The sequence below is a fragment of the Perognathus longimembris genome, chromosome 14 (assembly GCF_023159225.1).
Source record: "Perognathus longimembris pacificus isolate PPM17 chromosome 14, ASM2315922v1, whole genome shotgun sequence".
Lineage (NCBI taxonomy): Eukaryota > Metazoa > Chordata > Mammalia > Rodentia > Heteromyidae > Perognathus > Perognathus longimembris.
Genome location: NC_063174.1, coordinates 22,443,332 through 22,574,281, shown reverse-complemented (window position 1 = coordinate 22,574,281; position 130,950 = coordinate 22,443,332). Strand labels below are relative to the sequence as shown.

Sequence of the window (130,950 nt, the reverse complement as noted above, 5' to 3'; positions counted from 1 at the left end):
CTACTCTGGCATCCAGACAAGTAACTGTTTTATGCGAAATTATATTTTGGTGGAAGTCACAAGGTCTGCTTCATGGTCTATTCAATGTCTCACATAATTGTTCTGTGCTCAAGACACGCAAAACCTCAGGTAGCTCACAATGGGTCATCTAAGGAGGAGACAAATATTGGTTAAGGAATGAGAGTAGGGAGCTTCCATCCACCTGCTCATTCCGTGGATATTTCTTGAGCATCTGTTATGTAGCAAAGTAGATCCGAGGTGTAATCATGAGGACAGACGAGCCTCATCTCTCTCTCTCTCTCTTTCTTTCTTTTTCTCTCTCTCTCCCTCACTCTTTCTCTTTCTTTCTTCCTCTCTTTCTTTTTCTCTTTCCTTATTTCTTTCTTACTCTCTTTCTTCCCTCCTTCCTTCCTTCCCTTCTCCTTCCTTCCTTCCTTCCCTTCCTTCCTTCCTTCTTTCCTTCTTTCCTTCCTTCCTTCCTTCCTTCCTTCCTTCCTTCCTTCCTTCCTTCCTTCCTTCCTTCCTTCCTTCCTTCCTTCCTTCCTTCCTTCCTTCCCTTTCTCCTTGCTTGCTTGCTTTTCTTTCTTTCACCAGCCCTAGGGCTTGAACGTTGGGCCTGGACACTATCCTTGAGCTCTTTTGCTCAAGGCTAGCCCTCCACCACTTGAGCTACAGCTCCACATCTAGCTTTTTGTGATTAATTGGAGATAAGAGTCTTATAGACTTTTCCTGCCCAAGCTGGTTTCCAACTCTGATCATCAGATCTCATCTTCCTGAGTAGCTCAGATTACAGGCTTCAGCTACTGGAGCCTGGCTTGAGCTTCATTTTTAAATCTCCCTGTTGGACTCATCTCAGCCCAACAGGGAGACAGGAAGCAAGACAAAGGAGACAGAGCTTGAAAGGAAAGGACCATTTTAAATAGTAGCCAGATGAGGACTGCTGAAAAGGTGCCACTTAAGGTGAGTTATAAAATATAAACAGCTATTGAGTTCCCAAATGAGGAAAGGGCAGAGAAAACAAGAAAAGCAAAAGGCCCTTCACACTGGGTGCCAGTGGCTCATGCTTATAATCCTTGCTACTCAGGAAGGCTGAGAGACCTGAAGATTTCAGTTTGAAACCAATCCAGGCAGAAAAGTCCTTGAGACTTTTATCTCCAATTAACCATCAAAAAAGAAAGAAAGAAAGAAAAAGGGAGGATGGAGCTATAACTCAAATGGTAGAGTGCTAGCCTAGAGTACAGAAAGTCAGGGATGGTGCTCAGGCCCTGAGTTCAAGTCCTGTCTACACACACACACACACACACACACACACACACACACACACACTTTCATCATGAAGTATGCAATGTTGATGAATCCAAGAAAGACCAGAGTGGTAGGACAGTAGGAAGGAGGTGGAGATTTGCTGGTTAATGGAGGAGGAATACAGGCTGAATATTTCTTGTCTGCAATAGTTGGGCCAGAAGTGTTTCAGATTTTGGATATTGTTGAATATTTGCATAAACATAAGAGGTATGTGCTCCAAATTTAAACATGAAATATTTGTGTTTCATACATACCTTATTACACATAGCCTGAAGATGATCTTATATAATACATTTAAGACTTGTGTTTCAATCACACCTTGTCACTTGAAGTTAGGTGTGGAATTTTCCACCTGCAGATTTATTTATTTAGATTAGGGATACATATCTTATAACAGGGGGGCATAGGTACGGGGCTTCACGGGCTTTATTCTATAAATTATAGCAAGTCAAAGGAGGTTGCAAACAGGAGTGACACACTGTGATTTGGGTTGTAAGATCCTCCTGGCTGCTGTATGGAGTAGAGGATGTAGCTGGTAGAGAGTGAGGAGCTGGAAGGCCAGCTTTGGGGTTATAGTGGCGGCTATGTGAGTCGCAGTGGGGATGTCAGAAGCTTGTGCATTGTCAAAAGTGGAAGAGTGTATGCCCGCTCTGTCTCAGATTGCTCTTGACTCTCTTTTCAGTTGATTATTGGGGATCATGGAGAATTATCAATTGTACAAAGTGTCCACTATCACAGTTCTTTTTCTACTCCTCAGCAATCCCAGAAGACTTGGGATCCATGGCTATGTAGGTCATTTTTCAATTACAGAAAAATAAATTCTTAGACAGAAAGAGAAGAGGGGAATATAGCAGCTATCAAGACATGCCTGTAATCCTAGTGACTTACAGGAGGCTAAGATATGAGGATTGAGGTTCAAAGCCAGCCTAGGCAGGAAAGTCATGAGACCCTAATCTGCAATTAACTAGCAAAAAGACTGGAGTGAAACTGTGGCTCAAGTGGTAGAGTAGCAGTCTTGAGTGAAAAACCTAAAGAAAAGCACATAAGCCCTGAGTTTGAATCCCAGTACACACACACACGTGCATGTGCGTGCACAATTTTTTAAAAGATACAGATTTTCTGGATCATCAATGTGATTAAATTCCAACAGGTTTTCCAGTGAGATGCTGGCTTCAGTTCCTCTCTTTAGTTCAGAAAAATCATGGTGGTTTCTCTTGTTCTAAAAGCCTTCCTGAAAAAATACGTGTGCAATTATGTTGGGGTTTAATAATAAAGAAGAAAAATGGTTGCCCTTTAGACTCATTAGCACATGAACACTTTGCTGCTCTCTGGTTTTTATGTTTGCTGGACTGTTCCTACTTAAGCTTCAGCAAATCTGAGCAGCCACCTCCTGGGAATTCATGCTCAGAAACCAAGACTCCATGCTGGGCCCAGGTATTAGCAAATGTCTAGAAAACACAATTGCTCTCATCCTTTCCTTCCAATTCTAATCACTTAGCTTCCCTCATGGCCTTAGTGGAACCTGAGACTTGAACTCATTGGTCCCACTAATGATTATGTAGGAATAAATAATTTAAATCACTAATGAGGGTTTGAGCTATTTTCCCCAATGAGCCCAAATTTCTGGCAGCATTAGACTTTAGCAATCTATGCAAGTGTGTGTTTCTAAAGCTCCTGCCATTTTTTTCCTCACTATGGAGAAGTAGGTGGATTTGGTTTTCAGAACAGCATAAGTCTCCCACTAACAGGTTGTCTTTGATAAGCAACCTTGGAAAATAAAGTAGGCCTTCACTGTCATTCAAACCATTGCTGAAGAGCATGCAAGGATACAAAACAGTCCACCAGTATAGACTGAATTTCTGCTTCGAATCTCCTATGGCCAAAGACAAAAGGCAAGTCACTAGCAATTTGTGGTGCATCCATTAGGATCCCCCTCTCCTCCCGTGATTGCTCCTCAATTTTAGGGAACTTCCAAAATGCCACAGAGTGGGAGGCAGAGAGGAAAGTAGTGGAGTGTCTTCATTGTCCCTCACTGGCATGCCCTGGGATGCACTCAGTCCTGTGAATCCTCAGTTGCTGGGACCCAGGTCACTGCTTAGCCCCTCACACTGCCATCCACCACACCGAAACACCGGACTGCATCTTCCACACGACAAGAAGTCCATTTCTGTGGCTTTCAAGGCCCAGGGGACATTGAGACTCTGCCACTGTGTGGCCTGTCAAATGAAGCAGCACACCTTATCTCCTGTCCTCAAAGGGTTTGCACACCGATGGCCAAAAAGGACCCTCAGGTGTGTTTTGTTTGCTCTGTGCTAATAAGAAAAAATGTAAAAGGAGATAGAATGAATATTTATAACTCAGATGGTTTTATATATTCCAGATTCTTCCATCTTTTTCTATCTCCTCTAACATTTCTCAGCGCCTATAATAGACTTATATCACCTTTAAAAAAAAATCCAGGCCCCAGCTTATGTCTGAATATACCATTTCTAGCTTATTCTTCCTGTTCCGCTCTGCATCTAACATAGTATGGAGCAAGAGACCTGACAAGGCCTAAACCTGGATGCTTCAATTGTAAAATGTTAGCTCAATCTGTCACAGTCGGTCACAGAAGTCCCCTGGTTCCCCAGGGGATATGTTCCACACCCCAGCAGAGTCCTGAAGCTTTGGGTAATCCTGAACCCTGCATGCACCGGGCTTTCCTCTCTGTTCTTCAGCACTGCAGAGTGCCAGAGTAAATCTCTCCAGGTTTTATGCCCTGGTGCCCCTTTGCCTCACTCCTCCTTGGGACAAGGGTCACTTGAACCCAGCTCTATGATACCCACCAATCTGACAACCAAGGAAGCTACTGATGGGCTGTAGCAAGGATGTCCGCCATGGATATGCTGCCAAAGGCATGAGTTATGTCCTTCCTTCCTTCCTTCCTTCCTTCCTTCCTTCCTTCCTTCCTTCCTTCCTTCCTTCCTTCCTTCCTTCCTTCCTTCCTTCCCTTTCCCTCTCTTCTTTTTACTATTTTATTGGGGGAAGGGGCAGTCCTAGGACTTGAACTCAGGGCCTGGGGGCCATCCTAAATATTTTTGCTCATTGCTAGCATTCTGCCACTTGAGCCATACCTCTACTTCCAGCTTTTGGGTAGTTAATTGGAGATGAGTCTCATGGACTTTCCTGCCTGGGCTAGCTTCAAACCTTGATCCTTAGATCTCAGCCACCTGAGTAGTTAGGATTACAGATGTGCAGGTGCTAGGTCTCTCCCCTCCTCTCTTCTCTTTTCTTTCTTGCTTGCTTTTTTCTCATGGACTTTCTGCCCAGGTTGGCTTCAAACAGAATCCTAAGATCTCAGCCTCCTGAATAGCTAGGATTTTAGAAGTGGGCCACTAGTGCCTGGCCTTCCTTCTTTCTTTTATGGCAATACTAGAACTTGAACTCAGGGCTTTGTGCTCTTGCTTAGCTTTTTCACTCAAGGTGCTCTGTCACTAGAGCTACAACTGCATATCTAGATTTTCACTGGTTAGGTAGAAATAAGAGTCTCTCAGATTTGTTTGCTGGGACTGTCTTTGAAATGGAATTTTCATGTCTTAGGCTCCTGAGTAGCTAGAATTACAGGCATGAGCTACCAATTCCAGACTTATTTTCTAGAATTTTCTATTTAATACTTTTAGACTACAAATGTTTGTGTGTAACTAAAACTGTACAAAATAAAGCTGCAGATAAGAGGGGACTGCTGCACAGTTTTTTGCACAATAAAAATTTACACTAGAAAATAAAACACACACATGATAGTGCAATTTTTAAAGATAATTAGGTTCAAAAGAAATAAAATGACTCTATTAAAGTGCTATATAATTCTTTGTAGAGCATTTGGTTAATTCATGTTCACTCTAGCTTACAGTAGTTATGGGGAGGAGTGTTAATTCATTGTCTCCTTGCCACACATTGCTAAATAATGTTTAGTGCTTTTAATTTCTATACTGTACTGTAACAATTTCTGTACTGTACTGTTCTGTAACAATTCTGCTTCCCTGCTCTTGCTTATGCTGTTCCCTGGAATGTCTGCACCATTACTGGGCTCTCTCTTCCTCCCGTCCCCCCACCCATTCTGCACTGCCATGCCTGTCTTTCAAAGGCTGCCTGGCCCTTCCAGTCCCTTTCAAATGATGCCTCTGTTCTTGATCTTTCTTGTCCTCCCTGCTGAGCCTCCCTGGGACACAGATCACCTTTCTTTCCCAGGTGTTACCCATATGTGTCCTTATAGGCTCCAAGTTTTCAACATATGATTGCTGAGACTTTTTTTTCCTTCAATCAAAAAAGTCAAGGACAGCTGGATGCTGGTGGCTTATGTCTGTAATCCTGGCTTCTCAGGAAGCTGAAATCTGAGGATTGTTATTCAAAGCCAGCCAGGGCAAGGAAAGTCTGTGAGACTTTTATCTTCAGTGAATCACCAAAAAGCCAGAAGTGGAGTTGTGGCTCAAGTGGTAGAGCACGAGCCTTGAGCAAAAAAAGCTCAGGGACGACACTCTGGCTCTGAGTTCAAGTGTCAGGTTTGGCACACACAAAAAGGTAAAGGATGCCATTGGACTGCCTATAGATTGTTAGTGATACAAATAAGGACTTTCAGCAAAACTTAAGTTTTGGAACTCTTAGTTTTATTCTTACACATTTAACTTTAAAAGTTGAGCTGTAGTCATCTCTCTTTTTTCTCTCTTCCCCCCCCTTGCCTTTCTATCTCTCTCCTCTCTGTCTCTGTCTCTGTCTCTCTGTCTCTCTCTGTCATGCTAGGATTTGAACTCAAGGATTTATGTTTAACATTTAACTAGGTAGGTACTGTACTGCTTGAGCTACAGTCATTTCTGCTCCGAGATTCTCTTTCTTTCTTCCGCCCTTTCTCTTCCCCCACCCCCCCTCTGCCCTTGCCTTGGCCAAACAAGACTTCCACACCCTATTTATGCCTCCAGTGTGCTGGGAGGACCAGCATGCACCACTATGCCCAGCAATTGATTGCAATGGAGTCACTCAAAATTTTTGCCTGAACCTCAGTCCTCCATGCTTCCCATCTCTACCTCCCAGTAGCTAGGATGACAGGCATGAAGCACCAGTACCCAAATGGCTCTTATTGAGAGATGGGGTCTGGTTATGTTGTCCAGACTGGCTCCAAACTCCTGCCTCAGTTTCCACTGTAGCAGGGATGACATGTGTGAGACAGTCCACCCAGATTATCTATTTTTTGTTGGTCTGTTTTATAACTGATATTTAAACACTGCTTTCACTAATTTATACCAACTTCTTATCTGGGCCCTCAGATTAATGAAAGGCAGGCATGCCTGCTGTGTTTTGTTTCTGTCTCCATTATTTTGAGAGTGTCTCTCTGTCTGTCTCTCTCTCTATCTGACTCCTTTGTTGTATGAAAGACTTCTGGGTAAACATTTTGGGAAAAATCAAAGCTGTCTCCCCAGGAGATATGGATGACCTATCCTGAATTGACCCCACCTAAGTAATCTGGACACATCTTTGACCTCCATACCTTTGACCAGGACTGTTTAATTATGTCCACCCCTCACTCTCTGCCCCAATTTTTCCTGTTTAGAACTAAGCTTAAGACTGTTATTCCAAAGATGGGTTGAAATGCTTTTTGTTCTTTTCCTGATTGCAGATGGCCTCTAAGTAACTCTTCTTCCTCTGACCCTTAACCTATTCCATTACATCACTTCAGTTGGAGTCTTGGGTGAATGACCAGATCTGATATGAACCTGTAGCTTTGGATTATCATCATCACTGTCATCGTCATCGTCATTGTGTGTGTGTGTGTGTGTGTGTGTGTGTGTGAGTGTGTGTGTGTGTGTGTGTGTGTGTGTGTGTGTGTGTGTGCTGGTCCTAAGGCTTGAACTCAGGGCCTAGGCATTTTCCATTCAAGGCTAGCTCTCTACCACTTGAGCCACGATTCCATTTCTGGCTTTCTACTTGTTAGCTGTAGATGGAGTCACATGGACTTTTCTGCCTGAGCTGGCTTTAAACCATGATCCATAGATTTCAGACTTCTGAGTAGCTAGGATTACAGGCATGAGCCACTGGTACCTGGCTGTGATATTTAAACTAAATATAAATGAGGAACGGATACTCTAAATATTCGTGACACCCTACATATACAAGAAACATTTCATTCATGAAGATTCTTGGTTGGTCCTGGAGAATGAACCCAGGACCTAATGCACACTAAGTAAAAAAAAAAAAAAGTTGAACTTCATATTATAAACAAGCACCACATAAAATTCTGACTACAGTAGAAGACCACAGCTCTCTTTAATGTGACCTAACTTAGTCTGACTAGCTTACCTGAATTGGAATGAATAGTTCACACTTACATCAATAGCTCTCTATTTAGAATCCACATGTTCTTTGAAGTTGGTATGCCTTCATCCCAAAGTTGGCAATTCCTGATTCTTTTCCTAGCTTAAAAAAAACAAATGAGAGAACTAAGAGATAAAAAAGGAGTACTATTTGGAGGTTGAAGGAAGTTCATCCAGACCCACAGAGGTAGTTCTTGGAAAAGAATGTGTTTCAGGGCTGGAAGAATGTTCAAACCAGACAGCTGGGAGAAGAAATTAAGAGCACATGTAAAATCTTGCCTACATATTCACCTCCCTGAAGTTGAAAGAATTCAGATCATTTCCATTTTTCAAAGTTTTAAGTTTTTTTTGTGAAATGAAAGAATATTAAACCTAATAAATAGTAGTACCTATTAAATGTTTAAAATATACCACATTGGTTGAGTGCCCATGGCTCACACCTGTAATCCTAGCTATTCAGGAGGCTGAGATCTGAGGATTGTGGTTTGAAGCCAGCTTGGGCACAAAAGTCCACAGACTCTTATCTGTAATTGGCCACTTAGAAACTGAAAGTGGGGCTGTGGCTCAAAGTAGTGGAGCACTAGCCTTGAGCAAAAAGAGCTCAGGGCCAATCCCTAGCTCCTGAGTTCAAGCCTCAGGACCACCACCACCACCAACAACAACAAAAACCAACTCAAATTAATACTTCAAATATACACCTGTGTGTGGCAGTGGACACCCCCCCCCCCCATGTATATGGCCTTACCTGGAAATTAAGTCTGTGTAAGGCTCTTTGGGAGTTCTCAAAGACCTGGTATTCAGCCAGGATATGGTAAGAGAAGGAGAGGTGTGGACTTGAGTTCAAACCCCAGTACTGCCAAACAAACCAAAACAAACCAACAAAAACACTGGAATGAATGAGACTGATGGGCAGGATTTGAATACAGAGGAGAAAGAGTTATACGTAGTTTGGGACCATTATGACTAGGAGACAAATATTTGAAATCTTTAGGGCAGAAAGGAAGGAACACCAACAATACACAGCCAGTTGTGTGACTGGGGTTTGAACTCAGGACCACACACTTACTAAGGTCTCACTTGGCTTGATCACTCGGCTGGTGCTCTGCCACTTGAGCCACACCTCTAGTTCTGTCTGGTTTTTCTTTTCTTTTCTTTCACTGGCTATTTTGTAGATGGAGCCTACCAGACTTCAATTCCTATAGTTTCCATATATCAGCCTCTTGCGCAGCTAGGATCACAGGCCTGAGCCACTGGTATCTGGCTCTAGTGGTTTTCATTTTCCCTGTGTTTGCTAGTGATTCCTCAGTCTATACCTGTAGGCTGATATTTTTTTCTGAAGCCTAGATCGTTGTACTAAGCCCTTCTGCTATAGATTATTTCCAGGTGGATGTCCTTTTCGTACCTAAAACTCACCATTTCCAAAAGTCAAGTCTGTTCCTTTTACTTTCTTATCCCCAAATTTCCTTCAATTTATGTTTCCGACTCATCTTCCTTGAATATGAGAAGTCATCTCAGTTCTTTCTGCCTAGAATTTTCTCTAGCCTCCTCCATCACATTTTGCCCCGTGCTGCCCACTCAGCCCCATGGAAGCACCCCAAACTTCCCAGAACAGTCCAGCTTCTTGTTATGTCCTGATCTCCTCTTCCCATTTTACTTTCCACTGAGGTAGTCAATTGTGTGCTTTGCCATGTAAAGGTGATTCCCATCACTAGATATAAACTCAACAAGTACAGAGACCATTTCTACCTAGCTCACCCTATCTGAGGAACGAACAAAAAAGAGCAGGGGGAGGGGCTCCAGTGATAGAGTGCTTCCCTGGCCTTGGCTTTGATCCTCAGTACTGTCAAAAAGGGTCCCTTCAGGACCACTTAGCCTTCTTGTTCAGCAACTACGCCCTGAGCCACACTCCAGGCTCACATCTGCGATTCCTGCAGCTTGCACAGCCGGGGCCCTGGAGAGGCCGCCTTCATGTATAATAATTTCTTATTTCCCACTTCTATTGTTTCCCAACCTTTCAGGCATTGAGTTAATTAAATTCAGAGTAGGAAATAGGCCAAATCTCTTGTTCCACAAAAACAAATTACCCTCACTGTCCTTCTCTTTTCCTTCTACCTGGGGAGCGGGGAGCATTCTCTTGTCTTCTCCTTCTGAGTACATTCCTACTGTTGTGCCCATCACCTTGAAATGGCTTGTTCAATCATCTGTCCTCAGAGGAGCTCCAATTTTGTCTTTCTTAGGTTAGCTTGTCTTTTGGCTTCCTAGCCCAAACATCCAAACTGAACATACTATCTTATCTTGCTACATTTTTTTTTTTTTTTTTTTTTTTTTTTGCCAGTCCTGGGCCTTGGACTCAGGGCCTGAGCACTGTCCCTGGCTTCTTCCCGCTCAAGGCTAGCACTCTGCCACTTGAGCCACAGCGCCGCTTCTGGCCGTTTTGTGTATATGTGGTGCTGGGGAATCGAACCTAGGGCCTCGTGTATCCGAGGCAGGCACTCTTGCCACTAGGCTATATCCCCAGCCCCTTGCTACATTTTTCATCCTATCTAATTGAACCAAAATCTAATGTATCCTCCAACTAGAAACCCTTTTCTCTTTCTCCTCTCTACACCCAGTCGTCAGAAAGCCTGGGGATTTTCTTCTTTATCACAAACCCACTTTTTTCTTTGTTTCTAGTAAACATCCTTGGACTCTTGTTCTTGAAGCCATAGCTTCCCAATGACTAATTCTTTTTGCACCCACTTACTTTTGGGGAGTATGTCTGTGCTGGTATTGAACTCAGGACCTCATATTCTTGTTTGGCTCTTTTACTCTACCACTTCAGCCACTCTTCCTCTTCTGCTTTTTTGGTTCGTTCATTGTAGGCAGGAGTCTTATGGACTTTTCTTCTATGGCTAGCTTTGACCCTGTATCCTCAGATCTCAGCCACCTGAGTAGCTAGACTTGCAGGCATGAGCCAGGCTCCACTTACCACTCTTGATACTTGTATATTTCATGGTCTCTGTGCCACCTCTGGGATAAAGTACAAACTTTTTGCAAAGAAGGCCTTTGACTACCAGGTCTTAAATGTTCTTTTCTGTCCTTGTTTCCAAATCCCACTGGTGGAATCAAGTAACATGGACTCATTTGCTATTCCCAGAATACACTGGGAGCTTAGCTTTCCTGTCTGGGGGTCTCCCTGCCTCTGTCTTTTCCTAGCCTGATGGATTTCCATTCTCTTTTGATTTGCAGCTTTGACATCAGTCATTGCTGTGTTTGTTCCCTGACTCCTTCACACAGCCAGTCGAGCCCAGACCCTATTGCTGATCACCCTGCTGCTCTCTGATGAGGACTGCTTGGATGCTCAAGTTAAATCAGTATTCCAGTGGCCTGACACAGAGCAGTCCTTTTTCTGGCAGGTCCCTGATTCTGCAGAGTTCCTACATCCATACCCATAAACAGATTTCCATTCATCCTAACAAAGTTAGAAGTCCAAAGTGGGCCCAGTGTCTTGTCTCAAGTTACCATGGAACTATCTAGGTCCAAACCATACCCACACTTGTACTTCCTAGACTTTATGTATTTTTTTTAAGGCTAGGGACTTTGGAACTATTTATATTTATATCACCTTTATTAGTGTAACTATTCATCTAGAGATTCTTGCCTTGGGAAAAGCAAAGTAGCAAAGCTTTGTTTCACTGTAGAAATTTTGGGAACTTTCATCAAATCAATAGTTTTATTTCTCAACTTCCCAAATCTTGCTGTTTACCAATCCTAAATTATTATATCACAATTTTTACCTGATTTTAATCAGGCTTGTCTCTTCCACATTAAAAAAGCTGCCCTGAACCTGACCTGACTTGTAATAAATCAGTCTTGCTATGCTCCACCCAAGCAAGATACTTCTGGATTATATAAGCAACAAACTCAGCTAACTGTTCTGGGAGCCAAGGTTCAATCGTCTCCTGCTTACCTTGGGGATTGTTCATTTGTATTTTGAGGGTTATTTTCTTCTCATACCAAGTTTGTAGTGAAGAAATTGTGCATTCTCAGATATTAATGCCCGTGGTGCTATGATCAAAGTCAGCCTTTGGCTTCCTCCTGTGTCAAAGCCCTTTTATTGTTAGAAACTCCATGATGTGGAGTCTTCTGAGAACTCAACAGCAGAGGGTGCTCGTGAGAAAGAAAAGCTATCTGGAAGCTTCTCCCTGTCAGGGAACTGGAAAATTCCCACACAGGAGGCAGCACTTAATTTTAATTATTGTAATTAATGGTAAATTCAAGCAGACTTCCACAGGACAGAAACCCAGAACAGCCACAGAGTGATTGAGGTGCCAACTGCAGGAAACCCAGTGGAGAAACTTCCCCAAGTGAGATTCAGACCAGCACTTCAAGCTGCTAATGGGGTTTGGCCTTTTTGCTAGACTCCTGAAATAACAGAATTCTCTCACCCCCACCCCCACCCCCACCCCTACCCCTACACACACACACACACACACACACACACACACACACACACACACACACACACTTCTGAAATCTGTAGCCTGAAGGGCCTGCCATGCTGATGTTCTTCAGAGCTGCTCACTCTGGGGTTTCTGAGAAACGACTTCCAAGCAGAAAGCTACTATAAGCCAGAAGTTGGCAACATTTTTTTCTGTGAAGAGCCAGATAGTTGGGATTTTCACCTCTGAGGGCCATACAGCATCTGTCACAATTTCTCAACTCTTCCCTCACAGCTTGAAGCAGGCCCAGAAAATAAGAAATGCATGAGGATATTTGCCTTCTAATGAAGTCTAATAGGCACTGAAGTTTGAATTCCATCTAATTTCACATCACAAAATATTCATTTCTCAGTCATCAAAAAGTGTGTGTGTGTGTGTGTGTGTGTGTGTGTGTGTGTGTGTGTGTGTATTCTTTTACTTGTAGGTCATATAAAATCCAGCTTGATTTGAATGTGGCCTGTGGTTTGCCAACCTCTGGTTGAAGGCAACTCTTAGCCCAACCTCTGTAACACCTCCATCTTTCTGATAGAATACCTGTGTAAAGTCTTTGCCAGAGGACCATCTAGAAGTAATCATCCTCCAAGAAAGAGAAAGGAGCCGGAGCGCCTCTCCCAGGTTTGATTATGTATACTGCTTAGTAGAGAGAATTACTAACAATTGCTTGAATGCCAGAGAGTGGCACAAGTACGTAATTATAGCCATTTGGAAGCCCAAGAGCAGAAGGATAACTTCTTGAGGCCAGCCCAAGCACAACCGTTTGAGAGACTTTATCTAAAAAGTATCAGCCAAACTAGGATTGGAAGCATGGTTCAATTGGTAGAGCCTAGTAAGTACAAGACCCTGAGTTCAAACTCTAGTACCAAAAAAGTTATTTCTTGCCATTCTTCTGTTGCACTGGCACAGATTTAGAGAAGTGGGCTGTGTATTGTGGTGCAAGTGGTGATGCACCTCCAAGGCCCTGAGTTCGATACTCAGTACCACCCACCTCACCCCCAACTTAAAATGAGTGAGGAAAGCAAAGGTGCAGCCTGCAGCACTAGACTTTGAACCTAAACAGAATGGACAAAGTGGCAAAATGGACATTTTGTATCCATGGCTTAAGTTTTCTAAGGCATTGTACATGAGGCATTAGGGAGGATGTCAAGATCCGGAAACATAAAAAGTGTATTAATTTCTTTTCTTATTGCAGTGATAAAAATACCTGACCAAAACCACTTAAAGGAGGAAGGATTCATTTTGGCTCATGGTTTCAGAGGTTTTAGTCTATAGCCTTTGCCCCTGCTGATTCTTGCCCCTCTGTGAGGGGGAACATCATGGCGGTGGGAACATGTGGAAAAGGCTGTTGCTTATGGCTGACAGGGAGCAGAGAAGGAGACAGAGGCTAAGGAACCCATATAACCTTCAAGGCTTCACCTTCCTAGTTTCTACAACCCCAGAGTATCACCACAAATGCATCTGTGGGAGCACATTTCTTATACTAACGTGGTAGTGTGTAGTACTCACTATATGGAGGTAGGCTTTAAGAAATGACTTGTTTATATCTTTGAGAAACAAAGTCGTGGGTTATGTAAGAGAGACAAACTATGTAAGAGAGACAGACTGCCAGATTGCTCAGAGCAGAACGACTCATTTCCTCTTTTCCTCACAGAATCTCAATGGCAGGAAAAGGCTATGCTTCAATAGAAAACTGTACTCTGTTAAGAGCATACTCCTCCGGGTTATGCAATTCTGAATTCAGTGAGAGTTCTCTGCTTTTCCTTCCCTTTGAGCTCTTTTGTAATTCTGAGTGCCATCAGTAACTGATAGTAACGTAAAATATCTCTTGCATTTGGATGTGTGACTGAAGACTGAATTCTGTCTGGCAGATGCCCAACTATCTTTTTCTTTGTGAAGAAGCTAGTTTTGCATAGATTTGCAAACTCATCAGTATTCCTTATGTATCAATGCCTCTGCTCTCTGACGTTTGTTTTGAACCATTTGAAAAATCTGCCTAAATTTCCTTACTAATAATGAGCTGAATAAAATTTTTGACAAGTGTTTAATACCTGGATCAGTCACGATCTTACCTTTTATGCATGAAAAATTATCTTTTCACTTTCTGTTTAATTGTGAAATTGAATTCAGGAGTATTGCGCGCACGTGCAGAGTAAATGTACGTGTAGCACTGTCTGTTGTTCTGTGCCTGGGATTCTGTTACAAGCCTGAGTGGGATTGTGCATGTTCTTGCAGTGGGAACAGGAAACAGGGTGAGGGTGGGAGAATGAGATAAGTAGCATCTTATCTTTTCCCAAAGAAGCTCTGCTGAGACCTCAAAATCACATGCGCAAGGATTTCTGTCCAGCTAGTCTTTCCTGATATTTTTCTCTAGGGATGGCTCGAAGCATTCATTGCTTCTTGGATGACCGCGCTTCTGACCCTGGGAGTGTTGCTGGGGTCTAAAACAACAGAGAAGCAGTTGTCAGAATAGTAGCTGGAAAAGGAAGAGATCCACCATCCCTCCCATCCCCTGAAAGTCCCAAATTAAAAAAAGAAAATACCCTGAACCTTCCTGCTTTGTTTCCCTTGCACAAACTTCTTGAGATCAGGAAATGTTCTCCCTGGAGGTGAGCCTGACAGCTACTGCTGGTATTTTCTACAGAACTCTCCTTATAGCTCCCTTCCTATGTATGTGCGTTCCAGTTCACACTTCAACATAGTTACAATGAGTTAAATCTTTGGAATTAATGCAGATTGAGATTTATATTTCTCAGATGCAATTTTATAGCATTGTGGATTTGCTGGAAATTGCAGCCTTTCTAAACCTCAAAATTCCTTGAGTGAATTAGTCTAGTTCCTCCCAAAGCGGAGCCTGAGTCAGGGCCTCAGATGCAGAAAGTTTATTGCAGAGGGTGGTGAGAATGATCTCAGGAAGCAGAAATGTCACAAGAGGAAAAATGAGACAGGTGTCAGGAATAAAATACAGCATGACATATTACTGCCCTGGTTACTGTTGGGGATGTTGAGGCTTCATCTTGCTAGGAACCCTCAGCAAGACCATATAAAATGCATCTTTTTGAGGGTAATGGTTGAGCCAGGTCTTCAGACCTTCCTCCCCTCTTCCTCAGTGGCTGAAGTTCTTCCCAGGAGAACTGACTTCCACTGGTAAGAATGAGCTTGGCAAGACCTCTACACTGTAGCTGCAGCCAAAATCAGAAGTGGGTCACACACATGCCATGAGCCACCGAGGTATATGCTTCAAGAGCTAAATAATGTCAAGTCAGACAGTTCATACCAGAACCAAATGGGACATTGTCTACAAAATGAGTCACATCCAGAAACAAGGGAAGACATATGGCTTTTACAGGTCTCCAGGAATGACATATAATCCAGGTAGGCTTGAAGTAGGACCCAACTCCCTTCTCTTCCATTACTTATCAGGCAGTTACTTTGAGGTTGCTGCTACTTGCAACTAAGGGAGCCCTGATTAGTGACTGCTCAGCAGAGAAGGGGTGGCTAAGAGTGGAGGATAATGAGGATGACAGTAACACACCAGCCAGTGTGGTAGGAATTCAGACATGAAACACTGAGAGCCTGAGCCCTGGAAAGGGCTATGTGTATTGGGAGATAGAGGAAAGGTGAGATGAGAGTTGAGAAGGAATGGTCCAGTATTGACTGTCCTAGAAGGGTGCTAGCTATCAAGAAGTGCCAGTGTTTTTTTTTTTTTTTTTTGCCAGTCCTGGGCCTTGGACTCAGGGCCTGAGCGCTGTCCCTGGCTTCTTTTTGCTCAAGGCTAGCACTCTTCCACTTGAGTCACAGTGCCACTTCTGGCCATTTTCTGTATATGTGGTGCTGGGGAATCGAACGCAGGGCTTCAAGTATATGAGGCAAGTGCTCTTGCCACTAGGCCATATCCCCAGCCCAGTCAGTGGTTCTTTATAATCTCTTCCTTCATGTATTCTTTCTTTCTTGTTTATTTACCATCCATTCATTATCTATCAATCAGTCTATTATTTACCTACTTTGTAACATCTACCAATCATTTACATATCATATTTATGTATGTATGTATGTATGTATGTATGTATGTATGTATGTATGTATGTATGTATCTGGCATCTCTATATGAAAGGATGTTCCTATGTAGCCCAGGGCGGCCTCAAACTTGAGATGATTCTCCATCCTCAACCTCCTGGGATTATTGGTGTGAACTACATCTACCCAGCTTGGATCAGTCATCTTGTCCAAAATTTGAAAGCTTGGAAGAACTTGTCCAAGGTCACACAGGAATTCTGGAGCCTATTTCCGACTCTTCGGCTCCTGTCAAATGGACTTTCACTTGCATATTGTATGCATGAGGTCACAGGGCGCCATCTTTCTGCCTCTTAGGGCACAGATGCACTTTCCACCTCCAGCTCCTCTTACTAACCTGAAGAAATAGTAGGAGTTCTTGCAGAGGAAAGACTTGAGAGCCCACAGCCCCCTTCATTAAAATACACTGTCTGTGTCTTTGCTCCTAAATAGACGAAAATGTAGATTTGGGGCAGAACCGAAGGGAAAGGGATTTCCCTTGGCAAATTATTTGCAATTTGTGGATTGGAGCTGACCCAGCTCCAATTCCCTCTGTCATTGTGAAAGCTGTCTAAAATGTGACCGGCTTATTAAAGAACAGGAGCTGGAGAGAGTCCTCCCATAGGATCACAAGGAAACAGGAACAGTGCTAAAGCCCATCCTCATCCTCCTCAGAAGGTCTCAGGCCCGGATGGGCTGGATTGTCACCCACTGCTTATATGTTTGCTCTCAGGCAGCTAAGCCACTTCCTGTGACTATGCATTTTGTACCTTTTCTTACGCATTCCACGTTAACGAGTGGTCCTCAGCCTATAGCATGTGTAAGAAGGTATGGTCCTAAGTCACTGCCAGGGAATCTGAGCCCATAGGGGCCAGGATATTGCTTTTTCAAGAGACATTCCCAGTGATTCTCAAGCAGAATCACTAGAAACAGTGATGTTCATACACTTCACCAAGTGGCTCCTTCATCCCTGGTTTAGGGATGCTGTTTTTCCTGGCACAAATCCTGGAAAAGAGCCAATTTCTTTCTTTACTAGCAAGATCTACTCTATATTGTCCTAATTTGAGAGACATTTAGAAAGCATTCTTGACTAGGAAGGTCTTCAAGGAGCTGCCGAGTCTCCAATTCTAAGGATCTGCCTTCTTCAGTAGTCCTTTTAAATCACAGGCAGTTTATGGAAGATAGTTCTTTCTGTATTCAAAGAAAAAAATTTTTAGTAAAAGAAATAAATCTAGTGGCATATTCACAGCCACTTGAAATATCTATAGAGCTTATTTATCTGTATGGTCCAGCTGCCGTATTTCTTCCTTCCCACATGCTATTCTTGAGATGCAGAGACCAAGGGAGAAAGGCTTATAATCGGAGATGAGTTATCCCTTTCCTTAGGACTTCTGGCATCAACGTCCTAAAGACAGTCAGTGTGCTCCTATTTCCTCATGCACCTGTGCCGGCACAAGGCAAATGAGCCACCATGGAATGAGTAGGTCCGCCGGCCTTCACAATGAACTCGACTCCATATGAAATGAATCTGAAAATTCCATTTATTCAAACAAATACATTATTCATGTGGGATGAAAGTGTGCACATCACATTCAGATTTTCCTGCTTTAACATTTCTATATTTTCTTCTATTTAAAGGACACATTTCATAGATCTTATGAAGGAAAATGTGAACAATCCTTGGGCTGCACAATAGTGATATACATGTAATAAGTTGTCATTTCCAGGAGCAGCTAGAAACAAATATTAAGGAAGAAAAGTATTTAAAAAAAACAAACGCTCAGACAAAATTTCTTACATGAATATGAGTATATAGAGAAATGGTTTTCATTTGACTTTTCCTTTAAATCCTCTGATAAAAAATAACACTAGCCTTCAAATAAAAATAATAACAAATTTTGAACTGAATACTGATGATTTTTTTCTTTTGGAGTTCCAGTTCTAAATATGAAATGTATTTTTATTTCCTAATTTCATAGCAGATTTTCATTATTATCCAATATATTATACAAGAATATAGAAATTAGGGCCTTCAATAATTAAGCTGAATTCTCCAACTAGTTACTCTTAAGATAAAATTATGCTGGTGAAAATGACTGTTGAATTTCTAAAGGAGAGGTCTAAAGTAACCAAAAGACCCCCTTTCCCCTTTAATAAACACAAATATCAATAAGCCAAAACTCATATAAAGATTCTGGTATTATAACTCCATACTCTAAGACATGAAATTATGCAAAAGCCAAACCATTTTTCTTAATTTCAGATGGGTTATGTGTTTTCTGCCTTCTATCCACTTTTATAAGCATGATCATATGCAATTTGGAACTTAAGTTTCAGTTGCTAGACCTGTGTTAAGGTGATTCCTAAAAAAAAAATTTGTGTATGTGTGTATGTGTGCCAGTACTGAGTCTTAAACTCAGAGCCTGGGCACCGTTTCTCAGCTTTTTTGCTCAAGGCTGGCACACTATCACTTGAGCCACAGGTCCACTTCCAGCTTATTTGTGGTTAAGGAGGTAAGAATCTCCCAAACTTCCCTGTTTGGGCTGGCTTTGAGCATGGCTCCTCAGATCTCAGCATCCTGCATAGCTAGGGTTACAGGTATGAGCTACTGGCACCCAGCTTCTTCCTAAAAGTTTCATTCCATATTTATTACTCCAAAGATCTAAATTTACACAGAAATACAGAGTCTGTCTGAAAGAAAGAAATGAGGCAGACTATGGAAACTATGTGGGCCTTCTAACCTTGTCATCACCAGCCAGGGGTAACCTGTCTGTTGTTTTTCTGGGAGCATATAGTCATGTTTCAGCTCATTTTCAGCACATGAACAGTGCTCCTAATCCAATGGTACAATATTGTATCTCCGTCAAAATAAAAAACTTCTCTAGCACTCCCAGGACTGTAACAAAATCCCAAGCTTTGTTTGACCAGAATAGAAGTTTCTGGTTACAAAAGCACACTCATACATCTCACAAATGTTTCCGGATCGTCCCTTTTCTTACCCTAGATATGAGCTTGAATCAGACATATTTATTCCTTCACCAGCATGCCCACAGAGGAGCTAAGGAAAATATTTACCAAGTCTGTTTCAAAATCAATTCTTGATAATTTTCTTCTTTTTTAACCTTCTCTTTCCTTTTAGTACATTAAATAGAAAAACAAAACAGGAAGAAGAGTAATGGTGAGGGGAAGAGGAAAAATAATGTGGAATTAATGGTCTTTGGGGATCTGAAAGCAAACAAGCTATTTGAGAGTTTCTCTTTGTCTGGAAATGACAGAAAAATGGAGTGAAAAAGGCTTTAGAGCCAGCCATTACTGGTGAAGCCTCCTGTAGGGAAGAATGGCTCTCATGTCTTATCTTGAGAGAGCACTAGCTACAAGAAAGTTGTAAATCATGAAGGAGAGACTCTGATAAGGTAGAGAACAAAAAACAAAGGTTTTGAAAAACATTCCAAGGGAGAAACAGACTTGTTTTTGGTGGAGCCAGCTTGTGGGGGGAGGGCAGGGGAGTGTAGCTGTCACTCAAAGGATGGGTGGAGCCTAGAGAGGGGTGGTCTATGGGTCTATTTCTGGTCATGCTTGAAAAAGGAGGATCATAGATTTCTAGCCAAAAGACAGGAAAGCCTTCTTTCCATCAAGAACATCCATGATTCAGGGAGAGAGAGACATGCTTTTACATGACAGAAACATTTCTCAAGTCAGGGCCCAGGAATCTGTCCTTTCCATGGGGGACCTGTGCTGTCCTGGATGTTGGACACACCAAACCTCCTTGGGTTCTGGGAAATTTACTAAAGCAGTACTTACACCACTGGGAACTGAGAGGTATTTTAGGCATGGCTAAGGCTCTGAAGTGATCTCAGTTCTCAAAATATGGAAGGATTTTCCCCCTCCTCAGTATCTTCTCTTTTTCTCATCGTAGCTTTCTAGTTAAAACAACAAAGCTTCTGAATGGATGTAACATAGGGACATTTTCATGCAGTATTACTCAAAAAACGGTCACAAAGATAGGAAAGCACCAGTCACAACACATGATTTACTTTTACTTGCAGAATCAAAGCTACCATGTACAAATATTAGGAATAGTGATAAGAGAACACAGACAACCGGCCATTTTGTTGTTGTCCTTACCAAGATAATACACCACAGGGAACATCTTCCTAAACATTTTGAGTGTTTATCTAAACTTGGAGTTCCATCTTACAGACTAGTCTAGCCTTCTCTTTGTATTACTTTAATGGGAAGGATAGAAGGGAGAAGGGTAGAGGAAAGGACAAAGGAACACACAAAGACTGAACATCGATGTCATTAAACTGAACCGTGGCTACATTGGACAATTCAGCTTATCAGAAGGTATTCTAAAGACAAGATTCATTTCAAGAAGGTCATACATATCTTAGCTCAGTACAGCTGTCTTTTTCAATATTTATTTTTATTTTTAAATATGAAGCAGAAAAGTAAGGTCTTGGGGCAGGGTGATAGCAGAAAAGAAGTGACACCAATTTATTTTTTATACATTCCCCTCCTCCAGGCAGGTCTGCAGAATCAGATCTTTTAAGTCAGGAAGTGGATGGGCTTTCATTCGCCTAAAGGGGACCAGTTCCTTAAACATGCACAGCCTGGAGGTTCCAGGATGTATCTTCTCCCTCGGTTTAAATGCCGTGGACGAGAAAGGTGCCCACTTTGATAGAAACATTACGCCAATGTCCCAGGAACCCCGAGGCTCTTCAGCCTCCTCTTGGAAACTTAAAGGATGGCACAGAAGAACTTCTTCTCCCGAAATGGGTTTTCTGAGGCCGGGACCGGGGTCAGCAGGGGGTCTTCCTTGGCATGCGCCTCACAATAGGCCATCAAGTCTGCAGCTGCCTTGGAAACCTGGAGAGGAAGACAGAGACAATGGAAATGGTAGGTGCAGTCTGGATGGGTAGTCAAAGCTCACTCTTGGGGGCCACCAGCCTGGGCCCAACTATGTTCCACTATTTGGATGAAAGCAAAGTGAGACACTGCGTTAGGACGTAACTAGTTCCTCATCCACACACAAAGGCGTTGGTGACACTGAACTGACCAGCAAGCCCAGCCTAGAGGAAGGTACATGAGGCACTGAGGGCCCACACTGAAGGAACTACTTACGGTCAAGGTTGTGCAAATGCCAACCCTGCTTTTTTTGTGTGTGTGTACTGGTCCTGGGGCTTGAACTCAGGGCTTGGGCACTGTCCTTGAGCTTTTGTGCTCAAGGTTAACATGGTACCACAGGAGTCATAGCTCTACTTGCAGCTTTTTGGTGGTTTATTGGAAATAAGAATCTCATGGACTTTCCTGTCTGGACTGGCTTTGAATAGTGATCCTTAGATTTCAGCCTCCTGAGTAGTTGGGATTATAGGCATGAGCCACTGATTCCTGGCCCCAACCCTCCTCTTGTATGGGTCTCCTTTAGTTCTGTGCCTAGTACCTCAATTATGCCACTCTAGCCACAGCTGGGTTGAAAGGATCAAATGAGATAATTCATGCAAATCATTTAAGGCTTGGCATCCAGCTAGCTTTCCACATGGACTAGCCATTGTTATCATGTACTCAGCCATCTGTTTCTCTGCTTCAGGACTCCTGTTCAGGAGGTTCAAAGTCAGGCTGGATTGCTTCTTTAATCACAGCAGATCTGAAGGTACAAATGTGTGTGTATGTGTACACTCACATACACACACAGAACTTTCTGTAGTACCAAAAATGTATTGTCTATATGATTCCAACCACACATTGCTCTTTCCAGGGATGTGTTACTAGGAGGTTGGCACTGAGTTTGGTAATGCTGACAGCGTCTCAGAACACTTCTGCCCCTCCTTGTTAAGACTTTCCAGCAGTTTGACTCATCAGTGATAACTTTTCACTACTTGAGAAGATTAATTTCACTGTGAAAATAAACTAATATCTGGAGTACAATAGATGATCTACCAGAAGGATGACATTTGGGATGAAAAAAAGCTACTGGGTGCCATGGCTCATGCCTAGAATCCTAGCTACTCAAGAAGCTGAGATCTGAGGATTGAGGTTCAAAGCCAGCTGGGGAAGCAAAGTCTGTGAAACTCATCTCCAATTAACAACCTGAAAACCGGAAGTGGCACTGTGGCTCAAGTGGTAGAGCACTAGCCTTGAGCTGAAGAGCTTGGGGACAGCACCTAGGCTCAGAGGTCAAGCCCCACAACTGACAAACGAAACAAAACACATAAAGCCAAGAGTCAATTTCTTTTTTCTTTTTTTTTTTTGGCCAATTGTGGGCCTTGGACTCAGGGCCTGAGCACTGTCCCTGGCTTCTTCCCGCTCAAGGCTAGCACTCTGCCACTTGAGCCACAGTGCCGCTTCTGGCCGTTTTCTGTATATGTGGTGCTGGGGAATCGAACCTAGGGCCTCGTGTATCCGAGGCAGGCACTCTTGCCACTAGGCTATATCCCCAGCCCAAGAGTCAGTTTCTTGCACAGTATATGGTCTGAAGATCACTCCAACACTTTTCACATGAGTGGTTAATACCACAGTATTACTATGGAAGGTTCTCAGAGCCACTGCTGCAAGCATCATCCTCTGTAAGAGTGGAGTAGATTTATACTATCCCTCCAAATACTTTCTTTACCTCCCTACCTGTGAGGTACACATACCCGCACCACGTCATCAGCAAAAGCCATGCTATCCATGACATGCTCTCGCCAATGAGACATGAGTAGAATCGAGTAGAGAGGAGGCAGTGCATTCACTTTTCCCTCTGCTGTGGGGTCCAACTGAAGTAACTAGTAGGAATGCCCTCCATGGACTCAGAGACTTTCACAAATATCTTGTTTGCTCCTCATTCCAAGGCTTAGCGATGACAATAATTCTGATACTTAAAAGGCTCTTTAATTTACTGGTAAGTGGTTGGACATGAAACTCAGTTTCATCTTCTTATCCCATAAATCCTTGAACTCTGTTTCCTTTGGCACAGGACAGATGCTGCTGATAGAAGCTGTTCTATGTGTCATGGGTCTGGTGACTATGACATGGGGACAGTGGCAGCTCATTATACCTCATTATGTAAGATCTCATCATAGGCCTATAATCATAAACCTACTTTGTTCCAGACATTAAGTTAAATTTTCTCTTTTGATATGTGGCAGGAGTGAAAAGTATGTTTTTGTTATCGTAAGCCCCAAAGAATCAGAGAAGGGCTTTACACAGAAACTAGTCTTCCTTGAAGGATTTGAAGAAGCATAAGTGCTAGTATGATTATTCATTTGCTCTGAAAGGTTGCTACAAACTGGATGGCTTTAAACAACAGGACTTTGTTCTTGCACAGTGGAAGACATTTGTTGTTGGAAATCAAGGTTGGTTCCCACAGAGACTTGGAGAAAGAATGGTTCCACACTTCTCCCTTATGGCCTAGTGGATGCTGGCAATCTTCCTGTTTCTTGGCTTAATAGATGTCTCACCTCTGTCTTCACATGGTCTTTTCTCTGTGGCCAATTTTTCCATTTCACCTATCATTGTGCTAGGGTCCACCCTAATCCCGTGTAACCTCCACTTAACTTGGTCACATCTAGAAACAACCTCCTTCCAAATAAGGTTGTATTATAAGAGCCAGGTGGGCATGAATTTTATAGGATATTGTTTCACATAGTTTAGTATATTCATGCAAAAAAAATCGGTCTTGTTCTTTAATAGATATTGCAGTGCTCATAAAATATTTATAACATGCTCCTATTTTGTCCCAGAAGTTGAGTTGAAATTTTCTCTCTTGATCTTCACCACAATCCTGGAGTAAGAATTATTATCAACCTTTTATAGATGAAAAAATTGAGGCTCAGCAAATTACATGAGTTGTTCAATGTCAAACAGCAAAATGTAAAGCAGAAATGGAACTTGGACCCTGATATTTCCCTGGTAAGGCACTGTCATCCATATACAAACTACTCTAGTGTGTGTTGTGGTGAGTTCTAAGGGTTGAAACTGAAATTCTTCATACATCTTTACATTACTTTACAATACTGTGATCCAATGAAAGGAAACAGTCCGTTCTTGTCTTAGCTCCCCAAATGAAAGCAGAGGTCGCACTTTTTGGGCTGAATTGCAACCAGTTTTCCCCTCATGCCTTTTACTTATTTGAACAATAGTCATTATTACAGAGACTATAAAACAATAATAGTGACAGTACCATAAAACAAAACAAAACAAAACCCAGTAATATGGAAAACTCACTGGTTGAGAGGAGATAGAGACCATCTATACCTAGTCATTTGCAGTGATCTTATATAATCATGTGGAATGGATTTTCTAAATCCCCTTTTATGACACTTAAATACTAAGATTGTTTAGAGTTGTTCATACCTTACATTTGGAAAAATCAATTACAAATGGTTACCTTCTCAAAGTACATGTCAAAGCTTGGTTCCTTGAATTTAGTCAAGGAGACATATGAGACAAAAGCAAATGGAATGGAAGTCTATTTTAAAATAAATGGCCTATAATTTTCAAAAGTGTCAAGGTCATGAAAATCAAGGATGCTGAGGGAACTGTCACACAGGGCAACTAAGTGTAACACAGTGGTTATGAACTGGGTCTTTTGGCTAAGCAGGATCTTAATGGGATTATTTGCAGCACCTAAACAGGGTCTTAGGATTTGAAGTTAGTAGTGTATTAATCTTAATTTCCTGACTGATGATTACATCATGATAATGTAGAATATTCTTAGTTGTAGGAAATATACATGAAAATATTTGGAAGTAATAGAATATTTTTGACAGCTTAATCTCAAAATTCAGAGAAAATAAGCTAGTAGGCACTGCTGGCTTATACCTGCAATTTTACCTACTTTGGAGGCTGCAATCTGAGAATTACATTTCAACGCCAGTCAGGATAGAAAAGTCCATGAGCTTGATCTCTAACTCTCAACTAGCTAGAAGTAGAGCTGTGACTCAAGTAGGAAAATGTGAGGGGAGTGAGTGGAAAAAGTCAAGCGAGAGTGGGAGGCCCTTAGCTTAAGTGTATGTGTGTGTGTGTGTGTGTCCTAACACACACATACAAGTCATAACAAAATTCTCTGCACAGTACTTTCAACTCTTCTGTAACTTAGGTTATTTCCAGAGTAAAAAATCTCTTTATAAGCCAGGTACTGGTGGCTCACACCTGTAAGCCTAGTTAGTCAGGCAGGAGGCTGAGATCTGAGGATTGTGGTTTAAAGACATCTAAGGCAGAATAGTCGGTGAGGCTTTTATTCCCAATAAACTACTCAGAAAAAGCTGGAAGCAGTGCTGTGGCCTTGAACCACAGACTCTGAGTTCAAGCCCCAGGGCAGGAAAAAAAACAGCAAAACAAAACTGAAAAAACCCTCTTTTTAAAGGAAAGAGAAAAGACAAAGTAGATGCAGTAAATGCACACAATATTTTCAAAGTTATACTGCAAAGGGGAAAAAATAAATGAGGTAGTTACTAGAAGAGGAAGTAATAGTCAAGAAAAATGTAGATTTTAGTCAAATGGAAAAGTAAGTTGTACGCAGACAGAAATGACCATGTAAAGAAGCAAAAACTAAATGAAACAGAATGGGCAGGAGTGAGTATACGAGAGCAGAAACTGCTTGAACAGTTTCTTTGGCTGGTTAGGCCAATAGAACTTGGTGCACAAAGGAAGGAATTCATGAGTATGTATGTATATGTGCGTACATTTGTACATGTGTTTGTGTGCATGTGGGTGTGTTTGTATCTAGGCTTGAACTCTCACTCAGCTTTCTTGCTTGTTCTACCACTTGATTTATGCCTCTAGTCTGGCAATTTTCTGGATAATTGGAGATGGAGTCTCACAGACTTTTCTGCCTGGGCTGTCTTTGAACTGTGGTCCTGCAAGTCTCAGGCTCCCGAGTAGCTAAGATTACAGGTGCAAGTCACCAGTGGCTAGCTAAAGAATTCACTTTTGACAGCAACATTGATTAGTCTTTGCAGATGGAAACAGTTGAAGCCTAGCAGTCTCATCCAACTAAGAGCAGAGGAAGGAGAGTGTTTTTGGCATCCTTAAGTAAAGGCTAGCAGAGTCAGTTGTCAGAAAGGATGGAAACCAGGCCTCTCTCACCTTACATGGAATGTAAGCACAGAGCTCCATCTTCACTACCCTTCCTGAAATGGAGGCACATCCTAAAATTGATGCCACAAAATGTTAATAAGCCATAATGCAAAGAGATAAGACCTGGTAGGTTGTTTCTGCACATGGGAAGTCTCCTATACATTAAGGGTATCAATCATAAACTCAGCCCTTTGGTAGGTCTGTCTGTATTAATAGAGTCATCCAGGGTTGACATGATTTTAATTTCTTGCTTAAAAGGATTATGATTACACTGGATAGTGATGGAAGTGGGGAGTATATACTACTCTGTACTCAAACTGCTTTCATTGAACCTCTTCTGATGTCAGTCAGATCTGTGGGTTTCCCAATGCCAGCTTATCCTCTGGCATTCCCTGGGCCCTCTATCATATATTCTCACATTGTCTACCTGGAGATAACATTAGATCCCACAGGTTAAAAGCTTAATCTTGCCGGGTGCTGGTGGCTCACATCTGTAATCCTACCTACTTAGGAGGTTGAGATCTGAGGATGGAGGTTTGAAGCCAGCCTGGGGAAAGAATGTCCATGAGACTTTTATCTCCAGTTAATCACAGGAAAAGCTGAAAGTTGCACTGTGGCTCAAGTGGTAGCACACTAGCCTGGAGCAAAAGGAGCCCAAGAACAGCATCCAGGCCTAGAGTTCAAGCCCTAGGACTGGCAAAACAAACAAATGAAAAAACTGAGTCTCCCTTTATCCACACCAGTTGCCAGTAGTAGATCCCATGTTACACACAAGTTCTATCCAACTTAGCCACAGATCTAACATGCCCAGTTCTCCCTCCTTAGATTTGATAATGAGTTTTTGCTTTGTTTTGTTTTTGTAGGTTGTAGGGCTTGAACTCAGGGCCTAAGCACTCTCCTTAACCTTTTTCCTTCAAGGCTAGCACTGCACCCTTTGAGCCATAGTTCCACTTCTGGTTTTCTAGTTGTTAATTGGAGATAAGAGTCTCATAGCCTTTCCTGCCTCGGCTGGCTTTGAACCATAATCCTTAGATCTCAGCCTCTTTAGTAAAATTATAGGCATGAGCCTCCAGTGCCCAGCTAGGTTAGAAAATTTGCTTCAGTGGTTCACAGAACTCAAAGACTGATGGCTTCCTACTGCCAACTTCTAAGAGAATATAAATGAACAGGTGAAGAGATGTAAGGTTGAAAGCAGAAAGTACCCCAAGTGCAGGGCTTCCATCCTCATGAAGTCAGGGCGTGCCATCCCAGAATATACTATCCCGGGATATGTTCAACTACATGGGTTTTGCAAAGATCATGCAGTATAGATGGACAGCTGAAACTTTGTTGATAAAGATGACATTAATTAGTACACTTGGTCAGAATACAAAAAGAGATTCATGAACAAGAGGATATTTGAGCTGACCTCTAATAAAAGAATAAGATGTGGGTAGGCAAAAAAGAAAGACTATGTATTAACAGACACAGAATAGCCAGAGGTGGAAATTTACATACACATTACTGTAACAATAAGAAGAAGCAATTTAAATGATCTCTTGGAAGTAAAAAAGAAATTTGAAAATATTTTATAGGGTTAATATATAAAACACTGTTTTTTCCTTAATTTTTACTCTGTGTGTGTGTGTGTGTGTGTATGTGTGTGTGTGCGCGCGCGCACTAGGGCTTGAATTCGGGACTCAGGGCCTTCTGATCAATCTCTCTTGGATTTTTTGCTTAAAATTGATGTTTTCAACTTAAGCTATACCTCTCCTTCTGCTTTTTGCTTGTCAATTAGAGATAAGTCTCTTGGAATTGTCTACCTGGGCTGGCTTTGAGTTGCTTTCTTTAGATCTCAACTTCCTGAGTAGCTGGAATTACAAGCATGAGGCACCAGTGCTCCAGAAAAACAAACCCTCCATTGTTAAGAAGCAATCACTTCACTGAGGCTCTTGGCCCTGACTATCTTTTGCTCTTACAGCTGCATTATTTTCTTTTTTTCTTTCTTTTGTGCTAGTCCTGGGGCCTACAAGCTGTCACATAGAGCACAAGGCTTGTGCTCTACCACTTGAGGCTCTACTTCTGGCTTTCTTGGTGGATAATTGCAGATATGAGTCTTGGGACTTTCCTGCCCAGCTGGCTTTGAATGATGATCCTCAGATTTCAGCCTCCTGCATAGCAAGGGGTACAGGTATGAGCCACCAGCTCTTGGCTAATGTGGCTCAATTCTGAGGTAAGGCGAGTGAAGCTGGAGATGTCTCTCTCTTGTTGGACAGGGGTGCCATTCTACAACCACAGAATTGAGACAGAAAGGAATGGACTGAATTTTCATAGGGCTGGAATCATCATAGGCTGTGAATGGTGCTCTGGGGATTGTCTTGTGTCTGCCATATGGACCCTCCAAATTCTATTCTTCTCAGGAAAAGTCAGTAGCAGACATACAGGGACCTAGAGACATGTGACAGAACCCCTTCACCCCTGGCTCCCAGTGGGCTTCTAATCCTCCTTCCATGGCTCAAATTTTGGCTCCTGAATTCTTGTCTGAGAATTCGATTCTATCTTTCCATTTTTCCTATTCTATTGGATCCTGTATCTTTTTTAATTTTATAATCAATGTGTTCTTTCTGCTTAAGCTAGCTTACTTTCAGTTTCTGTTGTTAGATACTTCAAGTGTTCACACACACACACACACACACACACACACACACACTCAAGTCTTACTTTTGATCAATCCACTCCTCTGGTATCCTAGTACCAGCTATCATTTATCTCACAGCACCACCAGTGGTTGTGTGCTTTGTTGTTTGCTGTTTCATAAATCTGAGTGTCACAGCTCACGATATCTCCCTGCCATTCTCTTTGCCCCCATTCACGCTTCCATTTTCCCTTCTCTTTACTGCATTTTCAAATCTAAAAAGTCTTGGCGTATCATTTAGATATGCCTGAGGCTTATGAGCAGATAATGATTTCATTAGCCCCAATTGCTCAGGATCTGTGATGCAAAGAGATATAAAACAAAGAAGTTTCAAAACAAAAATGCTCTTCAGATCTAGCATAGCAGCCTGCTTGATTCTGGAGGCCACCTGAGAAAAAAGACAGCCCCCTCCCTCAGAGACCCTCAGCAATTTCCAATGCCAGCAATACCCAAGCTCTTCTTGTTAGACAGCTTACTCTGTTGCGGTCTCCACTCTAACTGGGAAATCACACCTCCAGAGAGACACGCGCCCCCTCCCCCCTTGCTGACAGGGTCATGTCTAGGAAGTGTTGAAGAAGCTGGACTGCTCAGAGGCCTTGCAGGGACTCCTAAAGAAAGATAACCAAGCCATCTACCAGCTAGCTGGTGTGACCATCCCAGTTTTACCTAACAGCAAGACTAAAAAGAATCTGTCACTTCACCACTGCATGCTCGAGGTGCTCACAGACACACTGAGGTGCAGGACAAATAACTGAAGTGAAGGCTGCTGCTGTGGTGAGAGGTCTAATGACGTCAAGTAGGATGCGGAGATGGGAACTCAAAGAGTGCTCAAGAAGGCAACCGCACGCGCTCAGGTTATTAGACTAATGCTTAGTCTGTCGTTCAATAATGATTTATTTGTGTCTTTGAAGGGCAATTAGGATGAGGTGTGGCTTCTTCCTGGTGCCATTTGGTAATTATGCTTCCTGGATATGTTATTTGTGCTGCAATAAACCTTGTTCATCTTTTTGTAACCCTTTACTAGACTACCAACTTTTGTATGTGTGTATGCTGGTCCTGGGGCTTGAACTCGGTGCCTGGTTGCTGTCCCTTAGCTTTTCTGCTCAAGCACTCTATCACGCGAGCCACTTTTGCTTTTTGATGGCTAGTTGGAAATAAGAGTCTCATAGATATTCCTGTCTAGGCTGTCCTTGAACCTTGATCCTCAGATTTTAAGCCTCCTGAGTAGCCAGGATTATAGTCATTAGTGCATGGCCTAGATTACCAGTCTACATCTCTAGAATCTAACAAGTCCAGTAACATAGAAAAATCCTAATAAAATACTTATTAGATAAGTGAATCAATGAGCAAAGAAGACACAGTGAACCTAACAGGGCAATTTTGTAAAAGACCTAATGCTCGATCTAAACCTTGAAGAAGTCAAAGGAGTTTAGAGTTGGTAAAGTAGAAAGATAGAGGATCAAAAAAAAATGGAATGTTCTAGGCATTTGACATTTCCATCAAGGGAAATAAAAACAATTAAATGTGAAATGTGAGCAAGAGAAAGGGAATGAAGCTGGAGAGATGGTGAGAGCCAGCGGAACCTAGAGAGCGGATTTTCTTTGGAAAGTTTTCTTTGGTGGCAATGTGATTGAAAGCAGGGATGGAGTGGCTTGAGAAGGGACTACCAGTTAGGAAGGCCTTACAGTTAGTAATGTGAGTGAGGGATACTGAAGGCCGGAGCTATTTTTGAAAGGTCTATGTCAGCGGCCCTCCACCTGCTGTCAGTGTTCATCGCTCAACCACACATCGCATCTTCCTTCAGGAACAGTGCCTGGGGATGCTACGTCAGAGAAAAATGCCAAATATGAGCTTTCTGCACATTTATCTCAGTAGGGTCACTCTGAGAGGCGGAGTGGTATTTTCCAGAAGGTCCATAGATAGAACGCTTCTTTGCCCACAAATGAACTGAATGTCTTTTTCTGATCCTTGGACAGCCTCCATTCCCTCAGCCGTTCCTTGGTCTACCTGTCACCTTGTATTTTTTCAACAAGAAAGCAAAAGGAAGAGACAAGAGAAGAGGAGAAACAAAAGCTGACAAAGGTGCAAGGCACATGGTAAGGGCCCTTTCTTTATCTCATTCACAAATAATAAAGAATGAAAGCCGCTCAAAGAGGAGCAAGAGTGAATTATGGTCTATTACCAGCAGTCATATTTAAAAAAAGAAGCTGGGTGCCAGTGATCATGACTAGAATTAGTTCCTCAGCACGCTGAGATCCGAGGATTGTGGTTTGAAGCCAGCTCAGGCTGTCTTGTCCTATGAGCCAACCAGAAGCTGAAAGTAGAACTGTGGTAGAGCACTAGCCTTGAGCATAAAAGCTCAGGGACAATGCCTAGGCCTTGAGTTCAAGCACCCCTGCCCCAAATTTACACAAAAGATAGAAAAATGAATCTGTACATCTGCTTGAGTTACTTATAGAGGAAGACGAGCTCTCCCTTCATTCTCTAGGACACACCTGATGACAGCTAGGAGGACGAACCCTCTTGGCTTGGGACACCAGTTTTCAACCTAGTCTATACATAGAAACTCACTGAAGATTAAGAAGATACCATTGCCTAGATCATAGCCCAAGACATTTTGACTTGATTGGTTTGGTTATGGTTTGGGAACTGGTCTTTTTCTAGATCCCTCTGGGTGTGTGACCACACAGATGGTCTAAGGATTATTGCCATACACCCAGGATTCGCCAATTTTTTCTGTAAGGGCCAGGCAAGTAAATATTTTTCGGTTTTTGTTGGCTGTGCAATCTCCATTACAACAGTTTACTTTGTGAATGTAGCTATAGACAAGATGTAAATGGGTCAGTGAGGGTAACTATGTCCAAAATATACTTTATAAAAGTAGGCAGTGGTTGAATTTGGCTCATGAGCCATAGCTTATTGTCTCCTGACTGGATTGACTAGGGTGCTGAACAAAGTCTTGAGAAAGTAGGAAAAATACTCCAGTATAAAGACGGTATTAGGCAGAAAATGCTCTGAAGTACAGTGAAATATGTTTCTGAGTTCATAGAAGGCTTCTGGTGGGCTAAATTTGTGAAGATGGATGAAAATTCATCTTACTGCCCTATGATAGCCATCCTTTCATAAGTGACATTGTAGGGCCAATTTCACACTCAAAATCTGCCAACAAAGGTTGGGACTTAAAACCATTCTTCAAGATAAATTAGCCCGGGAGGGGGGAGGGGAGAATGAGGGACGAGGTAACAAACAGAAGAAGAAATGTATCCAATGCCTAACGTATGAAACTGTAACCTCTCTGTACATCAGTTTGATAATAAAAATTTTAAAAAAAGGAAAAAAAAAAGATAAATTAGCCCATACTGGGTGCCAGTGGCTCACACCTATAATCCTAGCTACTCAGGAGGCTGAGATCTGAGGATCATGGTTCAAAGCCAGCCAGGGCAGGAAAGTCTGTGACATTCTTATCGAAAACTGGAAGTAGCAATGTGGCTCAAGTGATAGAGAGTTAGCCTTGAGCTGAAGAGCTCAGGGACAGAGCCCTGGACCAGAGTTCACGCCCCATGATCGAAAAAATTAACCCCAATTTATGGCAAAGCTGATAGGTTAGGTCTGGAAAGTGACTGTTAATTTGGGTGAAACTATTTAGTTTGACATCTTAGGGAGACCTAGTATGACTTGAAGAAAAAACCTAATAAGGTATAACGAATAAAAAGTCACTAACTTGCAGTAGTGACCAAATATGAAAAGCAGGCACTTAAATGTAGAACTCAAATGAGGACAGGAAAAGCATCCAAATGGGCATAGAGTCATGGTGATGTCAGGGAGGTGAAGTGGAAGATGGATGTGTCAAATGTGTTTTGCTATGTCCTTGACTAGAATTCAGCCACACTATCATATATATATATATATATATATATACACACACATATGTATATATGTATATATATATGCATACATGTATATGTACATATATATACATATACATATATATATATTTTTTTTTGCCAGTCCTGGCCTTGAACTCAGGGCCTGGGCACTGTCCCTGAGTTCCTTTTGCTCAAGGTCAGTGCTCTACCACTTGAACCATTGCACCACTTTCAGCTTTTTCTGTTGATGTGGTACTGAGGACTTGAATCTGGGGTTTTATGCACAGTAGGCAAGCACTCTATGACTAAGCCACACCCCCAGCACCTGTGTTTTGGTTTTTAAAATGTTTTTTTTTTTTAAATTCAACATGGTGACCCAGCTTTAATTCATGCTATCATTTTATGCTGGAGACATTAGAAAATTGCACATTTGCCTAACCATGAAGCTTCTTGTTCATCTCTGTGGAAGAATAATCAGGTGACAAATGACCACAGACCATGCTCCTTACAATGCAATCAGATGAGCTGTAGTAGGTTCTCACCTTTATCCTATCAATGTTGGCTTCCATCTTAAGCTGTTCTACCAGCTTCCTGGCTTGCGCTATGCTGGCGGTGTTGTTGCTGGCCATTGGAGTGCTGGATGGGGTTTATCAGATACTCTAGAAAAAAAAACAAATAGAAGACTGTCAGGGAATTCGTGAGCTGCCAAGTGTACAAGTTCTTTGTGACTAGAGGATGTTAAAACAGTTTTTTATAGACCCCTACATCTCAGTCAATACTATATCTGATTGGCAGATAGACTAGAAGATTACATTTGCTTTTCCAATTCTTTTTCTCACCATCTCCTTTGTAAGGTGCCGGGGGTGGGGGAGGAAGGAAGGTAGAAATGAATAGAGGAAAGATAGACTGTGCACAAATGCTTCTCAAATTAGGTAGAATAAGACATACTGCTACATTAAAGAAACAAGACATCAAATTATCTTAATTTATAAGTTTAAAATGATAGTGTGCATTATCACAGATGTATTTGCTGTAGTTTATTGAGTACTATTTTTGTCAGATACTGTGTTAAGGGTCCTCACAGGATGGGAAGGGAAAGATAAACAAAGGGATCAGTACTAAAATTATACTTTAAAGTTTCAACTGTTTTCTTCTGATGGGCTCAGGCCCTATCTTGCTAGATAACTGTGGCTACCTATGGCTGTTATATCGCAGAGGCATTGGACAAGAGGGCTGGGTTTTCAGTATTACCAAGATTATTGTAACCCAGGATTATTGTAAGGACTAATTTCTCTTCATTTTATTTGAAATATGATTCAGTTCACAACTCTTCATTTACTTTGCTTTAGGAACCCATCTGTCATGTCAGGTGGAGGGACTGCTATGTCTAAATTGATTAATACATTGTTTACTAGTATTTTTCATAATCAAGTATAAAAGACTTTTTTTCCTCAACAAGGAAATACAGCATACACATTTGAAAATGGAATCTAAGTCGATCTCGATGTTTCTTTGTTCTAATTTGCCAGACTTCTTCCCTTTCTGTGCCCCACCCATTTCAGTACTATCTCAACTTTATTTCTCTTCTAACCCTTTTTTTTGACCCATTGTCTTATTTTGTTCTTCATATTCACTTGAAAGTATCCTATTTTATTTCCAGTGACATGTCCCCCCTCTCCCCCATTTGGCTTGGGTTTTGCTCTATGTTGAGATGTCATATATTATTTCATCTGTGTAACTATGGCCCTGTAGGTCACAGACACCCACACTGAGGCAATGTCTGAGAGCTTCAAATTAACTAGAGTGCATGAACCAAGAAATGAGAAGCATTAAATATTGCCTTGGTCAACACTAGTGACACTGTATTCTAAAGACATTCAAAGCAATGACTTCAGCTGGCTTCGGGAAATCATTGTATCTAGGGAGCAGGAATCTAAAAGGAAAAAAAAAGGGGGTGGGGGAGGAAGAAGAAAATCTGGAGAAGAAACAATAATCCAAAGTAAAGAAATATATAGTTTTAACTACCCACTAAAATGAAGAAATATTTTTTCGTTTTAATTACCAAAGAGCAAGTCTATAAGGCATCTCATTTCATGCTTATTTCTTGATATATAATTCTTCAAGACAAAAGAAGAAATTATGTAGAATTCTCTGTACAATCCATCCATAAAGGGTGTTACTTTATAATGAAAACTGCAAAATAAGCCACCCCAAAGCATTTGTAGCATAACTTGGAAGAAAATTAGCTGTTCTTTTAACTTCTTTTCAAAGGGTATGGAGACAACAGAATGAGAAGGAAGAAAAAAGGGATTTTTGAAGCTAGAAAGATCTTCAAACTGTAATTTCAAATACTTGAAGATCAAAGGAGGACAAAATACAGGTAAAAACAACAAAAACAAAACATGACTTCTTTGGCATGGTGAGGGACCTAATCACTTATTCCCCCAGGAAAATTATATACCCACAAAGCTAACAGCTTAGCAAAACCTCATAAGGCCAAGACAGAGTGTGGATGTATCCAGTGAGGGTAGCCTAATTCTTCCTTAGTTGGAAGCATCCATGATCTGTAAGCTCCTGAATACTGTTCGGCAAAGCATGCTACAAATATGGATCACAAAATTATAGAGACTTCATAGGGGATAAGAGAGGTATGGGTGACTGGCCAGCTACTCTTCTGCTCTTGATTCGAACTCAGATCACACAGTAACCTACAGCAGAGATTATAGTTTGCTTCCTAATAGCCTTTCGCCCTTTTTCATTAGTAGTGGTATTATTTTTTCTTTCTGACAGAGATCACAAACAAGCACCCTATACCTTACCTCAATAAACTCTGCTAAAAAAGAAAGAAAGAGAAAGGAAGGAAGGAAGGAAGGAAGGAAGGATGGAACAAAGGAAGGAAGGAACGAAGGAAGGAACGAAGGAAGGAAGGAAGGAAGGAAGGAACGAAGGAAGGAAGGAAGGAAGAAAGGAAGGAAGGACCAAATGTTGCCACTTCTCTTGCAGCTAGATATAGTTACCTGACTAAATTTTGGCCAGTTAGATAGAAACAGATGCGCCCTTGCTTCCATTCCTCCTGCTGCTAGCCATCATGAACATTCTAAGCTGATCATGAAGGATCCGTGTCCTGGATGACTGTTTGCAATCTCCATGCCAGCTGGAGACTGGCCACCTTTTATGTGAGAGAGAAATAGTGCCTGTCTTCCTCAAAGCCCCACTATTACTGTCGCTAGCCAACCAACCTGCTATTAACTGATTAAATGCCCCATTACTTTCATTAGAATATGTAGGAAAGCCTGTGTCCTGATATATTTTCATGTTCTTGGGAAAAACTGTAGGTGGCCTAAGAAGACCACAATAGTGTTAGTGTTTGTGTAATTTATACTACAAATTCAGTGGCCTACCCAATAAACAGACTTCTTTCCATTTTGAAGATCAGAGAACTGAGCCAAGTCTTACAAAGCTAAAATTCAGGTGCAAGCAAGGTTATATTCCTTCTAGAAGTTTCTCGTTGTAGGCTGTCCTTTCCTCTATCTTCTGGAAACTTCTTCAAAGCTGACATGTCTCTCTGACTTCCTGTGAAGTCACCTCTCTCTCTGACTCAGATTCATCTTTTGCCCTCTTTCCACTTTTGAGGACCCTCTAATTACACTGTGACTACTCAGCTCATCTGGGATAATCTTCCTCTCTTTAGGTCATCTGATTTCCCATCTTAATTCCATCCATAGTGACAGGTTCCCGGATCTGGGAAATGACCAACATTAGAGGAGAGAGTTATTCTGCTACCATGTGAAGGAGACCTCTGCACCAGCAGGCAAGAGAAGTGAGGGGGGAGGAAGAAAGAAAATGGAAGGCACAGAGGATTAGAACACTGAACAGAGAATACATTTGAAACCTAAATGGACTAAAGAGAAAAGACCAATGTAGGCTTTGGGTTTGTGGTGTGAGGCAGATGAATCCAGAATGCTCTTGTTTTAGAATGCTCTTGTTTTACCATTCTACCCTGGCAAAGTCCTGTGCACTTTTAGAATCATTTGGTACATTTCCTCATTTTCATATCTAACTAAATTCCTATTAAAAAAATGAAAACATCTCCTGAAGATGGAAAGAGTGACAGAGCTCCTGACTAGTGTTTATTTTTCTAAAACGTGCTTGCAGTGTTTGGATGCTGGGTGAAAAAATCAAGTAAAAATAATACCACATCTATTTTAGACTTAGAATCACCTAGTAGGGAATTTTCATCTTCTGGAAAGTAAAAGAAGAGCCACAAACTGGGACTTGAGGGTAGAATCAATTGACGAAGAAGCAAAGTTAGAGGGAAAGCAATCCTATTCAGGGTTAGGTCAGGAGGAGGAGCTGGAAACCCTAGGGTAGAGCTGAGACTATATTTTTGGGTACCTCATTCTACCTTCCCTCAAAAGTTTTTTTCCCTCTTCTTTTTATTTTTAAACTTCAGTCTCTTTCAATACCTTTCTTTTTAAACTTGCCATTATACACAGTGGACATCTCTACATTCACTGAATTAGCTCCTATGTTTTTGTCTTTCTTCTACTTTCCCTCTATATCAAATAACATGTGGCTATTATTATTAGTTGAGATTTACCCCTATCTTTCTAGCCATTAATGTGGCCCCCCAGTAGAACTCCTGCCCACTGTGAGTCTCAGAATTCCAATTCTGAATGCTTTGTTGTTAGATCTTTCAGGAACTGGGTCATGATTTTCTGAAGCTCATTTCCCTGGAAGCTCTTTGCTCATGTTGTGACTTATGCAGAACTTGAAGGTCAACAAAGGAAAACTTACACCTCTAAATGTTAAACCCATGCTGTCCTAAAAACAAGTGGCTTTGTAAATGTCATAGAAGACAACATATGTGGAGCCATGTTTTCTGTTTATAGGAAACACCACGTGAGATATATTTCTACCCCTGTTAGGTGGCTTCTCTCAAACTCTATGTAGTCAATTATTGCAAAACCAAACAAGGAAAACACACAATAAAATGTGGTAAGAGGAGGGGAAAAAGCCATCCTCGTGTTCATGTTCAATTGTGGAAAATAAAAAGTTATTCTATTTTCCAAGTTTGGACAATGCAACACACACACACACACACACACATACACACACACACACACACACACACACACTTACTGTGAGAGAAATCCCAATTCTTTTTTCCCAATTTTTATTGTAGTTAAATACATAGCATAAAGTTTATGACTTTAGCCATTCATTTGTGTGTGTGTGTGTGTGAGAGAGAGCAAGAGCGAGAGAGAGAGAGAGTTCTAGAACTTGAACTCTGTGTTTGAGTGCTGTCCCTGAGCTTTTTGTGCTCAAGGTTAGTGCTCCATCTCTTCCAGCTCCACTTCCACCTTTTTTTTTTTTTTTATCAGTCCTGGGGTTTGAACTCAGGGCCTAGGCACTGTCCCTGAGATTCTTTTGCTCAAGGTTAGCACTCTACCACTTGAGCCACAGTGCTACTTCTGGCCTTTTCTGTTTATGTGGTACTGAGGAATGGAAGCCAGGGCTTCATGAGTGCTAGGCAAACTCTCTACCGCTAAGCCACATTCCCATTCCCAGCTCAAGTTGGAATTTTTTTAAGTTTATTTTTTAATTTTAAAGTGAAGGACAGAGGGGGTTACAGTTTCATATGTAGGGCAGTGAGTACATTTCTTGTTCAACTTGTTACCTCCATCCTCATTTTTTCCCCTAAGTTGGAATTTTTATAAGCACCGAATATGTAAATTGTTTTAGGTAGTGTTAGTATTGTCTTCTAATGCATGAACATGGTCTGTCTTTTCATTTATTTATGTTCTTTAATTTCTTTTGGAAATTAAAAAATTCATTGTTTTATCTTCTTGGTTAAGAGAGTTGTTAAGTTTTATTCTGTGGATGTTCTTGTAAGTGCAAGTTTCATTTCCTTTTTAGATTGTTCATTGTTGGTGTATATAAATGTTTCATCATTAGTCCTTAACAGAGAAGAGGAAACTTCCCCTCCATTCCCACCTGACTTGAAAGCAACCATGTTTAAAGAGGAGTGTGGTTGAGGAAAGGACATAGAACCTTATGAACATAATGAGGTCAAGGAAAAGGGTTAACAGAGTCCCATTAGAAGCTTAAGCAGTTTCAACAGGGAAGCATACACATTCATTGCAAAGGTTCCTGTTTCATTTTACATGCAACTCAAATCGGGTAGAACTTACTCTGTTTAGGAAAATGGAAATGGTTTGAATCCACATGTCTCTAAAAGACATGTAAAATTCTGCTGAGAAAATTATACAGACAAAGCTTCAAAAAACACACACTTAAAAAAAAAAAGCTACAGAAAAACCTCACTTCTGCCCCAGACTGTCTCACTTCTACCCCAGAAGCCTGTTCACTATGACTTGTGATGCACTGGTGTTCTGCAGAGCCCAGCCTGGCCTGGAAACCCTTGGAGGACTGCTCTACAGATGTGGCCAAAGTGGATGCCACCTTTATGAGAAAATGGTGAGGCAGAGGGTGATGGAATCCGCTTGTGGTGTGGCATTATTATTATCAACTCCAGATGAACATCCCTAAGAGTGAGCTGGGGTGATAAACTAAGATAGCACAGTGCTAAGATTACTTTTTTTTTTTTTTTTTTTGCCCAGAAAGCTCTGCTGATCCCCCAAACGTGGCAGTTGCCAAGTAATGAAGAATCTGGCAATCAAGGTATTGGGGCGGGGGGAGGGGGGGCTTGTGTGTGGCTATGTTCTGTGAATTTGGATCCTAATTATAATGCTGAAGCCCTATTAGTAGAATTACAAAAAGAATAAAAAAGTAATAATTAGCTGGACCCTAATGAGTCACATCTGTAATCCTAGCTACTCAGGAGGCTGAGAACTGAGGACTGAAGTTCCAAGCCAGCCCAGGCCGGAAAGCCTGTGAGACTTATCTCCAATTAACCAATGAAAAGCCAGAAATGGAGCTGTAGCTCAAGAGGTAGAGTGCCAGCCTTGAGTGGAAAAGCTAAGAAACAGTGCCCAGGTTCCAGAGGTTAAGCCCCAGTTACTGGCACACACACACACACACACACACACACACACACACACACACTCACACACACACCAGTAATCTACCCCCTGGAAATTTCAAATAGTATCCAGTATTTGATCTCTTTCCCAGTTTGATTCACTAGCATGGACAGCCAGGCATTTGGAAGGAGGCATTTGGAAATGTGTGGGTTTTGTTTTTGTTATAACAGTCAACGGGGGGAGTATGCGAGGTGGATGCTCCAAAGCTCTGAAGAAGCCTAGAAACAATGAATTGTGCCATTGCAAATGCCCACAGTACCCTTCATGAAACATGTGGAAAGACATTCTCCAGACAGCCACACTGTTGTGCATGAAAAGCTGCTTAAAGTATTCCATGAGGCTGGACACTAGTGGCTCATGTCTGTAATCCTAATTACTTGGGAGACTGAGAATGGGAGGATCATGGCTTTGAAGCCAGCCCAGGTAGAAAAATTTTCATGGCCTCTTCTCAATCAGTAGCTGGACACAATGGCACATTCCTGTCCCAAGTTTCATGGAAGTCTGAGCTTGGGACTGAGGTGCCAGGTATGTCATGGAAGAAAAATCTATGAGCTTCCATCTCAACTGAGGGAAGCTAGATGCAAAAGTGCATGCCTGTTATTTTAATAACAGTAGCAATTTAAAAATAGGTGGATTATGGCTCAGATATGTGCTCAGGCAGATTGCAAGACTCAAGCTGTAATCTCAATAATAACTAGTGCAAAACAGGCCTGGAGGCACAGCTCAAGTTACAGAGTGCTTGCCTTGTACATGATACTCAATCAACTCCCAGTAGCATCAAAAAAGAAAGAAGCAAGGAAACAAAGAAGAGAAGAAAAAGGGAGGAGGAAGGAGACAAAGAAGACAGAGAGAAAGAAAGAATCGAGAGAAAGGAAGAAAAAAATTCTTGATGCAGAAAGGTCTAGCTCCATGCTTTTATATTCGTAATTATATAATTCCTACTACTTTTCCAGTGATAAAGAAGTGTTAAGTGTCCACAATTCTCCTTTTCATTCTTATGATTTATGGATTTTTGGCCTCTGTTCATTTAAAACAGAGCCGAGTGTCTTTTGTGCAATGTACTACTAGAAGGAGATTCTGCTGGGTTACATTTGCTAGCAAGCTAAAAAAGAAATACAAATAACAAAAATCACTAGAACAGTTATGGGGATTATGTACAAGAGACTGGTTGAGCTAAGCAAGCATGTCTTAATTATCCCACCTGAATTCCAAACCAAAGAATAATACAGAAGGCATTCCATTATTTTCAACTTATGGGAGTCTTCCACCCCCATCTGAGCAACGTGAGAAAGAGGCCCATTGTGGAGTAATAACCTTTAGATGAGATCTCTGTGTCTAAAAATACACCCAGAATTTTAGTTTGCTTTAGGAGGAACTTTTCTGTTAAGAAACCATATATTTTCTTGTCATTTAGGCTTTGTTGTAAACACACAACCCCTTAGTTTGTGGCACAAAGATAAATAAATGTTTTGATAATGAGATCTTGGCCTTAGGAAGTATAGGTTAATTGTGGAGGATTTCATCCTTTTCACCCTTTGTTTATTATCTTTTAAAGCACAAGGCAGACTTCTCTAGGACCTTTCATTTTAATTACAACTGTGTCTTTCTCAGCTCCATGTTTCTATATTTGCAGTAGGTGCTGAGGGGTTTTGATTTATTTGTTTTGTAAACTCATGTATATTACATTGGGAATAAAATAAACAATTTCTTATAGTCTCCTAGACTTGTTAATGTCTTTATTTTCATTTGGTGTTAACATCACTGGTGTTCATTGAGTTACTTTTGAATTGGAAGACTAATTTTAAAATATTACAACTAAGAATTTTTAGAGCTTCTACAGTCAGTTATTTGGAAAATATCTTTGCTAATTTCTCATACCATAAGGTTGGGCATTTTTTTTCCATTTACTTTTTTTTTAAATCCCTACTCTAATTTATTCAACAAGAAGCATTTACACTATTGTTACATTGATTATATTATATATGCTGATTAGTATGTATACTAATATTGGAATACATGTATAGTTATGCAGAGTGTAGTTACACACATACACACATATATATGTATACACATCACACACACACACACACACACACATATGCAGTCAATATCCATTCCTGTAAAGAGTTCTTCCATCAGAACATTTATGAATAGTGGTTGCAATGGATTTAAATAATCATAAAATATCAATCTGCTAGACTTCAGTCTCCTCTCCTTGCGTTTTCCTCCTCTTTTCTCTCCTCCCTTCTCTTCTCTCCTTCCCTCTCTCCCCTGCCCTCCTTTGCTCTTCTCTCCTCTTTCTTTTCCCTCCCCCCCAATCTTTTATCCAGTTAGCTTGCTTGGGCTGACTTTGTATCATGATCCTTAATATCTTAGCCTCCCGAGTAGCTAGGATTACAGGTGTGAGCCACCAGAGTTTGGCTTATATCTTTCTATTATTAGTTTTCCATTTTGCCCTAAAGGAGCTAAAGAAGCATTTGGGCATGGCAGCACACATCTGTAATCCCAATTACTTGAGAGGCAAACACTGAAGGAGGAGTTCGAAGCAAGCCATGGAAAAGTTAATGAGACCCAATCTCAAACAAAGTGAAAACAAAAGCCTGAGGGGTGTGACTTAAGTGGTAGAGTACTTGCCTAGCAAGGTCAAGGCTCTAGGTTCAATCCCCAAATACTGAAAAAAAAAAGTCAAAAAAGAAAATAAATCTCTGTTAACCAGTGAACACTAATTTCTCTTGATCCCCAGCAACTAGGGACATTTTAAATCAGTAAGTTTTATTGTGGACTTGGTACTTTTCCTTCAACTCATTCAAGCCCTGAAAGATCTAGGTTAGAATTCATCTTCTTCTCCCCTCCCCCCCATTTCAGCAATTTGACACATTGCAAATTTGGGGGTGTCATATGATCTTGGCTTTTTCATCTGCCTTGGCTCATTTTTGAGCCAACCGTGTAGAGGTTGAAGTGAACATATAGAAGTTGATGAGAATACACTGGGTTTAGGTCTACATCAACAGGCACAGAGAAGAAGCTTGGAGATAGACTGGATATTGGCAGGCATAGCACCAATCCCCTCAGTTTTCCACTTCTAGACTATAACTTAGTGTTCTGTTTGCTCCACCTACTCCCCAATACACTTGGGAAATACCCTTATCTTGGACATTTGCTGCCCCCGGGGACAGAAATTGGAGGGCCCATGGAACCACTGGAAATATATCCAAACTGTAGGCTTTGAAGCTCCTTGTAACCAGTGATGGCTTCTAGCACACAAAGAAGTTTCTATAGTGAAACCAGTCCTGAACCAGATAACTTACCCTTGACTGGTCCTGAATTCAGTACAAATACAGGACCAGTTTAGTATACTAGGAATAACAAGAGACTGCAACTAGGTTTTTCTCTCTAGGTAGTGCTGGAGAATGGGCCCAGCTAAATTCCCAGAAGGAATATTTAGCTATTAATCTATACCCTCAGTCCAGTGGTGGGAACTAGTACATCAACTCTGCTATTACCCCGTTCTGCCTAAATACAGAATAGTTTAGTTGAAAGACTACAGATAGTTAAAGCTTCCAGCCAGCAACTTGGTTGCATATGCACAAATCCCAATGCAGAAATGTAGGAAATAAGAAAAATAAAAACAAAACAAAATTCAAGGCAACTTCTCTTCTAAGCCAACATAATGGCCTCTATGATAGTGAAGTATATGAAATTCAAAGAAAAATTTAAAAATATTGTAAATATTGTCATTGAGGGGCTGGGAATATGGCCTTATGGTCGAGGGCTTGCCTTGCATACATCAAGCCCTGGGTTTAATTATTCAGTACCACATATGTAGAAAAAGACAGAAGTGGCGCTGTGGCTCAAGTGGCAGAGTGCAAGGCCTTGAGCAAAAGGAAGCCACAGACAGTGCCCAGGCCCTGAGTTCAAGCCCCAGGACTCGCAAAAAGAAAAATATTGTCATTGAATTTTAAAAATATATGAATAAATACCTTCATGAATTAAAAGAAAAAATAAATTAACACTGACTGAATTAAAAAGAACATAAATGAAAAGCTGGATCAAGTAAGAAAGATAATGCAGGTTATGAAAGAAGAATTCAACAAGGACATAGTCATCATGAAAAAATTCAAATAAAAATTCTGGAAATAGGAAGATTAATAAGTCAGTTGACTTATCAAGACTAGATCAAGACAAGGTAGTTGTATTAGAACATCCAGACAAAGGAAAAATAAGGAAAAATGAATGGAATATAAGTAGAACTCTACTAAACAAACAAACCTATAAATCATGGGCACATAGAAGAGGAGAAAATGAAGGCATATAAAACATTTGATAAAATAATAGAAGAAAAATTATCCAAATCGTGGGGAAAGGATGGACATCCATGTACAGAATTCTCTTAGAGCCCCAAACAGAGATGACTAGAAAAAAAAACAAACTTCTGCATTATAAAACTTTTAAGCATTAGGCATACAGAATAAGAAAAGGTATTGAAAGATGCAACAGAGAACCGTCAGGTTATATTTAAGGGCAAATTCATCAGTATAACAGCACATTTCTCAAGAAAAATGCTGAAAGAAAGATATGAAATGGTATACTTTGAGCCCTGAAAGAAATTGCCAACTTTCATTATGATATCCACAGGAGATGCCTTTCAAAATTGAAGTAGAAATAAAACCTTCCATGAGAAACAAAAACTAAAGGAATTCATGGTCATTAAGCCAGAAGTATAGAAAAAAAGTTAAAGGAATTACATATGTAGAAGAAAATGATAAACACAAGTGCAAAAATATAAGAAAGAATAAATCTTACTAGATGGCGAGGATTACAAACACTACAAAACAACTACATGACAGAAACTATTACATATCTTCACTGATAATTATGAATGTTAATGATTTCAATTTACCAACCGAATGACACAGACTAATGGATTATATTTAGAAACAAGGCTTGATCATTTGTTTTCTACAAGAAACACACCTCATTGGTTAAGACAGATACAGGCTTAAAGTGAAAGGATGGAAAAAGTCATGCCAAACCAAAGGGGTCTGAAAACAAACCCAGATAATAATATCCCATTCTCACAAACAGGTTATCCAGACAAAAATCAACTAAAAAACTTCAGAATAAAATAACATTTAACCCAAATCTGTAAAATATTTCACCCAATAGCCACAGATTAAGCATTTTCTCAGCAGCCCATATAACTCTCCATAAGAGATCACACTTTAGGACATAAAGCAATTTTTTAAAAATACTAGAGTTGAAAGACTTTCCTGTGTTTTATCAGACCATGAGAAATAATACTAGAAATCCATGGCAAAAGATCACAGACAATATGAAAACACATGAAGAATGACTACAGACTTTTGAACGATCGATGAGTCATCAAAGAAATAAGGAAATTAAGCAAAATGCCTAGAAGCACATGAAAATGGCAACACAATTTTCCAGAATTTTAAAAACAACAAATCCAGTGCTATAAGACAAATGTATAGCTATGACTGCCTGTGTTAAAAAATAATTCAAGAAATCTCAAATAATTAACTACAGTATACCACAAAGTTTTAGAAAAATAAGAACAAGCCAAACCCAAAATTAGTAGATGGAAAGAAATCATAAGTATCAGTCCAGAAATTAATAAAATGGAGACTAAATGAACAATACAAATAATGAAACAAAGAGCTGGTCCTTTGAAGAAAATAAATGAATGAGATTTACAGTCTCTCAGTTAGTCTTCCAGCAAAGAAAAAAATCCCAGAGTCAAATAGATTCTTTTTGAGGTATACCAGAACTTTAAAGAAAGATTAACATCAATACTCCTCAAAGTTATTCTATAAAATAGAAAGGAGGGAACCTTAAGAACTCATTTTATTTAGTCTGTATTACCCTAATAACAAAACTGGATAATGACATATAAAAAAGAGAGAGAGAGAGAGAGAGAGAGAGAGAGAGAGAAAGCTTATACCAATTTCCTTAGTAATCAGATAAAAAAATTCTTAATAAAATATGTGCATTAAATGAATAATACATTAAAAAGATCATATACTATGACCAAGTTAATTACAAGATCATCTCAATAGATGAAGAAAATGCTTTGGGGCCAAGAATGGTGGCATATATCTGTAATCCCAGCTCTGCAAGAAAAGGAATGGGAGAATTGTATTTCAAGGTTAGCCTGGACAAAAAAGAAGTTGGCAAGACCTTATTTCAAAAAATAACAAAAGCATACTGGCACAGACATGTAATCTCAGATACACAAGGGGCAGAAGTAGTAGGAGGAGGATTGCAGTCTGAGGCCAGCCCCATGCAAAAATACGAGCCCCTATATAAAAACAAAGAAGGTAAAAAGGCCTGGTGGTATGGCACAAGTGGTAGAGTGTTTGCCTCATACATGTAGGACCTTGAATTCCAACATCAATACTACCATTACAAGAAGAGAAGGGTGGGAAGGGAAAGAAAATCCTTTAACCAAATTCAGTATTCCTTCATGATAGAAGTCTTAGACACCAGCAATGGAAGGCGAGTGCCTCAATATAATAATGACTTTATACAACAAACCAAAGCTAACATCCTCCTCAATGGGGAAAAACTAAAAGCATTTCCTCTGGACTGAGGAATGAGAGAGGAAGTTCACCCCCTTTACTCTTATTCAATATAGTATGTGATTCTTAGCCACAGTAATAAGGCAAGAGAAAGAAACAAAAAGCATACAAATAGTAAAGGAAGAAGTCTGACTACATTTGCAGACGATAGGCTACCATATTTAAGTAACTCTAAAACTCCATCTTTAGGTTTGATAAACTAAAAAAAAGTAGCAGGATACACAAACACATAGAGCAGGGTGCTGGTGGGTCACTCTATAGTGTAAACAACCCAGGAGTCTGATATCTGAAGAACTGTGGTGGGAGGCCAACGTGGGTAGAAAGGCACATTAGATTCCATCTCCAAAATAACCAGCAAAAAAGCAGGGCTGAAGACAGAGTTCCAGCCTACCAAGCTTGAGGTCTTGAGTTCAAATCTAGTACTGCCAAACAAAAACCCAAATCAACATGCAAAATACATAGCTTTTCTATATACCATAAACAAACAGGCTGTAAAAGAAATCAGAGCCTTAAAAAACAGAGTACCTAAACAAAGTAGGCAAAAGACTTCTACAATGAGAACTCTAACATACTGAACAAAGCCAGGCCCTGGTGGTATGCTCCGGTAATCCTAGCTACTCAGGAGGCTGAGATCTGAGGACTGCAGTTGGAAGCCAGTCTGAGCAGAAAAGTCCATGAGACTCTTTTCTCCAATTAAATTACAAAAAAAAAAGCCAGAAGTGGAGGTGTGGTTCAAGTGGTAGACTGCTAGCCTTGAACAAAAAGCTCAGAGACAGTGCCCAGACCCTGAGTTCAAGTCCCAGTACCAGCACACAAAAAATTATTATTTAAAACACTGAAGAAAGAAAATGAAGATGCCACTAGAATATGGCAAGACCTCTCATATTCATGAATTAAAATTATTATGAAAATGCTTATGTTAATTGAAAGCAATCTACAGAACTAAATGCAATGCTCATCAAAATCCCAATGTTAGTCTACACAGAAATAGAAAGCTCAATCCTAAAATTCATGTAGAAACATATAATCTCTCAAGATCCAAAGCAATCCTGAGAAAAATGAACAGCACTGAAATTTATGTGACAGAGCCACAGAAACAACAAAAGCGTGATACTAACAAAAAGCAGACAGATCATAGAAGACCCAGGAGTAAGCTCATATCAATACAGCCCTTGGAGTTTTGAAAGAAATGAAAAAAAAAAACATTTTAGGAACGAAATACACATGTAGAAGACTTAAAGGAGATCCCTATCTCTCACCTAGAACAAAAATACTCAAAAGGCATCAAAGATATTAATGTTAAACCAGAAAACTTGAGACTTTTATAGGAAAACACTTGAAGATAGAGGTAGAGGCAATGCCTTTCTGAATTGGATTTCAATAGCCCAGGACATAAGGGCAAGAATTGATAAATGGAATTGCATCAAATTAAAAATCCTCAGCACATCAAAGCAATTACCAGAACAAAATGGTAGAAAAATCTTCAAAAGCTATTTATTGGACAATGGATTAATATCCAGAATTCATAAAGAGCTAAAAAAATTAAATACCCAAAGAACACACAATCCAATTAATAAGTGGAAAAAAATGAATTCAATAGACAGTTCTCAAAAGAAGTATAAATAGCCAGGACATGAAGAAATGTTCATCATCCTTAGCTGTACAGGAAATGCAAATCCAAATGACTCTGAGATTCCATCTCATCTTAGAATGGCTACCATTTAAAATAACAACTACAATACAAGCCAACAAATGCTCTTGAGGATATGGAATGAGATGGGGGAAGGGAGCCTTTATACACAGTTGGAAATACAAATTAGCATAGCCACTATGGAAATCAGAATTCTGGTTCCTCTAACAAACTACAGATAGAGCTCTCATATGATCCTGCTATAACACTCCTGGGCAGCTATCTGAAGAAACATAAATCAGCATACAGTGAGACACCTGCACACCCATGTTTAAATCAGCACCATTAACACAGCAAGCTGTGGGATCCACTTAGTTGCCCATCACCTGATGAATAGATTATGAAGACACAGTATATATACACAATGGAATACTATTAAGCTATAAATAACAAAATGATATCATTTGTAAGAAAATGGATGGTCATCATATTAAGTAAAATAAACACCCAGAAAGACAAATACTGCATACTTTCTCTGGTATTCAGAATCTTGACCTAAAAATATTCCATAAATGTAAAAGGAGGCCTGTTTGCACGGGAGAATGTAGGAAGGGAGAGGCTGAAGGACAGGGTGATGGAGAGGTAGATATAATCAAAGTTCATTATATACATGTGTGAACATAAAATAATGAAACTTGTGAAAAAACAGCAGAGGGAGTGAATATGATCAAAGTATATCATGCATGTATAGGACTATAACAATGAAATCTATTTATACAATCAATAGTCTCTAATTAAAAGGGGATAAAGAATGCTGTGGCATTCCATGGAGCCCTGGTTAGTATCTGAAGAAGAGAAGTAAGGCAAGGTCAGAAAGCAGGATTGGAAGAATAGGCCAGAGAAAAAGGCAGAAGGCACAGGAAGATAGCCACCCTAGGAAAGAGCTGGAGAATTCACCAGAGGGCCATTCTGGCAATGGTTGAACATCACGATGCTGGCTAAATTGAAGGATAGGTTTGTAAATAAAACAAAGTAGGATGATTGTAATTCTAGCTTCTCAGGGGGCTGAGATCCGAGGATTGTGCTTCAAAGCCAGCTTGAGTAGGAAAGTCTGTGAGACTCTTATCTCCAATTAACCACCAGAAAACTAGAAGTGGAGCTGTGGCTGAAAGTGGTAGAGCCCTGGCCTTGAGTGAAAGAGCTTAGGGACAGTGGCCAGACCCCATGTTCTGGTTGGTTAATCATGGGGCTTGAACTCAGGGGCTGGGCACTGTCCATTAGCTCTTTTTGCTCAAGGTTTGTGCTCTATCACTTTGAGCCACAGCACTACTTCCAGTTTTTGAGTAGTTCATTGGAGATAAAGAGTCTCACAGGGACTTTTCTGCCCTAGCTGGCTTTGAACTGCCATCCTCAGATCTCAGCCTCCTGAGTCGCTAGGATTATAAGCATGGAGACTCGCCTCTTTTTTCCTTCTCTACCTTTCAATGCTTCTTATTTCTGGGAATTTGATTTTATGAGCCAAAGCTCTGTTCTATCACCAGGGGCCCAGGAGCTCATGCAAATGCATTAGCCTGTAGTCTAAGAGCTCACCATGTACCAGGAACCTGGCCAAGTGCTTTCAAGCATGACTGTATTTAAGTCCCACAACAAGGCAGGGGAAGTGTGCGCATCTCCATGCTGGAGGAAACTGAGGCTTACACGAAGGCCACAGATCAGTGAGAAGAGTGTTTCCGAAGAAATCTCCCCAGGGAAAGATGGCTTTCAGCTCTTCCTAAATCACACTTTCAGAGGCACCAGACTGATCTTAATCTGGGGTCTATGTGCATGTTTAGCCATTTTCCCAAACACAATAGCAATTTAAAAAAAAATGGCTTGTGGGTCTGTATAGCTTTAGGAAGGGCTAATGCAAATGAAAACCAGCAATGGAAGCCCTAACAGCCAAACCTGCTTGTGTGCCAAAAAGAAAAATAATAAAACAAGGAAGCAAGCTATCAACTGCAAGTCCTGTCTATGTCCATGCAGTTTACCTGGGAAGCTGCCACTTCCGGAAGGAAGAGAAAAGACCAAATCCAGCCCACTTTACCCCAAGACAGCAGGAAGTTGTGCTGTGCTGTTTAGGGAGGAACACAAAGCTCAGCTTCCCTGCAAAGTCTCATCACCAGAAACCATTATTGGAAATGACAGCTCTCTGCTTTCCAATAAACTGCTGTTTTTTGAAAGCATTAACCTCTACAAGATTTAGCCTTCCTCTCAGAAAGAGGGTCATTGGTTAGCTGCATTTCATGACTTGCACACACACACACACACACACACACACACAAACACACACACATTATAGCCTTGAAAAATGTTGACTTCAAAGTCATGAATTTCAGGGATTTTGTAAAATGAAACAAATGAATAGGCTGTGTTGCAACTTTAAAATGACACTGTAAGCTTTCTGTTTTTATCTGAGTTGTGGAGAAGGAAATGGCTCTTGTCTGTGAATGGGTGTTGGCATTCTTAGATGCAAAGCAGGCTTTGTTCACTCTGAGGGGGAAGGGGGCGTCCCAATGGTGAACCAGATCATGAACCAGTAGGGTGCCAATAAAAGAGGAATAACAAGCTGGTTTCCATAGAAATGGCTCTGTTAACCTCAGGATGTCTACCACTCTGACAGCTGGCTCCAGAGATGTGACAGGCAGTGGCCTTCTGCTTCCTTCTGAGATTATCTATTGGTTAATCAATTTCTTTGTAAGAACCTGCTGCTTCAATCTGTATTAAACCAGGATTTACTTCTCAGATCTCCAACCTTCAGAGTCTCCTAGAGTTCAGGAGACTTTGCTGGCTGAACTTCCTTACTGTAGCTCCAACAAGCTTGTCGGATTACAGAATGACACAAACCCACTGGAGAACAGAAATGCTGAGCTCTCCAAATAGGAACTGGACATCTTCCATTCAGGTTTGGTTTCCATCACTGTATTATTATCTGGGTATTCCCACAGATACAATTGATACAAGAATGGAAAATGCAGTAAGAGACAGAGGAGTTGGATTCTAGTCTGCATGAAAACTCTCAGCTATGTTAGAGTGGAAAAATCACTTAGTCTTTCTAGGCCTCAGTTGTTTAGTCATAAAGTGAGGATTGCACCTGTGGGTGCTAATTGTTTGTGATATCTCATTGTAAATTATGGAGTGCTATCAGGGACAGGAAAAAAATGACCATCATTGTTACTGAACAATTAGTAAATACTGTGATCTACAAATATTACATGGATATTTATTCCTTACAACTAAAAACATAGAAAAGGAACCCTGGGAGTAAGAAGGGCAAGGGGAAAAGTCTATGAACACATTCAACTATGATTCTATTAAAAACTTAAACTAGACAGGGGCCAGTGGCTCATGTGTGTAATCTAAGCCACTCAGTAGGCTGAGATATGAGGATTGCAGTTCAAAGCCAGTCTGGGTAGGAAAGTTTGTGAGACTCTCTAAAACATTAATCACTACAACATTGGAAGTGGAGCTGTGACTCAAGTCATAGAGCATTAGTCTTGAGCAAAATAAAAGCTCAGGAGTCATTGCTCAGGCCCTAAGTTCATGCCCCAGAACTGATACAAAACAAACCCTTTAGGCAATAAACAACTTAAGCAATCCAAAGTGAGAAAGGAAACATTTTTTCAGGAGGGGATGTATAAAGTTTTACATCTACTTTTGAGATTTCTGGCTTTCATACCTATTAGAGAGTTGGTGATAGTTTGAAAATCAATTGTGATTCAAAATTAGCAAGGATTGATCCAGTTTAACGTGTGTGAGCCAGAAGCAACATGCACGTGTCCCGCTAAGTTGCTAAGGAAACCAGCTGCAGAGCTGAGCAGCTGTGAGAATACCCGTGAGCCTCCTCAATAATTCTAGGAAGGCGCTGTCTCTCATTGTTGTCTTCCGGAGGGAAAAACCCATGTCCACATATGGTGTTTAAAAAGGTTTCCTATAGTCATTGAATAAACTTGCAAGCCTAGCATCCGAGGCTTGCATAATTGGCTGCCTTGCTCTTTCTCCTCAGGCCTACATCCTGGATGCAAAAGCCCAGCATAGCACACACAGGAAGCAATCTGGCCTGGGCTGCATTGCTGGCTGCGGCTCCTATCGCTAGCCCTGACCTTAGCCAAATTGGCTTGTTCTCTTTTCCCCCAGTACAGCACATCCCCACAGAGGCCACGACTTTGTCCTGAGTCTTTCACTTCTTACACAAAAGGTGTTTTCCATCTGAGCTCTAGCCTCTTTTCCCAGGCCCATAGTAACCTCCACAAGCCTTGGGAGACTCCAACATCCCAGGAACTTGTATGGGACAATCCATGCTATTTCTCTGTTGGTTTTAGTCACCATTATTTGGTGTGGCCATTTATCCAACAGATATTCTCCAAGCCTACCACTCAGTTTCCCAAATAGTTGTAAATGTGTCTGTTATATTACCCAAGGGCCTTTACATATGCTGTCTTCCCTACTTGCAACACTGCCTGTCTCTGTGTGACACTGTGCATGCCTGGTTCTTTTCTCCCTCCAGCCTAGGTTCAAACGTCAAGTTTCCTATGGAGCAAATTATTTATAGGTCCTTGCTCCAACTCCTGTCATTCCCAGGCATATCACCCCGACTATTTCCTTCAATGTAATACAACAATCTTTAATGCATTACAGTATCAAATTAACGATCATCAGTCTCTCTTCACACAATGTAAACTTTGTAGTGTTCACAGTAGGTGCTCACTAAATACTTTAAAATAAATCAAAGTCTCCCACAGCCCCCTGACCCCCTATACATTAGAAGCTCAGGAAATGTACTCCACTTCTGAGGATCAGGTGGCCCATTCCACTCACCACACAGCACCTCCTGGATGCAGATTGCTTCTGATGGCTAATGTAGCATGACTCTCAAAAGGGTGCCTCCAAATTCTCATTCATCTTATCTAGTCTTTGAATACCCCTACATTCTTGGGGAGCCAAATATAAGAATGAGTAGAGTAGACTATCTTTAGCTTTCTTCTTACCATTTCTCCAGCAGTTGCTAGGATCTCTCAGCCTGAGATCTGAGGATTGTGGTTTGAAGCCAGCCCAGGCAGAATAATCTGTGAGGATCTTATCTCCCTAGCAAAAAGCTGGAAGTGGAGGTATGGCTCAATTGGTAGAGTACTAGCCTTGAGCAAAAAGGTCTAGTGAGAATGAGAGATATTGAGTGTAAGCCCCAGGATGGAAACCAAAAAAAAACAAAGCAAAGAAGGAAAGGAGAAAGGAAGGAAGGAAGAAAAGAAGGAAAAAAGAAAGAAGGAAGGGAGGAAAGAAGGGAGGAGGGAAAAGAGGAAGATGAAAACAGGACAAAATTTTTGTTGTTGGTCATGGGGCTTGAACTCAGGGCCTGGGCATTTTCCCTCAACTCCTTTGATCAAGGCTACCACTTTGAGTCACAGCTCTGCTTCCGGTTTTCTGGTGGCTAATTGCAGATACATGTCTCACAGACTTTCTGGCATGGACTGGCTCTGAACCATGACCCTTAGATCTCAGCCTCCTGAGTAGTTAGGATTACAGGTATGAGCCACCAGTACCCAGCTTCCTTTTTTTTTTCTTTATTTCTTTCCTCCTCTTCCTCCCCACAATGTCCATAAGTACAAGTATAGACAAGTCATACCCTTGCTGATTCAGGAATTTCCTCAGCTGGTATGACGGACCCTATGTCCTCCAGAGGATGAAGGAAATGTTTTGGCAATGTTGGCTTCAGGAACAGGAGTTCCTCTTACAGAAACAAGTTGAGCATTGCTAATCTGAAACCTGAAGTGTTCTAAAATCTACAGTTATTTTTAATGCCAAGATATCCTACAGATGGAAAATTCCACATCTCACCTCGTGTGACAGGTCAGTCAGAATACAGGTGCATCACAAATGGCATATACAATTACCTTCAGGCTATGTATGTAAGGTGCCATGAAACAGAAAGGAATTCTGTGCTCCCGACTGGGATTCCCTTCCCCATGGTATCTCATTAGATGTACGGAAAGATTCCCAAACTCCGAACACCACTGGTTCCAAGCATTCTGTGTAAGGGCTACTCACCCTGTTCTGTTTGTTATGTTAACACTCACCTACTGTTAGGAGATGATTAGACTGGGTTGACAATCATATCTATGTGGTGTTGATAGCACCAGGTATGCAACTACTAATATAAGGACCTAGTGAACCACCTTACCACTCACCTTTCTTCCCAGCCTGCTTGCATAGAAGGAGGTCTTTATTTATGAAGAGCAGTTAGCCAAGACTATGGCCTGCATGGAATTGATGGAGTTCCTCAAGTCACAAGGTTATGGGAGTCCAGATGTTGTCCTTCAACTGTCCCCAAGAGGGACTTTCTCTTACCAGCACTGATAAAAGAAATTGGAGCTGGGTGCCAGTGGCTCACGCCTGCAATCCTAGCTACTCAGGAGGCTGAGATCTGAGGATTGTGGTTCAAAGCCAGCCCAGGCAGGAAAGTCTGTGAGACTCTTATCTCCAATTAACCACCAGAAAACTGGATGTGGCACTGTGGCTCAAGTGGTAGAACACTAGCCTTGAGCTGAAGAGCTCAGGGGCAGTGCCCAGGCCTAGAGTTCAAGCCCCACAACCAACCAAGAAAAAAAGAAAGAAGGAAATTGTGAGGCAGGTCTAGAAGAGGCCTCCCAAAGCATGGAGGCCAATGTAGCAGGGGCTTTACTGAATGAGTTTGGCTCCAGTTTCTCATCCATCCCTAAGAGCTCATGAAGCAAGCAACACTCTCTCTAAAACTGGATAGAGGATTTTTCTAGCAACATCAAATTGCAAAAAGAGTCCTTTGTAAATAAATGTATGCCACTGACTTTTAACCAGGGCTAAATAGAAGGCATTTGAAACCCACTGAACATGACCCGATTTTCCCAAGCAAAGAAATTCCAAATGGCAGAATGATTATAGGAATTGCCTTAGAAAATGTAACTATAAATTGGTGCCAAAACTCAGGATTTAGACTCAGATTTCGGATACCTGGTTAGATGTACCTTTTTACTGTTTCTTGAATTTTACTGTTTTTTGAAAGGCTCTATCATGCATACATATCTCCATTAGACCCCTCAGCTCCCAGGGGTGCTTACTGAATAATGGTGATATGTTCTGACATGTGGAGGTGAAAAGAATTGGGCTTGATTTTTCCAGACTTCAGATTTTCTTCGGTACTCTTCTAAGAAAACCATAAAAAGACTACAAAGGCTTTCTGATTAGTGTGTGAATAGTATTTGTTAAGCAGGTCTCTGCTCTTTAATAAACTAGGTTTGATGTTGTGCAGAGGTTGAAACAGATAATTGTATGTGTCTCCAGAGAATTATTTTTTAGAGGACACTTCTCTTTTATAAGTGTGATGTCCTTCAATGGGAATTTGAAGGGAAAGACAGTGTGTCATAGTAGCAGAGCAAGGAGGAGGCTGCTTAGCAAGTAGTAGATAGTCCTGGTACCCCAAGGTACAGAATTTAAGACATTTAGGAGGATTGCTGTGGGGTGGGGTGGTATAGGGTATAGAGTTCTGAGGCTGGAGAACTGGATTTGAGTTTCCCCTTTGCTGAATGATCGTGAGAGTCATCTCACCCTCTGAGGCTCAGTTTTCTTCCTTGCCAATGAGAGTGCTAAGATCCTTTTCACCCCGATTCCTGATATGATCACTGATTCCTTTCCAGTTCTTTGTGTCAGTTGTTTCAAGGCTCTGATGTAGTTTTCTTCCCCATGGTATGTCAGTGAATTCTGCAGCTCTGGGACTTTCTCAACACAGTTAAGCTTCAGGCCATACTCCAAACTTAAACACACAAGGAGAGTGGATAAACATGCAGGAAAGCTCTCAGTCCATAAGGATCCCAACTTGCTAGTTCTTGAATGCCCTGTGCCAGGGCCTTTGGAATTCCTGATGTGCTTCTGTTTGGAATACTCATGTGATTTACTTTCTCACTTTAGTCAGGTGTCTAAACATCTCTAAACATCAATTTAGAGGCTTTGTTGGCCTTCACATTCTAAACAACACCCCTTCTGCCTGAAGCTCTCATCCCCTTATCCTGATCTATATTCTTTCTTATCATTCATCACCATCTGACATATAGTTTACCATTACTTGCAGTACCACTCACAAAATCATAGGCTCCATAAGAGCAGAAGATTAGGCTGTTTTCATTATTACTTAATCGCTGGTGGTTAGGATAGGGCCTGGCTCACAGTAAAATGAATGAATCAGTAGCTATCTGAATTTCAGTAACGAGTCACATCATGAATTAATGAATAACTGAGTGAATGAATGAAGCATACATGATGCCTCTGTCCAAGAGTCATTTGTAAGAAGAGGGCTTTGGTTCTGTCGATCACTTGTAGGTGGGCCTTAAGAAGAGATTTTGACTTTCTGGACCTTAATATAAAAAATGCTTATGGGGGTATGGGAGATTACTGAAAGTTGGCTATCAAATAGCTTCCTTGTGGTTTCCAAACATTGCTCTTGCCTATGGGTTAAGGGATTTGATGCTAACTTCATGTGATACTTCAGGGGCTCATTGGTTCCATTTAGTTGTTAGGTCATCAACATAGAAAGTTAAGGTGAGCTTCAAGGACTCATATTGTATTTTCTTCTGTTTGGGAGAGACACATTGGAGGCAAACCAGAAACAGATTTTGCAGCTGAAGAAACAAAAGACAGATCAGGCACCCTGAGCAAGGTCAAAAATGCTGATTCTCATGCTCTGAGAACTAGTACTTGCAGTAGGAATCTTCAGAACATAGAACAAGGCAAGAACATAGAACAGGCAAGGCGTAGACCATTCCCATGAAAATGTCTCATTTCCTCCATGAAGCAGAGCCAAGGATGGAGCTCACATCTGGAAGCATGTTGTTATAGTGGGGATGAACCAGCCAGGCTCACGGTTACCAAGCTGCCTTTCCCCAAGGCAGGCTGGGGCTGGACAAGCAGAGCTGCCTCTGCCTGGAGGAATGAGACCGTTTTAACCATATTTGTGCCATAGGTTAATAGAACAGACCACAGGAAGTTCTTACAAACGAATAATAATTTTTACAAAACCACCTCAATTGGTGCCTTGGTGGAGCAGCTGAGGTTATGCATTGAGGCGAAGACAAACGAGCGCTGCACAGGTGGGGACAGTGTGACTGCTGGTCTGTATAGAAAGAGATTCTGTTTAGAAAGCATCTCACAGATAGATGCTTTGTTTACTGGGGATCTTAAAATGAGGATTGTAATTTTTTTCTGGCTAATGAAAGGAGATAGTATAGTCTTAAATGTGTTCCAGAGGCACTGAGTCTCCCAAGACTTGCCTGTGAAATTGGCAGTGGGGCCATCATCGGTGACTATTGTCAGCCTCCAGCCCAACCAGTCTAAGACCTTTCCCACCCAGCCAGATGTAGCAACAGCAAGGAGGTTTGTGGGTAAATAATTTCAGTTTTATTTCATCCCAAAGAATAATTCCATGAAAACAGAACCAAAAGTGAGTAGAAAAGAGAAGTAAATCTTGCTTTCAGTTATGTTTGTGTCTCTGTGTGTGAGTCAAGTACTTAAAGCCGGAACGCAGGGCCTCATAGGCCCTGTTCCTTAGCTTTCTTTTTGCTGAAAGCTGCCACTTGTACTACACTTCCCCTCTGGCTATTTTTGGTGGTTAGTTGGAGATAGAGTCTCATGGAATTTTCTGCTCTTTGAAACTTGATCTTCAGATCTCAGCCTTCTAAATAGCTAGGATTACAAGTGCGAACCACCAGTGCCCAGCCACAGTTTTAACACTTATATATTTATTCATCAACTCCACCCACCCCATGCACTTCTGAGTTTTAGGCTTATGTGTATGACTACATTTGGTATTTTTTTTCTTTACCCTTTGCCTGGCTTAGAAGAGCAAATGCTTCCCAAGCTACTAGAGAACTCTGTGATTTATGAGTCGTCGTCATTTTCAGAAGCCCTTGGTGAAAGACCACATAGTGACTCAATTTTCAGCATCCTTGCATTCTCTTCGTGTTGTCAGTGAATGGTAGATGAGCTGTATCCATCAGGGGGAGATGGGACTGGCATGGTCAGAAACAGACAAGGGCCCCATAGCAACAGCTATTCACAATTCTATCACTGGTAGAGCAATAACAAATAGTCCTGTATCTCAGTCACATTACTACTTGACTTGGCACTCAGGTGACACCTGAGGGAACAAATGAGCCTGATACATTTTACTGAAGTCATACTAATACATTAATATTATAGAGTCATTTGCTAAGTTTGATTCTTAGGATTGGTCTTAGTAATATCACTTGCTTATAAAATACTGTGTATTTTTGAGCTGGGCGTATAACAACAGAAAAAAAATTTTAATAAGTATAAAAGCATAGACTTAGTGAGGCATGGTAGTGAACCCCTGTAATCCCAGCACTTGGGAGGCTGAGGCAGAATCATTGAAAGTTCAAGACTAGGATACTCAGAAAGACCCTGCTTTTTTTGGGGGGGGGGGCAGTGCTGGGGCTTGAACTCAGGGCCTGGGCACTGTCCCTGAACTTCTTTTGCTCAAGGCTAGTGTTCTATCACTTGAACCACCATGCCACTTGTGACTTTTTCTTTGTATGTGGTACCGAGGAATCAAACCCCGGGCTTCATGCATGCAAGGCAAGCACTCGACCACTAAGCCACATTCCCAGCTCAAGACCCTGTTTTTTTTTTTTTTTTGGCCAGTCCTGGGCCTTGGACTCAGGGCCTGAGCACTGTCCCTGGCTTCTTCCCGCTCAAGGCTAGCACTCTGCCACTTGAGCCACAGCGCCGCTTCTGGCCGTTTTCTGTATATGTGGTGCTGGGGAATCGAACCTAGGGCCTCGTGTATCCGAGGCAGGCACTCTTGCCACTAGGCTATATCCCCAGCCCGTTTGTTTTGTTTTTTAAAGGAAGGGTAAAAGAGAGAAGGATAGAAGGAGAAAGAAAAGAGAAGAGAAGGAAAAGAAAACAATGCATGAGCTTTTATACTCAGAACCTCTCTTCTATCTTGGACAGAAGGCAATTTCATGTCATCTTTTTCCCTTCACAGCAACTTAGGCTGGTAGGCTGTTTCTACCCCAGGTTCCTCTGCAGAAGCACTATTGGATATCCTTCTCAAATGCTCCTTAGTGAGGGTGGGCCCGTGGGCTGGATGGACAGTGGTCAGTGACAGCTGGAGAATTTCTATTGTGGGGAAGGAGCCTCATGCTGGCATTAGCTACACAGGGAAAAAGGCCTACATTCCTTCGAAGGCTGAGTAATGGAATGCCATTTCTTCTAGGGGAAAAGGATTTCCTGTTTGCCCGATTTGCAGTGTTGAGGTCTCCCTGCAAGACTTCCATGCCTCAGCACATGACTCACACAAACTCAGTGAAATGACTGAGGATTATTTTATCCCTTAAACCATTCCAGGATTGTAACCCAGATTTTGTATAAACTAGGTTAGTGGTTTTGGAAAATCATTTGCCTTGGATACCTCTTTAATTTCAGTTTATTTGCTTCACTGATATTGCACACATGTAGCCAGGTGCTGGTGGCTCATACCTGTAATCCTAGCTACTCAGGAGGCTGAGATCTGAGGATTGCAGTTCAAAGCCAGCCCAGGCAGAAAAGATTGTGAGACTTTTATCTCCAACTAACCACCAGCAAAAAATCCAGCAAGTGGTGCTGTGGCTCAAGTAGTAGAGTGCTAGCCTTGAACTGAATTGCTCAGGGACAGAGCTCAGACCTCATGTTCTAGTTGGTTATAATACTCTAGGAATTTTCCCTTAAAAGAGTGTCAAATTAATATAAGTACTGAGATCCACCTGACATATACATAGTGTTAATAAAAAAAACCACAAACAGAATCTGAAGCCTTGATAGGAATCTAAGGTAGAGGGGAAGTGTCCTTCCTTTTATTAGGTCTCTAACTACTTGGGAATATCATCTACCATTCATAAGCACCTGAAAGCCATGGTCACATTCTATTTGTTGATGTCCTGTATCACAGTAGATAGAGGCTTTTTGCCCTTTGTCCTTCCAAAGATGTCCCTGGCAGCAAGGGCTTCAAGGAAGAAGGAAAACCGGGCATTTGCTTCTTTCTTTTCCTCTTCCAAGCTGTGGTGTCATTGCATGCTGAAGTCTCCCACTGAGCTAACATATATAGCCCATGTATAACATCCCACACATCTTAGATTTCCAAGTCACCTTTCCTTACACCATGCGTTTACTACTGTTAATTGATCTCAAACAGAATGGCTTAAAGTATGATGGTATACCACTTACCACTGCTCAAATGTGTGTTAGTCAACTTTCCATCACTGTGACAAAATATTGGAAGAAATTAGCTTACAGGAGGAAGGCTTTATTTTCGACCATGGTTTCAGAGGTCTCAGTCCATGGTTGGCTGAACCCACTGTCCAGCCTGTGGAGAGGCAGAGGTAGAGGAACACAGCAGAAGGTTGTAGATAGCAAACCTCTTGGCCCATAGTGGCCAGCAAGCAAATGGACTGATGGTGTGTGTGTGTGTGTGTGTGTGTGTGTGTGTGTGTGTGTGTGTGTGTGAAGGCTATAGCCTCAAAGGGCATACCTCTAAGGACCATTCCTTTCAACTAGATCCTACCTCCTAAATCTATCACTTCCAATAGTCCATCAATTTCCCATCCCATCAATGGAAGAATCCATTGACAAAGTCACAGACTCCATGATTTAATTACTTCCTCCAAAGCCCCACCTCTATCACCAAAGCATGAGAACCAAGCTTTCATGGGGGGAATTTCAGGTCAAAAATGGTGATGACTTTTTATTAAATGATTTGTCATAATTTAATGTGCTTTTAATGTAATGCTTTCATGTGCATTATGACATTTTTGGTTTCTCAGCTATTCTGTGATGTGCACCCATCCTGATATGTTCAGATTAGTAAACTAGACCTAAAATGCATTAACTTTTATTTTGGTTCACAAAAATGTATGCTTATGCCAATATACCATGGTTTGGACTCAGAGCCTCAAACTTTTACTTGGCTTGTGCTTGAGCCACACCTTCAGCCTGGTTTTTTGCTGGTTACTTGGAAATGGTTAGAAGTCTCATATACTTTTCCACTGAGGCTGGTTTTAAACCTCAACCCTCCAGGCCTTATCCTCCTGAGTAATTAGGATTATAGGTATGAGTTACAAGTGGTGTCTGGCAGTACAAAATCTTTTAAGTAATACTAGGTTAGGAACACAAGCTTCTGATTGGTTCGTGGAAGCCCATTGAAAAAATCTCCTTGCTTAAAGTAATTCAAACTGAAATTAGAATTACTGACTTCTTTAAAACCCCTCAAGAATCATCTTCATGTAAAGACAGACCTAATGACAAAAAAAGTACTCATTAACCTGACTTACATAACTATAACCCCTCTGTATATCATGTTTAGAATAACAACAATAGCAAAAGACCTAAAATGGGTAATATGTCTACAGTTACAGAATGAAGGTACAGGTAGGGGTATAAATTTCAGCACTTTTGAGCTGAAATTTTTATTTTTTGTTGCCTATTCCTATTTGTCTGCACTAGAGGGCCTGAGCTAAAATGTTCTGAGAGAAAATTGTAGCCCTGACCACTAGGGAATCTGTGAGCCTGTCCCGTCACAGCTGGCTTGTCTTCCAACGGCACCTCAAAGTTGTATGCAATTTGCATTTTAGTCAAAATTTGACAAACAAATACCTTCTCATTTAAATTGAAATCAACTAGATAGAAAAGGGAACTATGGAAATGTGTATTTGGGTACATTTGGAGAAAGCAAAACAGGTTATTTTATCCCATGGCTTCAAAAAATGGTACGAATCTTATATTCTGTGTGTGTGTGTGTGTGTGTGTGTGTGTGTGTGTGTGTGTGTGTGTGTGTGTATGTACAAGAATGAGACTTGAACTCTGAGCCTTTGGCTCTGGCTTTGCTTTTCTCCTTTGCTCAAGGCTGGTGCTCTACCACTGGAGCCCTACCTCTACTGCCACTGTGTGAATCTCCCCTATGGTCTTCACTGCCCTTCAGCTTGGTTGAGCCTGGGTCACGGTGAGGGCAGAAGGAGCTCTGAGTGGCTCCACCGTGAAGGTTCCATTGGGAAGGAAGCCCACCAGCTGGACAAGGCCGCAGGCGCTAACCCACCACGGAAAGAAAGCTCAGACAGGTTCCCACCACTTCCTATTGAATCCCTATTGTTTTCTCTGCTCAGGGGTTATTTTGAAATAGGAGAATGTTATGGGGGAAAAAAAATCAAGCCACCTTGCCTACAGTGAACTATAAAATGATTTGCTAGAAACAACTGCTCTGCTAACAATGCACACACAGCCTGTTTAAGGACAGAGCACTGAAGCAACGGTACAAAAGTGTCCACAGGGCAGGCTTCCAGCCACCTCCCGCCTCTCCCCCTCCCTCCCCCGCAGCCTTGGAAATGACTAGTTGCCATCCTTGACTGGACTCTGTGGAGACTGCCACCCCCGCTGCTCAGGAAGCACAAACCCGCCACAGAATGAAAGGGGCCTTTCTTTATAAGCTAGAGTCCGTTATTTCTTAAACAGACTCCTACATAAAGGCTTTCTTGTTTTTTATTCTTTAGGAAAAACTGAGCTCTTTCTCAAGTCTGGGGGAAGGGAGGAGAAAGTAAAGGCAGTGGAGAGACTCAGAGGGTGAGTGGCTGGCAACAGAGGAAGGGTAGAGGGGACTGGCAGAGAGAGTGAACCCTAACATTGGAGCACAGGGTGAGCGCCCCAGGGTCCTGTGGCTGCCAGTGAGTGAGTGAGTGAGAGTGTGTGTGTGTGTGTGTGTGTGTGTGTGTGTGTCAGGGTGTGGCTATCGTGGAGAAGAGGTGGCTGGTGTCACCACTTGGGGTGTGTTTTCTGTTTGACAGGATTCACAAGTAATTCCTTCCTTATTAGGCTATTGTAATTTGTCATAGAAAAAGCAATTACTCTTGACTAGGTGCCAGTGGCTTATGCCTGTAATCCTAACTATTCAGGAGGCTAAGATCTGAGGATCGCAGTTCAAAGCCATCCCTGGTGAGAAAGTCAGTGAGACTCTTATCTCCAAATAACTACCGAAAAAGAAAAAGAAAAAGAAATGACAAAGCCAGAGAGGAGCTGTGGCTTAAGTGGTAGAATGCTAGTTTGCTAGCCTTCAGCACAAAAGCATAGGGATAGTGCCCAAATCCTGAGTTCAAGCTCCAGGATTGGCACACTCTCACACACAAATAAGTAGTCACTCTTTCTCTTCCTATAGAAATATAACCTTCTAAACTTTGTCAGGCATTCCAAAATCATTTGGATAGTGGGTGGGAAAGCAGAGTTTCATTAGGTTATTATTAATTTATTGTACAGATACTGTTGCTTGAACTCAGGGCTTGGGTGATATTCATTCGCTTTTTTACTCAAGGCTGGCTCTTTATCACTTGAGTCACAGCTCTCTACTTCCAGCTTTTTGCTGATTAATTGGAGATAATATAAGTCACTTTCTTGCCCAGGCTGATTTTGAACCTTGGTCCTCAGATCTTTGCTTTCTGAGTATCTAGGATTATAGGTGTGAGCCACCAGTGCCTGCTAAGGCTAGAATTCTAGAATTCAGTTTACTTGGCTGTCTGTCTGTCTCTTTGTTTCGCACATATATATAAGATAAATGGTATAGTCTTGTTAATTTTCTCTTCAATAATTAAACATTTAATAATAAGTTATCATAATGTAATGGAGTCTGGGGCCCTACTTAGAATGAGAATGCCAAAGATAGTACAAAGAAACTCTAAAAAAAATACAAAGAGAAACATGACAAGAATCTAGAAACTCAGGTGCATTAAGAAATGATAAGAAGCTTATGTTGGTTATTGGCAAACTACACCAGCTTTATAAAAACGGAAATACTCCAGAATACAGAAACTAGCTGAAGTTCATGCTTATTATCATCATTTTAGATGACATCTTTATGATTTGAAAACAAGTTCCCAAGTTTAATTTATGAAGTCTCATGACATTGTTTTAAAGAATGAAAACTCATTACTTTAAGAGAATCCACCTTCAGCATCTCAAGTAATGGCATTTATTTATTATTATTATTCTGCTGCTTTGTTTCCTGGCCTCAGGTATGAAAACAAGATGAAATGAACATTGGTTAATAACGAGTATGTACTGCATGCCCAGGGGCTGAATTACTTTCCTATATCCTAAGGAAAAAGAGAATTCTTGGGGGTATGAAACAGAGCCTTCTCTTCTAGCAATAAAAATTTGTATCTCTCTGGGCGCCAGTGGCTTATGCTTGTTATGCTAGCTACTTGGGAGGCTGGGATTGGGAGGATTGTATATGCCAAACCAGGCATACACTCAAGACTCCCACTCACAGAAGGTGGTTGTGGTGGTATGTGCTTCTCAGCCCAGCCACAGTAAGGAGGCAAAAATATGAGAATCCTGGTCTATACATATACCCAGAGAGGAATCAAATCCCTATCTCAAGAATAATTAATGCAGCCAGGTGCCCATGGCTCATGCTCATAAACCTAGCTTTTCAGAAGGCTGAGATCTGAGGATCATGATTTGAAGACAGACCAGGCAGGAAAGACCATGAGACTTTTATTTCCAATTAACCAGCAAAAAGATGGAAGTGGAGCTGTGGCTCAGCTGTGGTAGAGCACTAACCTTGAGGTCAAAAGCTCAAGAACAGGGCTCAATCTCTGAGTTTAATTAAGCCCCAGGACACACTCTCTCTCTCTCTCTCTCTCTCTCTCTCTCTCTCTCTCTCTCACACACACACACACACACTATTTTAAGAGTTCAAGATCTCTGATGTTCAAGATCTCTGAACATCTCTGATGTTCACCTTTTATTTATAAAATCTATTTCAACTAAGTCCTTCCAATTGCACCTCCTGGTCTCCTGACATCCAGTTCCTTTCCTTCAGATACTTCTGAGTCACAGTGTGCAATTAGATATTAAGTTCTCTGTGTGGCTTTTGTCTCTACATCTAGATTTCAAGCTCTATGAGAAGGCAGGGATGATATTGGTCTACAAATACCAAGAACCTGCAGATAATAGGTGTTCCTCTTTAATTTTTTAAAATATTTATTTTAAAAAGTAGTTGTTCAAAGGAGTTTGGGTTCCATACATCAGGTAATGAGTACAATGCATCTTAGTGTCACCCCTTCCATCATCCTACCCCATTTTTCCCCTGCCATCCCTACCCACAAGTTACAGTGAATATAATGACTATATTTGCTCCCCTTTCCTTCCCTCCATTCCTGTGTCCCCTCTCTCATTGTCCCTCCTGCCCTCTGGACATGTTTCAGCTTCCTGGTATTCATTTTGTTAAATGGTTCATTAGTTGTTCAGAGTAGTTATACCATTGGACTCCTCTCCTAAATATACTATCCTTTAGATTACTTGTTTGCATATATATGTATGTTATCAATCATTTTGTTTGTATTTTAGATCAAATTTCCAAACATGAGAGAAAATATGCCATTTGTCTCTCTGATTCTGACTTACTTCATTTAATGTAATTTTTTCTAGGTCCATCCAAAATTTCCCTGCAAAGAACATAATATTAACCTTTCTGATAGATGAATAAAACTTCATTGTGATAGGTGCTATATTTTCTTGATTCAGTCATCTAATGTAGGGTATCTGGGCTGTTTCCATAACTTGGTTACTGTGAATAGTGCAGCAATGAGCATGGGTGTACAAGTGTCTTTACCATATCCTGATTTGTAGTATTCTAGGATGATGCCCAAGAGTGGGATGCCTGGATTGTAGAGAAGTCCTACATTTAGTTTTTGGAGGAATCTCCAAACTGCCATCCGGAATGGTTGCACAGTTTAGATTCCAGCAACAGTACCAGTAGGGCTCCCGCCCGACCCCCACGTCCCACCAACATTTGTTATTTTTCACATTTTCCATGTTGTGCAATCTAAATGGGGTGAGATGAAATCTCAATATTACTTTGATTTGCATTTCCTATTTATAGCCAGGGGTGCTGAGCATCTCCTCGTGGGTTTATTGTCTATTCTTACTTCTTTTGAGAAGGCTTTCGTTAGATCCTTTGCCCATTTATTAGGTTATTGCATTTTGAAGGGTTTAATTTCTTGAGCTCCTTGTATAGTTCAGATTTTAGGTTTTGTTAGATGTATAGCTGGTAAAACTTTCTCCCATTCTGTAGGCTGTATTTTTAGCTTAGTAACTTTGTGCTTTGCAGTGCAGAAACTTTTTAGTTTAATGTAGTCCTATTTGCTGAATCTGTCCAATTTGCTGACCTCCTGGTACTCAGCTTAGAAAATAGTAAGTTCTAATGTTTCTCCTACTCCTTCCTGTGCTGGTTTCAAGGTTTCAGGTGTGACCTTGAGGTCATTGACCCGTTTTGAGTTGATATTAGTGCAAAATGATAGACAGGGATCCACAAAATTCATTAATTTTTGGTGGTACTGGGATTTCAATTCAGGATTTCACATTTGTGAGGCAGGAACCCAAACCCTGAGCCATGCCTCCAGTCTCTTTTTGGCCTAATAAACACTTGTTGTTCAATGCTTGTGATCTCTACCTACTGGACTGTGTCAGTTACTAGGCCCAAGTTGTTTTGCTCAGAGGAAGCTCAACTGTCCTATAGACCTACACTTTCATCTGAGGTTTAAGAATCCACTTGGTACTTAGTAAGTGGGACTGTCTAAGCTGTTACACTTCCATCATCAAACCAAGAAGGAAAAAGATCACCCCATGGCATCTCGATTGCAGACTGTATCAATGATAAATGTATTCATTTTAAATTATGAGAGTCAGAAGATGTGAGAAAAATTTGCTATAAGAAATTTCTTTGTGGTCTTGCTTGAAATCTGAGAAACTGATTTTTGTTAGCTATATGCACTAGTTATATGTAAAGAATTACTTCTAAGGTGTTTACAAATAAATTACTTTTAGTATTTTAAACATTCTTATAATTCTGTGATAATATTATTACATCATCACTTGACTTATCTACAAAAAGTTTTTTTTTTTTTTTTTGCCAGTCCTGGGCCTTGGACTCAGGGCCTGAGCACTGTCCCTGGCTTCTTCCGGCTCAAGGCTAGCACTCTGCCACTTGAGCCACAGCGCTGCTTCTGGCCGTTTTCTGTATATGTGGTGCTGGGGACTCGAACCTAGGGCCTCGTGTATCCGAGGCAGGCACTCTTGCCACTAGGCTATATCCCCAGCCCCTACAAAAAGTTTTTTGAATAAAATTAAATCACTCCAATTGCTATCTGAAATCAAACAAACAGTGAATTTGTAGAACCTAAATGCATAAAGTTTTTACTCTAGTTGAATTATAAAATTTTCTAAATTCGATTTCCCTGATGATGATCTATAAGAGTTTCCCCAAAACAATAATAATACTTGTGCACTGATGGCTTATGCCTGTAATCCTAGCTGCTCAGGAGGATGAGCTCTGAGGATAAAGGTTCAAAGCCAGCCCAGGAAGGAAAGTGCATGAAACTCTTATCTCTAATTAATAATAAAAAACAAAAAGCCAGAAGTAAAGCTGTGGTTCAAGTGGTAAAGCACTAGCCTCGAATGAAAACGTTATGGGATAGCACCCAGGCTCTGAGTCCAAGGCCAAGTACTAGCATAAAACAACAAAACAAGAACTAGGTGCTAGTGGCTCAAACCTATAATCCTAGCTACTCAGGAGGCTGAGAGATGAGGACTGAGATTCAAAGCCAGTGTGAGGAAGAAAGTCTGTGAGATTCTGATCTCCACTAAACAAAAAAACAAAAAAATCCCAAGTAGAGCTGTGGCTTAAGTGATAGAGCAGTAGCCCTGAGCAAGAACAAGGTCAGGGACAGTCTAGGCTCTGAGTTCAAGCCCTGGGACCTGGACAAAAACAAAACAAACACAGTAATATAATGTTTTGTTTTGTTTTTAAACAGGAGCAGGATGCAGGGCAGTAGTTTTTGTAGTTAAGTAATAATCTACTTTCATTCTGTTTGATAGCTGGTTTCTAAGTAAAAATGGACTTATTTTGTCTTTTATTCATTAGCACACCTATTTTCTTACTTGCATTGGGAATCACAAGCCACTGGGAAGAGCTCCAAATACAAGGCAGTCTCCTGAGACCATACCAAAAATGAACAACTGCTCTTTTAATTTTAGAAAATACCTTTGTGTTGGTTGGTATGGGTGGATATTTTAAATTTTGGACTCCATCTTTTGCCTCATCTGAGTAAACTTCAAATATGCAAATCATTTTAAGTGGTATTATATGTGATGCTATCATAATGTATTATATGTTTGAGAAATGCTCTGGGTTGAGAATCTGGTCTGCCTAAGTACAATGACAAAAAAGGTAAAATTAGCTGACAGCTACTCCTCACAGGGCAGAGCAGAGTAGCTCTTCTCTAGATTTGCTATCATGGTAGCACACCAAAGCCCTTAGGGTTAGCATTGTAGATGTCTTTGGCCCTATTGGGTATGGATTCTATCCCATTGTTTTGTCCTTATCATGGGCTGTTCATTCTCCTGTAACTTTTTCCTTTGGGTGAAGGGTGGGTAGAGTTTGTTAGTTCCAATACAATATACCTGATGATTAAAAAAGAAATGTTTGCTGGGTGCTGGTGGCTCACACCTGTAATCCTAGCTACTCAGAAGGCTGAGATCTGAGGATGGGGTTCAAAGCCAACTCGGGCAGGAAAGGCCCCGAAACTCTTATCTCCAATGAACCACCAGAAAATAGAAAGTGGAGCTGTGGCTCAAAGTGATAGAGTGCTAGCCTTGAGCAAAAGAGCTCAGGGGCAGCACCCAGGCCCGAGTTCAAGCCTCAGGACCCCTCCCCCCCCACACCTCCCAAAAAAGTTTGTTGGGAGCTGGTGGCTATAATCTTAGTTGCTCTGGAGGCTGAGATCTGAGTATAGGTGTTTGAAGCCAGCCAGGGCAGGAAAAGTCTGTGAGATTCTTATTAACTACTCCCAAAGTGGAGCTGTAGTTCAAATCTCAAGTGGTAGAGCATTAGCCTTAAGGAAAAAAAAAAAGCTGAAGAACAGTGCCCGGCCTTGAGTTTAAGCCCCAGGACTGGCACCATAAAAACATGGAAAGTTCCGTTTTCTTTTGTGACTAAAATAATCATGGTAATCCTAACTACTCAGAAGGCTGAGATCTGAGAATCACAGTTCAAAGCAAAAAAACCCCCACTGAGACTCATCTCCAATTAACCAGCAGAAAGTCAAAAGTGGGAGAACATAAGCTTTGAATAAAAAAGCCAAGAATATCAGTCTGAGCCCCAACATTAGTGCACAAAAAAAATAAATAAAATAAAGCAATCATGACTGAAGAGCTCAATGGCATGGTTAAAAAAAAAAAAAGCCTGACGTTTACTTTCCCATCACCTTTGATTAATGCTAAGCATCTTTAATCAGAGGAAATTTGGTATGTTCCAGATTTATTCTATTTGCTGAGTGATAGAAAAGACATGGCCCTAATGAACTCAGCCTTGGGCTCAGGCAGCAACTCTAATCCCCTAGAGAATGTGGACATCACAGGAAGATTACAGAGGTGATCTCAGGGCAAAGACAACCAGTGGAGCTACTGTTGCTCACTGATGTCTGCCAAAAGCAAAGCAATTTCCTCCTCTTGCCTTCCTCCTGGGGCTCTTGTAAGTGCAACTGTGGAAAATCCCTTTCTTCCTCACCCTTCTTCCTGCTCATCTCTAGGTGAGTTCTACTGACAAGTATGAGATACTCTCCACTACCAGATAACCCCCTGTTCATTGCTCAGCACCCCTCTACTACCCTGGGCATGGTCCAAAGAGGTTGGCACTGCCACGAGAATCCTGCAGGGGGCTCTCCCTGGGCTGACTGTATTCTTGGCACCTTCCTTCTCAGTCACTGGTAGCCCCTCAACTAGCTGCAATCCTGTCAATACAACCATACCCCACTCCCCGAGGTATTGAATTGGATTTTTTCCACCTGAATTATTTTAGCAGAGAAAGTTTTGTAAGAGCTAACATCTTTGAGACTGATCTGGCATGTTTGAGACTGATGTATGAAATAACCCTAGCACAAAGTAGAGGGGTTTGGGAAGTCACTGTGAACATTTCCCACAACCATTGTTCATAGCTATCCCCCAATCTCCAGGGGACAGATACTGGATATGTTCCATCGCCCACTCAATTTCTGCTTTCTTCTGCCTAAAATAATCATCTAAAATATGGCTTTTTCTTCTAAAATTAGTCCTTGGATAAACACTATCAGCTTTTACTCAACACCAAGAAATGTCACACAGAAATATAATGATTATATGGTTAGATAGATGCACAGTTCTATTCATTTGTTGGCTCATTCTCTGTGTATTTGCTGTCTCTTGTGTGGACTATGCTGGGAAGAACAGGTCAAAGAAATACACAGGAAAGGATTCCTGTTCTCAGGGCTTACCTTTGAGGCGAGCTTTCCTATCCTTGTACAGCCCCACTGTATCCTTGGCATTTCTAATACCTCCCTTTCTGAAAATGACATGGTCTCTAAGTACATCTTACGCCAAATGTTGTTATCTGTCATATACTCCCACTGCTCCAGGAGAACCTGGATGTGAAATCCTGTGGCATGTTTCTGTGCCATGATAGAGCATGTGATTCCTAAGTTCTGAGGCAGATAATCATTTTTCTCTCAAGGGCCATTTAGATATTTATAACTTCATCCTTGGGCCATATAGAATTATCATCACAGACAGGCCATGGGAAGACAATGAGAAACCTATGGCAAGCCTACATGTTTGTTCTCTCATGTACCAAATAATTTTTCAGGCTGGATATGGCTCTTAATTCCTACATATAGGCCAAAGTGATTCTTCCAGGTTGAGCATGAGTCCTTTCCAAAGCACTAGCTAAGAGCAATGTCATTATCTTTCCCAATAGCATTTGTTATAAAACATTTTTAAAAACATCTTTAGATTTAGGAGAAATATTTAAGGACCCTAAAGTTCTTAAAGAAAGGACTTTATTTTATTTTTTCAGTCCTGGGGCTTGAACAAAGGGTCTGGGTGCTTTCCCCGAGCCTGTGCTCAAGGCTAGTGCTCTACCACTTGAGCCACATCACCACCTCTAGCTGTTTCTAAGTAGTTTATTGGAGATAAGAGTCTCACAGACTTTTCTGCCCAGGCTGACTTCGAACTGTGATTCTCAAATCTCAGCCTCCTGAGTAACTAGGATTATAGGTGTGAGCCACTGGTGCTTGGTGAAAGGATTTTCTAAAAAAAGAAATAGAAAATCACTTTTACTATGGGAGAAAAGAGATGGCATCTAATATATCATATTTGCCCATTTCCCTTTTATTTTTTTCATTTACCCTGAATTCAATATGTTTTCTTTCCTATTGTCTATTTAAACCCTTCCTATATCCCAAAAGGAGCCTCGGTGTCCTGTGAGCTCCCTTAGGTTCTCTGCTCTATTTATTTTATTCGGGGCAATAGTAGTCTACAAGGAATACAATACATTGTATTAAAGTCATTATAGTTATTTATCATCCTCTCCCTCACAATGGACCAACTATACGATATAATAAAACATAAATGTTTCGACTAGTAGTTGTCATTCTTACTCGTGAGCTAGTTAATTTCTTTTACTATAAGGCATTAGTCTAAGGGATGATGACCTTAATCTAAATAAAGAACAAGGGAATGAAAGGGAGTTCAAAGAACAGACAATTTAACTAATGAATATACATGAACTGTACCCATAACCAATGGGACACAGTGGGAAGAGCTTTGGCTTCCATAGTTTTCTGACAAGCGAAAGGCAAAGGAAGCTCCTAAAGAGAAAGAAATGCCCTACAGGCAAACTCAGGCAGGCAGTCAAGAAGTAAGAGGCTCCTTGCCCTTCCTGATGCCCAAGTAGGTGACCATTTGTAGTATACCAGTATTTATTCTTTGCCCACCCATGTCCCCCAGTTGATTGAAAGAGGTCCCAAGGATACCATTTTCGGATTTCTTTGAAAGCTATAAATGAGTGAGTGGCTCTATAGTCAAATCAGTTTAGTCTGTACTACATGTAAAACAACAATAGCAAAACAACTCTTGAAAGTGTTATTGGATAAAGCAAACTAGCCCACAGGGACTAGAGTAGCATGTTTCATCAGCAAAGATCTCTGTTACCGGATCCACTAAGTCAGGACTGCCATAAAGCTCCCTGAGACTACTTTAATTAGGTATTGTCCTTACAAATGAATTAATTAATTAGAGATAAGCACCTGTAGCACATTATTCTTGCTATCTATTTAAAGCTTTAAATAGATTAAAAAAATCACTGCTGATACCACATTATGATCGGGTCCTATTACATGGGACATAACAACCTGGGTGTTTACTAAGCCTCTTTTCAAAATAATGAGCGTTTTCAAATCCTCCCCCTGTGCTAGGCAACCTCAGGCCACAGGATCACTGGGGAATTGCTAAAAGACCAAGAGCAGCTATGGTTACTGTGGCCACTGCTTCTTTCTCAGCTCTTTGTTTATTTTTGGTGGTAGTGAGGCTTGAATTCAGAGCCTTAAGTGTTCTACCCCTTGAGCTATGCTCCTTGTTCTTTTACTTTTTATTTTTTTTTCTCAGATGAACTCTTCCACTCTCATCCTTTATGTGCCTGCTTCATTTATCATCTCTGGACGATGACTATTATGACTGTATTCGTCCACCATTCCCTTTTCCATTCACTGGCTCCCTGCCATAACACCCTCACCCATTGCAGCTTTCTGCAATTCATTTTGTTAAACTACCTGTTAATTGTTCAAAGAGTTTGCCCTCCTGTATATACTATACGTTGGCCAGCTTGGTCATGTGTATAGGCATCTGTCCCGTGTGTGTTTATCTGGGAAGCTGCTATTTGGATCTATGATTCACATATGAGAGAAATATGCACCTTTTGTGTTTCTGGGCCTGCCTTACATCACTCAGTATGTATTTTCCCACATTTCCCCAATTTTCTCCCATCCATGCCCCTGTACATTACATAATTTAATGCTTCCTGATGGTTGAAAAAAATTTCATTATATGATGGTTGAAAAAAATTTCATTATATATATGTGTGTATGTATATATATACATATGTGGGTGTATATATGTGTGTATACTAAAAATAAAATTATCTTATGATTCAGCACTACCATATCTGAGCATTTAACTGAAAGATCGCAGGACAGGATACAATAAAAGCATCTGCACACCCAGATTCTCCGCAACAGTACTCGCAGTAGCCAGCCTATGGAAACAGCCCAAATCCCTAACAACCAATGAATGGATGGAGAAAATGTGGGCCTCCCACTTTTGTGTACTCCTGAATCATCTTATCCCTGACTCCAGAATATCTGGGATTTCAAATCTGCACCATTACACTTGCCCCATTCTTTATCACAGACAAACGAAGTGGCCCATATGACAGATCTCTTCCATCCTGCCTGGGTCCGACTTAACCATTTCACGCTATCTAATGGTTTCTATCCAATGGCACAGTCACGCCTGGCAGGCATATACAGGAGTCAAAATTGAACTACTTACACTCTCAAAAACTAAAAGATATTGCAACTTAAGTATCATCTGCAAAAATGTATACACACACACACATACACATACACTTCCAAAACTCACAAGTAGTGTGGCTGTAGCATAATACCCAAAATAAAGCTCTTGTAAAGAGCTGGCCACATGATCCTGTTTCTGTGGGAAGTGCCTTTGGCCTCATATGAGATTCATTGACCTCTTAGAGGAAGAAATCTAGGCTGGTCACTCCTCAGGGAAAAGCTTGCTCTGGAATGTCAGATTGGGTCAATCATGCAGTTCTGCTTTGGGAATTTCACCTCTGGGTGCCTCTGCTGGTTGGTCTGTAGAAGCTCAACAATAATGAAAACAGACAGGACTTCATTGACAACAGGGGTTCAGCCCTACAGATAGCATCAAGTACCCCAGGAAAGGCCCCTGACAGCCATGACTAGCCAAGGTAGCTTTGGTGCCTTCAGGAGCTCACATCTTCCTTCCTAACTGGAATGAGCAGAAACTTCCTCTGGACACACTGAGATGAAGGAGTCATTGATGTTGGGGTGCAGATAGAACACCTGGCCTGCAGGCTTTAGCTAGTTTGTTTAGGAGGCTGTGGGAAAGGGCAGCCTAGGGCTCGCTTCTCTGTCATGCTGGACACAGTGACTGGACTTTACCACCTGCTCTTCAGCTTCTTTTTGCTTTCATTTTCGGTGTTGTTTCCTTGAGGTGGGAAATGGCTCAGGAAAAGCAAAAGCAAATATTTCAGTAAGACTGCCAGCATTCTCTTTCCTCATAGGTCCTTGAACCTGCGTATCTAATGCTTCTGCTTACAAAGAGATGCAATTGCTGAAATGTCCAGGGCTGGAGTGTCAGCCTATCAGCAGAAACACCATTGTGGGAGACAGAGAGGAGAGAGGACCACAACAGCTACTGTAAGATAGAGGTGGATGGTATCAGAATACTTGCTTGCTGTTGTACTCTTTTAATTCTGTATGTTCATCTACCATGTCTCTCCCATGATCTCTCCCCTCCCCCTTTTAGTAACAATAAAAACCAGCACTTTTATATGACTGAGAAGCATGTGGCAAAATGGTCTTGAACTTGGACTCTTTGCCTAGCTGCCCAAGTTTGAGTGTCCATTCTTCTCCCTCCTACTAGCTGTGTGACTTGGGGCAAGTAATTTATCCCTTTGCCTCCATTTCCACATCTGGAAAGTACAGTTGGTGATAATAAAGGCAGAGACCTTTTGGGATCTTGCAAAGATTAAATATGTTAGTATATGCAAAGCACTGAGATCAGAGCCTATCAATATGCCCACTTTAAAGAGGTGGACAATGAAGCTTGGCTATGATCTTTACAATGGCAGGATGTGATCTCAGGCCCCTTCTCATCTCCATGGTTTCCGAAGTGTGCACACACAAGGGCAGCTAGTGAATGCTCAGGGATGGCTTTGCTCTCACAGCACACCTTCCCTGCATTACGATGTCATTTATTCATTCATTTTCCCACCATGTGTGTATAGGCAACCATGCACACACGTGCTCATGCATGTGCACACGCGCACATACTTCTCATCTTATTTTCCTGCAGATGTGGAGGGTGGCCAGCTGTGTGGGCATACAAGTCCTGTCCCAGTTCCCAAGGCCCTAACCACACTCTTCTCACCCCTCTACGCCCGCCCGCCACCACTGGTATCATCAGGCAAATTCTGAAGGTAAGGACACAGAATTGGTTAAATAATTCCTTTTTGTTAACTAACAGCTCAAAACTGACCTGAGTAGCAATGATGTAATTCGAAGTTCAAAAGCTAGAGGCAAAGGGAGAAAAGTAGGTTGTTCTGGAAGCTCTGGCAGCGAATTCCATGTAGACAGGTGACCCACATTATGTCAATTAAGTGCTGCTTTGGAGGCATGCTGCCACGGGCTTCTTACAATACGGAACATTTCAGGGAAATGTGGAGATGGATTAAGGCACCAGGGCCTCTCTGCTGTAATTCAATTAATAGAACTGGTGTGGACTTTTGTTGGAATCTTCCCAGGTGTCTGAAAGGCAAAGTGGGGCACAGGCTTTAAATCCACAAGGGTAGAAGGCAGAGCCTCTAATGGCTGCTTGGCCCCTATAGGGGGAGCTCTATGCAGCAATGGGTCCCAGCACAAAGGTGTTTTACCCACGAAGCCCCAGTAGACAGTGAGGACCAGGGAAAGTGTGGCTAATGGAGTCTTGGCAGCAGCTTTACCAGCTGAGATGCCTCTCCTATCCTGCCTGGTAATCATTACTTTCCCTTTCTCTCAATGTTCGTGGTCCTGGGGTTTGAACTCAGGACCTCACATTTGCTAAGCAACCTCACTACCCTGTTTTGGATTGGTTAGCTTTGAAAAGGGGTCTTATTTTATGCTGGCATGGCTAGGACTGCAGTCCTCCTGTTTGTGATTTCCCGTGTCATTGGATTACAGGCATATATCATTTCACATAGCCATGTGAATCCCAGCTTGAGATGGCATGTGCTATCTACTGCATCCAGTCATTGATTGAGATAGAGTTTCTCCAACTTTTCTGCCCTGGCTGGCTTTGAACCATGATTCTCCAATCTCCCCCTCCCAAGTACCCAGGACTATAGGCTTGAGCTATCATATCCAGTTCATAGCTATGCTTTTGAAATTGTCTAAATTCCTTTTTCACAACCTATTCCTTCCAGCAGGATGTGTATGTAGTTCCTGCATGATCTAGCTCCTGCCTCCTTTTCCAATCTTCTCTCTAGAGCCGGCCTCCTTCAGTTCAAAGAGCTCTGTTCCTCCTGCCTCAGGGGTTTTGTTTGCCTTTGTTATTTGTTTTGCCTAGCAAGACTCTCCTAGCAGCTCTTACCTCAGACTCATCCTTTAGATCTCTTGGTCCAGGATCACTGAAATACTGCTTATTACCTAGATGTAATTAAAGTTTGTCAATGCATATTTAGGACAGTCTGGCTATTGTCCATCTCCTTTATTGGACAGCAAGTATTTCATGTTGGCACCTGTTTTCACACATGATTATATATCTATGTATCCATAAGAAGAGGGCTTATTATTGCTTCTGGCCCATGGCAGCTACTCAGTGTGTATTCGTTGTTCAATGACTCCATGAACGGATGAATTTCATTTGGCCAGTCTTATTTCTCCAATTCCTCAGGATGAAATGGTAACTTTCTAGGAGCCCATCTCACAGAATATTTTCACTCCCTCATGATGACTCTGATCTTAACTCCACCATCTTCCTTCCTGCTCCCTTCCCTTCCCTTCCCTTCCCTTCCCTTCCCTTCCCTTCCCTTCCCTTCCCTTCCCTTCCCTTCCCTTCCCTTCCCTTCCCTTCCCTTCCCTTCCCTTCCTTCCTTCCTTCCTTCCTTCCTTCCTTCCTTCCTTCCTTCCTTCCTTCCTTCCTTCCTTCCTTCCTTCCTTCCTTCCTTCCTTCCTTCCTTCCTTCCCTTCCTTCTTTCCCTTCCTTCTTTCCCTACCTTCTTTCATTTTTCCTTCCTTCCCTCCTTTTTCTTTATCTCTTTATCTCCCTCCCTCTTTACTACTTACTTTTGCTCTCATTTTTTGTCTTAAACTCTTCTGCCAAGTAACATCATACCTTTCTTGAAATCAGGGCAAGTTACATTACAGTGAAGTAGGCAGGCTCTAGAAGACAGATGCTATGGGCACTTTTCTTACAATTGGAAAGAACATAATTGGGCACAGTATTTTTAGGAGACAGCTCAGCAGTATTTAAGAAATTCTTAATGCATTTACCCTTTCTCTTCAAAATCTCTTCGGAAATTTTAGCTCACAGAATTTTCATAGGACATGCAAAGATGTTTGTATGAACAAGATTCTTCTTTTATCTAAAAGCTGGAAGAAAAAACTCAATGGTCCAGCATCCAATAGGAGCGACTGGTGAGACCATTCTGACGAAGTTCTGTCAGCTTACAGATATTCAGTGAGATTTGCAGCTAGTGAGAAGAAATGTTGCAACATGCCATTAAGACACATCCACAACATACTTTCTATGTGAAAAAAGAAAGATTTAGAATACTGTAGTTTTTAGTAAACATATTTTGTAATGATATATAAATATGTTAATAACTATAAGGAGTTGCATAAAATGTCAACTTCTATATTTTCCTGTAGTATATAGTAGTTCTAATATACAGCAATTCTAGTATAATAAAATATTTGACACATATGTATATATTACCTTAAGTATGTTCTGCTTTCAAATTTTATACTTCAAAACAAGGGCATAAATTGTCTTCAAACTGTGATAAATCATGAGGATGCTTTCACGGAGGGGAGGGTAAGGAGTGTGAGGAAAGGGATTATGTTGATTGGAATAGAGCACAAATGTGTGGAGGTGGAACAATGGAATTCTCCCCACATAACTAATATAAGCTGATAAAAAGGTCTATTTCTCTCAAGTTCTAAGAAGTATTACTTGTCACATTTTACACATGTACATGGTATAATTTTGGAAGGAATGAATATTAGTAGATGTAAAATACACTGAAAAACAAAAACAAAAACAAAACACATGATAAATCATTCTTATTATCTTGACCTAAAGCTTGTCCTTAGACAAAACACTGGACTTATTTTTAAAATGCCATTATCTGTGGTTTCTAGAGAAGTGATTAGCTTGTACCTGAGATGGCCAACTTCTGAGATAGCCTCTAAAAATTCTTAGCCCTGTATTACATCCCGTGGGACCAGCAGAATGTGGCAGAAATGGCAGTGTGTGACTTCCAACTTAGGTTAAAAAAATGACCATGGCTTCCTCTTTGGCCCTCTGCCTAGGTCCCAAACAACTCTGCTTTTGTGGGGTTTCTTTCTTCCTGTTTCCCAACTTGCACATATCCTCTTCACACTTTTCACACATCTCACACCAGCTCCCTCTTCATTGCAACACCAAACTGGGTGCTTTGTTCTGTCCTCAGTGGCCGTGAGGGGAACAAGACTGAATTAAAGTGAACTCACAGGGATCCTAGGATACAGGAAGTGATTTGGTTATCAAGCCTTCACACTCCAGTCCTGTGCTGGGCAGGCTCTCTACCACTTGTGCCATGCCTCCAGGCTCTTTATTGCACTGGTTATTTGGGCAGGAGGGTCTCACTGGTTCCTGTGTTTCCACATGTCACTGAGGATAAGTGCATGCCCTTGTTTCCTGTCATGGAGTCTCTGGGACTGCAATCCTCCAAGTTCTACCACCCAAGTAGCTAAGATAACAGATTTGAACCACTATACCCAGCTAAGTCCTGTGCTTTTTCAAAGACTTCTGCATTTTCTATCTAACCCAACGAACTCTTACCTTAGCAAGACATGTGTGGCACATTAAATGACACAGAAAACAGGCTAACAAAGAGAAAAGGCCAGAACACTGAGAAAGACCTATTACTTCTTTGCTGGGTGGAGGCTGATAAAAGAAGACATCGTTTCCTTTCACAGACAGGCTTAATTCTCCTTAATGCCAAGTGCCAAGGAATTGAGGTCTTATTGTCATTAAAATCTTTTCTGCTATGATTGCTGGTGGGTTTCTACCTATTGTCAATGGTTTTGAAGCCAGCCGTCAACATCTGTTCAAATAGTTCTAGTGTGGCTTTTCTTTTCTGCTGAAAATGGTTTGTACCTGTATTATACATTTTTGTATAACTGAAAAAGAATGTAAGCATGAATCAGCACCTTAAAAATCAGCGGCAGGTCAGGGAAGCAAGCCCAGCATGTCCCCAGGGAGCCAGTCTCGTGGCTGTGCCATCGCTCGGCTGCCAGTGTGGTCCAAGGAGCCTTGGCAGCAGCTGTCAGCTTAAATCAAGTCTAGGAGCTGCCATGGCTGTGCCACTAGCACAACTCAGTCATAGCAGCACAGAGTCTTCCAGCAAGCTGCATTCTGTACACATCTGCTGTCCTGTTTCCATGATGACAGGCAGACTGCAATGTGGTAGAGTGAATGCAAATCCATTAATAAAAAAACCTTGCAATTGTTTTCTCAGACCAAGGTTTATAGCCTATCAGTAATATACTGAGATATGAATGTTTTTTGGGGGGGAAGTGGAGGAGAGTCTTTTCCAAGTTACAGTGTTGGGAATCATTGTTCTCGAGATGGTACAGGGAGATAATTTCTCATTCTCCACTGAAATGTGATTACATTCTAACCCAGTTAACCTATCTCTTTAAAGGGAAAATTCACTATATTGGTTGAACCAAATTACTACTTGTGCATACATTTATAAGATGCACATTTTAAACAAAAGCACACATTCTTGACCCCTCATTAAATATAAAAGTAAAATGTACCATCATGTCTTCATTCCAAGTAAATTAAAGAATATGAATGGTAGCATAGGAACAAAAAGAAAGGAGGAAAGAGGGAACAGAGCAGGGCCCCTGAAAGGTGGTTAAAAAAATGGGGTACAGAAACTCCTTTTTTGGAAAGCCCAGATTCTAGAAACTTCTGTGGAAGAGTGACAGCAATAATCCCCTCTGAATTTGCTGACATAGAATAATGAAAGGTAAAGATATCAGTCTTAGGTCTCTGTCATAATCTGACCTCATCCTGATGAAGACTATAGCCCTGGCACCATGCGAGACCTAATACTATGGTCTGATTCTATTCTGTATGCACTTGTCTGCCTTTCAAAGCAAAGCTAACAAAATGCATAGAACTTTTCTAATTTTATTTTCCACATATTTGGCTTCTACTTATTTAGTTAACTGACACATAAGATGATATGTAACAATAGAGCACTACATAATTATCTTTTCATTTTTGATCTAATGGGTGTGTTCAGAAGTGTTCAGCAAAACTAGGTAGGGGAGGATTTTGGATGGAAATTGTGCTGAGATAATTGAACTGAGATAATTTATCGTTTCTATTTTTAAGCTACTATAATTTCCATTGATATAGCTAAATAACCAGAAAAGATAAACACTCTCTCTCTCTCTCTCTCTCTCTCTCTCTCTCTCTCTCTCTCTCTCTCTCTGACTGAAAACTAGAGCTGGCCACAGTGAAAATTTAAAATAGTTAAAACCATGTTTTGAATACAAAACTCTTTCTAATGAAACATTACTGAATTCCAAATGTCTGAGTAATCTGACCAGAGTTTTGTGAAAACTGAGATGATGGAGGAGGTGGCTTGTGCCTAGAATTCTAGCTACGCAAGAGGCTGAGGATCAAGGTTTGAAGCCAGCCCAGGCAGGAAAGTTTGTGAGACACTAATCTCCAGCAAAAAGCTAGAATCAAGGTGTGGTTCAAGTGGTAGCACACCAGCCTTGAGCTAAAAAGCTAAGGGGCAGTGCCCAGACCCCGAGTTCAAACCCCAGTATTCACACACACACACACACACACACACACACACACACACACACACAGAGGCAAATCATTATTTGGATCCATTATTTCCATCCCTGGGTGCAGGATGTCTTGGAAACAGCAAGGACAGTCCATGACGCAGGCATGTCAAAAGTATAGTGAAAAGTACAGTGTGCAACTTGCTCACCCTCCCACAACTCCTAACACTCACGGAAAAAGATGTTTGCAGTTACACACTAAATAAAATGCTCTCTGAAGCTATTTTTCAACACAGAGGTATTAAGTTTCCAGCTCTATTAAAACCCATCCTATCCAGAATGTCCCAGAACTTTGTGTTCTCTGCACTACTAACCAGATGGGCAAGATGCAGACACAAACAGAAAAAGCCTCATACACCAATGGCCACAAAGTGTCTTTTGTAGAATATATTTAAATGAAGCTTATTAAAATCTTGCTGAGGAATTGGGCACTGGTGGCTCACACCTTTTGCCCTAGGTACTCAGGAGGTGACATCTGAAGATCATGTTCAAAGCTAACCCACGCAGAAAAAGCCTGTGAGACTCTTCAGTGGCAATATTGACACTGAGGCTTCCCAAACATCCTGGGTATCATGGCTTCCTCTTCTGTCCTTCATTCTTGCCACCTCCAAAACACAGCCTTCTTTGCTGTCCCTCACAACTCTGGAGGCAGGTGGAGGATGCCACACCTACCCCTGATCACCTTCCAGAACGCTCCGTGGTGCCAGGACCTCCAGCATCTGTGTTGGGCCCCTCTAGGCCCACTGCAACCTTCATGGTCCTAATGGGGGACATCACTGGCTTTCTCATCACAACAAAGAGATGATTACTCTTAACCCACTGGCAGGAGATCATTTGAGTCTGTTCACAGCCTATGCTGCTACATGCCTGCCATGGCTACCCTAAAACAGGTGCTTTACATAAATGGATCATTCAGAACTACAATTCCCATACAAGTATCACCCCCACAGACAATAGGCCCTCAGCAGATTCATGTACTGTCAATGGTGCAAGGCAGGATGTGGGAATGAATTGATGTCCTGTTCCACATTTAAGCTTTGCATGCACCAACTATCTAACCTAAATAAACAGAACCTGGGGGCAGCCGTTGAGAGCATTTAAATGCTAGTGGGTACAATTACACCACTGCTTTTATTCCATCATGAATACTGGGCTGCTCTTTCTGGCAATTAGACAAGCAATAGATCCCAAACCTCTTGAAGGCTGCTTCTCTGCAGCTGAGGAGAAGTTAGGAAGATGAAAATTGCTTTGTGCTCAGCCTCAAGCTCCACGACTGTCCTCCTCCAGAGAATACGGAAACAAGGAAGAGGATTGCTCTCTGGGAGCAGATTGAAATTACTAAATGTGTTAAGTGAAAATTTTCAATGGTCAGAAATAAGTCAGAGGCTAGACACTGATTGTTACTGTCTGTGACCCTTACTACTCAAGAGGTGGAGATTGGGAAGATGGAAATTAGAGGTTAGCCGAAGCAAAAACAAAACCAAAAAAAGTTGTGAGACCCTATCTCCATTGAAAAGGCTAGGTCTCATGATATTTTAGTACTCATTCTTTAAACTAGATAACCAAGATATTTATGGCAAGAAGTGTTAACAGAAGAAACATGGTCCAGGCCAGGCCAGTCAAACAGCAAGAGTCTATTTAAAAAAAATATAACCAGAGCAAAAAGGGCTGTGTAGAAGTAGAAGAGGGTCTGTAGCAAATACAATATCCTGAACTCAAATTCTAGTAACATAGAAAGGAAGGAAGGAAAGAAGGAGGAAGGAAGGAAGGAAGGAAGGAAGGAAAGAAGGAAAGAAGGAAGGAAAGAAAGGAAGGAAGGAGGAGAAGTTGAAGGAGGAGGAAAAGGGGAGGAAGGAAGGAAAGAAGATGGAAAGGAAGAAAGGAAGGGAGGGAGGGAGGGAGGGAAGGGAAGAAGAGAGAAAGGAAGAAAGCAAAAAGAAAAGAAAGACAAAAATATTACAGTGTATCTTTCAATGCCAGCCCGGGGTTGGTCAGATACTGTAAAGGATATATTTTTACTTAATGAAGACTATAAAATTAGATATTCACTTATGAAGGACTGATAAATTTTAAATTAATTTTGTCTGATAGATGTAAATTATTTGATTAAAAATATCTGCAAAGGTTATGGTGCTGTTTTGTTTTGTTTTGTTTTGCATAGGAAAGTTTGTATGGAGCATGGTGGTGTTATTTTGGCATTCTTCGTTCACTGACCTTTAGCCTCTTTGGCCTCTTAAATTCTCTAAATCAGACTTTTCACTGAAGTTCAGACCAATGAATTAATTACATCTTTGACTCTCATATATTTGTATGAAATTCCTGTCTTTTTCTAAAATTGGCAATCATAATCGAATACATTTATTCTGATTATCCAGAGTTACAAAACTATCATCAAAGAAAAAGAATGATTTCCAGCCAGGTCACTTACCTGACAGAATTAACTTTATCCCATATCACCAAGGAGGAAGAGATCAGTGGATCAGGATTGGAAACTTTAATAGCAAATGTGCATCATCTAGGTTCTGAGCAGAGGAATGCAGAGTCCACTTGACAGATATAGACTGGGTACAGTCTGTCACCATGCTGATGCCATGAGATATAGAAGCTATATAACTAGGTCCTTTCTCTCCCATTTCCATGATCACTAGGTAACCACTGGTGGAAGTGGGTTTCCCCCGTAGGGAAGCATTGTTGGGGCCTACAGAAGTAATCTATCGAGTTGGTAGTTTGAATAAATTGGCAATGGCATGTGGTTTTGCATTTCTTTTCAAAACCTGACAGCATGTGTCTATGTTGTACTTTAATCAACTCTGGTTCTTCTACTAGATCATGTTTCTGAGCCTGCAGATTGTGGCTGATTCCAGACTCCAACTGCACCATGGGAAATACTGGTAAACAAACCCTAGCCGTGGAAATGGGAATTTGTTTGCCTTCAGTTTCCAATACCTTGAAGACCAATACTATTATAAAAATCCAATAAAAATGTATAACTAGAAAACTGAAACAAAAAAATTCAAAGAAAGTGTAGACTCGAGTTTTACATTATTATTCCACAGAGCTTACATTACTTTGTAAAACAGAAGTTTCCTTCAAGAATGTTTGCGGGGGGGAAAAAGCAACTTCTAAATGCCTGCTCTCAATATATGCACTTATGTTCAAGAGAGCTACACTCATCTGAGACTCATTAGAAAGGTTAAGAGTTGGGCCTTATCCCAGATCTCCTGAACCCAATCCCTGGTTGGAGGCCAGCAACTTATGACTTAACAAAACCTCCTTGTAGTTTTGGTGCATGCAAAAGTTTTAGAGTTACTACTGAAGAGTATGTCGGAACCAGGAGCCACTATATTAAAGTGATCAGGCCCTTAGAGAAACTCAAATCTGAGAAGATTTGAGAAGTGTAGGGAAGATTTGGGAAGTGTAGGGAGAGTGTAGAAGGTTCTCTGGGAAACTGGAGTCAGAGTAGCCCAATAGAAATCCTCAAACATGAGGCTAGGATGGTGGCTTAGTGGTACAGTGCTTGCCTAGCATGTAAGAAGCCCTGGGTTTGAGTCCTCAGTTATACACAGAGAAAGCTGAAAGTGGCACTGTGGTTCAAGTGGTAGAGTACTGGCCTAGAGCAAAAGAATTCAAGCCCCAGGACTAGCCAGAAGAAGAAGAAGAAGAAGAAGAAGAAGAAGAAGAAGAAGAAGAAGAAGAAGAAGAAGAAGAAGAAGAAGAAGAAGAAGAAACACACACACACACACACACACACACACACACTCCTTTACTCACCAAAATGTCTACAGGCCAGTGTGGAGCCTGCTTTATTACCTTTTCTACACACAGACTTAATCTTAAACTTGGTTAAATAATGATTTTCTTTTTCCTGGTAATTGTTTAAAATTATAGGATTATAAATGATTGAGCTCATTATTCTTCCCAATAATCTATATTTGCTTTTTTTTTTTTTTTTGCCAGTTCTGGGCAACTCAGGGCCTGGGCACTGTCCCTGGATTCTTTTTGCTCAAGGCTAGCACTCTACCACTTGAACCACAGCACTACTTTTGGCCTTTTCTGTTTATGTGGTGCTGAGGAACCCAGTGCTTCGTGCATACTAAGCAAGTACTCTACCACTAAGCCACATTCCCAGCCCTATATCTCCACTAGTAATTTGAACTATGTCATACCATTTTTGAGAGGTGAGATGTAATAACACCTCTTTAATATCTTAGGAGGGTTAATCTTCCTTGGCTATTTCTCTGATTGTTTGAAAGTTACTTCTTATCAATTAATTTTCATATGTTTTTTGCTATATTCCAGAAAGTATCATGTCAGTATTTCAGTAACTTGATTCACATTAGTTAACTTGGTGCTGGGTTAGAAAAGACAGGCTTTTGGCTTCCCGGCCCAGCCCTGCACTTAAGTTTCTATAAAGTGGGAGGCAAGACATGGAGCCTGAGCCTGGGAAATAGCAACACAAAATGACCCAGCAATAAGTTAATAACATAATGGAGAAATCCTTGCCTGGATTGTAGGTGCTCCCAAAAGCCACAGTCCTTCTTCTTCTCATTTCCTAAACATTGTTGATCCGTTCTTTTCTCTAGCGAAGTTATTTTTATTTGCAGGAAGAAAGGAATGAAGAATGAACAATATTGTAAGCAATATATTTTCACTGTTGTTCTTGTTTGGCTGTGACCTAATGATTTTAAGAACAGTTTATTATTGCCATCACTTTTTAGTAGGTTGTATATGGTTATAATATATATGATAATAGTATAATTTGACATAGGTAATGGTATAATTTCTTATTCCTCAGTTCCTACTGGAAGTTTTAAGGTGTTAAAGAGGATGATACATTTTCATGATTTTTATGCCTGAGGGGAAAAATTTACTTTCCACAGGATATAATAGAAAAAATAATTCAACTAGACTACATCAAAATTAAAAACCTTAGGTCAGGCACCATTTAATAAATGACTCCTCCCGATAACCCTGGCAACTCTTATTTGTCAGAAAAGGGTGAGGAGGAGAGTCTTTCTCCCACTGGGATATGGGTCTTGAAGGTCTAGAGTAGAAATGGATTTCCAGACAGCTCAGCAAGGGCCTGTCAGACATGGAGGTTTTAATCACAGCTCTACGTCCTCCCCTCCCTTGTCTCTTCTCAGTGCTGTTGGAGGGGAAACACATCCGAGCCCTAAAGACTTAATTTATAGTATGGATTTTCTTCCTACTAAATCCTCATGACAGCAGGAACACAGAAGGGAGCATTGACAATGGTCAGGAGTTATGGTTGTTGTCGAGGAAGGCTGGTGAGATGGTCCTAGGGGAAGCTGGTGGGAACTCTTCCTTGAGAGGGGTAGGGACATCTCTTCTTGTGAGGGCTGCAGAGTTACAGAGTTTGAGGATATGCAGTGAATTCCACATTTGCATTCAGTGTACATTCTGCCATTTTCAGTTATTTTTACTCTAGTCAAAGAGAGCTTTGCCTGATCCTTTGTGAGTGTTTTGTTTGTTCCATTGGGCTTTTGCTAAATATGTTAAGGCTCTCTCTCTCTCTCTCTCTCTCTTTCTCTCTCTCTGTCTTTCTCTCTGAATGATTATTTTATGTGACTTGTGTCTTTCACTTTTAATAATAAGAGGACAAGGAAGCAAGAGAATAGCCATGAGAACCATATTTCTCTTGGCCAGATCCATGCTTTTCTCATACCTGCTCCATTCAGACTGAATTCGTGTTTTAGTATTCTGTCTTAGGAGTGGAACTTACTAAGAAGCTGGTCACAATGTGAAGAAATTCCTGTTTGCACCTCAGGGTGCAAGGTCAACGACAGATGGTGGGATATGTGCGCATCCTTCTTCAGCTTTCCCTAGGGGAAGCCCATCTTGCCTGCATGGTATTTTTCCATAAATACAGTTGCAGATCTATTTTATTTCCTTGGGGAGTTCACGGTCTTCAGAGTGGCTGCATCTGAAGCCAGTATGTGCAGTGTCATGTGGCTTTCTTCCCAGATGTTTTAGGATTTTCTCCTTAATGAGGTTTAAAACAAAAATGTTAGGAGTACATGTCTTTGCATTTTTCTCTGGATGTAATTATGAGCCAAGTCTTTAATCAACTCTAGAAATATGTCCTACCTTCAATTGTTGACTTTTAAAAATGTATTTCTTTGGTTAGTTCAAGTACTTAACCCCTATTATGTTGAAATTAAGAAATTAAGAAGTTGTGTTGCACTCTACAAGTGGATCTTCTTGTCAAATATTATTTTTATAACTTTATTAAATCATCTAATTGTTTATTTAATTCTATATTTAAAAGCATTCTTTCCTGGGTAACTATTTAAGAGCTTTCTGTGTTTATCATTTTCTTTACTGCCTCTGAAATGCCCTTAATCATGATATTACAATGTTTGCTAAATGGTTTTTATCTTATTCTTTTCATTTAGAGTATAGATGACTATTTTTTATTCTCATTTAGATTTTTTTTAAATCAGATAAATTTACATTACCTTTAAAACTGGTGAAAGTTTATAAAGTTGTTCTTTTATTCTTTTTACTTTCCTTCTACAATTTTGCTCTTCAGGATCACAACTTTTGAAAATGGAATTATTCTGAAAATTCTTCTTTGACTTGTGGTTCGGATGTTGAAGGTTACTGAGGTTTTCCTCTGAGACATTCTCATAGGGATTTTTAATAGGTTGGATATGAAGATTGTCATCCATACTGCTACTTAGGTTACTGGCTTGCTGCAGGCAAATTCTAGTTTGAAGTAAGTACATACAGAAAAACTGTACAAAAATAGATGATAATATTCCCTCAACAAGTAATATTCCTAGTAGCATAGACCTTGGGGTTTCATCCTAAAAATTAACCTTTCTCCTACGGAAAAAAGATGCTTCTATGAAATCTAATTTTAAATATATTGTTTTCTGTATTAGGATTTTTACTTCTAACTTTCAGGTAATCTAGAACTAAAAGAAGAAATGATACCCCTAATTACCAATAGCTCAGAGTGATGCCACCATCCAATCATAGGAGCAGACTTAGAATGGTCAAGTGACATAAGCTTCTCTTTCATATTTCTTAAGCATGGTTTTTCATATATATCTCCCTGGAGATCTGAATTAAGGACTCATTTGTATTTTAGTCAGAGAATAAGTTTTAGCATTGACAGAATAATCCATTTTAAGTTATATTTATCTTATAATCACCATTTTGCAAAATTGCTACAAATGAAACTGACAAATACATGCTTTTATAGAGATAGGCTCTTCCTGTGTAGCCCAAGCTGGCTTTGAATCCCTAAGTTCTGGGATTGCAGTTATGTAGCATCCTACCTACCTTAGAGAAATACATTCTGAAAGAAAGTTACATATCTGTTTAAGAACTGTTATAAAGTGTCATTAAAGGATATTAAACAAGATGTGACCAGAAAGATATGTTTTCTAGATAGAAGAACAAACAATATAAAAAAAGATGATCCAGCTAGAGGTGTGACTCAAATAGTAGAGTGCAAGTCCGAAGCCCTGAAGCCATGAGTTCAACATCCAGTACTAGAGGTTGAACAATACAGTTACATTAAATAATAAATATAATAAAAGGTTAGTGGGACTCTGTTGCTTTTCTATGTATTAAAGCCTAAAATAAAACTATTATTAACGTGATAGTATCATATTGACATGGAACTAGAAAATGGGTCTAGGAAATAATAGTATAAAGTACAGAGATTAAGAATAGGTAGAAATAATATATGTCAAAGGGTCAAAGGTGGTATTTCTCTTTAGCAGATACAAGAGTTTTTCTTTTTGCTCTTGTTTTTCTTTTTACAAAGTAGAGTTATCAGATATGGTAACACATTTGGAGGAACAACATTATATTCACACCTTACATCAAATGGAAAATATATCTAGTAGCTTTGGGGTGGGGGTCATGGGGCTTGAATTCAGGGTCTGGGTGATGTCCTCGAGCTCTTTTGCTCTAGTGCTCTACCACCTTGAACCATAGCACCACTTCTGTTTTTCTGGTGGTTATTTGGATGAAAGAGTCCCATAACTTTTCCATCCTGGGCTGGCTTTGAACTGGGATCCTCAGATCTGAGCCTCCTGAGTTGCTAGGATAACAGGAGTGAGCCTGTCAACATATCTTTCTGCTCACATCTTGTTTTACATCCTTTAATGATACTTTGTAATAGTTTTTAAATAGATCTGTAACTTTTTTCACAGTGAAAAGCTCAGCTTCTCATTTCTATAATGAAATACTTGAGGCAGGCAACTTTATACAGAGAAGAGGGATATTCTTGCTCACAGTTCTAGAGATTAAAAGTCTAGACAATGTGGTACTGTCTTTAATGAGAGTCCCTTTATCTGCATCATAGCATCATATCATGGTGGGAACTCAGCTATCTGAGTGTGTGTGTGTGTGTGTGTGTGTGTGTGTGTGTGTGTGTGTATCTGGCTTTTCTTTCCTTACAATGGCACAGAGTTCAATCATATGGCTCCAACTTAATGATCCAATCTAATCACTTCCCAAAAGGCTCCCACTCTAAACACCATAGTGGGATTAAGTTTCCATCCTCTTAATAGCATTGTGTGACTTTGGGGGCAAAACTCCTGCACATGATTTTAGGGGCACAGTCATATTCAAATCATAGAGATATATTAGAGATAGATTTAATTTACTATAGGAAAAATATATTTTTAGTATATTAGAAGAAGAATAAGGAGGATATTTATGTTATCTTGGATAAAGAAAATGTTCCTAAGCAAGATAAGGAATAAGAAACCATTAAAGAGATGGGCACCAGTGGCTCATGCCCATAAATCCTGGCTCCTTTGGAAGGATCATGGTTTGTGGTCATCCTAGCATACAGGTGAGACCCTCCCCCCCCCCAAAAAAAATGATAGCTGGTGTCTTGGTGACAGGTGTCGACCGTCCTAGCTAGGCAGAAGGCTGAGAATAGAAGGATCACAGCTTCTGGCCAGTCCAGACCAAAAACCTAAAAAAGTTTGCCAGACTTGATCTCAACAGCAGAAGCTGAGCCTGTTGACAATTGTCAAAAGCCAAAGAAAAATGGTGAACTTTGAAATACATAACTGCATCCATCTTTCAGAGAAAAAAAGTACTATCATCACTAACATTTGGAGTGTTCTCTGATAACTGAGGGAAGAGTCAAATAACTTTGCAAACATATAGGCAAAGGATGTAAAATGACAATTCTCAGAAGAGGAAATGCAAAAGGACAATAAAAACATATGAAAATCTATCAGGATAGAAGGGAATGCAAATTAAATCGAACACCTTTCTTTACCCAATGACGTGGTAATACACAGTGATAAGTAGAGTATAAAAAACAAGCATTTTCATACTTTCTAGTGGGACTAAACTGTTAAAGCCTTTCTAGAACAAAATCTGGCAATAAATTTTAATTAACAGGCATATGTCCTTTGGCTTAATTATCCCCCTTTGGGGATTCAACTAGATGGAAGCACTAGTGTATAAGGTCAGATCCGTTAGGGAAAACCATATCGAGGAAGACAATGTTGAGGGGGAAGTGAACAATATCAATCATTAATAGGAATGAATTAGGTCCACATACCTACAAGCTAAATGAATGCCTATGATGTTCCTATAAAACCCAACTGCTGATGAGACTATACTGTTAATATGTGAAAAATCCTCAGACAGTAACAAGGCACGAGGAAGTGTAAACTACATGAAAAAGATATTTTACCTGATTTTGAGGCAATGGAATGGTAATCTTTTAGGTCTTTATCTAAAATATATGTTACATATTCATGAGCATGAAAAAATTGTGGAATGGTTCACCTAAACATTAACAGGGACTCTCTGGAGGGGGAAACAGACAAAGGAGAGGAGAAATAAGATTTTTCTCCATATTCTTCTTTGAACTGTTTTCTTTGCACCAACAAGGACATATTTCTTTTATCATTAAAAGTATCTACTAGAGAAATAATTCAAAGAAAAAGTAGAAAAGAGATATGATGCTTAGGCTGTGCTATAGTTGGAAATGTAAATTCGTTTAACTTGCTTAAATATACTGAACAATATTCCTAGTCCCTCATACCAAGAATGCAAAATGAAATCTCAAGTAATTCTTTATTACTTAAAAAGAAGAATGAAAGGTGTGACTATAACAAAACTACTCAAAGCATAAATTCAGAGAATGCTAATTTCAATAAGCAGAGTCACAGAAACTCACACTGCTAATGAAGAGTCAGTTGGTGTGACCACTTGAAGATAATTTGTCACTGGCTAATAAAGTTGGACATGTGTATATTCTATGAGCTAATAGCTGGTCTCTAAAGTGCATGTTCTAGAAAAATGGGTACATATGACCTAAAAGACTTACAACGAATATGCAGAGTGATGGTTTATCAGAGCAAAAACCAGGAAGCAACTCGAGTATTAAGAAAGAATAGCAGGGGATGTAACACTCAACAGAAGAGCAATACTACAGGCATTTTGTCATCTCAAGTAAACCAGAACAACATGAGAGTGAGCTACCTCCTGTCAACAAATGTAGTTTTATTTGCCCATGGCATGTTTTGAACCTTCTGTGGCTAGCAAGTTGTACTTTGTGCTCAAGACCTGGGAAAGCAGGTGCAGCTCAAACAACAGGTAAATTGCTTTACATTTTCTTTTTAGCAAATGACAAAGAAGGAATGAAATTAATTGCTCTTCTTGGATGTTATTCTCTCAAGCAAAGTTTTTCATTGCTTTTTTAAAACTATGCTTTTCTTGAGACATAATGGAATGCCATAATGTGACTTGGTATATTTGCAAGTATGTATTTATCATCACTATTGAGTTCCTGAAGACTATCATTCACCAAAAAAAAAAAAAGAAAAAGAAAAAGAAAAAAGAAACCAATATCCATTTGTAGTCAATCCTGTCTTCTCCTCCTTTGCACCAGCTCCTGAAACCACAAATCTACTTTCTGTCTCCATGGATTTGTCTATTCTGGACACATCCATGAATGAACCATGTCATATAGTGTGTCAGGTCTAGTTGGGTTCACTCAGCACTAGTACTTTATTCCTTTTTATGGCCAAATGATTCACTTGCTAAACCATTCATCAGTTGGTGGATGTTGTGATATTTCCTCCAGGTTGCTTATTTATGGCAAGGACCAGGAGCAAAAAAAAACAAACCTAAGAAGCAGAAGGATCCAGACTTCAGGACTGAACTCAAGTGAAACTAGGGATTAGTAAACAGTAATACAGTTATATCTGCATTTATACCCAAGTGTAACTGTACCGCTTCTGGAGGATACAAATGGAGATGTCAGCTGTGGGAACATGGAATTATCAATTTTTTTTGTTATATTATTAACAAAGAAAGAAAAAAAATGGAACTAAAACGAGTATTGCCCACCAATAGGAATACAAACTGAACTACAATAGAATATTACTCTGTAACATTGTTAGATACAACATGGCTGTATCTCCATGTGACTATGTTGGGTGAGCAGGAGAAGAGGAGATTATTCTAGGACATGAGAAAGCATTTGGACAAAGCATTTGGACTGTGGACATGATTTCATAGGTGCAAGCAACCAAAATTCATTAAAATCATACACTTCAAAAACATGCATCATGGCCAGGTGCCAGTGACTCATGCCTGTAATCCTAGCTATTCAGGAAGTTGAGATCTGAGGATTGCAATTTTAAGCCAGTCCAGGGAGGAAAATATGACTCTTATCTCCAATTAACCACCAAAACCCTGGAAGAAGAGGTGTGGCTCAGGTGGCAGAGTGCCACACTTGAGCAAAAAAGCTCAGGGACCACACTCAGGCCCGGAGCTTAAGCCCTAAGACTGGTGTGAGCACACACATATATGTGCAAAAGTGTCATTTATTCTGTATTGGTTACACGTAAGTGAAGTTGTTAAAAAGTAATTTTTATAGTGAGTATATCTACTCATCAAATTAATATGTATTTTTGAAGATAAGGTCTTTCTATGTTAGCCCAGGCTGGCTTGTAGCTCGTGACATTGTTGCCTTAGTCTCTCAAGTGCTGAGATAGTAGGAATGAGCCACTATATCTTGCTCCATTGTGTTAACTAAGTATATGCAGTTTTGTCTATCAATTTTGCCTTCATGAAGCTGCTTAAAACATGTATATATAGTTCCCCAAATATGTGCATGACTAATTGATGGAACATACAGCCTTTTACACTGCACACCCATAGTTAATTTGGTAGCAAGCCAAATTCATCTTTCCCACATGAGGATAGTTAAGGTAGAGTTCAGTAACCTGCCAAAGCCCATGATCAGCACAAAGCTGTGCTCTCCTGCTCTTCACATGTGTGTGCTTGCATCACACTGCCTCGGACTCGTCTCACAGACTCAACGGCTCCACAGTTCCTAAATCAGGGAATTTTCTGGTATGCAGAAAAGGCTTATACTTGAGGGTGGCATCTATACTTGCTTTCTTTTGACTGTCAATTCCTCATATCCAAATCATAAGATTTATCACAGTGTGTTGATTCATTCTTTTTTCATGAATCAGAATGGTTAATCTAGATAGATCAAGGCAACTAATCCTGGTTCCTGGGTCAAAGGAATGAAAATAATTAATCCAAGATTAAAAGCCAGCTTGATAAACTCCCAAATCAGCCATTCAACCCACTAGCTTGGCATTGCATTTGTTTAGGGTAATAGTCACTCCTTTGATTATGGGAGAACCAAGAACACGGGGGATCTACACTAATTTTATGGTGCCCAGCTTCCTCTCCTCTCCTCTCCCCTCCTCTCCTCTCCCTTCCCCTTCCCTCTCTTTCTTTCTTTCTTTCTTTCTTGGAGCCAGTTCTAGGGCTTGAACTGAGGGCATTGGCTCCGTCCCTGAGCTTTTTGCTCAAAGCCTATGCTCTACTACTTACGCCACAGCTCCACTTCTGCGTTTTAGGTGGTTAATTGGAGAGAAGAGTATTAAGAACTTTTCTACTCAGACTGGCTTCACACTGCAATCCTCATATCTCAGCCTCCTCAGTTGGTAGGATTACAGGTATGAGCCACCAGTGCCCAGCTGCACTATGGCCTTGATTAAGTAAAATTAATAAAAATGGGAAATTGGGGCAAAACAATTTTTTGGTAATATAGTTGTATTTTCAGGAGGGAAATGCTGTCATTTCTTTGATAAGAGATATTTGTAATGACAATTAACAAGGCTAGACCAATTCCTTTTGCCTGGAAATCCATATTCATCTTGTTCCACCCAGCATTATGCCTCAGGTGACTGCAGTGGACAGACAATAGAGAGATTCAGCATCAGGCTTGATGGCTTTTTGTCTTCTAGTTGGGTTTGGCTAATGGGGCACAAGAGCAGGTCAGAGGAAGACAGGAAGTAAGTTCTGTTTGTTTCTCGGGACTTTGTCTACAGTGTTGTTATGATCTGGCTCTTCTTCTTTTCTGTAGGCCACAGACCCACTCAGAAGACTCTTGCTAAGGTGAGTGCTCGTGGCCCGAGCCTGTAATCTTAGCTATTTAGGAGGTTGAGATCTAAGGATTGCAGTTTGAAACCAGCTTAACCAGCACAAAGCTGGGAGTGGAGGTGTAGCTCAAGTAATAGGGTGTTAGCCTTGAGTGAAAAAGCTAAGGGACAGTGCCCAGGTCCCCTTTCTGAGTTCAAGCCCCAGTGCTGGTACACACTTGTTCTCTCTCTCTCTCTCTCTCTCTCTCTCTCTCTCTCTCTCTCTCTCTCTCTCTCTCCTCTCTCTCTCTTCTCTCTCTCTCTCTCTCTTTTCTTCTCTCTTTGCTATAAATCAGGGTGCTAAATGAGCCCTGGGGATCTGTCCTTTGCTTTATAGTTCCCTGTATGTTATCTATAACTTTGTAAATTCTCTCTGCATTGAACTCTGCTAAAATGAATAAATTTGGGGGATGCCAATTGTTTCCAATACTGCTAATACTTTCTGAGACTGGAGAGCAGAGAATATAAACATAGTCAGAACATGAATTTATTCAAAACACTCCAATTATCTGAAAACACTGACTTCCACAGTGTTATTCACAGGAAAACGAACTCAGTGCCTAGGCAAGATGTGGTCTGGAGGGGTCAAAGGGCACTGATTCAACCTTGTGGCAGTATGTACTGGCGATTGGGTAAGATGAAGGCACACTCATGGGGCTTTAGAAGGTGCAGTGGGTAGTGGGCAGTGAAGGTGATGGATATAGTTTATACAATTGAAAATGTGAGATGCAAAACGTTTTTAACTTGATAGATCAAGCTCTCTTATGCTCAATAAATCATATTGCCACAGTGGCTTCAACATTTTTTTCCCCTTCAAATGGTGCTATTCTATCAAGATTGAGACTTTAGATCATTTTGGGGGAATTCAAATATAAAGAAGGAGATGTTTGCTCCAGTAAAAAATAAATTAAAAAAAAAAAAAAGCTGACCGAATGGCAATCTGAGATTGCACAGAGGTACTATCTGTCTTCCCTCATTGAGAACTATTATCATATATAGTGAAAAATGTTACAGCAGTGAAATACACTTCATGTGTCATGGATAAATTATCATCTCAAGTAGATTTTGATTACCTAGAGCTTAGAGCAAAGATATGTCCTTTATGGAAAAGATAAATCTTGATCCTATGTGAGCCTAAAACAGCTAACACCCCCCAGAATCACCTCCATTCTCTCCTTCCCATATGAGGTACAACTAGAAGAACTACAGTAAGTTCTATTTTCTCCATGATTTCTTTTAATAAAACCAAATGTTAGTTAATGTATATCTGTGAAGCTCTTTTAATTGAAAAAAACTCAAGTAAATGTTGGAACATTAATATAATGCTGTGTGTGTGTGTGAGAGAGAAAAAGAGACAGAGAGAGACACAGAGAGACAGAGACAGAGAGAGACAGAGACAGACAGGTAGAAAATAGATCAGGAGATAGAAAAGAAAAATCTGATGAATTAGTCTGAGTCAGCAAGGTAAAATATCCCTCCTTATATTCATTGTAGATATCTACTAGGACATACGAATATTCAAAGCAGATAGGAAAAGAAAAGAAATCTAGTAAATTCTGGCAGCTTCCATTTAATTCTACACAAGACCAGATGGTTCTCACAGAACCCTTGCTTATTTTCCAAATGAGTGCTAATTTCATTCTTGCAACTTTTCCTGATTCAATGTAACCCATCAGTGACAAATCCCATCTTAGATTTGTGTCACATTTTATGATTTACCAGGTACTTTCCAATTTTACCTCAACTGATACTTAATGAAAGTTCAGATACCTTCAAGGCAGCTATTACAACCCTATATACAGATGAGGAGATGAAGACTTTAGAGTCATCAGTTAGGATTTTTATAGGAATAACTTGAATTAGCTTTTGTAAACAAATAGAAATATGTTGGCTCATATCAATGAAGGTCTTGGATGCTTGTTACTAGACCACTAATTTGCTCTCTTGCTTACATGTTCTCCCTGCCTTTCTTCTTCCCTCCCCCCACCCATTCCTCTCTCCTTGCCTGCCTCCATCTTTTCCTTCGCCTTTGTTCACTGGACATGTAGACTGTAATATGGGCCTGGTCATGTTGTTACATGACTAAACATGGAGACCTCTCTTTTAACTTGAGTTAAACAATACAAAGGGCAACCTTCTGACCTCTGCTGGTTTCTGTCTCCTTAACTAGCCCTTGTAGTCTTGGATAGATTATTATGGCTTTCTCATCATGGGCTAATTTCCACTTCTGTGTCCAGTATGACCTAAACAACAAACAGCAGGGGAATCTGATAGCCATTGAGAAAACTGAGGAGAGAGCCAGCCACCCTAATTTGGGTACTGCCTTAAATAACTTGTCCAAGAGGCAGATTCCGGGTGACTGTATAACCAGAGCTTCAGATCACAGTGCCCTCTTCCAAGTCTGTTCCTGTAGGAGCCACACAGGTGCTGTTAAGCTTGTCAGCCTCACAGTTACCATGATGGTCTGGTTCAGGAATAAAAAGATGGAGAACATTTGTCTTCTAGTCTTGATCCTCTCACTTATCAGCTATGTGACCAGCCATGACTGTGGGTAAGTTACTTGACCTCTGGAAACCACAGCTTCCTCTTTAGGAAGGCAAACAGTTCTGCCATCACAAGGTCATCAAAAGGATGCAGGAGATGATGCACTCCAGATGACTCGAAAGTCATAAAAGAACTGCAGTGGGGGTTGTGAGTGTGTCATGTATAAATGTTACAGAGGCTAAAATTACACAGAACATTCTACACTTGTTCTCCACACCACCCTCGGTACTGGCATCTCTCTGACATTTTCACTCTCAGTTCTTAAAGGCACAATTCAAAAGGAAGCATCAAACAGTGGTTTGAAACGAAAAGACTTAGTTCAAAAGAGAAGCTCAGAAACACATGGTTCAGTGGCACCAAACATACTCACCTTCTTAATACAGATTAGCCAGGAAGTGGAAATTTTCTAGATCAGACACAGAAACAGTTAACACTGGTTACCTCTAAAAAGTGGTGAGACTACAAGTTATTGGGGAAAAGTGGTTTCTATTTTTTATTTATGTTCTATTACTTAAAGTTAAACATTCTTTCACAAATTTCTTTCCTGATACACCTTTCTTCTGCCCAGTCTTAAGGCTTGAACTCAGGGCCTTGGCACTGTCCCTGAGTGTTTTTTGTTTGTTTTCTGCTCACGGGTAGCACTCTACCACTTGGGCCACAGCTCCACTTCTTGCTTTTTGGTGATTAATTGGAGATAAGGATCTCACAGACTTTCCTTCCCAGTCTGGTTTCAAACTGCAATCTTCAGATCTCAGCCTTTTGAATAGCTAGGATTACAGGTTATGAGCCACTGGCCCCTTTGTTACATATATTCCTTTAATAATAAAAAATATATAAATCAGTGTAATCAGCTAAAAGGAACACCGGACACAACTAAGATAGTGTTTGGTATTTAATAAGTTTCTAATATTTTCTTGCTCATTGATCAACTAGATATTTCTAGTTGCTACCTATCCAGTCAATTCACTAGGATAAAGCCCAGATTCTTTTCCATGAAAATACATCTTTTTCTCCTAACCATACTGTGAGAAATGCTCATTTCTACCTGTTGAGAAAATGGTTTTAAACTCTTACTCATTCATATATCAAAAATGAAACCTACCTTCTAATTTCAGCTATAAAACCATTCCCACGTGGCTACTACCAGGTACATTACCACTCTTGTGAGCATACTTCCTTATTAACATCAGAGGCTTCCAGGAACCTTATCACATTACAACTAGAGGTTTGTATGATATTTTCTAAGAAAATAAAGGTTACTTGTATGGCAGCCTATGCCAGTGCTTAAAGAAAGACTAAAATAGAATTTCTAAAAAATGATTCAATAACTACGGACTTTGGATGTTGTGTGCTGGCTAAGTGCTGGACTGGTTGCTTAGTTACATCTCTGCAGAAAGGTTAAAATGGTTGTGTCTAAATCTAGAAGAAATTTAAAACCCCAAGTTTCACAATTAAACCAAGGATTGTTTGTGAATCCCAATGATGCAAACATCCCTGGAAACATCAAGTCTTAATTGCCTTTGGTGACCTAAGGCACTGTTTTAATGATAGATGTTTCTATATGTGAAATATGTTATCTTGCTCACATTTCATTAGTTTTCACATCAGGACTCTTTCCATTTTATCATTTCCAATTATAATTTACTATTGCTAGCTATTAAAAACTTTCCAACACAGTCAATAAACTTCTATCTCATGGAAGTGGAAGAAAGTCCAGTATTTTCAATTGTGAATCTTAAAATCTGTTTCAAAGAGGATTAGGCAATTCTATCATAGTAGTCAAAACTACATATTTTAAGAAAAATTGGTGTCTTTGCTCTCAGGGCTGGTCCTCTCTTGCTCTCTGGCATTTTCCTTCTTTAGTTTCATCTTACAGTTGCTCCATTTTCAAATGTCTTCTCCCAACAATAAAACAGAAGATGATAATAATTTAGATCTAGAATACAATATGAGAGTGTTAAATTGAATGTAGATTTCTTTCAGCATTTGAAAGTATGAAGAAGCAGTATTTTCTTCTTAAAGTTCCATCAATATTTTATTTACTTGTAACAGATAAAATTCATATAACAAAAAATTATCGGGCTGGGGATATAGCCTAGTGGCAAGAGTGCCTGCCTCGGATACACGAGGCCCTAGGTTCGATTCCCCAGCACCACATATACAGAAAACGGCCAGAAGCGGCGCTGTGGCTCAAGTGGCAGAGTGCTAGCCTTGAGCGGGAAGAAGCCAGGGACAGTGCTCAGGCCCTGAGTCCAAGGCCCAGGACTGGCAAAAAAAAAAAAAAAAAAAAAAAAAATTATCCATCTTAAAGTGAACAAGTCAATGGCTTTTAATCCATTCACAATGTTGAGAAGATAAGATATTCCCTCACCTTATTTCCACTGCCCAATAGGAAACTGTACTCAGAGAAATAGTCTTTTTGGTCTTCTCTTTATGTTTAGTCTCTAATTGCCCTCTGGAGAAGAATATCTAAGAAATCCAGATTGAATTGAAATATAAGGATTTGATCTCCTTTTTGTCGAACTTGTTGGCTTCCCCAAATCAGTCTAGAGGTTTGAATCTAAAGCAGTTTTTGAGGAGGTGCTCTTTTGTTGTATTTTTGCAGTGCTGGAGACTGAACTCAGGGTCCCACCCAAGATAGACAAGTGATCTACTACCATGATACACGCTATCCCACCCCCAACCCCACCCTGAAGCTGATCTTAACCAAGTGAAACCGGGACTGGATTCTAGAAAGAATCAACTCAAGAAATGGTTGAGGAGAAAGTCAAAGTAATTCACAATTTTTTCCAGGACCTATCCTGTCAAAACTCCAGCTTTTACCTCTTTGTCTGATGGTGTTTCCGACAAAACAGATGAATAATATTTATCAACTAGCACATTTCAGAAGATGGAAAATGATCACACACACACACACACACACACACACACACACACACACACACACACACACACTTCCAGCCCCTAAAAGTCAAATGCCTATTCTTGGGTAAGCCAACTTCTTGCTCTTTCAAGTACAATGAACAATCCTCCTTTACTTAATCCCAACAGTTTAGCGAAGAAAAATCTCCAAATAAAAGCTACAGAAGTAATGAACACCCCTAGTTTCTCAGCCTGGGTTTGCAATGGATGACTGGGTTGGGGAGGGAGAATGGAAGAAAGCAGGGAAGAAAAGCCGAGCAGGTGTCTTCTGCAGAAGTAGCAACCCAGGAACATAGCTCAAGATCCACTCCTGGTAGGTCAAGAAGCATTAAGTTCTTAATGCCAGCTAAGAGTCCAAGTCATTCTCCATTCTAATTCCCTCCCCTGCGGCATTCAAGACCCTCCTTCTTAATGCTTATCTCTTTCTAAACAATCTATATTGTCTCTAGGATAGGTTTGAAGGGAAGACGGTTCATTGTATCATATAAAAGTCAGGATTAAAGCTAAGAGAGCTCTGTGCTGTCCTTGCACATTTGGGTTTTATAAATTCCACACATGCTGACAAAGCTTCAGGTAGACCCTGTGGCCACCTCAATAACACAGTTGTAAAAGCAAGCTGCCGTCCTTAGAGGCAGTTTACAGGAGGGTGCTGCTAACACCTAACTCTGGAAAACTAACAGGCAGGCTCTATCTTTTCCACCCATGGATTATTGCTGGTCCTTCTGATTTCTGAATTATAGGAAGTTTATTTTTAATTGGCTTAGACCAACCCTTGATATCTTGGAGGATTTTTCTAAGACTCCCATAGATACCAAAAGTCTGTAGATATCCATAACACACACACACACACACACACACACACACACACACACATACACCTTTCTGTACTTCTCTGCATCCTCTAAATCATTGCTAGATGACATCAAATACCTAATCCAATGTAAATGCTCTGTATATATTTTTTATACTGTATTACTTAAGGGATAAGGACAAGAAAAGGTCTGTACAGGTTCAGTTCTAAAGGAATTTAAATTTTTGATCGGGGGTTGGTTGAACCCATAGACACAGAAGTCACTAGTGCAGGGAGTGACTATAAGTAAGGATGGACACAGGGTTACCAAAAGATGTATATTTACTACCACTGTCACCCCACACCCTGGAGGTAGCCTTCCTTCTTTAATATTTGTGTTTTAATAGTTCATCAACCTGAGAGCTACTTTCCCTTGGAACCACTTTACTAGACATCTAGGGTGAGCAGCTATTCTGATTTTCTGGCATCTTCCCAATTTCAGTACTGGAAATTCTATGTCCCTGGAAATCCCTCAGTCTGAGGCAAATCCGTATCACTGATTTCTCTATAGCTAGCCCCAGGTTTGGACTTTCAATTTGCACTGCTGAGCTTTCTAAAAGTGGGCAGAAAGAGGGACTCGCTGGAAAAATAACTAAAAATCTGCACCCCAAATTTCTAGTCACAAAGAAGATTTTCAAAAACAAACAAACAAGAAAGCAATCCATTTCTTTTCTTTTTGCCTGGCAAGAAATGATTTCCTCACACTTCAGCGATAACTTAGCTAATAAATGGAGAAAATTTAACCATCCTTCAAATCCAGCTAATATAAATACTTCTACAATGAGGTTCTGAGATCTCAAATTATTCCCTTCCATTTCTACATTTCGTGGCCTAATAAATAATGTGACATGTGACAGGTAGACATAACAGCATAAAATAAAAAACCTCACATTTCTTTGGTCTTATTCAAAGCTCTGTATTCTGTATGCTCTAGGTAAACTCTCCAGAGCTGGGGAAATGCCAAAAGCAGCAAACCCTCCAGAGGCCACACCTGTAACACCACAAAGTCTAGCCAGGAAAAGGACCATTAGACTTCAACCTCTCTACATTGCCAAAAACTCTCAGAAAAAAAAAAAAAACTTTCAGTACCTGGACTTACAAAGGAACTACAGATCCAAGATGAGGACTTGCTTCATTAACTTGGGAACCCAAGCCTTCTCAATCCTGGATAATTAAATACTACATGATCCTTTCTGAACTATCTGAAGCATTTCTACCCTTCTGAGTGATTAATCTCTTTGTTTAGTAGTAGACAGAATAAGAGGCCCTAAATCCATCTGTATTTTAATATGCCACCTTACCTGGATAGAAGAGCTTTGAAGATGTGATTACATGAGGACCTAGCGATGAGAAGATAATCTTGGTTTATTCAGGTGTGCCCAATCTTAACACGTGGGTCTTTAAGAAAGAACCCCTACTGGTTGAGTTCAGAGTTAGAGAGAGAAATGACTGTAGTACAGAGAGCCACACAGAAATGCAACATTGCTTTGAACATGGAGGAAGGGAGCTTCCAGAAGCTGTAAAGGACACAGACAGGGCTTCTCCCTTAGAGCTTCCCTAAAGGAATGCATCCCTCTGGGTATTTTTAGCACATCCAAGATCCCCCTCATTTTTCAGCCACCAAGTTTGCAATAATTTGTTACAGCATCAAGAGAAAACTCATACATCTTTCATCACTACTGTTGTGCAGTTGGTCTGGAACCTTAAAACGATTTTGCTCCAGACCTCAGTATTTGATGGTTTTCTTGCCTCCTGTGTAATATGCTTCTCCAGACAGACTTAAAGATAATAGATTCAGTACTAGAACAAATATGCACAAAATCACCTCGACGGTAAAAATACAACACCTTCTTTTACTTGTCTACTTTACTGTTTATTCATTTTGTTAGCACAGACACTACTCACACTTGGAATTACTGAACATAAAAGATACGAATCATTTCCTCTGAAGGAATAATGGTTTTTTTGTTTGTTTGTTTGTTTGTTTGTTTTGCCAGTCCTAAGCCTTGGACTCAGGGCCTGAGCACTGTCCCTGGCTTCTTTTTGCTCAAGGCTAGCACTCTGCCACTTGAGCCACAGTGCCACTTCTGGCCATTTTCTATATATGTGGTGCTGGGGAATTGAACCCAGGGCTTCATGTATATGAGGCGAGCACTCTACCACTAGGCCATATTCCCAGCCAGGAATAATGTTTTTAAGTGAAGTGGGAAATGTTCATTCTCATTTAAAAGGCTGGGTGCTATGATATATATACTTGTTCCCAATGTTTCTGGATGCCAGGAGGACTAGAAGATACCACAGTCCTTTGTGAGCCAAGACTAAGTGGACCAAAGAGCACTACTGAAGAATGATCTTAGTCAACACATGAGCATGCTCCATTGAGAAACTCTGAGGTGAAACTTCTTAGGGCACTTAACAGCATGAAGGAAACAACAAACATCAGATGAGAACATTAATAATATTTGGTAGACTATAGATATATCTCAGCCCTCACCTGAAAGACATCAAGTAATTAAATGACAGAGCCTCAATATAAGGTAGCAGAAAAGCATGCATGTGCACATGTGCTCTCTCTCTCTCTCTCTCTCTCTCTCTCTCACACACACACACACACACAAACACACACCTTCTTTCTAATATGTTCAAGACCAAAGATTTCTCAACGATAGCTGCACCTCGGTAGGTGCAGGTGCCCAGGCTGCTCTCTCCTAAAGATTTATTTATTTTTTTGCCAGTACTGGGCCTTGGACTCAGGGCCTGAGCACTGTCCCTGGCTTCTTTTTGCTCAAGGCTAGCACTCTACCACTTGAGCCATAGCACCACTTCTGGCCGTTTTCTATATATGTGGTGCTGGAGAATTGAACCCAGGTCTTCATGTATACGAGTCAAGCACTCTTGCCACTAGGCCATATTCCCAGCCCTCTCCTAAAGACTTTTGACCCAACTGGCCTGGGTCGGGTCTAGCAGTATTTTTCTGCTACTTCTCTGGAGGTTCTGAGGGGCAGACATGACAGAACCACTGCGATCTTCACTATAGGAAGCAGCCTACAGGACATACTTGTGGGGGGAGGGGAATGAAGCTGCTCCTCAGGTTTGAAGCCCATCTCGTCTCTGTGCTTAGCCATTTATTACTTACCACCTCAAGTCTCAAAATAAATCTGTGACTTGTTAGATGCTTTCCTCTCTCTACTCAGTAAATCCATCCATTCTCTCAAATTCAGCCTATCATTTCATTCACCCTACTACCTGAAGACTCATTCTTTCAAAGAAATTTCTGATGATAGGCCCTTATTTCTGTCTTCTCACCCAACAGGTACTGTCCAAACTTTTGAGTCCCTCCAAACTTATGTGGCCTGCTTCTTCAGCCACATCTTTCTGGATACACCCTGCCTTGTCTACATTTCTGAAGGTTTTCAGTGGGCACCATGCCCTTTGGAGATTGTATAGTTTCACACACGGTCCTTATGCTAGCTGCCTGTGTGTCCTCTTCTTATTGAGTGTATATCATACCATCCTTTTTGTGTCACTTTGCTGTTGGTACTTTTTGCTACCGGGGCCATCAGACTACCCTTCTCCTTTGGCATGTACTCTCTCTGCTCACACATCACCCGTAGAGCTCCTCTGTGCCAGGCTTCTTCTCCCCCACACCAGCCACCCTGGGACCAGGCCTGTATGGTTTTCATCTTCCTATTCCCAGCATCTGACTCTCATGCTTTTGTTCATTCATTCAATAGTTTTACTAAATATGTAACAAATGCCAGACATGCTGGCTACATGCTGGAGGCGAAGTTGTTAGTAGATTAGAAACCATGCCTGATCTCTCAGAGCTTTTAAGTGGGAAGCAGATCACTGGGTAAGTAATCATGATAAAACAGATTCATTTGAGGGCAGGGGGTGGGGGTTGCTATTATTGTTAAATTTTATATTTCTATATTTCAAAGATGCTAAAAAGAGCTGAATATGTTTCAAAAATTATGGCTTATTCTAAATGTTCACACCTGACTATTCAAGTTGTATGGTGAGTATCATCGTTTCACTCTCTTATGGACAACTTCATTTGGAAATTGCAAAGGTCCAAATCTGAGGACGTCATAAATGTGAGTTGAAGAAAATGGATTCTAAGGAATATTTGATGCCTAGTAAATGCTAAATAAGTCTTGCTCAGTGAAGAAATGAATATATGAATAGGACTGCCAATAAGCTGATTAAATCAGGTCACTAGTAGGTTTTATTTTTTCATTAGAATTTTGCTATAGTCATTAAACAGTTTTGGAAATAAAACACTGAAAATCCAGTGATCAAACTCACATGGCCACATGGCTCAACCCAATAGAGAAAGAAGAGGGGTAGGTAAGAATATAAATGGGAAATATTGGCTCTGAATTGATCATTGCTAGAAGTGGGTGATGGGGACACAGGAGTTTATTATAGTATTATCTGTTTCATATGCTTCAGTATTTTTCATGATAATGTGAAATTCTAAAAGGATGTGAAAAATACAAGTCATTGACTCAAGCAAACTATTTTGCTTGAAATAGGCCAACACATTATTACCTGTCACCAGGTTCTGGTGATCTTTCAATTCTACAACCAGATTCAAGTGGCTTTAGCTAGAATGGGGTTTCCAGAAGAAACTCTACCAGCATTTGCGTAACCATTCCTTCTTATTATTGTTGTAAGAAAGGCTGTATGATATCTATAACCAATCTAGGAGCAAGGGCTACCATCTCTGATCTAATTACTCTCTGATTTTGTCCAGCATGACAGGAGTAGGTTCTCAGTATCCATCCATCATGGTTAGTGCCACGGGATATTTTTGTTACAGCAAAAGCTTCGCAAATTCTCTAGTGCACATGGTTAAGAGATAATGAAAAAAGTCTGGGTGAAAATCCATGTTTAACTATCATTAAAGAGAACTCTTTCCGTTAGCTTCCAAAGTCATGGTAATACTATTAAAGACCACATGAGTGTTTCTTTTCTATAAAATACCACATGTGGATAGAGGAGAATGATGGGGTGAACCTGATCAAAAATCGCATAAATGGACATGTTAAATTGTAATCCTCATATACAATCATTTGAAGATTAAGAATTCAATGAAATAAAACATAATATGCTTAAATGTGCTATCTCTAAGACAAGTTAAGATGTTTTTATTTTCTCTTTTGACTTCTAGTTAAGCTCAAGAAGATCCTAGAAGAAAATATTTCAGAAGTCATACCTTTTTAATTCCGAAAGCTTGAGGCTCACTGGTAGAAGTGGCTGTTGAAAAAACAAAAGACATATTTTTCAGAAAATGTGAAATCGAATAAAATATAAGAAAAAGCAAACAAATCTTTCTGTGCTTGTAAGGATTATATAGTTTTTAGGGCAGGGAGTTGCACAGGCTTGTGTTTCAGAGCCTAGAAACATTTCATGAGCTATCTTTCTGTTATGAAACATAGTATTATGAACTATGAGCTCATTGATTTATGACATTCACTAGTCTGCAAGAAAACATAAAAACACAAACGCCACCTTGGAACCCAAGTGAAGCAGAAATCTTGATGACAGAGGCTGGGCACTGTGGGATGAATACGAGTAAGATTTCCTCCTAACTTAGAAGGACCAAAGCCACAAAGACACAATACACTCTTGCTGGATGGAGAACATGCAACTTGTATGGATCTGGCCCTTTAAGAGGGGAGAGGAGAACAAGTTACCAGTCCTTTTAATATCATCTTCCACAGGTTGTCCAGCGGCAGAAAGACATCTCTAACCTTCACTCCTAATACCCCCTGTGAATGTTGAGCAGAATTGGCCTAATTAAAATCAGCCTACCATCTGCTGTGGTTCCTATCTGTGAAGGTTCTTATCCAGAGGAGCTTCCTTCTTCCTGTAAATCTCCAGAGCGCTCAGCCAAAAGGGAATTGCGGGAGCCTTGGGGAGCACTTTATCATTCCTGTTTTGTTCTGACTCAGAACATACAGCTATCTCATTTAGAAGATTATGACTAAGGCTGAAGATCAAATTCACATTGAGTCCTAGGACCAACTGTGCATCACTATCTCTGGAGATCTCACATTGCTTGAGACTCGCGTGTATGTCAAAATCCCCACCCAATCAACTATATTCCCAGAATACTGTAAAGGGTCATATGTTTTAAATGAGCTGAAGTTTTTTTTTTTTTTTTTTGTAATCCAAAACATTATCTCATGATTGACAGGCAAAAGGAAAGAAAACAAGCCAAGGGCAAAAAAAACAACCTATTTTGAGAGAATGAACCCTGGGGATAAGAATGACTAAATGGAACATGCTGCAAAATAGGCCTTTTCAAGGTACTCTGAGGCCAGCTCTCAATATTACTGTCCATAGCGTACATTGGCACAGCCTCTCTGGAAACGAGTCCAGTGCTCTTTATCAGAAGCCACAAATATGGTCTTAATCATTATATTAGTATACCAATTCTTGGTTTAAACAAAAACATAGACAAAGAATTATTATCAAGGCATTCGAAATAACTTGGTTATCGATAATATAATCTAAGTAAAGTAGAAACTCTGTGGGGCAGAACAAATGATGGATGCAAGAAACTCAAATCATGAGGAAAATGTATATGATATAGTTACAAATATAAAATGTTATCTGTAGCATAACTTCAACTCATTCTCTAGTATTTATATAATATTTATTAAATAATTTTAATAATATTTACTACTTAAATGAATAATATATATGCAGACACAGTGGTTTTTCCTCTTATCTGAGGTTTTCACTTATGTTTCAGTTACTTAAAGTCTGAAAATATTCAGAAATTGGAAATTCCAGGTATAAATAATTCATATGGTAAAGTATACGCCATTTTGAGTGGTGTGATGAAAGCTCATACATTTTTCCTCTGTCCTGCTCAGAACATGAATCATCTCCTGGTCAGTGTATCCACATTGTCCTTTTAGTAACCTGATTTAGTAGCTGCCTTGGTTTGCGCACCCACTGTGTAGGGCTTGTATTCCAAGTAACCTTTATGTGGTAGCTTTACACTATGTCTCAGCGGCGGTGTCGCCACATTACCTCATTTTATCAGCCATCGTCACAAGAAGGGTGAGTACAGTATAATAAGATATCTTGAGAAAGAGACCACATTCCTATCACTTCTATAACAGAGTACCATCTTAATAGTTATATTTTAATAGTTGTGTTTCATAGCACTGTTTTTTTCTTTTTTTTGGCCAGTCCTGGGGCTTGGACTCAGGGCCTGAGCACTGTCCCTGGCTTCTTCCCGCTCAAGGCTAGCACTCTGCCACTTGAGCCACAGCGCCGCTTCTGGCCGTTTTGTGTATATGTGGTGCTGGGGAATCGAACCTAGGGCCTCGTGTATCCGAGGCAGGCACTCTTGCCACTAGGCTATATCCCCAGCCCTCATAGCACTGTTTTAATAGTTCTATTGATAGTCTCAGCTTATTCATAAGCTAAGCTATCATAGATATGGATACAGGGGGAAAATACTATATACAGTGTTTGGTACCATCTGTAGATTCAGGTATTCAGCTTGAAGACATGAAATATATCACTAAAGATAAGGGAAGATTACTGTATGTGATACTTTTCTAATGTATATTTTCTTTTTTTTTCAAATTTTTATTATCAAACTGATGTACAGAGAGGTTACAGTTTCATATATTAGGCATTGGATACATTACTTGTACTGTTTGTTACCTCGTCCCTAATACCCCCCTCCCTCCTCCCCCTTTCCCTTTCCCCCCATCTAATGTATATTTTCTATCAGGTTTCATATACATATCTTTTAATATATAACACACAGATATATGCTGGTACATAACCTTTACATATACTATGCACATACATACATTACACACAAATGTAATATTTTCTAGTGTGCATGATGCCCAATATCTTCAGATATTATTTTAGAAAAAAACCTGGAAGAAAATGCATCGAAATGCCAACAGTATATTAGCTCTGTTTTATGGGGTGGCAGAAATCCTAATCTGCCCCTAAATATGCTTCCTCTTCTTTGTATTTAACACAACTCGGAGCTATTGTACATGCCTGTCAAGAGAAGCTCTTTCCCCTAATGTCCCTTGCAGCTGGGAGTGAGGCCAGATGACACAGTTCAATGGGATCCCAGCAAGAGTTTGACATGGAATTTCTAGGTCTTTCCCATTCCATACTGCCCCTCCACCTCCAGCTCCCAGGCCCTTCCTGCTGCCCATATCTAGTTATAGTCAGGTCCTTATAGAGAGCTGCCTTTGACTATGAAAGCAAGAGAAATTCTAGGAATGACTGCATAGAATGACAGAAGGAGCCAGGTTCACTGATGATTCCATGCAGGAGAGCTGCCTTACCAGTCCTCAACCACCCATCTCTGCATTAAAAATAAGTTCGAACTTCCTTCTGCTGCTATAAAAGCAGATATCTGTTATGTGCACCTTATTTAGACAACAACTAAATAGTGTCATTCTCGTTTTTTCTTTACAACTTTCAATATTTCCTGTATTTTCCATAATTATCATGAGTACTTTGATGATCAGAAAAGTAAAGTTTTGTTTACTAATGTTAAAAAAAACAAGAACAAAGTTCAAGCAATGTTTGCCTTCTTTTCATATATTAGAATAAAAATAAAGTCTACAGTTCAGAAGTAGTTACTGTGTCATATGCCAGGGTATAAATCTCACCCACACAAACTGAGGTTTTATGAATCCTTAATCACACCTCACTTTATTTAAAGCTTTTGAAAAAATAATTTTAACAAGGAAAAATTTGTTCTAACTCCAAGACTATTTAAAAATCTGCTTGAAATATAGTCTAAACAATTAAATTTCAGCCAGGCACTGATGGCTCACACCTATAATCCTAGCTACTCAGGAAGCTGAGATATGAGGATCACAGCTCAAAGCCAGCCCAGGAAGGAAAGTCCATGAGATTCTGGTCTTCAATTAACCACCAAAAAACTGGAAGTAGAGCTGTAGCTCGATAGAGTACTAGCCTTGAGCACAAAAACTCAGAGACAGCATATATGCGCTGAGTTCAAGCCCCGGGACCAACACACACACACACACACACACACACACACACACACACACACACACACGAAAGAATAAAACTTAAGACAATGCACTATAATTCTATTTTTAGGAGGATTCTCAGCTAGACCCAGTGGTGTATAACTATAACCACAGCACTTAGGAAGTGGAGACAAAAGGACCACAAATTCAAGGCCAACCTGGGCTATAGCCTTGTAAGGAGAATTTTGCATCCATTTTGTAGGTACCTTCCTACTTTTAATTAAGGACCTCAATGGTTCTTCATATAGAATCATAATGGATAATGCTCACAAGATTCCACTTGTTCAGGACCATTTGGATGTCAATCAACCAAGTGCTAAGCATATGCATTGCCTTTAGAGCTCCCACCGCGTTGCTGATCTCCCTGGTACCCCTGGGCCTATACTATAAGATCATTGTCCAAGATAAAGGAGTTGCACTGTCAGTAAAATAATGAAAGGATACTGGGTCTACTGAGGAATCTGATGAGAAACAATGGCCTCATTAAAACCAGTCTCTAACTATATTAGAGTAATACACTGAGGATTATTTCACTCTGTGATAATGTTAGACTAGCTGTACTTGGTGCCTTTTAGAGGATCATTAGAGACCTATGCACAGGCAAACAAGGCACCTTCTTTACCTTAGAGATGTATCTGTAATTATATAGAGGCTAAAAGAAACTATTTTTGCCCTTTTTCACAAGGGACTATCAATTGGTCCTTTTCTCCCCAGTGAACCACAATACCCAATGCTAACATGACTAGCCTAGATTCAATAACAAAGGAAGAATGCCAGAGCTTCTCCACTTCCCTCAGGAGACAGTGCCAGTGTGTTCTCAAGAAACCCCTGAACTTTCTCCTGCAATAGGCAAATGAGAACCAGTAACCAAAGCTTTGAGTCCGCAGTTACTCTCCCCCTCTTCTTCTCATCAGGCACTTAAGCAAGCCAACTCAACAGGCCTAATTACCATGGTAACAACATGCAGTGTGATTATGAGTATGTTTGTTTTTTAAAATGACTCACAGATTGTTCCCCCAGAAGCCCCAGACATACAGGCTCTGGCTGGTTTATAAAATCCCTGTAAAGTTTTCTTCTTTTTTTTTTTTTTTGTTTGTTTTTACTTCTATTAGCATATCTGTGTGATAGAAAGCAAGTCAAATATGCATTTAAGCATGAAAAAAACTAAAAGAAAAAAGCACTCAATTTTTTTTTTTTTTTTTTTGGCCAGTCCTGGGGCTTGGACTCAGGGCCTGAGCACTGTCCCTGGCTTCTTTTTGCTCAAGGCTAGCACTCTGCCACTTGAGCCACAGCGCCACTTCTGGCCGTTTTCTGTATATGTGATGCTGGGGAATCGAACCCAGGGCCTCATGTATACGAGGCAGGCACTCTTGCCATTAGGCCATATCCCCAGCCCAGCACTCAATTTCTTAAACACACTCTAGGATTAATCAATTTAAACCTCAGGTTTATAATGAAATTAAGTTGTGTCTGTACATTGGAGATAATTAATCTGTTCCTAATTTAAATAATTAAGGTATTTCATAATGTAGTTTTAGAGATCTGAATGAAATAACCAGGTGAAATAAAACTAGTAAAAAGAATATAAAATAAAACAATCTAAATCTAGGAGTTTGCAGTCCCATGTGAAGTGTTATAAAAGAATAAATAGAAATTTTCATATAAGATCTTTTTAAACCAGCATCCAAAATAAAGCTTTTTGTTTTGAAATGTTGAATATAAAGGAATCTAGACAGTTGCAAGCAATATGAATGAACTATACTTTCTTTTATTTATTCAATAAATACTACTTAAGATCCTCTATGAACTCAGCCCCATTGTTTATAATTGGGACATACAATAGGGCTTAGGGGCACCCTCTCTGACTAGAAAACTTTGCTTTACAAGGCATCGTGTAGGTGGAGCTCCTAAGGAACCTCACCTGTTGACCATGAGGGCTAGAATTCAGGGACCTAACCTTGACATTATAAGACTCCCTCAAAGAAAAGATAGGCCAGTGCATTTAGTATGTTGATTTCGTCTGTGTGAAATTGAAACAAATCTGTCTGTCTGCCTCTGTCTGTCTGTCTGCCTGCCTGCCTGCTTGTCTGTCTGTCCATTTAATATCTCTACTTACATATTTATTTGCTGGCACTGGGGCTTGAACTCAGGACCTTGAGCTCTTGCTCATTTTCCCCCCTCATGGCTGGTGCTGTCTACCATTTAAGCCACATCTCCATTTCTGACATTTTGCTGATTAGTTGAAGATCAGAGTCTTGGGGATTTGTTTTCTCAGGCTACCTCTGAACCTTGATTCTCAGATCTTTGCCTCTTGAGTAGTTAATATAGGGGTGAGCCATAGACGTCCAGCTACAAACCTTATTTTAAATAAAATTTAAATGTAGATTATTCACATTAAAAAAAAAACCATTCAACTTAAACCCCTGATGTTAATCTGCAATACAGTGCACGCACATGCATACACACAAAATCTTCAAACAGCTACTCATTTTATGTTTACTTAACAATAAGATTATGTATATATTTTTTTTCTCTAGAGTTCTAAGGGAAAACCAAAAAATAACTACCGAACAGGATAGGTGAGATTATATTATGATAACAAATAACCCAGTTTAAGAAAGTGAAGCCTTCCCCACTCTTATCTCACATTCTTTCTAGCTCAGCAGAAAGACCTGCTCCGTGTTGTCTTTAAGACCTTAATACCATATCACTGTCGATTGCCAAGGAAGGTGCTTCCAATAGATGATATATACCTGGCATGTGCCCATATGCTGGCACATGGCCATGAAAGGTGACAGGCATGAGTTGGAAAAGAAGACTAGAGATAAGTACAAATACATATACATACACACATATACAGCTCAGCCCATAGATTTCTGTGCAAATAGTAAAAATCTAATACCAACATGTCACTCAAGTTGAAGCATCTGGTTTGATTAAGTCCATCCCAGGGAAAGAGGCTTGCTTAGTTGATTTCAAACTCCAAGGTCTAAGCACTTGGGATTAATGTTAGTTTCTAACAAACATTTCTATTAAAAATTGGTAAGACATGCTTGAGTAAAATAAGATAAGCTACTTCAGGCTTGCAACGACAATTATAGTTATACATATAGAAAATAAGAGCTATACATCTTGAAAGTTACTATAATTCAGGCAACATTCCAAATAAACACTTTATATAATAAGTAATTTTCTCTGGATTACTTTGTGAAGTAGGTATCATCATTATTATTTCCCAGGTTATAGATGAGGAAAGGGAGGCATAGAAAGTTTAAACAACTTCTAAGTGGATGACTCCAGAATAAAGTCCTTCACTCACATGGCTCTCCTGTAATAATAGCCTTTAGAACCTTACTTTTCTATACTACTATAGCAGAATTATTTTAAAACTTATGATAAAAGGCAGTCTGACATCTTTGAGTATTTTTGCTAATAATTCTCACCTTACATTACATCTTACAATAATTCTCACCTTACATTACATTTCTCATTACATTAATATTTCTTACTTTAAAAAATCTTGGAACCATTCAATATCATTTTTTTCTAAAGGAAAAACAAACAAAAAACTGTTAGTGCCAGGCACCAGTGGCTCATGCGTGTAATCCTAGCTACTCAGGAGGCTGAGATCTGAGGATCTCGATTCAAAGCCAGTTCTACACAGATTAGATATATAACCTTCTTATACAGAGCTTGGTTGGCAGAATCTAAAAACTGACTTGACTTTCCTGCTTAAGAACGCAAATCTAAGAGTAGGAGGCATTCCGTCATGTATTGCATGAAAAAAAAAAAAAGCACTCCTACTATTAATGTGAGTCTGTTAGGAGGAAAATGCACAGAAACACGCCTTCTAAAGAAGCAGTCAAAACACTGCAGTACAACAATTCTCCTGAAATCCCTCCTTTACTATTGCTGCTGTTCACAGCCTCAGAACATACTAACCCAGGCAGAAGAAGCCCCAAAGAAAAAGCAAGTGGGTTAATTCCATATCATGGCTATGGTAAACAATGCTGCAATCCACATGGTTGTGTTGATGGCTTTAGTGTGGCCTGGTTTGTGGCCAATTGGACAAATGTCCAGGAATGGATTTCTGGGTCATAGGGAAGCTGTATGTTTAGTCTTTTGAGGAACCTCCATGCTGTTCTCCAGAGTAGCTAAACAAGTTTACATTCCCACCAGCAGTGTAGCTGTGTTCCCCTTGGCCATATCCCTGCCAACACCTGTCAATTAGTTTTCTTGACAATGACCATTCTAACTGGGGTGAGGTGGAATCTCAATGTTGTCTTGATTTACATTTCTGTTATGGCCAGAGATGTTGAACATCTCTCAATATATCTATTGGTCACCCTTGCTTCTTCTTTTGAGAAGTCTCTCTTTAAGTCACTAGCTCATTTATTAACTGGGCTGTTGTTTCTTTGAGGATTTGTTTGGGGGAGTTAATTTGTGGGGGGGGGGGGATATGAGGCCCTTGACTGATATATTGCTAATAAAGCTCTTCTCCTGTTCTGTGGGCTTTCTACTGATCTTGCCAGGCTTTCGATATCCCTTGCCATGCAGAGACTTCAATCTGATCCAATTCCATTTAGCCTGTCTTTGATTTGTTGTGATTCTGGATCTTAGGAAGTTTCGACCCATCCCTAGGAGCCCTAGTGTAGCCACTATCCCGTCCTGTAATATTTTCATGGTATCTGGCCTTAAATTGAGGTCTTTGATCCATTTGGAATTAATTCTGGTACAGAGTGATATATGAGTATCTAGCTTCAGTTTTCTGCACAAGTATAGCCAATTCTGCCAGCACCTTTGTTGAAAAGGCTGTCTTTCTTCCATTCTGTATGTTTGGCTCTCTTATTAAATATTAGGTGACAAGCCAGATGCCCCTCAGTGGATAAATGGATCAAGAAAATGTGGTAAATATACACAGTGGAATTCTATGTTTCCATCAGGAAGAATATTGCACTATTCTTAAAGGAAATGGAAAGACTTGGAAAAAACTATATTAAGCCAAGTAAGCCAGACCCAACGAAACAAAGGATGCATCATTTCCTTCATTTGTAGTAGTTAGAATATGCCTATAAATCTATAAGTAAGCCATTGGGCTTACTGATAAAAAAAACTAACCAAAAAATTACATGTGGACATGATAAATTAAGTGGGAATATTTAGTGATATTCTTGGGAGAAGATCACAAGGGCTCAATAGCTATGTGCATTAAAATGATGCTTATTGAAATGAACTCCAAGAAATAGAAACAACAAGTTTTTTGTTATTTTGCTTTTCATTTTTTGTGTTTGTGTTTTTCTCTTTGTCCCTGTTTTTTATTTCTGTACTCTTTGTCTAATTTTTAAGTTTATGTGTGTGAAGGAGGGCAAGGGGGAACACAATAATGGTAGGACAAAGGGTAAACTAGTATATCAGTGATATTCACTAGACATTATGTTGAAAATAAACTATAAAACTTGGGGGAGGGAGTCAGGAGGGAAAAAACTGACAGAAAACGAAGGAAGAGGTGACATTGCTTAAAAAAAGAAATGTACTCGTTGTAAGACTCACCAGAAAGGAAACCTGCCACATGGTTCAGGCAGAAAGGAGTTTACTAAGGTTGGGGGGAGCAAACTGCCAGCCCACACAAGATGGAGGGGAAGGAAGAATGGAAAAAGAGAGAAAAGAGCAAGAGAAAGTAAGAGAGAAAGGAAAGAGAGTGGGGACCGTGTTGATCCACATTATATAGGAAAAGGTAGGAGATCTGGCCAGGTGAATTGGATGTGACCTCAGAGAAGGGGGAGGTAACTGCCTCCAGGTGGTGCCAGTTACGTAGGTAACACAGGTATTGGGCGCAGGCTTAAACAGGTGGGGGGCATCTGCATGGAGCCCTCCTGGGAGTGGGCCTTACATTCATTACCTGACATGTAACTGAAACCTTTCTGTACATCACCTTTACAATAAAAAATTAAAAAGAAAAGAAAGAAAAAGCAAGTGGGGACCTATTATCTAAGTAACTTATTATAAATTCCAGAGATTATTCCCCTTATAGCTACTGCAATCCACAAAATGCATGCCTCTCTAGAGAATATAGAATTTTTATTTAAGCCAGACACCAGTCACAGAATGGTAGGCATCTCTAACTCGTTACACAGCACAGGGTCTGATTTTAGTTAGATTAAATGGATTTCAATGACCATTGACAAATCTTCAATGTAATTATGTATGTTTCTTTTTTCAATGTAGGACTGGTTATGTAACATAAATGGCATTCCTCTTGCTCTTCTTGTACCTAGTGTATTTCTTTCTAGAAAATTCTATGTGAAAGGTTATTGTTGACTTTGTCTCACTTCAGCCTTCTCTATTTTTCTCTAGGATTCCTTATCTATCCTGTAGATCATCATCACAGTGTGTGTGTGTGTGTGTGTGTGTGTGTGTGTGTGTGTGTGTGTGTGTGTGGTATGTATATGTGTGTGCATGGGTTTCTCTCAAAGGGACATGTATGGAACCTCTTCATTCTTGGTAAATTATTTAACCTTCCTGGATTACAGTATCTTCACTTATAAGATAAGAGTAATAATAGTGAGTGATTCTCTTGATTGCCTACCCCCAAAAACAATTAAGCTCTTTTGTTTCTGACAGAAAGACATAGACCCTTTTGCTGGGGTTTAGGAATCATGTTCTTCAGAAACCTTGGCTTTGGGGAAATCTTAAATTACCCAATCACAGCGGTTCTAGCTTTGTGGTCACTAATTCTTAACACATGCGAGTTGGGAGGGAAATTCTGTTGGGGACAGCAATTCTGCAAGTTTAATGAGAAGAATTCAGCCCCTTTGTTACACTTATGGGTAATAAAATCTGTCTTTAATTTTGATATAGCACTGTCGTCATCTTCACATAGTGATGGAGAGGAAATCAAGTCTGAGGAAGTCAGAGTGGGCGGAAGGAAAGAATTTAGCTTGCTAAGGACACTCACCAGCTACTAAGCAACTAACTGGTATTGCCCAACTTCCAAGTCTAGAACTTTCACATGGCTTGAAATGTGGTAGAACACATTTCCTTTTTTGCCTGAAGCACAAAGTATATTGTCCTCATTTCATAGGATTATTATTATAAAAACTAGTTGAAAGCATTAATGAATATAGAAAGAATCTACCACCAGCAAACACTCAGCAAAGATTCATTGTCAACTTAATTCCTGTAACTTGCTGCTCTTCGTCCATTCTGATGTAAGGGCTGTGTATGGTTCGAGTGATTTATCTGTGAGGTTTTCCTTGGTTGAAATCACTGTTGTCTCTTTTTTATTTATTTACTAAGAGACAATACCATGTACCTCTGGTTGTTTTAAACAATAAAAATCGTGTTTATTTCAGACAATAAGCCCCATTGGTTGCAGAGTAGAAAATAAAATATATAGTTAGATGGAATAGTCTTCCTGACTGTGTAAATTAATTTGATCTATGTAAAATCACCACTACCATCATCATCCACCCAATCCTGTCACTCAAAGCAGCACTAGAACTCAGCCTCGCTCTTGCTAGGCAGGAGCTCTACCACTTGTGCCATACCTCCAGACTGGTATTTTTGCTGATTGATTGGAAATAGATTTTCCGAGACTTTTCTTCTTGGCCTGGTTTTCTTTTTATTTTTTTTAATTTAATTTTATTGTCAAGGTGATGTACAGAGGGTTTACAGTTACATATGTGAGGTAGTGAGTACATTTCTTTTCATACTTGCTATCCCTTCTCTCATCTTCCCTCCCCCCAATTCCTCCATCCCTGAGTTGTACAGTTAATTTCCAATATATTGTCTTGTGAGTATCACTGTTGTGTTAGTTCGCCCTTTATCCTTTGTCTCACCATTTTGATATTCATTGGCCTGCTTTTTAAATCAAGATCCTGTATATCTCAGCCTCCTGAGTAGTGAGGATTAAGATGTGAGTTACCAGTTCTCTCATTCTGTTTCTATCTTAATCCGTAATAAAACCCATTGCTACAAGGTATTTTCTTTTATCATGATTTGATTTTGACAAAGGTTCCAATTCTGACTGGTTTTGATTTAATTCATTTGGGATAAGTCTGGAACACATACTTTTTTAAATACCCCTTTTGATTTCTAATGGGTAGCTAGATCTAAAAACCACTGTGTGTGTGTGTGTGTGTGTGTGTGTGTGTGTGTGTGTGTGTGTGTGTGTTCCTGCCAATCCTGAAGCTTGAACTCTGGGCCTGGGCATTGCCTCTGAGCTCCTTTTGCTCAAGGCTAGTGCTCTACCATTTGAGCCACAGCACCACTTCCAGCTTTGCCTGTGATTCAATTGGAGATAAGCGTCTCACAGACTTTCCTGCCCAGGCTGGCTTCGGACTGCCATCCTCAGATTCAGCCTCCTGAGTAGCCGCTGGTGCCCAGCTGGTTTACATGTGTTATAAAATTTGTCTCAAAACTACAGTGTAAGTTCCAAGAAAACAAAGACCTGGCTCGTGTGGTTCCCTGTTGTCTCCCTGGCATCTCAAAAGGCACGTGGCAGACATTCATTTCATACCTGTGCACTGATGATTATTTCTGTTTGTCTGCTCCCGTTCCCCCCCCCCCAAACTATGACTGAAATTGTAGAAAAGGGTGTGATGAAGTGAGAGAGAGGAAGAAATGAAGTAGAAGATTTGAGTCCTGAGAACAGGAATTGGAGTAGTTTGGAGCCTTCAAAGTGGTAAGAAGCAAAGCAAGAGAACTAGGAGAGATTATAACAGTCAAGGAGAGCCAGGCATGGTAGGTCACATCTGCAATCGCAGCACTAGGGAGGCAGAAGGCAGAACATCAATGAGTTCAAGGCCAGCCTAGGGTTACACAGGAAGATACTACCTCAAAAACACTAAACCCAGGGCTGGGAGTATGGCCTAGTGGCAAGAGTGCTTGCCTCCTACACATGAAGCTCTCATTTCGATTCCCCAGCACCACATATATGGAAAACGGCCAGCGGGGGCGCTGTGGCTCAAGTGGCAGAGTGCTAGCCTTGAGCAAGAAGAGGCCAGGGACAGTGCTCAGGCCCTGAGTCCAAGGCCCAGGACTGGCCAAAAAAAAACCAAAACAAAACACCAAACCCAAACAAGCAAACAAAAAAGTAGAGACAGGATTGTTGAGAACAGGTTTGTTTTATTTATTTTTAATTAATTTACGTGTATATGGGAAAGCTAAGTATGTTTACAGGCAAGGAGAAAATGATCAATTAAGAAGAGAAGAAACTAAATATGAGTAGGAAAGAGATAAAATTATGCTTAAAACCTAAGTCCTTACTAGGAGGAATAGGATGGAGAGTCTAAGCAGAGGAATTACTCTTGGTTTGAAGTAAGACTATTTGATCTAGAAAAGGTGAAAAAGGAAATGAGTGATCTAGATATATTCCCCCCACCCCGCCCCGCTCCCAATTCATATATTGGAATCCAATTGATACAACTGTATTAGGAGCTGGGGCCTTTGGTGAGGTGATTAGATCGTGAGATTGGAACCCTGGTGCTTAGGATTGGTGCCTTTATAAAAGAAGTCCTTGGGAGATAGCTAGCCCCTGGCAGCTCTTGTGGACATACAGAAGGCATCACCTAGGAGGATCCAGGCCTCGCCAAATATCTCCTCTGCTGGCACTATGATCATGGATGCCCGAGACTCCAGAAATTTGATAAATAAATCTCTGTTGCTTATAAATTCCTCAATCCATTTGTTTGTGTATTCTCAATAGACTAAGACAAATGAAGATGAAGAAATGTTAAAGGGATAAGAAATGAAACAAAGGAAGCCTCCAATAGAGAAAAGATGATGGAGAGGATGGACTTGGGTTAAATGGTTGTCACTGGAAATGCATAGGGAGGAGGAAAAGAAAAACACAAAAGAAATAAGAAAAGCGTTTTCAAGGGATGGTAATAGCCCTGTGACATGGCAATGAATCCCGAGTATCACAAATCAGCACAGTACCCAGCCCTTTTCTCTTACTTCTGCATGCTGGGCACATGTGAGACAATGAGGGGAATGCTTGGCTCCAATAATCAGCCAGGGTGGGTGCAAGGAAAGCCAGGGACTAGAAGATAGGGCTAATAGGCTGCTATTTCAGTCTTTCCATTAGGAGTTCGAGTGTTTATAGTACTTGTCAAGAAATAAAAGGGCTTATCCTGTGTTATCTCCAACTTGAGCATACAGTGATACCACTGCTAGGAAATGAACTATTACCAAAATGTGATCATTGTTTCGGTAATCTTTTGAAAAATGATTTAATGAAGACCTCTGAGTTTGAACACTGAGTCGCATTAAGCACTGTTTGCTTTCTTTAACACAATGAACTTATAGAAGTCACAAATGTCTCAGATACTCTCCAGAAATGTGAAAACTCTTTCACCATATCATTTCTTTACACTAGAACAAATTTGGGCACAGAAGCCCCACATTTGTGTACTGTATTGAATTTAAATATTACCGTCTTTTTTAAGCAAAATAATTTAGGCTTATAATTTAAAGAGTGACAAAGTCTAAAGATTTTTCTCTATTCATTTGCCCTAATATGGAGAAGAGAAAGATCAGAGTTTCTCTTAATGAGTTGACTAATCAGCTGTACAACACTAAATTGTAGGTCTATTTCATTATTCATCAGGGGGCGGGGGGGGGCTGACATATGGGTAGGTCATGTTGAAGATATTCTATGATGCCCTAGGGCAGGGACCATTGGCAAGTAGTAATTGCACATATTTATTGAGGATGATTTGAATGGTTCCTGGGGCTTGAACTCAGGGTCTGGGCATTGTCACTGAGCTCTTTTGCTGAAGGCTAGCCTTCTACCACTTTGAGCCACAGCTCTACTTCTGGTTTTCTGGTGGTTAGTAGGAGACAAGAGTCTCAAAGATTTCCCTGCCAGGGCTGGCTTTGAACTGTGATCTTCAGATCTCAGTCTCCTAGGATTATAGATGTAAGCCACCAGCATCCGGCTTTAAAGTTACTTTTGCAAAGAACATTAAATGTGGCTTGTATATAGGAGGCTTGTATATAGGAGATGAGGTACAAACATCACAATCATAATCTAATGTTACTCTGGTGAGGGATCTCACCATTTAAAAAGTCTCTGAAAAATAATCCAAATAAAAATTGGCAAAGGACTTGAGTAGCAATTTCTCCAAAAAGAAGATACACCAATACGCACAGGAAAAGAAGCCTCACATCTCTCATTATTAGGAAAATGCAAATTCGAGGAGATGGGATTCCAGGGTGGCACAGCTGTGGAGAGGAAAAGGCAAATCAAAAGCACCATGGGATACCACTTCCTACCTACTAGGATGGTTATTATCAAAAACAAACAAAGCCCAGAAAATATTAAGTGTCAGTGGGAAAACTGGAACCATTGTGCACTGCTAGTGGCCTTATAAACTGGTGTAGCTGCTGGCTGTAGGAAACTGTATGGAGTTCCTCAAAACAGTTAAACACTGCTGAGCATAGTGGCTCACACCTGCAATCCTAGCTACTCAGAAGGATGAGGTATGAGGATCGTGGTTCATAGCCAGCCCAGGCAGGAAAATATTACAGTCTTTCTTTCTTTCTTTCTTTCTTTCTTTCTTTCTTTCTTTCTTTCTTTCTTTCTTTCTTTCTTTCTTTCTGTCTTTCTTTCTTTCTTTCTTACTTTCTTTCTCTCTCTCTCTCTCTCTCTCTCTTTCTTTCTTTCTTTCTTTTGGTCTTTCTTTCTGTCTTTCTTTCTTTCTTTTTTCTGGCCAGTCCTGGGGCTTGAACGCAAGGCCTGAGCATTGTCCCTGGCTTCTTTTTGCTCAAGGCTAGCACTCTACCACTTGAGCCACAGCGCCACTTCTGGCTTTTTCTATATATGTGGTGCTGGGGAATTGAACCCAGGGCTTCATGTATACAAGGTAAGCACTCTACCACTAGGCCATATTCCCAGCCCCTTAGAGACTCTTATCTCCAATTAACCGCCAAGAAAGCTAGAAGTGGAGCTGTGGCTCAAGTGGTAGAATACTAGCCTTGAGCACAAAAGCTCAGGGACAGTGGTCATACCCTGAGTTCAAGCCCTAAAACCAGCACCAAAATAAATAAATAAACAGGGGCTGGGGATATGGCCTAGTGGCTAGAGTGCCTGCCTCGTATTCATGAGGCCCTGGGTTCAATTCCCCAGCACCACATATACAGAAAATGGCCAGAAGGGGTGCTGTGGCTCAAGTGGCAGAGTGCTAGCCTTGAGCAAAAAGAACCCAGGGACAGTGCTCAGGCCCTGAGTCCAAGCCCCAGGACTGGCCAAAAGAATAAATAAAATAAATAAATAAATAAACAAACATAAAATTACTGTGTTCCAACAATTTTGGGTGCCCCAAAAGCAGGGAATCTTTTTAGTTTTTTGTCAGTCTTGGGGCTTGAATTCTGGGCATGGGCGCTGTTCCTGAGTTTTTCAGCTCAAGGCTAGCACCTCTACCACTTGAGCCATAGCACCCCTTCCGGTTTTCTGGTGGTTAAATGCAGATAAGTGTCTTGGAGTTTCCTGCCCAGGCTGGCTTTGAGCCACCACCCTCAGATCCCAGCGTCCTGAGTAGCTAGGATACAGGCATGAGCCACTGGCGCCCAGCAAGACTCTTAACACTTATCTGTATACCTATATTTACAGCATTTTTAAAGCCAAAACATTAGTTCAAGTATCCACTAATGGATGAATGAATGACCCTATGGTATTGACATACAAGGGAATATTATTATGCTTTAGAAAAGAAAAATTCTGACACATGCTACATGGGTGAGCCTTGAGGACATTTCACTAAACGAACTAAGCCTGTCCTCAGTCACCAAAGGGAAAATACTGTATGATTCTACTTATGTGAGAAACTTAGTCAAATTCATAAAGACAAAGTGGGTGTTGGTGAAAATGTTACTTTCTTAAAAGTACAAAGTTTCTGTTTCACAAAGCTGAGTTCTGTGGATAAATGGTCATGACAAAACCATATCTAATACCACAGAATTATATGTTGAAAAATAGATGAAATGGGAAATTTCATCTTACAAGTACTTTTTGTAATAAAAATCTCCTCCACCCTTGAAGGCAGAAGCAAGGATCAAGAATTTCCTTATGGAAATTCTATGGAATTTCCTTATGCCACTAAGAAAGAAAAAATGGACACATGAGTTTTTCCTATTCACGAGACACTCAACCATTTACAAAAGCAAGAATCAAACAAAACCCAAACCCTGATAATTGCCTCTCTCTTCTTTGCAATGAACAAATGAAGCTTCATAAATTGATATACCAGGTCAAGCAGTAGGAATGGGTGGCAACAGTCAGGCAGATCTACCAACCTGTGAAGCCTGTGTCCTTTCACTCGTGGTATCCCTCAGAAGTCATTTGTGAACAGGCTTTTAGACTTAAAAGTTGGGCCTGCTTTCTAAGTAGATTAAAAAACAATCAGTCAGCCAAACACATTCAATACATGCTTACCATATGAGGCCCAGAGCTGGCCATGAAATAATAGAGTCATGTTTCCATTCAGTCATTGGCCATATGGTGGGGGAAAGGGGGGACAAGAACATACAATTAAATTTTCAATGTTGATTGCCTCCATCAAAAGCCTCTGAATACTCTGAGCAAAAGCATAATGTTGTTCAATATTCCATATGGCCAGAATGAGTTCATATAGTTTATTTTGTAGCATAGGAGTACGTTTTTCCTAAACATCCTACCATGGTTACTGACCTGCTGTTATTCATGTTCTGCTTCAAACTGGAATTTAACAATTAAGGAAATGTTTTGTGCTGTACAGAAAACAGGCACTTCTTTTTGTTGCTTTCAAAACAAGGATAGCAGGGGCCCCTCTTGATTCTATGAAGCTTATGCACCAAGGTTTCATTTTCTTAGTCTGTGTGAAACACACACACATACATACACACACACACACTAACACACATTCTCCATACATACCCAAACAAAGCAGGGTGTTGTCATTATCTACTGCCTGAGATGGATCAATATCAAAGCCCTATCCTCATTCTTCAGCCCAGATTCATAACTTCTTACTTCATTTAGTGGCATGCAGCTTGATTATAGGACTCTCAGATCTACTCCAGGTCTCCTATCTAGCAAGATTAGCTTTACATATTTTCCTTTACAATAGGAACTGTGGTATTGTGACATGACTTGCTTTGCCCATCGCTTAGATGAATTCACTGAATCCTTTAGATGAGGACCATGCTTTCAGTACCAGTAATACTTTGTCTTGTGACGAGGTGCAGGTTTACTCTAATCATCAGGAGCCTCAGGAAAAACAGTTTTTTCTTTAATATCAATAAAAGCCCTGTCTCCAAAAATCTGCTGCTAGTCCACAAATTCAGAAACGCTAAATCAACTTCACTAAAATGGCAATAATAATAACAATAATAACAAACCCATAAATAAACAGCCTCGCCACTGGTCATATGATAATGATGATCATTTTCTGGGATGCATGTACATTAATTGGGTATTACATTTGGTTGTGAAAAACTTCTGTTTTAAGAATGTGTGAGTGGTTCAGTATGCCATTTTATTGTTCTAGATTCATTAAAAACAACTCATTCTTTAAAAAAAAACTATCATCTTTCACTATAAAATACCAAGAAAACCCTTTTCTCAATGACTGCTTTGCTTAACCATACTTTGTGTTGAACATACAAACCAGATTTTTTTTTAATCATGCCACACTAGGGTATTAAACCGCTTCTCCTACATGTCCTGCCAAAGAAATCTTACACTCTCATTTCTCATCTCTGAGACCTATTTACTGCACTTTTAAATATCATTCACAAATATGAACAAGTCCCAGGCTCTCATTAATAGCTCAGGAAAATTAATGAATAAAAGATGATACTTTAATTGTTTAACTTCAGTCAGTGGTCTGCACAGGTAGGAAAACAACAATGTTTACTTTTGTATCTCTGCCTGAAAATAACATTCATATTGACCTAGAGATGAAGTAACACTCCCCCCCCCCCCCCAATAAAGCCTAAAATCCATACATACAGCAGTCAGGGATTCTGGACAAGTTTTTATCCCTAACCCCCTTGCCACTCCTTAGAAGGAGGATGCAACTTTGGGATAAGACCTCGGGGCAAATGGTAGCTGATTTTGCAGGGAGCTGAAAAGGAGAAAGGCAGGGACACCGGTTTCTTAATGATAAATACTGCCTCTTAACATACGCAAGTCTAGCCTTTGTTGGCAATATCTGAGCACAAAAGGATTTAACACCACCCCAAACAGCCAAATCACAGCCATCATGTGGCAAAGCAGAAAGACACCTGGTAAAATCCACCCATTAGATGGAGAAGGCACTTCCCATTTCCCAACACTTACACCCCTAAGCAAGGGGCTGCAACCCTTAGTTGACCAAACCACAGCTTCACAGCCCCATTCAAGTGCCCCTGGCTTCCTTTCCCAACTATGCAAACACCCTCTCATGCTTGCATTCAGTGTGTTTTCCTGGCTAGTCACTAAAGCTGAGATGTTTTTTTAAGGAAATGTGTCACGAATGTGTCCATCATTCTTCAAATCCCTTGTTTAAAAAAAAAAAAAAGACCCTTCCTACTTATTTCCTCCGATCCTGAAGCAATGTCCCTTGATTTCCCCCTACCAAATTTGTCATCACAAGCTCAGGCACTGGTGATTTTCTTTCTTTCTGTTAAAAAGAAGCAATCTGGTAAACGTGTCCCTTACCTTGGCTGATCAGAGGCTTGGTCAGGAGCTGCTTCCCGTGTCTCTGGAGCTCTGGTCTGTGCAGCAGCCTGGCGCCGCCTGCCCAGCCCAGCCCAGCCCAGCCCAGCCCAGCAGTAGTAGGAGTTGCCCACGGAGGGAGCAAGGAGGCAGCAGCAGCAGCAGCAGTAGCAGCAGCAGTAGCAGCAGCAGCGTCGTGTGTATGTGTAGCAGCGGCCGCAGCCCGGGGACTAGTCTCCACCCAGCTTTGTCTTCACGCTTCTAGCTACAGGAAGCAGCGCATCTCCCACTTCCTCCTCTTCTTGGTAGCTGTGAGCAGCTTTCTTCAATTCCTGCCCATTCCAGCTCAAGGTTTACTCTAGGGGGGTTGCCTTCTCTTGGGATCCTGATGGTCCTTTGACTAATCCCTCCACCCCTTTGTTCCAAGGGTCTCTGGTGCTGTCTGTGTCTTCCTCCCCCCCCCCCCCCCCCCCGTCTCAGTCCCCTCCCCACCTTCCACACTGTCTCATGGGCCCCCTTCCTGACACCTAAGCTGCTTCACTGTTATTCTGCACTTGGCTGCTTCTTTGTTGTTCCTGCTGTTTGGTTTTCTAATTGGGTCTTCAGCCCCTCTGGCCACTCTGTGGCCCTGAGCTCCAGCGCCAGCCTCCGCTGCCCCTCCTGATGGATGCTGGTTTCTAGCCTCACCGGGGCCTGGAGCTTGCAGCTTCTTGCCGCAGCTCTTGGCTCAGTGACCAACTTTGCAGGCACTTCCTTTCTCCGAAGTCCCACTAACCACCGAAGCTTTGCTTAACCCAGATGCTTGAAGAAGAATGGCCATGGCAAGCATCCTTCTGGAGCACAGAAGCTGAGCCAAGTCCTGCACTGCCACCATAAGCCTCACAGTGAAGATAAATTCCCCAGAGTCTCATAGATAGGAGGAAAAGATAATCACAATTGCGGTGGCTTTCCAGGCCAAATAGAGCCCTCTAGTCTCTTCATTTTATTCAGCACTCATTCATTCATTCATTCATTCATTCAGTATTGGTACTAGAGCTTTATCCCAAAGCCAGGGTGCTTTCCTGCAGCATTTTTGCTCAAGGTTGGAGCTCTACTACTCGAGCTACACCTGCACTTCTAGCTTAAGTAGCGATGAGTCTCCTGAGTAGCTAGGATTTCAGATGTGAGCCACCAGCATCGGACTCTTCCTTTCCTTCATTTTAGAAGTTGGGGCAGTGTCATGAATAAGGGAAGAAGGTGCAAGGTGGTCTCTCTACCAGAGTTTTGATTCTGAGCTGTTGTTCCTGACTGTATGAACTTGGACAAATTATTTAATTTGTACATGCCTCAATTCCCTCATCTGCAAAGCAGAGATGATTATAGTCATAACTCCACAGCAGAAACCCGAGGACTAAATAAAACCGGACACAAGATCTAATAATAGTTCCGGGAACATAGGAAGTATTCAACACATATTCAACACAGTATTATTTTTAGAGGTTGAAGCTCGGAGATGACAGTGACTTGGGTAGTCAGTGGCCAAACCAAGACTAGAGCTTGCTTTTCCACCCTCCCCTCCCCCCCACTGTGTTATGTTCATGGCTAAACTCTGATGGCTCTTGGTAACCATAACAACTTATTCAGTTGGTGGCGCCTTTCTTCTCTAGTTCCAACAAGGTGCTTTGAAAAAGCTACAGACTGAACATAGGGCACAGGGAAGAGCATCCTTGTTCCAGAGACTAGAAAACACGGAGGAGATCTCTGCTCAGAATCCGTGCCTTAGACTGCCAGCTTTCCTAGGCCCAGTTCATTGCCAACTCCACTTTTCAAACCATGTTTTGCTTTAATCACCCAGCCAGTAAACTGACAGGGAATGTTAGAAACCTAGAACTATGGCATGATAACTCACCAAATGATACTTCCTAACACATCTTGGGGACCATAGTTCATGACAGATAACTGCCAGGTATAGAATTTAATTTCTATAAAATGTTCTAAGATAGTCCCTGGATAGCATTTGTTTTGATAGAATGTTCCATGAACAGACTTTGCTTGTTGTGTTGTTTTTTTTCCTGGAAGTCTTTCATCAAAAAGGACTCTGGTGTCAATTCTCTACCACTTGAAATTTGCAAAATGGATTGTTCTAAGATTAAAACAAAAGAACTACCTTAGCAAGAGGTCTGGGAAGATATCCAATGTAATATGAGTTACCATCAATTCAAGAATTATGCCCAGCTATACCTGTACTCCCATCACTCAGGAGGCAAAGGCTAGAGGATCACAAGTTCAAGTCCAGCCTAGGCTACAAAGTGGGACTCTTATCTTAAACAAACAAGCAAAAATTCACTAGAACCCTGGCAGCAAAGGTTACAGAGTCTTTTAGAAGTAATTTACATCTAACAATAGGTAGCTTGTTATTAATGATTGAAAAGATGATGGAAATATCTTTGGTCATTTTTAGATTCTAGCATTAATTATGGATTCAAATATGTGTATGTGTGTGTGTATAATGTGGCTCTCATATTATCTCCCTTTTAACCCTCAGAAAGTGGTTGATACTTATATTTAATCTTATATGGGAAACCTCTTTCAAATAATAAAATCACTAGGAACTTGTCCTACTGCCTTCTAATCTTTTTCATCTCTGGTCATAAAAAGCACAGTTCAATCTGGCCATCACTGGGAGGTGACAAACCAACTCTTCCAAGCTAAAAACTAAATTTTAAGATCTTTCCCTTGTCATTGATCTCATTGCTTTCTCTTGATCCTAATGGTCCTACAAATCTCTTTCTTAGTCAAGTATAAGGGTATAACTTGACCAGGAGAAAAGATTAATCTAATTTAGAGCTATTAAGATAAGCATAGTGAACTCATCCCAATCTACAAAACATTCATATCTTAGGAGAAAATATGGCATTTCATCTCATCATGGAAAGTGGATGACATCCATTACTAGACACAAGCCTGTCCCACACATACATTTGGTCGCTGCAGAGGCCAAAGTTTGGAAAATATATGAACATTCATCAGAGGCCCTCTTTGAAGCCATTAATACCTGATTGCATTTTGAACATCTCTCGGCTAGAGGAGGTGGATGAGAACAAGGACATAATTTAGGCCTGAGGTTTCTCCTGGGTTACGGAGTCTTTCATCTAAACGTTCCTTGGAGTTCTTACATTCCACATTCCCTAAGTCACCTGCAGTACTTAGATCCAAAGCTCGCTCCTCTTTCTACTCCCTTTTACTTAGTGAAACACAAAAACCAGTTGTTCACAGCAGTAACAGCAGAAGGATCTCAGAACCTTTTATCTCGCTTTGATTGATAAAAGTGCTCATCCCCCCATTGCCACTCCAGATGATCTCTTTGCCCAAGCCCTGCCTCTCTCTTACCTTTGACACTGTCTTATTTCCTAAATGCCTCGGATTTTTCCTCACTTGACTCTAACATGGTCTAGGTCGTCCTTCTACTGCCTATTGCTCTTCCAAGTCATTTCCTGCCAGAGTTACAGTTCTGAAATAAAGAGTTTGTTCTCATACTGTGCTGTTGTCACCCTTCCCTTGCTGCCCTGCCCTTGCTTATGAGATGCAAGCCCCATCCCTCTGCTTGCTCCTCAAAGCCTTCTGTGTTGTCAGCTGTCTACACTCCAGCCTTGCTGCCTGCTGCATCTGAATGTTCCACTGCCCCAAAGGGTCCATGATGGAGCCTGCTCTTTTCTCCTATACACCTTGACACATGCTGACCATGCCCTTGTTCCTTCCTCCCATATGTGTGCTGGTGAGCCACTATATATCCTTCACGACTCCGCCTTTCTCAGAAGCTGCCCCTAAGCATGTAAGCAAGCCAGTTTCTTCCTCTGTGAGCATGTGAGGAATTGCTTCTGCATCCATTTCAGCACCAACCAAAATAACAGGAATTGGCTGTATGTCCATTTCACCCCTTAAAATTTAGGGGACCCTTAAGATTTGGGTCATGTTTTATTCATCTTTGTGTTTGTTTAACACAGTAATTAGTTCACAGATGTACACAGATTGTAAAGGCATGATTGGCAGAAATTCTTTTTTTGTCTTTTCTTTTTTGGTACTGGGGATAAAATCCAGAGTATTGTACTTGCTGGGCAAGTGCTTTGCCACTGAGCTACATCCCAACTCCAGAAATTCTTAAACTGCTTTTGTATTCCCCTGGGTGCCTAGGAGTATACACCTTTGGGTGGTGATGTGGCGGAGAAGGAAGCCTAAAATGAGAAGTTGTTCGTGGGATAAAAAAATACTGTATTTACTTTTTGCAAATTGTCTACAGAAAACGATGCTACATACATACCAATTTTTGGATATTTATTATGAAAGCAACCCTAAAGAGTTCTGGGGACATTTCTGGCTCCATTTCTGCGGAGAATTGCTTAAAGAAGCACAGCCTAGGAATAAAGTAAGCTTTTGTGTGTGCTGGTACTGTAGCTTACACTCAGGCCTGAGCACTGTTCCTTAGCTTTTTTACTCAAGGCTGGGGCTCTTCCACTTGAGCCACAGCTTTATGAACTACTTTTTGGTGGTTAATTGGAAAGAAGAGTCTCATGGACTTTTCCTGGGCTGTCTTCGAATTGTAATCCCCAAAATTCGGTCTCTTTAGCCAGGACTGCAGGCATGAGCCACCCGTGCCTAACTTATATAAAAAGTATTTTTAAAGAAACTTAGAAAAGCACTGGAAAGGAGGAAAGAAAACTATTCTTTTACTTGCATCTGAGGAAGAACTTTACATAGGCCAATGTATAAGCCAGAAACATTTCACACATCCCTACTGCACTTTCCAATGTTTGCCACCGCACAGCTGCCCCTGAGCATCTCAGATGCCAAATCCCCAACTCTTCCTCTAATCTCTTTACAATACTGTTCTCCTCTCTTGCTAAGCCCAGCTAGTTCCTTGCTATTTTGACTGATTTGTTTTCTTTGGCAAAGTCTTCTCTATTTTTCCTTCCATGTCTCATTTCTGATCTCTCTCCCCTTTTTCACTGTTGTCTCAGAAAGAAGCCACAACCCAAGCTATTCCTTGCATGCATGTAAGAATAGTCAGGAAGGAGAAGTGGAAGGGAAAAAGGTAAGTTCACACTCTGCTAAATCTTGTCCACTAATAGATTTTGATCATAGATTTAATGGCTTGCATAACGGTTATACCTTAGTAACAAACAAGAAATAATTGAACTGTTACTTTATCACAAAAATATCAGACTTCTAGGCATTTCTTGGATCAACTGGAGGCAGTGAAGCTGTCTAAAGGGTTTGTCCAAAAGGTATTATCATGCTGTGATCTGCATGTTGTGAGATTATTTGCGTTCCCAACATGTGACTCTAGTTCAGATGTGAGTAGCTAAGAAGACTGAATTGTATCGAGTTTAAAAAGAGTGTGGCTGGGAGGACAGAGCTCATCTTTCTTGAGAGAGAGTAGCTGGCCTTCCCTACTGGATAATGGCAGCCTCTGATTCATGGCCCAGCAAAAATTGGTAGGACAAGGGGCTAAGAAGTGAAGCTGGTCATCCTTTCAGAATCATGGTAACTACCATGT

General features: G+C 40.6%; 1 protein-coding gene across 2 annotated transcripts; it reads right to left on the bottom strand.

The window, feature by feature from the left end:
• Positions 1-17,697: 17,697 nt before the first annotated feature.
• Gng2 (G protein subunit gamma 2) lies at positions 17,698-125,559 on the bottom strand. 2 transcript variants are annotated; one of them, XM_048361969.1, is made up of 5 exons: positions 125,421-125,532; positions 124,731-124,845; positions 105,895-105,935; positions 33,319-33,435; positions 17,698-21,043 (listed from the first exon to the last, which is right to left on the bottom strand). In XM_048361969.1, the coding sequence occupies exons 4-5, from the start codon at positions 33,403-33,405 to the stop codon at positions 20,915-20,917; spliced, it is 216 nt and encodes a 71-aa protein (XP_048217926.1). In that variant the 5' UTR covers positions 33,406-33,435; positions 105,895-105,935; positions 124,731-124,845; positions 125,421-125,532; the 3' UTR covers positions 17,698-20,914. The 2 variants fall into 2 exon arrangements, with proteins under 2 accessions (XP_048217926.1, XP_048217925.1); XM_048361968.1 differs by lacking the exon at positions 124,731-124,845 and having other exon boundaries at positions 125,421-125,559.
• Positions 125,560-130,950: the final 5,391 nt, after the last annotated feature.

Bases quoted from the DNA above. Each gene is read 5' to 3' on its own strand.
- Gng2 (XM_048361968.1), bottom strand. From the start codon at position 33,405: ATGGCCAGCAACAACACCGCCAGCATAGCGCAAGCCAGGAAGCTGGTA. The intron at 21,044-33,318 runs GTGAGAACCTAC...CTTCCTCTCCAG, and splicing joins CCAACATTGATAGGATAAAG to GTTTCCAAGGCAGCTGCAGA.